This window comes from Lithobates pipiens, unplaced genomic scaffold (genome assembly GCF_037356315.1).
Source record: "Lithobates pipiens isolate NorthernLeopardFrog02 unplaced genomic scaffold, aLitPip1_a1.2 Scaffold_22, whole genome shotgun sequence".
NCBI lineage: Eukaryota > Metazoa > Chordata > Amphibia > Anura > Ranidae > Lithobates > Lithobates pipiens.
The window spans coordinates 45,517,828-45,644,621 of record NW_027507784.1 but is presented as its reverse complement, the minus strand read 5'-3'; the positions used below and the strand labels follow the sequence as shown (position 1 = coordinate 45,644,621).

General features: G+C 44.3%; 1 protein-coding gene across 2 annotated transcripts; it reads right to left on the bottom strand.

Moving 5' to 3' along the window:
- Nucleotides 1-20,200: 20,200 nt before the first annotated feature.
- On the bottom strand, nt 20,201-124,982 carry LOC143923720 (uncharacterized). 2 transcript variants are annotated; one of them, XM_077447531.1, is made up of 10 exons: nt 124,922-124,982; nt 118,869-119,198; nt 103,913-104,242; nt 96,412-96,723; nt 87,296-87,406; nt 81,640-81,720; nt 63,210-63,290; nt 58,358-58,438; nt 39,570-39,899; nt 20,201-22,432 (listed from the first exon to the last, which is right to left on the bottom strand). In XM_077447531.1, exons 1-10 carry the CDS (start codon nt 124,962-124,964, stop codon nt 21,966-21,968), a joined length of 2,166 nt encoding a protein of 721 aa, XP_077303657.1. In that variant the 5' UTR covers nt 124,965-124,982; the 3' UTR covers nt 20,201-21,965. The 2 variants fall into 2 exon arrangements, with proteins under 2 accessions (XP_077303657.1, XP_077303658.1); XM_077447532.1 differs by lacking the exons at nt 58,358-58,438; nt 63,210-63,290 and having other exon boundaries at nt 20,202-22,432.
- Between the last annotated feature and the right edge of the window lie 1,812 nt (nt 124,983-126,794).

Below are 126,794 nucleotides of genomic sequence, written 5' to 3'. Positions count from 1 at the left end.
GATCCATGCTACAAACTGCGAGCGAGCAAGAGGAGGGCATGGAACCAGATTGTGGGGTGGAGACACCCAGCTACCTATTTAAGATTCTTGGACCTAGGACAAGTCCACAGGTACAAAGAAATAGGTATGAGACCTGATGCTTAGGAAAATGCCATAAAGTCAAAATATACACATTAACAGATATTGCATTGAGTGACGTGAAACTGCATATTGGAACTGAGTGTTCAGCGGGGGGAAATCTGAAATGGTAGATTGGGTCAAAGCTGTGCACTGGGGTTGGCTGTGTGAAGTCAGGAGGCAGCAGCAGTGAAGATACAAGCAGAGGTAAGGTTGTTATATGAAGGGCACTCTGGATTTCAGTAAAGTCAGGGTCAGGATACCATTGTAAGGACTGAGTGGCGGTATGGATAGAAGCTCAAGGAGGAGTGGAAATGGGAGCCGTCTTCTTTTCAGTGTGGGCAGAGTAATGGGAAATGGAGTCAATCCTGGGCCACAGCTGGGTTGCAGCATGCACACCGTATTTCCGTTGCCCCCCCCCCCCCCCCCAATAATGACATATCTTTTCTTGTCTCGGCAGGGAAAGGACAGAGAGAGGAAGACAGCGATTAGAACCTAATGACAGCTCTGGGGAACCCACAGACACCGCCAGACCAGAATCTTAAAGTGATTGTAAGGGTTTTTTTTTTTTTTTAAATAACAAACATATCATACGTACCCCCACTGTGCAGCTCGTTTTGCACAGAGTGGCCCCAAACCTGCTCTTCTGGGGTCCCATTGCCGGCTCCTCTCCACATTTGATAACTCCCTGGGAGAAGCGCTCTCTTGGGGAGTTACCATGCCGGCGCACTCCCGAGTCCACCATTCGGCATCCATAGAGGCTGAATGCAGGACTCGGCCCCGCCCCCCGGGTCATTGGATTTGATAGACAGCAGTGGGGATTAATAGCGGTGCTGCTATCAATCTATCCAATCAAGAGCCGAGAACCCCGGGCAGAGAGACAGCGTGTCCCCGTGGGTCAAGTTCTAGGGCTCAGGTAAGTAAAATGGAGGGCTGGGTTGTGATCTATGCCAGGTGTTTTTTCACCTTAATACATAGAATGTATTAAGGTGAAAAAACACATAGGTTCACAACCCCTTTAAGGCCCCATTTTCACCTCCGCTCAAAGCCTCCAACAGGGGTCGATTTTCCATAAGCTTCCTGTGTCCATTAGTGTGACCTACTAGTGCCCATCAGTGTTGCCTTTCAGTGTCCATCAGTGTCACCCACCAGAGCCCATCAGTGTCGCCTACCAGAGCCCATCATTGTCACCTACCAGTGCCCATCAGTGTCGCCTACCAAAGCCCATCAGTGTCACCTACCAGTGCCCATCAGTGTCGCCTACCAGTGCCCATCAGTGTCCCCTACCAGTGCCCATCAGTATCACCTACCAGTTCCCATCAGTGTCCCCTACCAGTGCCTATCAGTGTCACTTACCAGTGCCCATCAGTGTCACTTACCAGTGCCCATCAGTGTTGCCTACCAGTGCTGCCTATCAGTGTCGCCTACCAGTGCTGCCTATCAGTGTCGCCTATCAGTGTAGCTTCATCAGTGCTGCCTCATCAGTGCCCATCAGTGAAGGAGAAAAATTACTGAAAGAAATTGTGATCCCCGTGCTATATATTTCTCTGTGCATAGGTTGCCTAATTGACTGCTGCTGTGGGATAAGGTGTAGGCCCTTTAACCGGTTCCCGACCATGTCACGCAGATATACTGTGGCACAATGACTCTCCTGGGCGAAATCCCCAATGACTCTCCTGGGCGAAATCCCCTACCCTTTTTTGGCCAGAGGGCCCGGTGCATGACCAGGTGAACCGATGCGCGTGGCCGGCGATTTTTTACCAAAAATGTATAGAAGAATATATATTGGCCTGAACTGAAGAAGACATTTTTTTTTATTTTTTTTTTCATTTTTGGGGACATTTATTATAGCAAAAAGTAAAAAAAATAGTTTTTTTTTCAAAATTGTCACAAACGCAGAGGTTATCAAATACCACCAAAAGAAAGCTCTATTTGTGGGAAAAAAAGGATGCAAATTTTGTTTGTCTGAAAATTGGCCTGGGAAGGAAGGGGGTAAATGTGCTCATTATGCAAGTGGTTAAAGAGAGCTTACAGATTTAATTTCTGCATGTATTCCATGCAAAAACACCTGACATCATCCTTCACATTTTATGAAAAAAAAATGTTTGAGGGTTCTAATTAATTTTCAAGCAAAAAAATACAGATTTTAACTAGTAAACAGAAATGGCTTGGTCCTTAAGTGACTGGACACATTAAATATTTATGGTCAAAATCTGCATAAATGTATGCCGTGTGTGTTTTTTTTTCATATAGGTTTATTATTAGAATAGAATGAATGTTTGAAAATAGTTGTTTCAAAATGAAATTAATGAATGGAATAAAACTGGAAGCAATATTCTCCATGTGATAAGGAAAAGCTCATTAACATGATCAGCATTACGATGAGCAAGTGCCTGATGTCTGTTCTGTATTTAAGAATGTGTCTGCGCCAATGTGCACAACGATTCCGCGCATCCGGCGCAAGTCACCAGCTGGTTTCTATTAGTTTAAGTATGGGCCATGTCAAAATAACTATTCCCGCGTGTGCAAATGCACCAACGTGTTTGTAAATCAGGCCCTTAGTTCAGATTTGTCTTCCGTAATGTCGCAGTCCTGCTAAAAATCGCTGATCCCCACCATGACTAGTAAAAACTATTTAATAAAATAAAAAATTCATAAATCTACCCCTTAGTTTGTAGACACTATAACTTTTGAGTAAACCAATCAATAGACACTTATTAGGGTTTTATTTTATTTGTTTTTAACCAAAAACATGTAGCAGAATACACATTGACCTAGATTTTTGAAGAAATTCAATTTTTTTTTTTTTTTTTATTGGACGTGTTTTATAGCAAAAAGTAAATGTTTTTTTTTTCAAAATGTTCTTTTTGTTTATAGCCAAAAAATAAAAACTGCAGAGGTGATCAAATACCACCAAAAGAAAGTTCTACTTATCGGAAAAAAAGGATGTCAATTTCGTTTGAGTACAGCGTCGCATGATGGCACAATTGTCAGTTAAAGTAACGCAGTGCCGTATTGCAAAAAAATGGCCTGGTCAGGAAGTAGGTAAAACCTTCCAGGACTAAAGTGGTTAAGGAGGAACCCCACATTTTTTTTATTTTTTTTTCTGTGGGGTTCCCCTTTATATTTATTTCAGACCCTAATCTTGGATGGTGCCTGGTATGGATATTAAAGGTAACCCCACATAGTTTTTTTTTTTTAAACCAACAAAAGGGAAGAAAAAGTGATGTAGTGTGAAAATGCACATATCACACATGTAAACTAATGTCAACGTGCATAGCAACCCACTGAAATGTGTATACATGGCATTCTCTGATTGGATGAGGTGGAGATCGTAATGTCAGCTCCCTCCTCTCAACATCAGCCAATCAGAGAATGCCTTATTTTAATTAAAAATAAATTCAAGGTGCTCTGTGAAGGGCGGCCACGCTGAGCGTCCACTTCCCAGTCTTCTGTGTGCAGAGGGTAAGCTGTTTGCACAGAACCTGGAAGGATGCAGATGTCACTGTAGTAGCCAGGACTACTACAGTGATGTACAGCATCCCAGCATGATCAGAAATAAAAATGTGAATAAGGTAGTAGTGCGCTGCCACCTACTGATAGAAATAAATAGTGTACAGCTGTTGCGATCAATAAATGTGTTCCCACATCCACAGTAAATCAATATGAAAAAGTTTGATCGCTCTGCCTCAATAACAAGGTAAAGCATTGAATGGAACGTGACAATAAATAACTAAAAATTTAGACATTTCATATATACAGCTGTGCTCATAAGTTTACATACCCTGGCAGAATTTATGATTTCTTGGCCATTTTCCAGAGAATATGAATGATAACACAAATACATTTCTTTCAGTCATGGTTAGTGTTTGGCTGAGGCCATTTGTTATCAATCAACTGTGTTTACTCGTTTTAAATCATAATGGCAACACAAACTACCCAAATGACCCTCAAAAGTTTACATACCCTGGTGATTTTAGCCTGATAACATGCACACAAGTTGAAAGGGGTTTGAATAGCTATTATCACCTGTGATCTGTTTGCTTGTAATTAGTGTGTGTGTATAAAAGATCAATGAGTTTCTGGACTCCTGACAGACCTTTGCATCTTTCTTTCAGTGCTGCACTGACATTTCTGGATTCTGCGTCATGGAGAAAGCAAAAGAATTGTCAAAGGATCTGGGGGAAAAGGTAGTTGAACTGTAAAAAACAGGAAAGGGATATAAAGAGTGATCCAAGGAATTGAGAATGCCAATAGCAGTGTTCAAACTCTAATCAAGAAGTGGAAAAAGAGGGGTTCTGTTGAAACCAAACCACGGACAGGTAGACCAACTAAAATTTCAGCCACAACTGCCAGGAAAATTGTTTGAGATACAAAGAAAAACCCACAAATAACTTCAGGTGAAATACAAGACTCTCTGAAAACATGTGGTGTGGCTGTTTCAAAATGCACAATAAGGAGGCACTTGAAGAAAGATGGGCTGCGTGGTTGAGTCATCAGAAGAAAGCCATTACTACTCAAATGCCACAAAGTATCCCACATACAATACGCCAAACAGCACAAGCACAAGCCTCAAACCTTCTGGTACAAAGTCATTTGGAGTGATGAGACCAAAATTGAGCTTTTTGGCCACAACCATAAACGCTTCATTTGGAGAGGAGTCAACAAGGCCTATAATGAAAGGTACACCATTCCTACTGTGAAACACAGAGGTGGATCACTGATGTTTTGGGGATGTGTGAGCTACAAAGGCACTAGAAATTTGGTCAAAATTGATGGCAAGATGAATGCAGTATGTTATCAAAAAATACAGGAGGAACATTTGCATTCATCAGCCAGGAAGCTGCACATGGGACGTACTTGGACATTCCAACACAACAATGATCCAAAACACAAGGCCAAGTTGACCTGTCCTTGGCTACAGCAGAATAAAGTGAAGGTTCTGGAGTGGCCATCTCAGTTTCTTGACCACAATATCATTGAGCCACTCTGGAGAGATCTCAAATGTGCAGTTCATTCAAGACAGCCCAAGAATTACAGGAACTGGATGCTTTTTGCCAAGAGGAATGGCCAGCTTTACCATCTAAGAAGATAAAGAGCCTCATACACAAATACCACAAAAGACTTCAAGCTGTCATTGATGTTAAAGGGGGCAATACACGGTATTAAGAACTGGGGTATGTAAATTTTTGATCAGGGGCATTTGGGTAGTTTCTGTTGTGATTATGATTTAAAAACAGTAAACACAGTTTATTGATAATAAATGGCTTCAGCCAAACATTAAACATGAGTGAAAAAAGTTTTTGTTATCATTCATATACTCTGAAAAAGAAATCGTAAATTCTGCCAGGATATGTAAACTTATGAGCACAACTGTATACAATGCCAGTGCAAAATATATGTGTGAACAATATATACTCACGGAAGGGGCAGAGTCTACCAACTGAAAAGGCAGCAGTTGAAGTGTTAGCAATTTAGCCAAGCTAGCATTCAACCGCTGGGCATGTGGATGGCTGGGAGTGAACTTCTTTCAACGGTGCAGCAGCTGGGGCAGGGAAATTTGCCTGGTACAATCGGACATTGGTGTACCACTAGCAGATTGCCCGCAAGTACTTGGCTGTGACACACCTAATTCTACACCTTCATTCCTCTTAGTGCAAGTTTCAGAGAGGACTGAAGGTATAGTGGGGTTGGAGATCCCAGCTGATGAGGAGCAAGGAGAGGTCCCCTTTGTTCTTTGGTGTGCATCTTTTAGGTACGCTTGCCAACTAACTGCATGGCAGGTCGACATATGTCTGGTCAAGCATGTGGTGCCCAAGTGGCTGATGTTTTGGCCACGTGAGATACGCTTGAGACGTATTTTGCAAATAGCAGCGGTTCGATCTGATGCACTCGTCTCAAAAAAGGCCCACACCAAAGAACTTTTGGAATAACGCTCAGAGGCAGCGCTCTGCACAGGCGGAGCTCTGCGGTGTGATACAGTCGGTGTGCTGGCCCCTGGAGGGCATCCTGCCTCATTGGAGATGTGCCTCCTCCTAATCCTCTCTCCTATCAGGCACCCATGTGGAGTCAGTGACCTCATCATCCCCTCCCTCCTCATCACTGTGGCAAACCTGGCAGTATGCTGCAGCTTGAGGAATATGACTGCCAGTTTGCTGTCCTTCTTGGGCATCCCCTCTCTCTAGGCTCAGGTTACTGCCTTCCTCTAGCTGGGTATCATCATCAGAGCCTTCAAAACACTGGGCATCCTCATGGAGCATGTACCCAACACTGTGCTCAAACAGTTCAGGGGACTCCTCAGGAGGACATGGTGGGGCTAGGGAAGGAGTGACTGATGCCATTGAGACGAGGGAAGAGGCCGGGTTGGCAGCTGCTTTGCCAGTACCCTGAGCCTGGGTGAGAGAGGATGAGGAGGATGAGGGCAGCTTGGTCACCCACTCTACTAAGTCTTCGGCATGTTGCCGCTCAACATGTCCAGCTGCCGAAAATAAGGACAAGCGTATCCCATGGCCACGTGCTGATGAGGATGCACCGTGTCCACGACCAGCACTGTGGCCTCTAGACACAGAGCCTGCTTGCCCTCTTTTATTGTTTCGTGACTGTCTGCCTCTCCTTTTTGGCCTTCCAGACATATAAATGACCTGCAGGGAGATGTAGCGGCACAAAGCTGGGATGTATATACTGATTATACTGCAGCAAGCAAAATCAACTGCCTTCCTGTAGTATTATTACTATGAGAACACCAGCAATTGGGGTAGCTATAAGTGCATACTGTGCAGATGATACAGTACACCGATTGTAATTACTGCAGCTGCCTGCGGTATAGGATCAGCAGAACACCAGCAATAGGGGTAGCTTTAAGTGCACACTGTGCAGATGACACAGTACACCAATTGTAATTACTGCAGCTGCCTGCGGTATAGGATCAGCAGAACACCAGCAATAGGGGTAGCTTTAAGTGCACACTGTGCAGATGACACAGTACACCAATTGTAATTACTGCAGCTGCCTGCGGTATAGGATCAGCAGAACACCAGCATTTGGGGTAGCTTTAGGTGCAAACTGTGCAGATGACACAGTACACCGACTGTAATTGCTACAGCTGCCTGCAGATAGGATCAGCAGAACACCAGCAATTGGGGTAGCTTTAGGTGCACACTGTGCAGATGACACAATACACCGACTGTAATTACTGCAGCTACCTGCCTGTGGTACAGCATCTGAAGAACACCAGCAATTGGGGTAGCTTTAGGCGTACATTGTGCAGATGACACAATACACCGACTCTAATTTCTGCAGCTACCTGCCTGTGGTACAGGATCTGAAGAACACCAGCAATTGGGGTAGCTTTAGGTGCACACTGTGCAGATGACACAATACACTAACTGTAATTACTGGAGCTGCCTGCGGTATAGGATCAGCAGAACCCCAGCAATTAGGGTAGCTTTAAGTGCAAACTGCCCAGATGACACAGTACACCGACTGTAATTGCTACAGCTGCCCGTGGATAGGATCAGCAGAACACCAGCAATTGGGATAGCTTTAAGTGCACACTGTGCAGATGACACAGTACACCGACTGTAATTGCTGCAGCAGCTTCCTGTGGTATAGGATCAGAAGAACACCAGCAATTGGGGTAGCTTTAGGTGTACACTGTGCAGGTGGCATAATACACCGATTGTAATTGCTACAGCTGCCTATGGTATAGGACCAGAAGAACCCCATTGTCTCAAAAAAGGCCCACACCAAAGAACTTTTGGAATAACGCGCAGAGGCAGCTCCCTGCACATGCGGTGCTCTTCAGTGTGATGCAGTCGGTGTGCTGCCCATAAGCTGCCTGATACCTCCTGACGAACATGGCTTGCCCTGACCCTGCTCCTGGATCCTGTTCTTGCTTGGATTCCTGACCCTGGCTATTCACTGGACTCCATTTCTGCTTGCTGCTCGGTACTGCACTGCTCTCCAGTTACCCAACCTGGCTATCCTTTTGACCTCACTTCTGCCTGCTGCCTTATACCTCACCGCCCGCCTGTTACCAAAACTGGCTTCCCTCAACACCCTGCTTTCGCTTCTGTCCACCCTGCACGTGCCTGCTACTTTGATCCTGCGACCCAATGCGATCTCCTGCTGCAAGCCTATCAAGGACTTAACTGCACTGCATGTTCCAGTTCCACGGTTCCTGCGGAGTTCCCCTTTAAGCTCAGCTGACCTTTGGTACAAGACGATCCATGCTGTTCTGACGGCTCTCTTGCCTGACCAAGATCGCTTCCTCTGCTGCAAGACTCCGGGTCCACTGCTGCGGGCACTCAAATCCACCTAATATGATGACTAAATTACCCTTACTAATTATAAAATGTCCCTCCTGGCCCTTGGTTCTCTCTGTTCCATTCCCAGTGGGACCTGGGCGGGAGATACAAGCGAGGACGACCTCGTCAATTCAGTCTCCTCCAAGGTACGTGACATTACCTCAATAACCTCAGTGGTTTTCCCACCTCCAGTTGCGGGGACACTGGCCCCTCAGGTAGTCTTGGCACAAGTGTAGTTTGGGGTGCTTCTCTTATTCCCCTTAGTGGCGCAGGTATCAGGTGCTCAGAATGTTTGTAAATATACTGCAGTGGCCACAGTAAGTGAGAATTTCCTCAATGTGTTTGCTGCCGTATGTCTACAAAGTTTCTGAGCCATATCAGAGAAGCAACCAGCAACCGCATCAAAATTCCAGCATTGCCGGATCATTTTCCGACAAGTTTCCAGGTATGCTTATCATATGACTTTTAATGTGTGAGGTTTCTTCCTTCTGCAGGTAGTTTAATTTTTTTGTATTTATTACAAAACCTGTATCGTAGTCTGCCTCGCTTCTTCAGTGTAACATTGCCTTGCTGAGATAAATGTCCCACCCCCAATGTATGTAAGGGTTGTTGAACTCTGAGACTTACCACCAGCAACCGGCAGTCCTCTGATCAGATGTAGAGCTCAGAAGAGTGGCAGCAGATCTCTTCTAGACATGTTTTCAGATAAAAAAAAGTACAATGTGTTTTCCACGAGAACATATTTTGAGGTATTGTTGTAGTATTTGCTTTAGTATATATTGGATATGACCTATGAATGTTTTATTAAAGAGTAATTGTATTTTCGTGAAAAAAAAATATAGCAAAAGAAATAATACAGCCTATACAATTGTTATACAAGCCATGCTGTAATATGTTTTTTAATAATCTTATACTTTATACATTTTTTTCTTCACAAACATTATACAAATAACAACACTGAATCATACTTCACAAAAAAAGAAACACTCAGATAATAGGGGATACTCTCCTTGATATTTTCCCCAAGGGAGAGGAAAAAAAAAAGGGGGGGGGGGCGGTCTGAGTGGGGGCGGTATATCCCAAAGGGAAAAGAGAAAAGGTAGCAAACCTCTTTGTGAACTTTATGTGTTTGTGCTCCGTGTGTTTTCTTAATATTTCAGTGAATGCCTTCATAATAAAAAAAAAAAAAAGTTAAATAAATATAGATGTATGGGGGGTGGATGATTTCCTTCCCTCCCCGTATCTGATTTCTGTGTTTGTTCCTGCCTAGCTTTTCAAAAATGTGCGTGTTTACAGTGATTGTAACTGATTACATTACTCTCAACATGTCTAAAAAGAGAAAAGAAAAAAAAAGGGGGGGGGGGGGGGTTTGGGGAAAAAAGGGGATTCCCCCTCTATAATCGACATACCACACTTAACCAATTACATACTCCGAAAAATGTTGTAGTTCGGCCCTATCCATCTGCCTAATTTCTTTTTTTTTTAGACATGTTAAGAGTAATGTAATATTCAGTTACAATCACTGTAAACACGCACAATATTTTTGAAAAGCGGCAATTTATGGTTTTCTTTTCCTCTTCCCCTGTTTTATAGAGGGGGGGCATGCTGTAATTTAATGTTATTAAAAATTACCTTTACAATTCAATCTGCAGCGCTGTCATTTTCTGGTAATTTCAATGCAATATGGCAGCCTGGAGGCTTCTTGAACACAGTTTGTGTACAGAACGCCCCCCAGAAATGCAAATTTTAATTTCCAGCTTGTGTGATTGGCTCGCCGATTTTTCCAAAAGTCTGTAGTAGGATACAAGTGAGATTTTATGCATCCTCTGCAATAGGAATCATATTTTTGATGCCCAAGGGTTAATTACATTTCAAATGTACTCATGAGCAAGGCCAATCCATAAATGGTAGGAAATACTTTGTAGATAAGTGGCATTATTGCAAACAGTACAGACTGGAGCGGTGAAAGGGGCACAGAAGGATACAGAAGTGGAAAGTGAAATGAAGGGATCAGAGGAGGAAACTACCATGTCCATGCAGCAGCTTCTCTGACCACCTCCTGACTGTACCATGTCCGCAGTCTCTATCCACCTTCTGTATCATGTCCGCAGTCTCTGTCCACCTTCTGTTTCATGTCCGCAGTCTCTATCCACCTTCTGTACCATGTCTGCAGTCTCTGTCCACCTTCTGTTTCATGTCCGCAGTCTCTGTCCACCTTCTGTATCATGTCCGCAGTCTCTGTCCACCTTCTGTATCATGTCCGCATTCTCTGTCCACCTTCTGTACCATGTCTGCAGTCTCTGTCCACCTTCTGTATCATGTCCGCAGTCTCTGTCCACCTTCTGTATCATGTCCACAGTCTCTGTCCACCTTCTGTTTCATGTCCACAGTCTCTGTCCACCTTCTGTATCATGAAAATGTAAAGTCTAAGCGCTAAGCATATGTGACTGCAAAAGTCAAAAAATGACTCAAAAATAGTGAAACTTAAAAAACCTAATATAATGTGTACATATAACTATAATCTATTAGTGAAACATGACCCCAAATCTGAGGATAACAACTTATAAACACAAAAAATAAAATAATGAATATATAGGCAATAAAGTCCATATATTGATAAAGATAAACATGCAGATGTGAATCCCAGCGAACTTCGGTGACAACAAGAGTCCCACTTTGCTGTGACCATAAACTATTCCACCGCAGTGTAGCTCCCACCACCTTAAGAAGCGCAGGCTTACCAGATGGAAATGACCCGAGTAGACTTATATCTAAGGGGTCAATAATGGCTTATGGTTCCAACTACTGCAGCACTGGATTCAGCATACCATCCTTAAATGGGTCCCAAGGCAAGTAATTCATTCAGTATGGCGGACTGCATATAATCACCGTTTTTAGAGAGACAGCTCCGGCATCAATTCAGACATAAAAGTGGAAGGATAGAGCCAAGATGGTGTAATAATGTTTAAAAAAATCACTTTAATAAAAATAAAGTATCAAACTCACATTTCCATAGTTATTAACGGACATATCAGAGGGAATAGGCAGTGGCGGAGTCTTCCCGACGCGTTTCGACTTACCGGTCATCATCTGGGGTGGACTCCTACCACTGTTACACTGCCTTATATAGATAACATACCTTAATGTAATTAGAATCCCCCCTGTGTGTCACAGGTGTCCACTTCCGGTACGGGCAAAATGGCGGCCCGGCGTGCGTCCCACACCTCTGTCCCATTGCGTTCCACCTATTCAACTCAATGGTAGCAAACAAATACCCTATAGGCCGCTGTAATATCTATATAGCATAGAAATGGGGCATGTAAGATAGGTCAAATCCACCTAATATGATGACTAAATTACCCTTACTAATTATAAAATTAGTATGTAGCTCCCATAATAATACAAAAAAATAGACCCGGAACCGGAAGTGTGCAGATGCGCGTCACTTCCGGTAACCTACACACTGTAAACAGTGTGTCTTCTCCAATGGAGCCGAAAATGGCAGAAGGCCACGCCTCTCGCCGCACGGCCGCAATGGGACATAGACATCCGCAACCGGAAGTAAACAAACGTCACTTCCGGTGTAGTACAAAAACGAGGCTTGAATATAAACCAGCCTAAATATATCACTACTAATACCAGAGGAGTGAGTTTGCAGTATCCAAACCGCTACAACAACGCCCCTAGTGTCCGGAATGGGAACAATACAGAAAAATAAAACAATATAAGAATATAAGAAAATACCTGGAGAAAATTATGTAGAAGGTTATATATAAAAATATTTAAAAACATATATAACAAAAAATTATATATATGTATATAAAATATTCATTATAATTTAAAAAAGGGGGAGGAGGGGAAATAGAAATAAATCCTTAACTCAGACAAATCCTTTACCATTATATTGTGCTTAAATTTTTTTTTTAATAATAACATACTCATGCCGATAATGGTCTATATATGTAAAGACCAAAAAGTCATAAGGAGGGGGCCGAAAGGAAAAATCTCGGCACCGAACCAACAATTTTTACTTGGCAATGTTAGATGAATGGAGCCCAACTGATTGGTTATATTACAACCTATTCAGTGGATAGGGACCCAGACTATTGAAAACCTCACCCTACATCTATGACGTGTCCACTGAAGTGACACCCAGGGGAGAGAAACCCACACAAAAAAAAAAAAAACTTTTAAGAATCATCTATGAATGCATTAATGTCCCACTCCACATTCATGCCGAGTGGGGAGTGGGAGTGGAGTTCGTAGATCCAGTAAGTCTCCAACCTTGAGACCCGTTTTGTAAGGGCCCCCCCTCGCCAAGGTGGAGTATACCTATCTATCACAGTGAATTGTGTGCCCTGTGGGTCACTATTGTGAAATTCCCTATAGTGTCTTGGTACCGTGTGTTTGGATACCTTGCTTTTAATCAGGGAAATGTGTTCACCTACTCTGATGGAGAATGTTCTTGTTGTACGACCAACGTACTGTTTCCCACATGGACAAGTAATTAAATAAACTATATATCTTGTTTTACATGTACAAAAGGATTTAATGGAATATCTCCTCTCTGTCACAGTAGATGTAAACTCCACAACCTTCCGTTGCGTCAATGCATTGCACTGACATACAGTGCATTTCCTGCAAGGGAAATACCCTACGAGGTTGTGAAAAAATGTGGGCGATTTGGAGGGTTGATGATATTAGGGGCTATTTTGCCCTGTAATGATGAAGCACCTCTAAACAAAACCCTGGCTCTTTCAGGGAGTTTGGGACCTAGAACAGAATCGTTTTTCAAAACTTCCCAATATTTACTGAAAATGTTTTTCAATTGTCTATGCTGAATATTAAATGTAGTCAATAAAGACCACTTAAATTCATCATTATCTATCCGAGGCGTCTTGACCTGCAATAAAGTATCCCTATTAATGTGCGAAACTTCCTGCAGTTGTTTCTCTAGAATGGATGCTTGGTACCCCTTATCAATAAATTGTTGCTTTAAGAGATTGGCCTGATCAAGGAAAGTATGGCTATCAGTGCAATTGCGACGGAGTCTGATAAATTGACTAGAGGGAACAGAGGAAAGCCAGGTTTTGTGATGGCAACTGTCCATAGAGATATAACTGTTGCGATCCGTGGACTTAAAATGTGTCTTAAAACTAAATCCTTCTGATGTAATTCCTATCTCCAAATCCAAAAATTGTATCTTATCAGTACTCATCTGGTAAGTTAGCGAAATGCCCTGTCATTAGAATTTAAACCTGAAAAACTCTGAAAGTGTCTCGGGGGTGCCGCCCCATAGGAGGAGGATTTCGTCTATGTACCGGACCCACAAGATTAATGATGGGCTCCGCTGAGCATAGACGACATCCTCCTCCCACTTGGCCATAAAAAGGTTGGCCAGACTGGGTGCAAACTTGGCCCCCTTGGTCACACCCCTTTGCTGTAAGAAGTAATGGCCATCGAACCAAAAATAACTGTGACTTGTTGCAAATTCCAACAGCTCAATAATGTAGTCACGTTGGCAGGGGACAAGCGACTGTTCTCCATCCAAAAAGTGACGCACTGCTTCAATTCCCTTCTCCTGTGGTATACATGTATACAGGGATGCAACGTCTGCAGTGGCTATGATACACTGCCCCTGGACATGCAAACCTTCTAATCTTCTGATGGTATCTCCTGTATCCTTAAGATAAGAAGGCATCTTTCTAACTAAGGGCTGGAGATAAAAGTCTACGTAGCGGCCTATACGTGATGTCACAGAATTGATGCCGCTAACAATTGGTCTACCTTCTGTATCATGTCCGCGGTCTCTGTCCACCTTCTGTATCATGTCTGCAGTCTCTGTCCACCTTCTGTTTCATGTCCACAGTCTCTGTCCTCCTTCTGTATCCTAACTAAAATCTAGTGGAACCAAATGCCTTCAGAAGTCACCTAATTAGTAAATTGAGTCCACTTCTGTGTAATTTAATCTCAGTATAAATACAGCTGTTCTGTGAAGCCCCCAGAGGTTTGTTAGAGAACCTTAGTGAACAAACAGCATCGTGAAGGCCAAATAACAAACCAGACAGGTCAGGGATAAAGTTGTGGAGAATTTTAAAGCAGGGTTAGGCTATAAAACAATATCCCAGGCTCTGAACATTTCACGGAGCATTGTTCAAGCCATCATCCGAAAATGGAAAGAGAATGGCACAACTGCAAACCTACCAAGACATGGCCGTCCATCTAAACTGACAGGCCGGGCAAGGAGAACATTCATCAGAGAAGCAGCCATGAGGTCCATGCTAACTCTGGAGGATCTGCAGAGATCCACAGCTCAGGTGGGAGAATCTGTCTACAGGACAACTATTAGTCGTGCTCTCCACAAATCTGGCCTTTATATTAAAGTGGCAAGAAGAAAACCATTGTTGAAAGAAATGCATAAGAAGTCATGTTTTCAATTTGCGAGAAGCCATGTGGGGGACACAGCAAACATGTGGCTGAAGGTGCTCTGGTCAGATGAGACCAAAATTGAACTTTTTGGCCTAAAAGCAAAACGCTGTGTGTGGCGGAAAACTAACACTGCACATCACCCTGAACACACCATCCCCACTGTGAAACATGGTGGTGGCAGCATCATATTGCGGGGATGCTTTTCTTCAGCAGGGTCAGGGAAGCTGGCCAGAGTTGATGGGAAGATGGATGGAGCCAAATACAGGCCAATTTTAGAAGAACACCTGTTAGAGTCTACAAAAGACTTGAGACTGGGGCGGAGGTTCCACTTCCAGCAGGACAACGACCCTAAACATACAGCCAGAGCTACAATGGAATGGTTTAGATCAAAGCATATTCATGTGTTAGAATGGACCAGTCAAAGTCCAGACCTAAATCCTATTGAGAATATGTGGCAAGACTTGAAAATTGCTGCTCACAGACGCTCTCCATCCAATCTCACAGAGCTTGAGATATTTTGCAAAGAAGAATGGGGAAAACGACCCCCTCTATATGTGCAAAGCTGTTAGAAACATCCCCAAAAAGCCTTTCAGCTGTAATTGCAACGAAAGGTGGTTCTACAAAGTATTGACTCAGGGGGGCTGAATACCAATGCACCCCCACACTTTTCACACATTTATTTGTAAAAAAAAATTGAAAACCATTTATCGTTTTCCTTCCACTTCACAATTATGTGCCACTTTGTGTTGGTCGATCACATAAAATCCCAATAAAATACATTTACGTTTTTGGTTGTAACATGAGAAAATGTGGAAAATTTCAAGGGATATGAATACTTTTTCAAGACACTGTCTATAATTCAGCAACATACTATAGACAAGGAGAGTTTGTTCATTGTTCATTATACATTATATAGATTGTTCATTATATAGTTCAGTTAAAATCTAGTAAGAGTCCAGGAATTACATCTATAGTATAGTGTTTCACTGTAATAATATGTAAACCCTTATAATACTGATCATTCTGTTTGTGGCCCATCAAAGTGTAACTAAAGGCAAAACTTTTTTTTTTCATTTTGTATAAAGTTTTGCTATCTGTGTCCCATTGGGGTGATTACCCTTCACTTCCCATCCCATAGCAAAAAAAAAAGTGAGAGAAAATCTCTCCAAAGTGAGGAAATCCCTGCAACTAGTGTTATCAGTGGAAGATTTCCCCTCTATTACTATTCTGATGACAACCCAACATTTGGGATTTTCTTTTACTTTCCATGATAACAGTAAACTATACAAATATAGAAAGTATAGGGGCACAGACAGCAATAAAAACTGACAGGTGTTCTAATTCCTATCCATTCCATCCAAAACTAAAAATATGTTTTTCCTTTAGTTATACAGTACTTTAACCCCTTTGCAAACTGCACTATAGCTGAATGACAGCTACAGTGCGGCCGTCATATGACATCCTCCGGCGCTCACCCTGCCTGCGCGCCCCCGTGTGGCACTCAGCAGTGATCTGTGATTTCTGCGTTCTTTGGACACAGCTGATTACAGATTGGGGTAAAGAGCCAATCACAGCGGCTCTTTACCACGTGATCAGCTGGGTCTAATCACTGCTGGTCTTAAATAATGTATGTAAATAGGATTTGCCAATCATCGGCAGTCCTCACCTCACGCTGATAGCGCATGGGGAGAGGAGAGCCAAAAACTTGCAAATCCACACAGTGGGATATGTGCACTGACAACCAGGGAACTGATCATCAACGTCCTGATTATTAGTGCCAATCTGTGCCCACCAGAGCAGCCAATTAGTGCTCACCAGAGCTACCAATCAGTGCCCATTAGTGATGCCTGTCAATGCCAATCAGTGCCACCTATCTGTAGTGCCCATAAGTGCTGCTCAGTGCCCATTAGTATCAAATATCAGTGCAGCCTCATTAGTGCCTTCTCATCAGTTCCACCTCTCTGTGCCAATCAGTGCAGCCTATCAGAGCCCATCAGTGAAGAAGAAAAATTACTTAATTACGAAATTTTATAACAGAAAGTAAACAAAACTAAATTTTTTTTTGATCTTTTTTCTTTGTTTAGCAAAAAATAAAAATCCCAGTGGTGATTAAATATCACCAAAAGAAAGCTCTATCTGTCTAAAAAAAATAATAAACATTTAATTTGGGTACAGTCTTGCATGACCACGCAATTGTCATTCAAAGTGTGACAGCGCTGAAAGATGAAAATTGGCCTGTGCAGGAAGGGGGTGAAAGTGGCCAGTAGGCAAGTGGCTATAGTGATTGTAAACCCGTTTTAAGAAATCCTAAAAAAAAAAAAAAAAACCTGCAAGACAAATGCATAATGAGCTAGTATACATAGCATACTAGCTCATTATGAATTACTTACCAGATTATGGTCCTCGGGACTTACTTCCGGGCATTGCAGATCCGGCGCTGTGATTGGCCGTAGCCGCAATGAGGTCTTTCCCGCGCATGTGTGCGGGAGCCGCTGGTAACGGCACAGTACAACTGAAGCAACGACACGTACTGCCATTGCTTCAGTTTGCTTAAGTGCGCATGTTCCGATGACGTTAGCACATGCAAATACAAGGATATCTCCCAAACCCTGCAGGTTTAGGAGATATCCAGTGTAGCTATAAGCAAGCCAAATTATAGGCTTCCCTGTAGTATAAAGTGGTTGTAAAGGGTTTACAGCCACTTTAACCACCTTCAGACCGGACCATTTTGCTGGTAAATGACCCAAACAAAATTTGCGTCCTTTTCTTCCCACAAATAGAGCTTTCTTTTGATGGTATTTGATTGCCTCTGCGATTTTTATTTTTTGCGATATAAACGTAAAAAGACCGCAAATTTTGAAAAAAAAAGATATTTTCTACTTTTTGTTATTAGAAAAATCCAATAAACTCAATTTTAGTCATACATTTAGGCCAAAATGTATTCAGCCACATGTCTTTGGTAAAAAAAAAGTCAATAATTGTATATTTATTGGTTTGCGCAAAAGTTGTCACATCTACAAACTAAGGTACGTTTTCTGGAATTTACGCAGCTTTCAGTTTACGACTGCCTATCTCATTTCTTGAGGTGCTAAAATGGCAGGGCAGTACAAACCCCCTCCAAATGACCCCATTTTGGAAAGTAGACCCCCTAAGGAAATTGATAAGTGGCATGTTGAGCCCATTGAATATTTTATTTTTTTTGCCTCAAGCGATTGAATAATGAGAAAAAATATATTTTTTTTTTTTTTTACACAAAGTTGTCACTAAATGATATATTGCTCACACATGCTATGGACATATGTGAAATGACACCCCAAAATAAATTCTGCTGCTTCTCCTGAGTACGGGGATACCACATATGTGGGACTTTTTGGGAGCCTAGCCGCGTACGGGGCCCCGAAAACCAAGCACCGCCTTCAGGCTTTCTAAGGGCGTAAATTTTTGATTTCACTTCTCACTACCTATTACAGTTTTGAAGGCATAAAATGCCAAGATGGCACAAAACCCCCACAAATGACCCCATTTTAGAAAGTAGACACCCCAAGCTGTTTGCTGAGAGGCATTTTGAGTCCATGGAATATTTTATATTTTGCCACAAGTTGCGGGAAAATTACAAACTTTACAGTTTTGAAGGCCATAAAATGCCAAGATGGCACAAACCCCCCCCCAAATGACCCCATTTTGGAAAGTAGACACCCCTAAATTTAGGGGTACACTAGTGAGACTAGGTAATAAATGGCGGGTGCCCTGAAACTATAAAAAAAATAACTAACCAACCAGCGTCACCTGTAACAGTTATATGGTGATCACTGGTGAAAGGGTTAACTAGGGGGCAATCAGGGGGCTTTATGCGGTAGTATATGGGGGTCCCTGGCGCTATAAAAAGCTGCGGCGAACCTAAATACCTACCTGCCTAACTAGCGTCACCTGTGACACTAATACAGTGATCAGAAAAACGATCGCTTATTAGGCTGGGTTCACACTGGAGCGATGTGGGAACGCCACGAATGCGCGGCGGGTTCCCGCATCACATGCCTCCCGGCGGCAGTTCACACTGCCCTATGCGAACTGCTGGGAGTGTCAGTGAAATGTTAATGACACCCCCAGATCAGTTCGCATATCACAGTGCGATCTGCAAACTCGGATCGCATGGTGTGAACACCCATGCGATCCGATTCTGCTGCGGACCAAAAAAAGGGTCCCGTGCGAGTTTGCGGCGGGTGCGGCGGGTGCGACACAAATTCAGCCATACTATCTGTATGGCTGAACTCGAATCGCACAGAGATCGGATGTGATTTGCACTGCAGTGCGGTGCGAATCACATCCGTTCTCAAACCGCTGCAATGTGAACCCAGCCTTAGTGACACTGGCGACGGGGGGTGATCACGGGGTTAAACCTTTATTGGGGGGGTACCTTAGAACTAAAGGGGGCTAACCCTAACTGCCCTAACAGTTATTACAGTCACAAATGACACCCGCCGGGTGATCAGGGGGTTAAACCTTTATTAGGTAATAAATGGCGGGTGCCCTGAAACTATAAAAAAATAACTAACCAACCAGCGTCACCTGTAACAGTTATATGGTGATCACTGGTGAAAGGGTTAACTAGGGGGAAATCAGGGGGCTTTATGCGGTAGTATATGGGGGTCCCTGGCACTATAAAAAGCTGCGGCGAACCTAAATACCTACCTGCCTAACTAGCGTCACCTGTGACACTAATACAGCAATCAGAAAAATGATCGCTTATTAGGCTGGGTTCACACTGGAGCGATGCGGGAACGCCATGAATCCGCGGCGGGTTCCCGCATCGCATGCCTCCCGGCGGCAGTTCACACTGCCCTATGCGAACTGCTGGGAGTGTCAGTGAAATGTTAATGACACCCCCAGATCAGTTCGCATATCGCAGTGCGATCTGCAAACTCGGATCGCATGGTGTGAACACCCATGCGATCCGATTCTGCTGCGGGCCAAAAAAAGGGTCCCGTGCGAATTTGCGGCGGGTGCGGCGGGTGCGACACGAATTCAGCCATACTATCTGTATGGCTGAACTCGAATCGCACAGAGATCGGATGTGATTTGCACTGCAGTGCGGTGCGAATCCCATTCGTTCTCATAAACCGCTGCAATGTGAACCCAGCCTTAGTGACACTGGCGAGGGGGGGTGATCACGGGGTTAAACCTTTATTGGGGGGGTTAGGGGGGCACATTAGAACTAAAGGGGGCTAACCCTAACTGCCCTAACAGTTATTACAGTCACAAATGACACCAATGCAAAAAAAAAAAAAAAAGCAATTGGTGTCACTGTGACTGGGGGGGCAGGGGTAATTGGGGGGTGATCGGGGGGTAAAGGGGGGGTGTGAGTATGCCTGGCATGTTCTACTGTGTAGTGTAGTGCTTGTGCAACTCACCGATGCTCTCTCCTCGGTGCCGGAACGAAAAATACCGACACGGAGGAGAGAATACATCACTTCCTCTCCTGTGTTTACATTACAGGAGAGGAAGTGATGTCACGGGACATTTTCATTCGTCGGGAGCGATCGCGAGGGGGTGGCCATGAATGAATGGCCGTCCCCTCGTCCGGGATCGCTCCCGAACAAATACCGACCGCCGCAGGCACCGGGCGGGGGCCCGATCGGGCCCCCGACCCGCGGGCAGGCAAGGACGTACATGTAAGCCCTTATGCCTGCCCGTGCCATTCTGTCGACGTACATCGTCGTGCGGCGGTCAGCAAGTGGTTAAAGTGCCACTAAACTCTGGTTAAAAAAATGATGTTCTGTTCTTAGCTCAAAACAGTCCCTTCTATAGTTCTCAGCTTCCTCCAAATTCGTTTTCTTTGCTGCTGTGATCTGAATTCCTGTTAGAGGGTTGCTGCGTTCATTCTCCATGGTCTGATATAGTAAAGTACTCATCCTCTCTTGCTCGCTCCTGAGATGGACTATGGAGTTTGTAGTGTACGCAAAGCAGTGGACATGAAATGCTCCTTCCAAACAAACGTAAGTGATGGGTAAAAAGAAGAGGTTTGAGGGCTCACAGAGGACGTGACAAGGAGGCAGAAAAATACAGGAAGAAACGACTGCATGAAAAATAGATTACAGGACCGTTAAGTGGTGAATATGTATCGATATTTTTTGGAGAATAAGGATATATAGTATAATGTCAAGATTCGCTATACACGTTACAATCAAACTGTACAAACTTTGGCAACCAAACAATACAGAGTTGCTGATAGATCTAAAGGAAATTGTACAGTCATATTGTAACGTAGTAAACTTTAGGAAATTCTCTTGGTTTCTCTTCTTAATTTGTGGAGTTGGGAAATTCTACCGTTTCTGTCTCAAAGATTACTGGATTCCTCTTCTTGATCTGTCAATGATGTAGTAGACAAAGGGCCACCCCTCTGAAAGGCAGTGTTAGCCCTTGTACACACGGTAGGAGATTCCGTCGGAGTGTGTCCTATTGGACCGTTTTGTTGGATATTCCGACTGTGTGTGGTATGCATCGGACTATTTCCGTCGGAATATCCGTCGGACCAAATTTTCCAACTTGCTGGAAATATTTTTCGACAAACTGGTCCGATAGGACATACTCCGATCATGTGTAGAGAATTCAGATCAGACAAAGTGCCACGCATGCTCAGATCAAATTCCTACATCAAAGCTATGGGCTACTAACCTGAACATAGTTCCATCGTAACGAAATTACGTCATCACGTTCTGAAAGATCAGATTTTTCGACAACTGCGTGCGTATGCAACAGTTTCGGGCAAGATCCGACGGACAAAATCCGACGGATTTGGTTGTCGGAATCTCCGACCGTGTGTACAAGGGCTTACTGTCTATTTCTTGTGTAGATGATTGATCTGTTGGACTTTAATCACCTGTATGTTGTTAATCAATCTTCATCAACAATTCTCCTGAATCTTCTTTTTCATGTCAGGAATGGGAGGAATTTTGTGTCAGGTCCTTTACATCCATGTTATCAAAAATGGTGGATTCTTCATTTTCAATGAGTTCTTCTTAGTTGGATTTTATACTTCCTACACTTTGATCTTCTTTATGTTCCTTCTCCTTTCTCATAGACAATTCTCCTGGATCTTCTTCTGCATATAAAGAATCAGGGAAATGTTGTGTCTGTGCTATCCAGAAAAGTAGGTTCCTCTGTATCACCTCCCTCCAATTTGATTTCTTCTTCGTTGGGTGTTTGACTTCCTAGACTTTGATCTTCTTGGTCTTTTCTCATCTTCATGGATGAGTCTTCTATATTCTCTTCTGAATTTGTGGAATTAGGAGGGTTTTGTTTAAGGTTTTTTTCCTCCGTGTTATCAAGATTAGTGGATTGTTCCTGATCATCTGACTTTAGTTTGGAGGAACTAGGGGATGCTAAGTCAGTATCAATGTTGTCTTTCTTCAACTTCACAGGACGCTGTGGTTGCTTTTCATATTTCATTCGAGGTTTAATTTCTGGTTTCCATGTTTGTCGTTGGTCAGATAATGGAGGCTTGTTGATTTCTGCTAAAATTTCTGCTATTGGAGATTCTGTACATTGGTCCTTTGCTTCCTGAAGTGAAGCCTGGTTCTTTGCTGCAAAGATATACAAATAATTAAAGTGTATACGAACATGTAGGATAACATTTAAAATTAATTCAAGTTTTATTATTGCATCCACAATAGCAAAGTAAAATAAAAAAATGGAATAATTACTTTTTTGATGATATGTATAAAATGATCACCTGATCACGCAGTGCAGTATTTTATGGCTCTGTTGGGTAGGGTAGGGGTGGAGACTCCTTGTGATGAATGGCATCTTCCACCATAGTCGCATATAAAAAGTGCTCTTTTGACTGCTTTGGTGTCTGCATACTGTAAGCAGATGGGAGCAGCTATCAATCACTATGGACTAGAAGCATTTCACTGAACTATGGGAATATCACTGGTCTATGGGCTTATTATAAAGGACAGCAGGCTCCCTGTGCTTATGCATGGCATCCTGTATTCCCTGTGATAGAGTGACAGCACATGTCTGTCCTTGCTACCATTGATATCATTGTAAGTATTGTCAAAAAAAAAAAAAAGCAGGAAGCAAGGAAGCACATGGGAGATAAGCAGGAGCACCAGATGCCTGGCTTCTTTGGAACAAACCCTTCCTCCAAAAAAGAAAATTTAATATCAATCAGTTTTTGACTGATTTAGGCTTACATAAATAAATTATAACTCACATTGTCATTTTTATTTTTTCAGATAATATTTACACTATTTAAAAAAAATAAAAATTGACTCTTGGCAGTCAGTGTTCTACACAGGTTATCGAGATACCTGAAAATAATTACAGCCAGGTTCCAATAGTATGAAATCTGGAAAATTATGAGAGCAAAATTGTGCAAAATTTGTAATGTCCTCTTAGCCTTTGTACACACAGTCGGAGATTCCAACGCAATGTGTCCTATAGGACCGTTTTGTCGGATATTGCGACTGTGTGTGGTCTGCATCGGACTGTTTCCGTCGGAATATACGACAGACCAAGTTTTCCAACTTGCCGGTAAAATTTTCCGACAAAATGCTCCTATCGGACATACTCCGATCATGTGTAGCCTACTCCGACGGACAAAGTGTCACGTATGCTCAGATCAAATTCCTAGGCCAAAGCTATTGGCTACTAGCGTGAACGTAGTCCCGTCTAACGAAATAACGTCATCACGTTATGTACAATCGGATTTTCCGACAACTTAGTCTGACTGTGTGTATGCAACATCACATCCGGACCTCTTCCGCAATTATTCCGTCGGAATTACTCCGACAGATTTGGTAGTCGCAATCTCCGACCGTGTGTACAAGGGCTTACACAAGTTTCGCATAGGACAGGAACAAGCTAATTATTTTTTTGTGATTTTTATCTAAGACTAAATTTTGGAGATTTTCACTCATATCTCTTGTATCCCTTCAATGCTTGTATAAGAAATAATAATAATAATAATAATAATAGGTATACAGACAGTAATAAAAACCTGAAAGAAGTTCATGCCCCCTCAACACTTGCAACCTAGACACTGTATTACCAATGGACAGCCTATCATCCATCAAATGGTACAAGGGGTTGGCAAAATTCTGAAGGACGGTGGTTCAGCTCTTGATAAACCATGGAGTGATGCTCTCTGAGGAGCTCCAAGTAAGTATATCCTATTATTTGGTTTCTCATAGCAAGGAGGAGGACCAGTGGTGTATAATGTATTAAATTACATTTTATGATTTATTAAAAAAAGCAGGATTATTCCTGTTAATCAGACCATTTTCTTGTTTTAGGGACCCTAACCTGACTTACAACATTACAAAAGTTCCTAAAGTGATATTAACTGCTTGGCTTTAAAAAAACAAAACAAAAAACAAACAAACATGTTATACTTACCTGCTCTCTGCAGAGGTTTTAAACACAGCAGCCCAGATCCTCCTCTTCTTGGGTTCCCCACCGGTGCTCCTGCCCCTTCCCTCTTGCCGCGTGCCTCCATAACATCAATCAGCTTGCTATGGGGGCACCCGAGCAGGCTCAATCCTAAGCCACTGCTCTATGTGTTCATTTAAACACAAAGAGCCACAGCTCGGCCTCGACCCCTCTCTCTGCTCATTGGCTCACTGGCTGAGATTGACAGCAGAGGGAGCCAATGGCATCTGCTGCTGTCTCAGCCAGTGAAGAGGGAGTATCCCTGGAGAGCCGGGCTCTCATGCACATCGACGAATGGGCTCAGGTAAATTAAGGGGGCTGCTGCACACAGAAGGTCGATATATAGAATGCATTAAGGAAAAAAAAAACTTCTGCCTTTAGTACCACTTTAGTAAGCCTAAATTAGTTGAATCGGCTTCAAATTATCATAGGCAAAATTGTATGCTTAGTAACTACACAAGAAAATTACCTTTTTGCCTTTGCTGCCTATAGGCAGAGACCTACTGTTTCTAAGGCATCGTTAGTTTAGGAGCTAAAGTCAAGTGCATGTTGGAGGAGGTTCCATGCTGCTATCAGGATCGGTAGTGGGAAATCACTGGATAGGTGGCTGTGGTAAGTGTTCAGCATGGCCCATCTAATTGCAAGATACAGTGGGAAGATGTACATTCACACGGGGACCCGCGAGTAACTGGAGAACAATTATAGTGCAAGTGTACACAGCATATTGGTCATCTCTAAAGTCAGATTAAGATTGAATATTTCCTGAGGACAACCTCAGCCTTTCCCAGGGCACTGATGAAAGCAAAGGTATCCCATGTGTAGGAGAGTGATCCTGTTACAGGTGCTTAGCATAGCCCAGAAGAACCCACACTGGGGTAGGCCTCCTATGTGACCCATATTTCCTCCATGTTCCCATTCTCGTTGGCACCCAACGAGAATGGGAACATAGAGGAATTAGCACCCACCTACCCCTACATGTATGCAGCAGCAGCATGGATTTAAGATCCATAAATTATGGTCTTTATATTTCCTGTGAATTGTTTGGACTGCATTTGTACTTACTGTATATACTCGAGTACAAGCCAAGTTTTTCAGCACTTTTTTTTGTGCTGAAAAAGCCCCCCTTGGCTTATACTCAAGTCTCCTTGCCTCACTGTGCCCATCTGCAGCTTCATGCACCTGATCTCCCGACGCTGTGACATGCAGTCTAGTCGGCGGCCGTCCATTGTAACAAAGCCCAGCCTCCTCCTCATCCTCATCCTTGATAGGTGGATCACTGACTCACTGCTGGGAAACTGAATCAGTGTTCCGTCACAGATGAGGACGAGGAGGAGGCGAGGCTTTGTTACACTGGACAGCTGCCGACTAGACTGCATGTCACAGCGCTGGTGTTCTGGAGATCAGGTACATGAGGCTGCAGATGGACACAGTGAGGCAGGGAGATGAGCACAATGAGGCAGGGAGATGAGCCCAGTGAGGCAGGGAGATGAGCACAGTGAGGCAGGGAAATGAGCACAGTGAGGCAGGGAAATGAGCACAGTGAGGCAGGGAGATGAGCACAGTGAGGCAGGGAGATGAGCACAGTGACCCAGGGAGATGGGCACAGGGAGGCATGCAGATGAGCACAGTGAGGCAGGGAGATGAGCACAGTGAGGCATGCGGATAGGCACAGTAAGGTATGCAGGTGGGCACAGTGGGACTGCAAATGGGCATTGTTGACCCTCTTTTCCACTTACAGTAGCTGCTGCATTTCCCAGCCTAGGCTTATACTTGAGTCAATACGTTTTCCCAGTTTTGTGGTAAAATTAGGTGCCTTATATTCAGGTCGGCTTATACTCGAGTATATATGGTAGCTTTTCTGTGCTTAGCTACATCAACCTGTTAACTTTGCTTTTGGAGCATGTGCCCTGTCTGGAATCTGACCTGGCCAGTCTGCAAATTTTGCTGCTGTCTCCAGTTGTGAATGAAAAATACTTATAAGGCCGAAACGCTAAATTTATAAGGAAGAACAGGGCATAAATTCCGATCGTGTGTGGACAATTCCGACGGACAAAGTGCCACGCATGCTCAGAATAAACTAAGAGACAAAAGCTATTGGCTACTGGCCTGTTTATAGTCCCTATGCTGCCACCATATAACAACTGCACTATTTTCTCCATTAGCTCATCCCCCACAGCTATTACCCTTTTGTATAACTTGATATAATGAGCAGGGCCCTCTGATTTCCCCCTGTCTTGAATTGTATTGTATTGTAATGTCTGGCCTAATGTTGTAAAGCGCTGCCTAAACTGTTGGTGCTATATAGTGATGGCCGAACAGTTCGCCCGGCGGTCGTTTCGCGGCGAATTTTGGCTGTTCGCGGTCCGCCCGTTCGGCGGACTATTGGCGCCGTTCGCCCAATGACACAACCATCATGGGGTACAGGACAGTCAATTGAGACATTACAGCACATGGACACTTGGACATTCCCCCTAACCTATAAATACACCCGATCCGGCGGCCATTTTACATTCTTCCTTTTGTCACTATAGGGAAAGGTTTCTGTGTGGAGCAGGGAGAGATAAATCGCTAGCTATTTGGTACACAAAAGTTCTTTTCAGGACTGGTATAGGTGTTAGGTGTATATAGGTTTGCTGTGCTACTGATTGTTGCAGCAGCCTGAGTGTCTTTTGTCAGTTTAGAGAAAGGGACAGGACGCTGTGTGCTGCTGTAGGGACAGCCAGATTAGTCATCATCATTAGCTGTTACTATCAGGTCCACAAATGTGCTATTCCAGTAACCAGTTATTGTTCCAGCAGCCTCTGTTTTTGCCAGTTTATATAGGGACAGGCAGGAAGCAGTGTGTCAGGCAGTGAGGGTCAGTTTAAACAGTAGCTGTTACTATTAGTTCCACAAAGGTTCTTTTCAGGACTGGTATCAGTGGTATGGTAATAGGCTTGTACACGTATAATATTCTTTCTTCCAAATACAGAAAGAATATTATACTCGACTGCTGCCCTTCTGCTGAAGTCTGCTAATCATTCACAACTCACTTGTTCCACAAAGCTCTTTATCAGGACTGGTAACTTGGTCTGTCTAGGGTGCTACAGTACACAGGGTTGAGTGAGGTACAGTTTGCTATTCTATAAGGACTGGTATCGGTCCACAATACATAGGGTTGAGGTGCACTACTGCTGACCGCTGCCCTATACTGCAGCAGTCCTTCTTTGGTATAGGGACTGACATACAGTCTGCTAATCACTCACACACAACCTACTTGGTCCACAAAAGTCCTTATAAGGACTGATAACTTGGTCTAGGGTGCTACAGTACATAGGGTTGAGTGAGGTACAGTCTGCTATTCTATAAGGACTGGTATCGGTCCACAATACATAGGGTTGAGGTGCACTACTGCTGACCGCTGCCCTATACTTCAGCAGTCCTTCATCGGTATAGGGACTGACGTACAGTCTGCTAATCACTCACACACAACCTACTTGGTCCACAAAAGTCCTTATAAGGACTGGTAACTTGGTCTAGGGTGCTACAGTACATAGGGTTGAGTGAGGTACAGTCTGCTATTCTATAAGGACTGGTATCGGTCCACAATACATAGGGTTGAGGTGCACTACTGCTGACCGCTGCCCTATACTGCAGCAGTCCTTCATTGGTATAGGGACTGAGAGCTTTGTCACAGGGTCATTTAAAAAATGACAGGCAGAGGAAGAGGCAGGCCCTTCCGCAGGGGTGGTAGGGGTAGGGCAGGAGCAACAGGCTTGAGCCAAAGTGGGAAGTTGCAGAAGGTGCGTTCAATTACTTTAAAGGACGCACCAGACTTGGTTGAATGGCTCGCTCAGCCTTACTCTTCTGCACCCTCCTCATCCTCTCGATCTGCACCCTCTTCTTCACTCTCTGCTATGTGCACCTCCAAAGACACTACCACCAACAACACCACCACCACCACCACATACCTTCCGCTTGAGTCACAGGAATTATTTTCCGATCCATATCAAGAGGACATTTCTGATGCGCAGCCACTCTTGGTATTGGATCAGGAAGAGGAGGTAGCAACAACCGCTACTCAGCAGTCTGACGGCAGTACCCAGATCAGCCCAAGGATGAGGTTGGTCCTCGGTGTTGCTGCCTACTCTGAGATCTCTACTTATAGCGGTGGGGAAGGTGACGTTGATGATGACGTGTCTAGTGATGTCACGTGGGTGCCCACAAGAAAGGAAGAGGAGGGGAGTTCAGAGGGAGATATGGACCAGCAGATAGGGAGGAGAAGCAGGAATAACTTACATTGCACAGGAGGGACAAAGAAGACTGCAAATGTATCAGGAGCGAGTCATCGACCATGTACGGTCACATCTTGCGCTCCCAGGACACCGGCACATGGCTCCGCAGTGTGGGCTTTTTTTAACGTGTCCGCTGCTGACAATAGCGTTGTCATCTGCAATCTTTGCAGTCAACGCATTAGTCGCGGTAAGCCCAACACTCACCTAGGGACGACCGCCTTAAGAAGGCACATGGGCAGCCATCACCGAGCCGAGTGGGAGCAACGGTACACACAAAGCCACACTGCAGGCTCTCACCGTCCAGCCTCGTCTTCTACTTCTCCTTCTCCTCTCTCCTCACAATTGTCCTCCACTCCACCTTCCATCAAGCCAAGTTCACGTTTTTCTGAAAAAAGGCAGGCTTCCGTGGGCCTAATGTTCGAGCGTAAAAAAAATGATGATGCCGGATAACCCTCTTGCCCAACGGTTGACGGCTGGCTTGTCAGAACTCATAGCCCACCAACTACTGCCATATAAACTGGTGGACTCGGAGGCCTTTCGCAAATTTGTGGCCATTGGAACACCACAATGGAAGGTCCCAGGAAGGAAGTATTTCTCAGAGAAGGGCATCCCAGAGCTATATGGCCATGTTCAGCGGCAAGTGAATGTATCTCTGGCACACAGTGTCGGTGCCAAGATACATCTGACCACAGACACGTGGTCTAGCAAACACGGGCAGGGAAGGTATATCACTTTTACTGCCCACTGGGTGAACCTTCTGACGGCCGTCAAGCATGTAACCCGTGGCACCCAAGTAGATTTGGTTTTACCGCCATGGATTGCATGCAGGCCTGACTCTTCTTCTCCTCCTCCTCCTACTCCATCCTCCTCCCTCTCCTCCTCAGCTGACTCCTCCTTTTCCGCTGCTAGCGTCTCTTCTGCTGCACCACCCAAGCTCCCCAGAACCTATTCCACATGCCAGGTGAGACGTTGCCATGTCGTGCTGCGTCTGTTGTGCCTGGAAGCCAAGAGCCACACTGGCCCGGCACTCCTTTCAGGTTTGCGTTCACAGGCAGATCAGTGGCTAACACCGCTCAATTTGACAGTTGGTAAAGTGGTGTGTGACAACGGTGCCAATCTGCTTAGCGCATTGAAACAGGGCAAAATCACGCACGTGCCATGCATGGCCCACGTCTTAAACTTGGTCGTGCAGCGATTAGTTGTCAAATATCCTGGGGTCCAGGACATCTTGCGGCAGGCAAGGAAAATCTCAGCCCATTTCAGAAGATCTTACACGGCCATGGGTCGCCTTGCTGACATTCAGCGGCGACACAATCTGCCGGTCAGACGTCTTATTTGCGATTGCCCGACGCGATGGAACTCAACCTTCTATATGCTTGATAGGCTGCTCCAGCAGAAACGTGCAGTTAACGTCTACCTGTATGAACTCTGCGGTAGAACCGGTTCTGGGGAGCTGCGTTTTTTTCACCGCGCCAGTGGCTGCTCATGCGCGACGCATGCAGACTTCTACGGCCATTTGAGGAGATCACCAAACTGGTCAGTCGCAGCCATGGCGCCATCAGTGACATGGTACCTTATGCCTTTATGGAGCGTGCATTGCGTCGCGTCATTGATCAAGCTGTGGAGGAGCAGGAGCGGGAAGATGAGGAAGTCGCAATGCTGGATGAATTCCCAGGGGGGCTACTCTATCTGAGACAAGTCAACAACAGGAGTCTGAAGAGGAGTCAGAGGAGGATGGTCCCGGGGCAGATGAGGAGGAGCAAAAAGAGCATGCTTTAAACCTTTCTGGGATCCCTGTTGTGCGTGGATGGGGAGAGGAGAATGAAGAGGACGACATTATCCTGGATGATGAGCAGGAGCCAGGCCACCACACCGCTTCCACTTTAGTGCAAATGGGGGTCTTCATGCTCCAGTGTTTTAATAGGGACCCCCGTATAAAAAGTATAAGGGTCAAGGACCAGTACTGGGTGGCAACGTACTTAGACCCCCAGTACAAACACAAAATGGCGGAAATGTTACCGCCGTCGCAGAGGGCTGTCAGAATGCAGCACTTCCAGGCCTTGCTTCGAGAAATGCTGCATTCTGCTTTTGCGTGCGCTGGCAGATGAGCAATTCCCACTCCCAGAGAAGGAGTTGCGGGTACCAATCCAACAGCGCCTGCAAGAAGAGGCCGGTTTGAAGATGTGTTGGTGACTTCGGATATGAGGTCATTTTTTCAGCCGACCCATCGACAGGTGTCATCCGGATCCAGCATCAGGGAACGCCTAGACCGTCAGGTGTCCGACTACATCGGGTTAACGGCCGATGTGGACACTGAGGAGTGATGAACCCCTGGACTACTGGGTGGGCAGGCTTGACCTCTGGCCAGAGCTTGCCCAATTTGCAATCAAACTGTTGGCTTGCCCCTCATCCAGTGTCCTGTCTGAAAGGACGTTCAGCGCAGCAGGGGGGGTGGTGACCGATAAGCGTACTCGCCTAGCTCACAACAGTGTTAACTACCTCACATTTCTAAAAATGAATGAGGCATGGATCTCGGAGGAATTCAACACATGTGACCAGTAGACCATGTATATGTCTATAAACAATTTTTTTAATCGAGCACACAGACTTTCTTTCTTCATTTGGCTAATTTCCTTGTCCAAAAAAAGCACACCGTACTATATGCCCGTACCCTCCTCTTTGAAGAGGTTGAGCGGTGTCATATTTCTACTGGGGCTGCTTATTATGAGGGGCTCCCACCATCCCTGTGCTGTGCTGACATCCTCCTGGGGCTGTACCTCTGCTGTGCATATTATGAGGGGCTCCCACCATCCCTGTGCTGACTTCCTCCTGGGGCTGTACCTCTGCTGTGCATATTTTGAGGTGCTCCCACCATCCCTGTGCTATGCTCATTATGAGGGGCTCCCACCATCCCTGTGCTGTGCTGACTTCCTCCTGGGGCTGTACCTCTGCTGTGCATATTTTGAGGTGCTCCCACCATCCCTGTGCTATGCTCATTATGAGGGGCTCCCACCATCCCTGTGCTGTGCTGACTTCCTCCTGGGGCTGTACCTCTGCTGTGCATATTATGAGGGGCTCCCACCATCCCTGTGCTATGCTCATTATGAGGGGCTCCCACCATCCCTGTGCTATGCTGACTTCCTCCTGGGGCTGCTTACGGTGCAGGTGTCAGTGCTGTATATCACGGTGCTGATGTCAGTGCTCTCTGTCACTGTGCTGCTGTCAGTGCTGTATATCACGGTGCTGGTGTGAGTGCTTTATGTCACGGTGCTGATCTCAGTGCTCTCTATCACGGTGCTGCTGTCAGTGCTGTATATCACGGTGCTGGTGTGAGTGCTTTATGTCACACTGCTGATGTCAGTGATCTCTATCACGGTGCTGCTGTCAGTGCTGTATATCACGGTGCTGGTGTGAGTGCTTTATGTCACGCTGCTGATGTCAGTGCTCTCTATCACGGTGCTGCTGTCAGTGCTGTATATCACGGTGCTGGTGTGAGTGCTTTATGTCACGCTGCTGATGTCAGTGCTCTCTATCATGGTGCTGCTGTCAGTGCTGTATATCACGGTGCTGGTGTGAGTGCTTTATGTCACGCTGCTGATGTCAGTGCTCTCTATCACGGTGCTGTTGTCAGATCACTCTATCACAGTGCAGGTGTCTTTGCTGTATGTCACGTTGCTGATGTCAGTGCTCTGTATCACGGTGCTGCTGTCAGATGACTCTATCACGGTGCAGGTGTCATTGCTGTATGTCACGCTGCTGGTAATCATCTCCTGCACCCTCTTCTTTGCCTACCCTGGTCCCTGACCTTCCCTCTCCTCCATTGCCTTCATGCGCTCCACAGTCCTGAATTGTCACAACAATTTCCCATATAAAAAAAGAATGCTTGTAGTTGTCGATCCCAGATTCACCTCATACATGTGTTATGTCATTGGCCATGTGGTGGGACTATGTTTGCACAGCTAATAATTATTTTGTGGCTGCAAATTTGACCTATAGGTTTGCGAAGTTCGCCTCCCATTGAAGTCAATGGGGCCCGCCGCGAACGTTCCGGTTCGCGAACTATCGGCCGCGTTCGCGGTCCGCGTTCGCGAAACGTCCCGTCGGAAGTTCGTCCATCACTAGTGCTATATAAATCCTGTATAATAATAATAATAATAGTCCCGACGTATTATTGTTGTATGTCTCCTCGTTCAGAACGATCGGATTTTCCGCCAACTTTGTGCGACTGTGTGTATGCAACACAAGTTTCGGACAAAACCAGTCTGAAAAAATCAGACAGATTTTGTGGTCGGAATGTCTGACCGTGTGTACGGGGCATAAAATGTATTTACAGAGCCTCATCCTTTACACGGTAGCTTTTTTTTTTTGGAAGTGGCTCTGTGGTGACAAGGACACTTTGAATCCTGTTATTATTATTATTTCAGGTACTTGTATAGCACCAATTTACACAGCGCTTTACATATACATTGTACATTCACATCAGTCCCTAGTAGGGATGAGCTTCGTGTTCGAGTCGAACATACGTTCGACTCGAACATCGGCTGTTCGCCCGTTCGGCGAATTCCGAACGTTATGGGCCTTTCGCGCCAAATTCGTGTGGCGCTCATGGCCTACAATGCACTGCGATGGTGCAGTGCATTGCTGGCTCATGATTGGTCAAGCATGCACTGTGACCCCGCATTCTTGGCCGATCACAGCGCCGGCAGCGAGGAGAGCCATGATTGGCCACAGGCAGGATGCCTGTGGCCAATCATAGCTCAGGCTGTGTAGTACACGCCCCACACTATATAAGGCCGCCAGCGCGGCGGCCTTGTGTAGTGTGTTGGCGTCTGAAGCAGTTAGTGGGTGTTCTGTGTACCTTCAACACAGTATACACCGATCGTTATCGGCCGATTTTTCGATCTTGCTCTTCTGTAGTGGTTGTTGTCTGCGTGCCCTGACCGCAGTATACACCGCTATATTCACCTCACCTATATAGCTAGCGATACATCTATCTTTTATAATAGAGCTTGCAGTCAGTGTTAGGAGCTTGTGCATGCTGTCTGCGTGCTCTGTACCCAGTACACATCGCTATATCCACCTACATAGCTCTTCTCTATTTGAGCCCACTTGCTATCTGCAGGAGTTATTAGAAGTTGTGTGTGCCTCCAGCACAGCACAGTATACATCGGTATATACCCCTTTATCTCTGGTGTTCTATAATAAAGGCATCTGCAGGAGTTAGTGGGTGTTGTGTGCCTCCAGCACAATATACACCTGTATCTACCCTTTATTGCTGGTGTTCTATAATAAAGGCATCTGCAGGAATTAGTGGGTGTTGTGTGCCTCCAGCACAATATACACTACCCAATTGCTGTTTTACCCAACTCCCTTCAGGCCATTACCATGTCTGGAAGGCCAGCAAGGAGAGGCAGACAGGCGCGAGCCGATAAAAGAGGGCAAGCAGGCTCTGTGTCTAGAGACAACAGTGCTGGTCGTGGACGCAGTGCGTTGTCATCAGCACGTGGCCATGGGACACACTTGTCCTTCTTTTCGGCAGCTGGACATGTTGAGCCGCAACATGCCAACGACTTGGTAGAGTGGATGACCAAGCCCTCTTCATCCTCCTCATCTTCTCTCAGCCAGTCTCAGGGTACTAGGGTACTAGCAAAGCAGCTGCCAACGCATCGTCTTCCCTCGTCTCAATGTCATCATCAGTGACTCCTTCCCTAGACCCACCATGTCCTCCTGAGGAGTCTCCTAAACTCTTTAAGCACAGTGTTGGGTACATGCTCCAGGAGGATGCCCAGTGTTTTGTAGGCTCTGATGATGACACTCAGCTAGAGGAAGGCAGTAGCGTGAATGCAGAGAGAGGGGATGCTCAAGAAGGACAGCAATCTGGCAGTCATGTTCCACAAGCTGCAGCATACTGCCAGGTTTGCTACAGCGATGAAGAGGGAGGGGATGATGAGGGCACTGACTCCACGTGGGTGCCTGGTAGGAAAGAGGAGGAGGAGGAGGAGGAGGCACATCTCCAACGAGGCAGGATGCCCTCCGGGGGCCAGCTTAGGGGCAGCACACCGACTGAATCACACCGCAGAGCTCCGCCTGTGCAGGGTGCTGCCTCTGCGCGTTATTCTAAAAGTTCTTTGGTGTGGGCCTTTTTTGAGACGAGTGCATCAGATCGCACCGCTGCTATTTGCAACATATGTCTCAAGCGTATCTCGCGTGGCCAAAACATCAGCCGCTTGGGCACCACATGCTTGATCAGACATATGTTGACCTGCCATGCAGCTCGTTGGCAAGCGTACCTCAAAGACCCACACCAAAGAACAAAGCGGACCTCTCCTTGCTCCTCATCAGCTGGCATCTCTAACCCCACTAGACCTTCAGTCCTCTCTGAAACCTGCTCTGAGAGGAATGAAGGTGTAGAATTAGGTGTGTCACAGCCAAGTGCTTCCGGGAACTCTGCTAGCAGTACACCTACGTCCGATTATAGCAGGCAAATGTCCCTGCCCCAGCTGCTGGACCAGCGAAAGAAGTTCACTCCCAGCCATCCACATGCCCAACGGTTGAATGCTAGCTTGGCTAAATTGCTAGCACTTCTACTGCCTTTTCAGTTGGTAGACTCGGCCCCTCTTCCGTGAGTTTGTACAATGTGCGGTTCCTCAGTAGCAGGTCCCCATACGCCACTTTTTCTCACGGAAGGCGATTCCGGCTCTCTACCGGCATGTGGAAGGCAATGTCCTTGCCTCGCTGGACAGGGCGGTCAGCGGTAAGGTGCATATTACCGCTGACTCATGGTCCAGCAGGCATGGACAGGGACGTTACCTGTCTTTCACGGCCCATTGGGTCACTCTTCTGGCTGCTGGGAAGGATGCAGGACAAGGTGCAGTAGTGTTGGAGGTTGTTCCGCCACCACGCCTCCAAAATGCTACTATTGGTTGTGACACACCTCTCTCTTCCACCCCCTCCTCTTCTTCTTCCTCCATGGCCTCTTCCAGTGCTCTGTCCTCAGAACCAGCGGTGCTCCGTAGGCGTTCCAGGGGCTACGCAAGTACGCAGGCAAAACAATGCCATGCAGTGCTCGCTCTGGTTTGTTTGGGGGACAGGAGCCACACTGGGGCGGATGTTTTGTCAGCTCTGCAGGGGCAGGCCGAGAGGTGGTTGACGCCATGCCAGCTTAAGCCAGGAATGGTGGTTTGCGACAATGGCACCAACCTCCTCTCCGCCCTCCGACAGGGACAACTGACCCATGTGCCCTGTGTAACTCACGTCCTTAACCTGGTGGTGCAGCGGTTCTTGGGCAGGTACCCGGGCTTACAGGATGTCCTGAAGCAGGCCAGGAAAGTCTGTGTGCATTTCCGCCGATCATTTAATGCCTGTGCTCGGCTGGCTGAGCTCCAAAAGGAGTTGAACCTGCCCAAGAACCGCCTTATATGTCCTGTCACCGTTTGAGGAGGCCACAAGGATGGTGAGCAGTGACAGTGCATGCATCAGTGACACTGTACCTCTTGTCCACCTCTTGGAGCATACGCTGGCTGGGAGGAGGTAGCTGCGGATCATGTTGTCCTTAGTGACCCAGAGGACTCCGGACCGAATGCCTCAGCTAACCTACGCTGCATGGCCTCCCTGATCCTGCAAAGCCTGCGGAAGGATCCTCGTATTCTTCGGATCAAGGAGAGGGACCATTACTGGCTGGCCACTCTCCTTGATCCACGGTACAAGGGTAAGGTTGCCGACCTTATCTTGCCATGGCAGAGGGAGCAGAGGATGAGACATCTCCGGGAGGCCTTGCAGAAAGGTCTGTGCAACGCGTTTCCAGAGACTGGTCCTGGACAACGTGTTGCTGAGGCATCGGTCAGAAGGAGCGGTGGAGAAGGTTTTACATGGTGCAGGAATACCTAGGGGCAAGGTCAGACTTGGACACCTTTCCCACCGAAAATCCTCTGGCTTACTGGGTCTTGAGGATGGATCACTGGCCAGAGCTTACACAGTATGCAACTGAGCTACTGGCCTGTCCTGCATCCAGCGTTCTTTCGGAACGCACCGTCAGTGCTGCTGGTGGCTTTGTTACCGATCACAGGGTGCGCCTGTCCACCGAATCAGTTGATCGACTGACCTTCATCAAGATGAATCAGTCTTGGATCACCCACAGCTACCAAGCACCTGAAGCTGATGTAACCGAATAATTTTTTTTGAAATATCACATCCCTTCAAGACTATGCCTATGCTGATGCTGAGTGACTGTCCTGTTATGTTGATTGTCTATCCTCTTCCTCCTCCGCTGATATGTTGGAAGAACATTTCTGGTTCTGGGTGATGCCATCAGCCCAATTTTTCTGCCCCTGTTTAACAGGGGCATTTAATTACAATTTTTGATGCAATGCTTTGCAGCAGGGCTAATTCCTGCAATAAAACTAGAGTATATGGGAGAGGTTGCAGTGTCGTGGCACCAGCACCAGTGCCTAAGGCCCAATTTTTCTGCCCCTGTTTAACAGGGGCGTTTAATTAAAATTTTTGATGCAATGCTTTGCAGCAGGGCTAATTCCTGCAATAAAACTAGAGTATATGGGAGAGGTTGCAGTGTGGTGGCACCAGCACCAGTGCCTAAGACCCAATTTTTCTGCCCCTGTTTAACAGGGGCGTTTAATTACAATTTTTGATGCAATGCTTTGCAGCAGGGCTAATTCCTGCAATAAAACTAGAGTATATGGGAGAGGTTGCAGTGTCGTGGCACCAGCACCAGTGCCTAAAGCTCAATTTTTCTGCCCCTGTTTAACAGGGGCGTTTAATTACAATTTTTAATGCAATGCTTTGCAGCAGGGCTAATTCCTGCAATAAAACTAGAGTATATGGGAGAGGTTGCAGTGTCGTGGCACCAGCACCAGTGCCAAAGGCCCAATTTTTCTGCCCCTGTTTAACAGGGACATGTAATTACAATTCTTGCTATAATATTTCACAGGAGGGCCCGTTCCTGTGCCCACCCAGAGTAACTGTGAGGACTTATAGTGTTGTGGCACCAGCACCACAACCACCAAAGGTCAATTTTTCTACCACTGTTCAACAATGGCATGTAATTACAATTCTTGATGTAATCGTTCACAGCAGGGCACTCCAGCGCCCACCAAGAGTCACTTTGAGGGCTTACAATGTTGTGGCAAAACCAACACCTTGTTCTGCCATTTCTACAGAGCATATAGGGCAGGCCCCTACTTTCAAACATCCAACTTACAAACATCTCTTACTTGCAAACGGAAGGAGACAACAGCAAGTGAGATGAAAAAAGATGGACGACAAAACAAATTATACAGGGGTGATAACCCTTTCCTATGTTTTCCAAAAAGCTTAAAAATAGTTTTTTTGACTGGAGCTACACTTTAAAAATGTACCAGTTGAAAATTACAAACAGATTCAACTTAACACAACAAACCTACACAGTCCATGTCTTGTTTGCACCGCCTGTATACTGCTGTTCTGAGTATATAGGGCCTGGGGGCCACACGCATTTCCTTTTTTAATATGGGTACAGGGTTCCCCTTAATATGCGTACAAGACCCAAAGGGGCTGGTAATGGGCAGGGAGGGCTACCCATGCCATTTTTCTCAATGATTTTCAACCATATTGCAGGAACCAGATATAACATTAAAACCGCAAGCAGTTTTAAATGACGTTTTTTCCGATAAATGTCATTTTGTGCAGGGACTGTTCTAAACACGGGAAACACGTGGCACTTCACAGGCATACTACAGACACCCCCCAGGCACGATATTTAAAGGAATATTTCACTTTTTTTTTCACTTTAATCGTCATTAAAATCAGTGCTCCCGCCAAAACGGCCATTTTTAAAAACATTTTAGGCATTGACCCATGTCCCTTTTTAGGACAGCATCTTGCATATTAGCCATTAAAATTAGCACTTTTAATTTCGAACGTTCGAGTCCCATAGACTTCAATGGGGTTCTAAAGTTCGTACTAATTTGGGGTCCGTTCGAAAGTTCTGGTGCGAACCGAACCGGGGGTGGGGGGGCGGGGGTGTTCGGCTCATCCCTAGTCCCTACCCTCAAGGAGCTTACAATCTAAGGTCCCTAACTCACATTCATACATATTATCGCCAGTTTAGACAGGATCCAGTTAACCTACCAGCATGTCTTTAGAGTATGGGAAGAAAGTGGTAGACTTGTGCACAGCAGAAAATTTTGTTTAGTTTCGGTTCGTTGTCATTTGTAAAATACATAATTTTGTTCTGTTATATTCGTTACATTACATTAATACGTTTTCGGATAATTCGTTATTATTCGTAGAGTGTCGATATTTGTTATACTGAATCTCCAATCATGTCGAATTCATTCGTTATATGCGCTATAATGTCGTTCGTATTAGTTAAAATTCGATATTTATGTACGTATATATATTCGTGATAATGATTCGTAGTTTGGAAAGTTGTTAGTTTATTGAATCTTTTAACACACACAATGACAACATCTCTTCTCCTCGGCTCAAATACAATACAACACCCTTCTAACTCAGTTCTCAGGAATGTACTTTGCCAGTAATCCAACCTCTGGCACAAAATAAATCAGCTGATTGGACTGGAAGATTTACTTTGAGCTGACCTTTTGTTTCATTAGATCTTTAAAGAATTACCGAATCATGTCGAATTCTTTCGTTATATATGCTATAATTTCTTTCGTTATTTTTTTATTCGGATGCAAAATTTGGCCGAATTTTGATTCATTACGAAACGAATTGCACAAGCTTAGAAAGCGGTATACCCGGAGGAAACCTACACAGGAAAAGGGAGAACATGCAGACTCCAGGCAGATGATGTCGTGGGCACAATTTGAGCCAACTTCTCTTTTTTGCTGCTGGGCGAAAGTGCTACCCACTACACCACTGTGCTGCCCCCTAATATAAAATAGAAATATAATATAAAATTTCTTTATAATGACCCAACTTTTAACTCTTCATGGTGTTACTATGCAACCACGCTGCAGGGTTTCTATAAGAAAAAATAGTTGGCTTTGCTCACCTTTGACCTGTATTGATTTTGTTGTTTTCTGGATGGGTAGCCGTCCACCTGAAAAATGCACTTCACAGACGTATTTTGTTCCACAATCTGACATCTGGACAGCTGGCAGGGTCAGGGTCACTATGTAGGTTCCTCGGTCATTAGATTCAGGGTCTCTTTTTATGTTTGAGTTCTTACATACGTTTATCATTTTATCATCTTGCGTTTGATGCCATTTCACTTTGTGCTCCCCCAGTTTAAAATTGTAGATTTTGCACTCCAGGGTGGCAGCTTCTCCTTCTGTCAGTTCTGGTACCATTATTTCTCCAATTCTTGGTTGAGCCTGCTCTGCTGTAAAAGTTGAAACTCAATGTCAGTGTATGGAATAACACAAAAAAACAAAAAATACACTGCGACATTCCTTGCCTAGGTCTGCAGTTATGGGGTATGTGTATTAATATTATTACACACACACACACGAAAGTAGCTTTTCCCCCTGTGTATGCAATTACCATAGATCTATTTTTAAAGCATATTTAAGAGAAGGGCTCTACGTCAGATACATAAGAAAATATATTTATTATTTACAGGCATAAAAACAATCTAAAATCATTTAAGAATTGTACATTGTGCACGTTGTATGCATATAATAAGTATCACTTGCATATTATGCTTCATGTTATGCAACTCTATAAACCTGAACAAAAATAAATGCAGAAATATTTCTCTCTCTTTTTATCTAAATCTTGGGTTGGAATTTGGCATGAATGAAGTGTAAATACAGTATGTGACACTTCAAATAAAGTTGTAAAAAACGTTTACGCATTTAAATACTTGATTATTTTTACTTCTACTTGCACTTTAACCAGCTGACATCCGCGCTATGGCGGAATTACGGCCACAGCGCGGATGTGAATTCCCGATAGGCCGTCATGACGGCCTCCCCTGTGCATGCTTCCTGCACGCGTTGTGATCACCGCGTCACTGAGACCCGGGTGATCACCGATCTGATTAAGGGGCCGGTCCCGGCCCCTTACCATGTGATCATTTGTCAGCCAATGACAGCTGATCACAGGATCAAAACAAAACTGACACTGACAGCTGAGGAGAAAAAAAAAAGGCGATCACCGGCTCACCTTAAAGGGACGTTAGTCCCTAAACGGAAGAGGCAAATATGCCTCATAATTGCAACCGGAAAGTGCCCACAAGTGCCGTCCATCTATGCCCACAAGTGCCACCCATCTATGCCCACAAGTGCCACTTATCTATGCCCGCAAGTGCCACCTATCTATGCCTGCAACTGCCACCTATCTATGCACACAAGTGCCACCTATCAATGCCCACCAGTGGTGCCAATCTGTGCCACATAGAAGTGCTGCCTATCAGTGTAAAAGATCAGTGCCCATCACTGCCACCCATCAGTGCCCATCACTGTCACCTATCAGTGTCCATCGCTGCCGCCTCAACGTACATCAATGACGGTGATAAATTACCTGTTTTAAAATTTTATAACAAAATAATTTTATTTATTTTTTAATTCGGTCTTTTTACATTTTTTTTTTTCAAAAAATAAAAACCGCACAGATGATCAAATACCACCAAAAGAAAGCTCTATTTGGGGGGCAAAAAAAATAATAAAAATTTAATTTGGGTAGAGTGTTGTATGACCGTGGTCTGGATAGGAGGGGGGTTTAAGTGCCCAGTAAGCAAGTGGTTAAAGTGGTTGTAAAGTAAGAAGGTTTTTTACCTTAATGCATTCTCTGCATTAGGGTAAAAAAACCTTCTGTGTGCAGTGTTGCATAATTTATGTAGTATATTCTGTATATACAGTTGTGCTCAAATTTTGCATACCCTGTGACATTTTGGCATTTATATTGAAAATATGACTGATCATGCCAAGAAACAGTCTTTTATTTAAGGATAGTGATCACATGAAGCCATTTATTATCACATCGTTATTGGATCCTTTTTATATCATAATGATAATGAAAATCTCCCAAATGGCCCTGATCAAAAGTTTACGTACCCTGGAATGTTTGGCCTTGTTACAGACACAGAAGGTTGCACACACGGGTTACAATGTCAATTAAAGGTTAATTTCCCGCATTTATGGCTTTTTAAATGACAATTAGGGTCTCTGTATAAATAGTCAATGAGTTTGCTAGCTCTCACATGGATGCACTAAGCAGCCTAGACACTGAGCCATGAGGAAGTAGAAAAGAAGAGTCAAAAAACCTGCGTAACAAGGTTCTGAAACTGTACAAGAATGCAAAAGGATATAAAAAGATAGCCAAAACCTTGAATATGCCAGTCAGTACTGTTCAATCACTTAATAAGAAGTGGAAAATTTGGGCATCTCTTAATACCAAGCCAAGGTCAGGTAGATCAAGAAAGATTTTAGCTATGGAAGATTTTACCCCCGAGGCCATGTTTTTGCTATTTAACACTGCGCTACTTTTCCTGGAAATTACAACATCATTCAATGTTGTACGCTAACAAAATTTATATATAGAATTTTCTTTTGGTGGAATTTGATCACCACTGGGTTTTGTATTTTTTTGCGATATCAATGAAAAAAGAATTCGGAAGAAAAAAACCCAATATTTTCTACTTTCTGCTAGAAAACATATCAAATACAAAAAAAAAAAAAAAAATCAAATTTCTTCATAAATTTTGGTCAAAATGTATTCTGCTGCATGTCTTTGGTAAAAAAAATCCTAATACGTGTATATTGATTGGTTTTCATGAAAACCATTTTTTCAGTGTTAATTTCCTTGACTAAAATATTTTCGTCAACTAAATTAATACTATTTTAGTCTACTAAAATACGACTAAAACTAAAACAATTCACATGATTAAATATGACTAAGACTAAAATGGCATTTTAGTCAAAAGACTATAACTAAAACTAAATTGAAATTTGATGTCAAAATTAACAGTGCTGGCTTGAATTATAGGGGTCTGATAATTAGTGATGGACGAACTTCCGACGGGACGTTTCGCGAACGCGGACCGCGAACGCGGCCGATAGTTCGCGAACCGGAACGTTCGCAGCGGGCCCCATTGACTTCAATGGGAGGCGAACTTCGCAAACCTATAGGTCAAATTTGCAGCCACAAAATAATTATTAGCTGTGCAAACATAGTCCCACCACATGGCCAATGACATAACACATGTATGAGGTGAATCTGGGATCGACAACTACAAGCATTCTTTTTTTATATGGGAAATTGTTGTGACAATTCAGGACTGTGGAGCGCATGAAGGCAATGGAGGAGAGGGAAGGTCAGGGACCAGGGTAGGCAAAGAAGAGGGTGCAGGAGATGATCACCAGCAGCGTGACATACAGCAATGACACCTGCACCGTGATAGAGTCATCTGACAGCAGCACCGTGATACAGAGCACTGACATCAGCAGCGTGACATACAGCAATGACACCTGCACCGTGATAGAGTCATCTGACAGCAGCACCGTGATACAGAGCACTGACATCAGCAGCGTGACATACAGCAATGACACCTGCACCGTGATAGAGTCATCTGACAGCAGCACCGTGATAGAGAGCACTGACATCAGCAGCGTGACATAAAGCACTCACACCAGCACCGTGATATACAGCACTGACAGCAGCACTGTGATAGAGAGCACTGACATCAGCACCGTGACATAAAGCACTCACACCAGCACCGTGATATACAGCACTGACAGCAGCACCGTGACAGAGAGCACTGACATCAGCACCGTGATGTACAGCACTGACACCTGCACCGTAAGCAGCCCCAGGAGGAAGTCAGCATAGCACAAGGATGGTGGGAGCCCCTCATAATGAGCATAGCACAGGGATGGTGGGAGCACCTCAAAATATGCACAGCAGAGGTAGAGCCCCAGGAGGAAGTCAGCACAGCACAGAGATGGTGGGAGCCCCTCATAATGAGCATAGCACAGGGATGGTGGGAGCACCTCAAAATATGCACAGCAGAGGTACAGCCACCAGTCCTGATAAAGAGCTTTGTGGACCAAGTAGGTTGTGTGTGAGTGATTACCAGACTGTACGTCAGTCCCTATACCGATGAAGGACTGCTGCAGTATAGGGCAGCGGTCAGCAGTAGTGCACCTCAACCCTATGTATTGTGGACCGATACCAGTCCTTATAGAATAGCAGACTGTACCTCACTCAACCCTATGTACTGTAGCACCCTAGACAGACCAAGTTACCAGTCCTGATAAAGAGCTTTGTGGAACAAGTAGGTTGTGAATGATTAGCAGACTGCAGCAGAAGGGCAGCAGTCAAGTATAATATTCTTTCTATATTTGGAAGAAAGAATATTATACGTGTACAAGCCTATTACCATACCACTGATACCAGTCCTGTTTAAACTGACCCTCACTGCCTGACACACTGCTTCCTGCCTGTCCCTATATAAACTGGCAAAACAGAGGCTGCTGGAACAATAACTGGTTACTGGAATAGCACTTTTGTGGACCTGATAGTAACAGCTAATGATGATGACTAATCTGGCTGTCCCTACAGCAGCACACAGCGTCCTGTCCCTTTCTCTAAACTGACAAAAGACACTCAGGCTGCTGCAACAATCAGTAGCACAGCAAACCTATATACACCTAACACCTATACCAGTCCTGAAAAGAACTTTTGTGTACCAAATAGCTAGCAATTTATCTCTCCCTGCTCCACACAGCAACCTCTCCCTATAGTGACAGAAGAAAGAATGTAAAATGGCCGCCGGATCGGGTGTATTTATAAGTTAGGGGGAATGTCCAAGTGTCCATGTGCTGTAATGTCTCAATTGGCTGTCCTGTACCCCATGATGGATGTGTCATCAGGTCAAAGTTCTTTTACACAGTAAAAACACGGAAGTCCGCCGGGCGAACGGCGCCAATAGTCCGCCGAACGGGCGGACCGCGAACAGTCGAACGACCGCCGGGCGAACTGTTCGGCTATCACTACTGATAATGTTGAGTATATATATATATATATATATATATATATATATATATATATATATATATATATATATATATATATATATATATATATATACCCCTACAGTATTTTGTCACTTTAAGAATTTATATTACGCTTGTTTCTTACTTTCCGTAGGCGTTTTTGTTTCTATTCCTGAAAAAAAAAAAAAAAACTGTTGGATATGTGAAGACATGAACCGTTGGTAAGAGCTCAAAAGGCTGCTGGAAATTAGTAGACGTGCGGTTAGTTTCATTCCGAATTAAAATTCGGACGAATTTTCGTAATTCGGAAATGTATCCGAATTTCAGAATTAGAATAGTACCGAATTTAAACGTATCTGAAATAACGAAAAAAAATTAATCGGATGAAATTCTAATTCTCATTTGAAAACTTTTCGAATCAAATAGTTCTACAATTTCCAAAGAGTATAAAATAGAATAGAAAATAAAGGAATAGAATATATATTTTTTTTCTGATTCTATTCCATTATTTTCTATTCTTTTTGGAAATTGAATTTGAATTTGATCAAATTTAAAACTTTTGAAATCGATGCGAAAACTTTTCAAATCGATTTGAAAATGAATAAACAAAACTAATTCAGAAAAGGAATTAACTGAATTAGACAAATTTAACTAAACTAATTTACGTAAATAACTAATTGAAACTAAACAAATGTTTTCATTCTGCACATGCCTAAAAATTAGACTGTCTTTTCTAACTAGTTTGAACTAGAATTGTCATGATGGCGTCCGTGTCCAGTTTCACTTTCTATCAGTCACATGATGGATACACCAATTTAACTGTTTGCTTGCTACTAATGCCGCATACACACGAGCGGACTGTATGGCGTACTTAGTCCGTGGAAACACATTTCAGCGGACAATCCGCTCGTGTGTGGGCTTCAGCGGACTTTTTCATCGTGCAGTCCGGAGTACTAAGAATTTTGTTTTTTTCGAAATTCTGTCCGTTGTACTTTGGTTTCAGCGGACAGTATGGTCGTCAGTATGCTAGTTCGACGGACTAAGAATGGCGCATGCCCAGAAAGGATTTACACGGCGGAAGGGTGCTTTGCTGTGTCTTGGACTTCCTATTTCTAGTCCCGTCGTACGTGCTGTACACGTCATCGCGCAAGCTTTCGACGGACTGTTTGTGCATCCGTGTGTGGTCAAGTCCGTTCAGTGGAAAGTATGACGGACTGTCCGTCGGATTGTATGACGAACTAAGTACGCCATACAGTCCGCTCGTGTGTACGCGGCATTAGAAGATATGACTGCTGATTGGACTAACTATATGGTCACACTTAGTTTACAGTCTAAAACACGCCTAGACCTTATGCATATTCATAACTATACATTTTTTAACTTGATGTTTCTAAGACAGAGATAATTCCTTCTTCATTCGGCTCAGCAGAGCTGGATATCTATGTGTTCTGTCGCTCCACTGCAGTGTATGAAATAAAGTTGCACCCTTTATCGATTTGGACTTACTGTCTCATCTGAACGGTCTTGTTTAAAGACTCCCTAACCTGAGAGAAAATCGTATCCATCCTGAATTTTCATTCCGTACCATCTTGAAGGGTAAGGTTTCTGGGGTACGAAGTAGATTCATTAGAAGAGAGAATATTTCTGCCCCAGGAGAAAATAGAGAAGATGCAGTCAGTTCTGAGAGCACTTCAATTCAACTCAGAGATTTCCGTAAGACAAGCCATGTCGACCCTAGGCCTGTTGACAGCAGCAATTCCCTTGGTACAATGGGCCAGATTCCATGCTTGTCCACTGCAGGCGGACATCTTGATGAATTGGTCATACCAGGAACCTGTGGAGAAGAAGTTCTTCATAGGGGCAAGAGCAAAAAGATCGCTCTGGTGGTGGAGAAACCAAAGAAACATCTCAAAAGGGCTTCTCTGGTCCTTCCCGATAACCAGAAGACTGACCACAGATGCCAGCGCATGGGGGTAGGGAGCCTACCTAGAAGATCAAATGGTTCAGGGGGTTTGGTCCAATTGGAGAAGAGTTGAAGGCTATTCACCTAAGCCTTCTCTCCTTCCAGGAAGTTCTAGTGAAACAGCACATACAAATATTGTTGGACAATATGACAGCAGTATTATATTAATTTATTAGTATTAAATTAAAACAGAAATTTGATGGAGCTAGCTTATCAAATCCTGAGATGGGCAGAGAACAAGTTGGCCTCTCTATCTGCAGTCCATTTGAAGGGTACGGAAAACACCTTGGCAGATCTCCTCAGCATGAGAGAAATAAGGGAAGCTGAGTGGTCTCTAAATCAGGAATTATTTGAGATGATCTCCAGGAGCTGGGGTTTCCCTCAGGTGGACCTCTTTGCAAAATATGAAAATGCAATTTTATGTTATTGCTTATTTTCATCAATAAACTTTATTGTGAAAAAAGAAAAAAGAAAGAAAGAAAATGCAAAAGTACCAGACTTCTTCTCCCTTCAGAGGCAGGATCAGTCTCTCAGAATAAATGCGTTGGCCCACAAGTGGTACTTCCAGCTGTCTTACGCTTTTCCCCCGTTTCAGCTGATTCCAGGTTTATTAGCCAAATTCAGGCTGGAATCCACGGAACTAATCTTAATAGCTCCTTATTGGCTAAAAATACCCTGGTTTTCCACCTTGATGAACCTCTCGGTGAAACCTCCTTGGAAGTTGCCAATCTGAACAGATCTGCTAAGTCAGGGCCAGATCCTCCATCCAGATCCATCTTATCTCAATCTAACAGCCTGGTTTCTGAAGAACAAATCTTAAAATGGAAGGGATTATCAGAGAAACGTATTACTACCCTTCTTGCAAGTAGGAAGAAAGTGACAAGAGACATTTATTTCAAAGTCTGAAAGGTGTATAATACCTGCTGTTCCAGAAAAAAAAAACTTTAATTTGCTTAGTACAATTTCAGTTTTGGAATTTCTTCAAGAAGGATTGGAGAAGGGGTTAGCAGCAAGTACGCTCAAGATGCAGGTAGCGGCTTTATCAGTTTTTTTTTTTTAAAGAACCCTGTCAGGGGAACCTTTAATAATCAGATTTTTTAGGGCTATGGCTAAAGTAAAACCTAGACCTATTGTTAGCTTTCCCAAATGGGATTCAACTTTAGTTCTTCAGGGACTGACGAAGACTTCGTTTGAACCTATAGAAGGATCATCGTTAAAGTTTTTGACATTCAAAACTGTTTTGTTAGTAGCAGTAACTTCTGCCCGTAGAACCAGTGAGTTACAAGCACTATCAATTAAAGAACCCTTTATGAGATGTCTACCGGATAGGGTAGTCTTAAGGACAGATCCAGCCTTCCTGACGAAAGGGGCTTCAGTCTTTCATCGTACACAGGAGATCATTCTCCCTGCATTTTGCCCTTTACCCTTGGGCCAGGGGAAGAAGCCTTCCATACTCTTGATGTCAGGAGGTGTCTTCTTAAATATTAGACATGTGCATTCGTTTTCGTCCGAATGCATTTTCGTCCGAATTTCAGCTATTAATGCTTTATTTTCGTTTTCATTGTTACAACAGTTCGATATAGAATAGGAGATTCGACATGACTCTGACAATAACAATCTGTCTATAGAACCTGTGGTCGAATGTGCCTAACCTTACCTCTATTAGTCCAAGATTATATAGAGAAAATATTCGACAGAGAAAAAAGATTTGACAGAGAGAAAAGATTCTGCAAGTTACTGTCCTAAAAAGTGTTTGGGGACCCGGGTCCTGCCCCAGGGGACATGGATCAATGCAAAAAAAAGTTTTAAAAACGGCCGTTTTTTCGGGAGCAGTGATTTTAATAATGATTAAAGTGAAACAATAAAAGTGTAATATTCCTTTACATTTCGTAGGGGGGGGGGGGTTGTCTATAGTATGCCTGTGAAGGGGCTCATGTTTCTGGTGCTTAGAACTGTCCCTGCACAAAGTGTCATTTATGCAGGAAAAAAAGTCCTTTAAAATCACTTGCAGCTATTATGAATTGTCGGCTCCCGTAATACAGAGAACACTCATTGAAAGTCATTGATAAAAAAAATTAAAAAAAAAATAAATAAAAAAGCGTGGGGGTCCCCCAAATTCAATTAACAGGCCCTTCAGGTCTGGTATGGATATTAAGGGGAACCCTGCCTGAAATTTAAGAAAAAATTTGACGTGGGGTTCCCTCTAAATATCCATAACCAGACCCTTCAGGTCTGGTATGGATATTAAGGGGAACCCCACATCAAATTTTTAAAAAAAATTGATGTGGGGGTCCCCCTAAAAATCCATACCAGACCCTTTATCCGAGCACGCAACCTGGCAGGCCGCAGGAAAAGAGGGGGGACGAGAGAGCGCCCCCCCTCCCTCCTGAACCGTACCAGGCCACATGCCCTCAACATTGGGAGGATGCTTTGGGGGTCTGTGACCCCTCAAAGCCCCTTGTCCCCATGTTGATGAGGACAAGGGCCTCATCCCCACAACCGTGGCCGGTGGTTGTGGAGGTCTGCGGGCGGGGGGCTTATCAGAATCTGGAAGCCCCCTTTAACAATGGGACCCCCAGATCCCACCCCCCCCCCTGTTTGAAATGGTAAGGGGGTACAAAAGTACCCCTACCATTTCACAAAGAAAGTATAAAAAATTGTTAAATAAGACAAACACACTTTTGAAAAATATCTTTATTAAAAAAAAAAAAAATAAAAAAAAAAGATTCCAGCGGTGGTAATCCACTCTTGCTATCCAGCGACGGACGGTCATCTCTCCAGCGATGTCTCATCTCATCCAGCGCAGCGAATACATCCTTCTTCTGTCTCCGCAGAGGAGACACTGCAGGGATTCCGGCGGCCTGACGTTTCTTATATACGGAGGGCGGGGCCACCCGTCACCTGACCCCGCCCCCCTCTGACGCAAGGGGAAACCCAGGGTTCCCTGTGACGTATGGGTGACCCCTCACCCCTCTGATGTAACACAGGCAGGTTTCCGTTACATCAGAGGGGGGCGGGGTCACCCATACGTCACAGGGAACCCCGGGTTTCCCCTTGCGTCAGAGGGGGGCGGGGTCAGGTGACGGGTGGCCCCGCCCTCCGTATATAAGAAACGTCAGGCCGCCGGAATCCTTGCAGTGTCTCCTCTGCCGAGACAGAAGAAGGATGTATTCGCTGCGCTGGATGAGATGAGACATCGCTCGAGAGATGACCGTCCGTCGCTGGATAGCAAGAGTGGATTACAACCGCTGGAATCTTTTTTTTTTATTTTTTTTATTTTTAATAAAGATATTTTTCAAAAGTGTGTTTGTCTTATTTAACAATTTTTTACACTTTCTTTGTGAAATGGTAGGGGTACTTTTGTACCCCCTTACCATTTCAAACAGGGGGGGCCGGGATCTGGGGGTCCCCTTGTTAAAGGGGGCTTCCAGATTCTGATAAGCCCCCCGCCCGCAGACCTCCACAACCACCGGCCACGGTTGTGGGGATGAGGCCCTTGTCCTCATCAACATGGGGACAAGGTGCTTTGAGGGGTCACAGACCCCCAAAGCATCCTCCCAATGTTGAGGGCATGTGGCCTGGTATGGTTCAGGAGGGAGGGGGGGCGCTCTCTCGCCCCCCCCCTCTTTTCCTGCGGCCTGCCAGGTTGCGTGCTCGGATAAAGGGTCTGGTATGGATTTTTAGGGGGACCCCACGTCAATTTTTTTTTAAATTTGACGCGGGGTTCCCCTTAATATCCATAACCAGACCTGAAGGGTCTGGTTATGGATATTTAGGGGGAACCCCACGTCAATTTTTTTCTTAAATTTGAGGCAGGGTTCCCCTTAATATCCATACCAGACCTGAATGGCCTGTTAATTGAATTTGGGGGACCCCCACGCTTTTTTTATTTATTTATTTATTTATTTTTTATCAATGACTTTTAATGAGTGTTCTCTGTATTACGGGAGCCGACAATTCATAATAGCTGCGAGTGATTTTAACCACTTTCAGACCGGACCATTTTGTCTTTTTACAATTTGGCACTGCGCTGCTTTAACTGGTAATTGCGCGGTCATGCAATGTTGTACCCAAACAAAATTTGCATCCTTTTCTTCCCACAAATAGATCTTTCTTTTGATGGTATTTGATTGCCTCTGCGATTTTTATTTTTTGCGATATAAACGTAAAAAGACTGCAAATTTTGAAAAAAAATGATATTTTCTACTTTTTGTTATTAGAAAAATCCAATAAACTCAATTTTAGTCATACATTTAGGCCAAAATGTATTCAGCCACATGTCTTTGGTAAAAAAAAAAAGTCAATAACTGTATATTTATTGGTTTGCGCAAAAGTTGTCACATCTACAAACTAAGGTACGTTTTCTGGAATTTACGCAGCTTTTAGTTTACGACTGCCTATCTCATTTCTTGAGGTGCTAAAATGGCAGGGCAGTACAAAACCCCCCTAAATGACCCCATTTTGGAAAGTAGACCCCCTAAGGAAATTGATAAGAGGCATGTTGAGCCCATTGAATATTTTATTTTTTTGCCTTAAGCGATTGAATAATGACAAAAAATATATTTTTTTTTTTTTACACAAAGTTGTCACTAAATGATATATTGCTCACACATGCTATGGGCATATGTGAAATGACACCCCAAAATAAATTCTGCTGCTTCTCCTGAGTATGGGGATACCACATATGTGGGACTTTTTGGGAGCCTAGCCGCGTACGGGGCCCCGAAACCAAGCACCGCCTTCAGGCTTTCTAAGGGCGTAAATTTTTGATTTCACTTCTCACTACCTATTACAGTTTTGAAGGCCATAAAATTCCAAGATGGCACAAAACCCCCACAAATAACCCCATTTTAGAAAGTAGACACCCCAAGCTATTTGCTGAGAGGCATGTTGAGTCCATGGAATATTTTATATTTTGCCACAAATTGCGGGAAAATTACAAACTTTTTTTATTTTTATTTTTTTTCACAAAGTTGTCACTAAATTATATATTGCTCACACATGCTATGGGCATATGTGAAATGACACCCCAAAATAAATTCTGCTGCTTCTCCTGAGTACGGGGATACCACATGTGTGGGATTTTTTGGGAGCCTAGCCGCGTACGGGGCCCCAGAAAGCCAAGAACCGCCTTCAGGTTTTCTAAGGGCGTAAATATTTGACTTCACTCCTCACTACCTATTACAGTTTTGAAGGCCATAAAATGCCAAGATGGCACAAAACCCCCACAAATGACCCCATTTTAGAAAGTAGACACCCCAAGCTATTTGCTGAGAGGCATGTTGAGTCCATGGAATATTTTATATTTTGCCACAAGTTGCGGGAATATTACAAACTTTTTATTTTTATTTTATTTTTTCACAAAGTTGTCACTAAATGATATATTGCTCACGCATGCCATGGGCATATGTAAAATGACACCCCAAAATAAATTCTGCTGCTTCTCCTGAGTACGGGGATACCACATATGTGGGACTTTTTGGGAGCCTAGCCGCGTACGGGGCCCCGAAAACCAAGCACCGCCTTCAGGCTTTCTAAGGGCGTTACAGTTTTGAAGGCCATAAAATGCCAAGATGGCACAAACCCCCCCAAATTACCCCATTTTGGAAAGTAGACACCCCTAAATTTAGGGGTACACTAGTGAGACTAGGTAATAAATGGCGGGTGCCCTGAAACTATAAAAAAATAACTAACCAACCAGCGTCACCTGTAACAGTTATATGGTGATCACTGGTGAAAGGGTTAACTAGGGGGCAATCAGGGGGCTTTATGCGGTAGTATATGGGGGTCCCTGGCGCTATAAAAAGCTGCGGCGAACCTAAATACCTACCTGCCAAACTAGCGTCACCTGTGACACTAATACAGCGATCAGAAAAACGATCGCTTATTAGGCTGGGTTCACACTGGAGCGATGCGGGAACGCCACGAATCCGCGGCGGGTTCCCGCATCACATGCCTCCCGGCGGCAGTTCACACTGCCCTATGCGAACTGCTGGGAGTGTCAGTGAAATGTTAATGACACCCCCAGATCAGTTCGCATATCGCAGTGCGATCTGCAAACTCAGATCGCATGGTGTGAACACCCATGCGATCAGATTCTGCTGCGGACCAAAAAAAGGGTCCCGTGCGAGTTTGCGGCGGGTGCGGCGCGAATTCAGCCATACTATCTGTATGGCTGAACTCGAATTGCACAGAGATCAGATGTGATTTGCACTGCAGTGCGGTGCGAATCACATCCGTTCTCATAAACCGCTGCAATGTGAACCCAGCCTTAGTGACACTGGCGACGGGGGGTAATCACGGGGTTAAACCTTTATTGGGGGGGTTAGGGGAGTACCCTAGAGCTAAAGGGGGCTAACCCTAACTGCCCTAACAGTTATTACAGTCACAAATGACACCAATGCAAAAAAAAAAAATGCTATTGGTGTCACTGTGACTGGGGGGGCAGGGGTGATTGGGGGGGTGATCGGGGGGTGAAGGGGGGGTGTGAGTGTGCCTGGCATGTTCTACTGTGAAGTGTCGTGTTGGTGCAACTCACCGATCCTCTCTCCTCGGTGCCGGAACGAAAAATACCGACACGGAGGAGAGATTACATCACTTCCTCTCCTGTGTTTACATTACAGGAGAGGAAGTGAGGTCACGCCTCACTTCCATTCGTCAGGAGCGATCGAGAGGGGGTGGCCATGAATGAATGGCCGCCCCCTCATCCCGGATCGCTTCTGAACGAAAACCGACCGCCACTGGCACCGGGGGGGGCCCGATCGGGCCCCCCACCCGCGGGAAGGCAGGGACGTACATGTACGCCCATATGCCTGCCCGTGCCATTCTGTCGACGTACATCGTCGTGCGGCGGTCGGCAAGTGGTTAAAGGACTTTTTTTCCTGCATAAATGACACTTTGTGCAGGGACAGTTCTAAGCACCAGAAACATGAGCCCCTTCACAGGCATACTATAGACAACCCCCCCCCCCCCCCCCCCCTACCAAATTTAAAGCAATATTACACTTTTATTGTTTCACTTTAATCATTATTAAAATCACTGCTCCTGAAAAAACGGCCGTTTTTAAAACTTTTTTTTGCATTGATCCATGTTCCCTGGGGCAGGACCCGGGTCCCCAAACACTTTTTAGGACAGTAATTTGCAAATTAGTCTTTAAAATTAGCACTTTAGATTTTGAATGTTGGAGTCCCATAGACTTTAATAGGGTTCTAAAGTATGCTATATACTAGCTCCGTCGAATCTTCTTTATACATTCGACAGACACCATAAGCCTTCAAAGACAGATTCGACCGTAATTCATGTGGATTTTCGGACGAATGCAATTTTTGAACGAAAAACGAAATAAATAAAAACGAATTTGGGGAGTAACTAAATAAATTAAGTTTTCGGACGAAAACGAAATTCCGAAACGAAATTTTTTACTCTGCACATGTCTATTAAATATTTGGAGATAACAAAGTACTTTAGAAAATCATCTTCACTCTTCGTTTTAATGGAAGGTACTCACAAGGGATGTAAAGCTTCCAAAAGCACCCTCAGAAGATGGTTAAAAAAAGCCATTAAAGAGGCATATACCTCTTTGGGTCTGGAACCTACAGAAGAGATTCTGACTCGAGCAGTAGCGACATCATCGGTAGAAAGGGCCGTGGCATCTCCTGAGCAAATTTGCAAGACTGCCACATGGTCCAGTTTTTCAACCTTTATAAGGCACTACCGCTTGGATCTGCTTTCAGCCTCAGACCAATCCTTTGATAGGAAGGTTTTACAGGCAGTAGTCCCACCCTGAAGTAAGTTTCTCGGTTATCCTCTTCAAGGTGCTGTCCTGAAAGGCGAAGGGAGAAAACCTTAGTTCGACTTACCGGTGGCGGTATTTCTACAAGCCTTTCAGGACAGCAGCCTACTTCCCTCCCTAAGTTATTATGTATAATGTATAATTATAGGGCTTGATAACTGTCTGCTTATAGTTTCCAGCATGTCGGAGGATTTCTCGGTAACAACTGACGGCATGGTGGAAGCAGCTGCTTTTAAAAGGGGCGTTGTCACGCAGTGTTTCCTGTGAAGAGGTGGAGCTGCGCTCTATCCAAGGTGCTGTCCTGAAAGGCTTGTAGAAATACCGTCAACGGTAAGTCTAACTAAGGTTTTTTTTTTCTATGATATCAAAAATAATATTATTATGCTTTTTTTTTTTTTGTGCATTAAAAAAAAAAAATAGACATGCTATCTGTCAATAGAACTTAACCAAAAAGTGCATTGTATGCATCCAAAAATATAGAAAATATACCAAATCAAATCATTATTAAACCAAAAAAATAATGTCAAAAGCAATAACTTCAAGGCCAATAATAAATAACACGTTATCTCCTCCGATTCCACAACATGTCTGGTTGACGAACGGCCATTCAGAAACTAACTGAAAAGCACGAAATGAAAAAACACGAAAAGAAAAGCGCAACTCAACACTCACCAAACTTCTACTAACATGAAATTAGCAGAGGGAGCCCAAAGGGTGGCGCTAAAGAGCTGAAAAACCACATAGTATGTCACTACGTTCGTAATTGTTGGCCAACATTTGTATGGCCATGCGTAATGCAAGACAAGTTTGAGCCAACGCCCTTTAAACAAAATTCCATGGTATCATTGTCGGAAAGTCCGATCATGTGTACGAGGCGTTACTATATTTAGTGTGCGTACTGTGTGCTGTTTTACTTAGCAATGTGCTGGTTTTTACTGCCTGCTCTGCAGGGAGAAATAGAAGCGGGACATTGCTGCTGTCTGTAGAGATCCCTGTGTTGTTTACCAACACAGAGCTCTCTTCTGTCATTCGCTGAGGCGATTAGCGGGTCCCAGCCATAAATCATTGGCTGTGACCTGCTGATTGGCTTGTGTTACAGCAAATGACAGCACAGTCGCATGCATGAGCGGACCCAGAAGAAAGCCGCGATGACAGGTACATGATTGTGCTTGTATGAGCTGACCTGCTACAGTAAATGTACTGTATCTTTGTTAAATTAAGTATTCTGACTAATAAGTAAAGCTTTGCTGATCTTCTTGTAGCCTTCACCTTTCTTGAGTAAATAAATATTTTTTTCTTCCTCAGACCTTGTGACATTTGTCTTCCATGTGGTGTCATTGCTGACAGCATGAAATGGAAAGGAGCTGTCTTTGTTAAGGGCACTTTCACACTGAAGTGGTGGGGTCAACAGCGGTATATTGGCGCTAGTTTTAGTGGCGCTTTACAGTCGTTTTAGCTGTGCCAATAACGGGGCGCTACAGTGCCTGTAAAGCGCCTTAGAGCCGGTTCACACAGGGCCGACTCAAATCCGACTTCAGGTCGCCCCTAGTCACCTCAGGTCGGACAACATTTAAAAATCAATGTAAGTGAATGAGAGCCATCTTAAAGCACGCTACTGAAGTCGCTCCGACTTCAGAAGAGGTTCCTGTACTACTTCAATCCGACTTGTAGGCGACTGGTACCCATTGATTTCAATGGAAGTCGCCTCCAAGTCGGATCTCCGTCTATACGGAGGTGACTTTGACAAAATTATTAGCTCTGAAGGGGGAACTCCATGCCAAATTTATGAAAAAAATTTGGCGTGGGTTCCCCCTCCGAGAGCATACCAGGCCCTTAGGTCTGGTATCGATTCCAAGGGGAACCCCCTACGCTGAAAAAATGGCGTGGGGGTCTCCCCCAGATCCATATCAGACCCTTATCCGAGCACGCTACACGGCCGGCCAGGAAAGGGGGTGGGGACGAGCCGTTTTTTCGGCGTAGGGGGTTCCCCTTGGAATCCATGCCAGACCTAAGGGCCTGGTATGCTCTCGGAGGGGGAACCCACGCCAATTTTTTTTCATATATTTGGCGTGAAGTTCCCCCTTCAGAGCTCATTCTCTGATTGGCCACGGCAAAAGTCGCCTGGCCTGGGGCAACTTAAAGTCGTGTTGTAAGTCGCCCCAGGTCGTGTCTAAGTCGTGTTCAAGTTTTCTCCAAGTTGCCTCACAAAGTCGTCCTGGAAGTCGTGTCGCGCCTGTGTGAACCGGCTTTCAGTGTGAAAGTAACGCCGGTTTATCTGTCTGCTGGACACCTGTTTAATGAATAGACTCACCTGTAGTTGAATTCTTGTTGATTAGGATTTTGTTGTGTAACATTTAGCTTTGCCCGTATACACCATATGAAAATCAGATGGGAATGAGCTGTCTGTCTATTTTCGGATCGTTAGTACGATGCTTTCGACACAAATTTTCACTTTTTCGTCAGACAAAAGCTGGATGAGTAGACTAGTAAATTTTTGGCGAACGACAGCTCAACGTCTGATTTTCGGATGGGCAGTACAGTGATCGTCCCACAAAAGTTGAAAGTACAAATGCGCATGATCGGAATCAACGCTCACCGAACTTCTACTAACACGAAATTAGCAGAAGGGGCCCAAAGGGTCAGTAAAAAAATGAAAAATGAACTTCCTCTTTATACTCTCGAAGTACATCACTACGTTCGTGTTTATCAAACGACAATTTAGTAGTTAGTATGCTAAACAAAATCCTGCACATGCGCCTTTGACAAAAATTTACGGTCGGTCGTACGGCAATTGAACCGTGTGTACAAAATAAAAAAATACATAAAATCACTTGAATTTTATCATTATTAATATATAAAATTCACAAACACTAAGCTATTGCTTCAAAATCAGCAACAACGTTGTCACCCTGCTGTCAACAACTATTGGGCTTTTCCATGTAACTTGTGTAGCACTGCCCCCATAGGGATTGCTGTGTGTGAACTTCCCTGGGCCTTCCTCTGATTACCTTGCAGCCAGTTACTAGGTGTTTTCACACGACCAATCTTACTCTCATCCGCTCATTATCCAATAATCAATCCAGTGTTTTTTTTTTCTTTTTTTGATATTTATTGTTGGAACTTGGATGGGAGAAGGGAATAGTGGAATGCTCTAACTGGAACCATTTACAGATGAGGCCAACTCTCACTTGGCCTCACCAGGATGAATGTGGTAGCAGACTCTCTGCTATACCATACTGCACTGGTATGGGAGACATACGTCTTTTGCTTGCTGTGGCAGCAGACTTGTTGAGACTATTTTATCTTCAGAACATTCACTAGCATCCCCTTTGGCTGACACCCATCCACTGACTCTACTAGGTGACCTTGGGTGGCCCTCATAGGTAGGTTTGCCACCTCATCCCTTTAAACCTGAACACATATGAATCACACAGGTTCTGAGGCTAATTTAATTCAGATAAGTCACCAAGTGAGTTTAATTACCACCCTAATCAGCCACAGGACAGGCCCCATGACATAGGTCTGTACTCGCAGTAAGCAGAATCAGGACCGTCCCAGTGTGTCTCATTTCCAGTCAGCTCTGCAGGACATCTGAGTTGCAGCTTTACTCAGATTCAGGCCCTCAGGTTGACCACCTGAGGCCACATGGCAGCCTGTACAGACGAGGGGCAGCCGCCCCCCCCCCCCTCCGGGACCCCACTCTCCAGCCGAAGACCTTGAGCACATGTACCCTTGGCATATATACAGTCACCCTGCATGCATTGAGGCACTTTCCTCTGCCAATAGCCAGGGCTGTGACTATGCCTATGCTCTCACTTGTCAGGTTTCCTCCCACTGTCCATTATGCCCCATCCTATTGGACCAGTGTAAAACATTCAGACAACATGAGCAGTATCTGAGCACCATGAGCAGACCCCATCAATGGATCCCTGCTTCCTGATAGGCAGAGAGCATCTAAATTTACCTGGCAATCTTCCTGTTAAGCAGAGAGGCCCAAAAACGATACTCTCTTCTAGAACCTACCTAGGACGGTGCTACACTAGTGTGTTAGAATTTGAAGAGACATTATATTGATTAAGCCACTATACCTCTATTTTCTTGGATTTGTAGAGGCAGTTCCTCCGAATGTTCAGTAGGGTTTCCTCTGGTTTTATTTGCCGATTGGTTTTCTTTGACAGGAGTGTGTAAGAAAATATAAATGAAGGCATGTGAAATAAAGAAATTCATATACTAAATACTGTCATTGCAGATATTAGACCCCTTACAGTTACCAGTCAGCAATATGTTGGTGATATGGGTATTTAAACTGTATAAAATATCCTACACATAATTCAAACCAAACAGAACAACATCAAACATGACACAAAGTGATTTGAGAGCTTCACCCGATAATGGTTCAACCATTTTACTGCTGCCATAAGTGTTAAGTAGTACATCCTCCTCTCCCTATTCCATTGCCCACTTTTCTACTCCTTTCTAACGTCTCAGTTTCATTACCCTGTGTGTTTTTATCCCTGGAGATTGTTGCCCCTGTAGATTTCTAAAAGTATTTTGCTAAACCTTTGTGCACCAGTAGTAATACTGGCAGACAGGTGAGACCCCCGAAAGATGTTCTGAAGAGTTATGCCACGTACACACGATTGGAATTTTGGTCAGAAAAAGCTCTGATGGTTTTCCCGATGGAATACTGACGGAATTTTGCTCAAGCTGTCTTGCATACACATGGTCACACCAAATTCCGACCGCGGTAAGGTACAACACGTATGACGGGACTAGAAAAAGGAAGTTCAATACCCAGTAGCCAATAGCTTCTGTCTTGTAGTTGAATCTGAGCATGCGTGAGTTTTTGCGCGTCGGAATTGCATACACACGATCGGAATTTGAAATTGCTCTCAAATTTTTGCTTGCAAGAAATCGACCAGCTAAATTTCCGATGGAGCATACACACGGTCGCGTTTTCCAATGAAAAGCTCTCATTAGTCTTTTTCCTGGCCGAAAGTAAAAGTCCAGTCATATCCTAACTATACTTAAACCTACTCCCACCCCCATTCTAAGCTTGTTTTATCTACCCTGTGACAGGAAAGATCTGTATACTTACCTATTCTAAGGGCCCTCTGGTCCGGTCACATAATCAGCTGCCAGCGGCAACTTCAATGTAGAGGAGGGACAGCCGACAACGGATTGCCCATTGTAAGCATATGCCGCTGTCCCTCCTCTACACTGAAACCGCTGCTGGGACCCGATCATGTGAGTGGACTTCAGAATAGGCGAGTATAGGCATCTTTCCTTTACAGGGTAGTTAAAATAGGCTTAGAATGGAGGTGAGAGCAGGTTTAAGTAAAGTTAGAATGCGACTAGACTTTCACTTAAACTGTTAAGATAGCCATAGATGGATTGAAAGTCAACTGGTTCAGCAGGGACCATCCAAATTTCTATCCATGTGTGGCCGTCCCTGTTTTGACAGAAGTAAATCATTAGATGCATGTGAGGTATGCTGGAGTATAAAGGCTTCACACCAATAGTCTAACCTCCCGTACTTAAAACTTTTTTGGATAAAATGGTCACTTCAGATTTTGATACATTTCTTTTGGTTGCACTGGCTTTTGTGCTAAAACACAATACTTTTGTTTTTGAAGGATCCCACTATCTCCAGGTCCAGGGCACTGTGATGGGGACTATGAGTAGTGTGGGGGGTGGGAATGCAGTATTTTTTCAGACCTGGCTTTGCCAATGTGCCTGTGCCACATTTTGGATTATGTGGGCGAATTATGTGGTTTGGTTTCCATTTTGGGAGGGGGTGGAGGGCTCCAGTGTCCACAGGCGGTCTTGCTTATCTGATGTTTTTTCCATCAATTTTATTCTACCCACCTGCAGGCCTTTGGCACTTTTTTTCGCACCTGGATACAGGGAATATATGTACAGTACATGGTTTTAATTTACACTGAAGGTCTGATATGTATTAAATGACAAATCCATATGAGGTATGAGAGGGTAAGTGCTGAAGTACACTCAATAGACATTTTGTGATAATTATGCCGTGTACACACAGCTGGAATTTCCGACAGCAAATTTTTGATGTGAGCTTTTTGTAGGAAATTCTGAGCGTGTGTGGGCTCCATCAGACATTTTCTGTCGGAATTTCCGACAACACAAATTTGAAAGCTGGATCTCTGCCAACAAAATCCGTTGTTGTAAATTCATTTGTGGCATGTGTAGACAATTCCGACGCACAAAGTTCCACGCATGCTCGGAATCAAGCAGAAGAGTCGCACTGGCTATTGAACTTCATTTTTCTCGGCTCGTCGTACGTGTTGTACATCACCGCGTTCTTGACGTTCGGAATTTCCGACAACATTTGTGTGACCGTGTGCATGCAAGACAAGTTTGAGCCAAAATCCGTCAGAATAAATCACTAATTTGTACAAAAATAAAATTTATATAATTGCTTTTTTTTTTCACACAAATATAATTTTCTTTTCGTGGAATTTGATCACCACTGGGTTTTTTATTTTTTGCGATATAAATGAAAAAAGACCCCAAATTTTGAAGAAAAAAAACCTCTTCTACTTTCTGCTAGAAAACATATCCAATAAAAAATTAAAAATAAAATCAAATTTCTTCTTAAATTTTGGTCAAAATATATTCTGCTGCACGTCTTAATATGTGTATATTGATTGGTTTTAATGAAAATGATAGCGTGTACCAGTGTTGATTTCATTGACTAAAATATTTTCGTCAACTAAATTAATACTATTTTAGTCGACTAAAATACGACTAAAACTAAAAAAATTCAGATGACTAAAATATGACTAAAACTAAATTGGCATTTTAATCAAAAGACTATAATTAAAACAAAAACATAGTGCCAAATGTGTCCGATGTGTCCGCCATAATGTCGCAGCGATGATAAAAATCACTGATCACCGCCATTACTAGTAAAACAAAAAAAAAACTTTCTCCTATTTTGTAAACACTATAACTTTTGTACAAACCAATCAAATGCTTATTATGATTTATTTATTTTTTTTAACCAAAAATATGTAGATGAATACATATCAGTCTAAACTGAGGGGAAAAAAAATGTTTTTTTATACATTTTTTGGGGAGAGTTTTTTTTTTTTTTTTTTTAAATTTGTCGCTCTTGTTTTGTTTATAGCACAAAAAATAAAAACCACAGAGGTGATCAAATACGACCAAAACAAAGCTCTATTTGTCAAAAAAAAAAAGACGTCAGTTTTGTTTGGGAGCCACGTTGCACGACAGCGCAATTTTCAGTTAAAGCGACGCAATGACGAATCGCAAAAAGTGCTCTGGTCTTTGGCCAGCCAAATCCTCTGGGGCTGAAGTGGTTAATGAATAATTAGACTCACCTGTAGTTGAATTCTTATTGATTTGGATTTCGTTGCCTAAAATTTAGCTTTTCCCATACACACGATAGAAAAATCAGATGGGAAAATTCGTAAGACGAGCTGTCTGTCGATTTTCGGATTGTTAGTACGGTGCTTTCGACACCCATTTTCACTTTTTCGTCAGAAAAAATCTGGATGAGTAGACTAGTACATTTTTGGTGACCAACAGCTCAGCATCTGATTTTCGGATGGGCAGTGCAGAGATCATCACACAAAAGTCGAAAGTACAAATGCGCATGATCGGAATCAACGCTCACCGAACTACTAACACGAAATTAGCAGAAGGGGCCCAAAGGGTGTCGCTCAAAAAATGAACTTCCTCTTTATACTCTCGTAGTATGTCACTACGTTCGTGTTTATCATTAAGGGGCTTCTATTGGGCTTATCCAAGTAACTGGTGTAGCACTGCCCCCATAGGGATTGCTGTGTGTGAACTTACCTGGGCCTTCCTCGGATTACCTTGCAGCCAGTTACTAGGTGTTTTCACACAACCAATCGTACTCTCATCCGCTCGTTATCCAATAATCAATCCAGTGGGTTTGTTTTTTTTGGTATTTATTGTTGGAACTTGGATGGGAGAAGGGAATAGTTGAATGCTCTAACTGGAACTATTTACAGATGAGGACAACTCTCACTTGGCCTCACCAGGATGAATGTGGTAGCAGACTCTCTGCTATACCATACTGTCCTGGTATGGGAGACATACGTCTTTTGCTTGCTCTGGCAGCAGACTTGATGAGACTATTTTATCTTCAGAACATTCACTAGCATCCCCTTTGGCTGACACCCATCCAATGACTCTGCTAGCTGAACTTGGGTGGCCCTCACAGGTAGATTTGCCACCTCATCCCTTTAAACATAAACACATATGAATTACACAGGTTCTGAGGCTAATTTAATTCAGATATGTCACCAAGTGAGTTTAATTACCACCTTAATCAGCCACAGGACAGGCCCCATGACATAGGTCTGTACTCACAGTAAGCAGAATCAGGACCGTTCCAGTGTGTCTCCCTTCCAGTCAGCTCTGCAGGACATCTGAGTTGCAGCTTTACTCAGATTCAGGCTCTCAGGTAGACCACCCGAGGCCACTTGGCAGCCTGTACAGACGAGGGGCAGCCGCCCCTCCCTCCGGGACCCCACTCTCCAGCCGAAGACCTCAAACACATGTTCCCTTGGCATATATACAGTTACCCTGCATGCACCGAGGCACTTTCCTCTGCCAATAGCCAGGGCTGTGACTATGCCTATGCTCTCACTTGTCAATTTTCCTCCCACTGTCCATTATGTCCCGTTCTATTGGACCAGTGTAAAACATTCAGACAACATGAGCAGTATCTGAGCACCATGAGCAGACCCCATCAATGGATCCCTGCTCCCTGATAGGCAGAGAGCATCTAAATTTACCTGTCAATCTTCCTGTTAAGCAAAGAGGCCCAAAAACAATACTCTCTTCTAGAACCTACCTAGGACAGTGCTACCCTAGTGTGTTACAATTTGAAGAGACATTATATTGATTAAGCCACTATACCTCTATTTTCTTGGATTTGTAGAAGCGGTTCCTCTGAATGATTAGTAGGGTTTCCTCTGGTTTTGTTTGCCGATTGGTTTTCTTTGACAGGAGTGTGGAAGAAAATATAAATGAAGGCATGTGAAATAAAGAAATTCATATACTAAATACTGTCATTGCAGATATTAGACCCCATACAGTTACCAGTCAGCAATATGTTGGTTATATGGGTATTTCAACTGTATAAAATTTCCTACACATAATTCAAACCAAACAGAAGGACATCAAACATGACACAAAGTGATGTCATTGGAGAGCTTCTTCAGAAAATGGTACGACCATTTTACTGCTGCCGTAAGTATTAAGTAGTACTTCCCCCTCTCCCCATTCCATTACCCACTTTTCTACTCCTTTCTAACATCTCAGTTTCATTACCCTGTGTGTTTTTATGCCTGGAGATTGTTGCCCCTGCAGATTTTTAAAAGTATTTTGCTAAACCTTTGTGCACCAGTAATGATACTGGAAGACGGGGGAGACCCCTGAAAGATGTTCTGAAGAGTTATGCCGCGTACACACAATCGGAATTTTGGTCAGAAAAAGCTCTGATGGTTTTTCCGATGGAATACTGATGGGATTTTGCTCAAGCTGTCTTGAATACACACGGTCACACTAAATTACGACTGCGGTTTCGTACAACACGTACGATGGGACTAGAAAAGGGAAGTTCAATACCCAGTAGCCAAAAGCTTACATCTCATGTTCTCGAGTTTTTGCGCATTGGAAGTGCATACACACGTTCCGAAATTTCCGATAAAAAGTTTTTCCGTCAGAAAAATTGAGAACATGCACTCAAATTTTTGCTGGCAGGCGATAAATTCCAATGGAGCATACACACGGTCGCATTTTCCAATGAAAAGCTCTCATCGGTCTTTTGCTGGCCGAAATTCTGATCGTGTGTACGCGGCATTAAAGTAAAAGTTCAGTGATATCCTAACTATACTTAAACCTACTCCCACCCCCATTCCAAGTTTGTTTTATCTACCATGTGACAGGAAAAATCTGTATACTTACCTATTCTAAGGGCCCTCTGGTCCGGTCACATAATCAGCTGCCAGCGGCAACTTCAGCATAGAGGAGGGACAGCCGACAACGGATTGCCCATTGTAAGCCCATGCCGCTGTCTCTCCTCTACACTGACACCGCTGCTGGGACCCGATCATGTGAGTGGACTTCAGAATAGGTGAGTATAGGCACCTTTCCTTTACAGGGTAGTTAGAATAGGCTTAGAATGGAGGTGAGAGCAGGTTTAAGTAAAGTTAGAATGTGACTAGACTTTCACTTCAACTGTTAAGATAGCCATAGATGAATTGAAAGTCAACTGGTTCAGCAGTGACCATCCAAATTTCTATCCATGTGTGGCCGTCCCTGTTTTGACAGAAGTAAATCATTAGATGCATGTGAGGTATGCTGGAGTATAAAGGCTCCACCTCAATTGTCTAACCTCCCGTACTTAAAACTTTTTTGAATAAAATGGTCACTTCAGATTTTGATACATTTCTTTTGGTTCCACTTGTTTTTGTGCTAAAACACAATACGTTTGTTTTTGAAGGATCCCACTATCTCCAGGTCCAGGGCACTGTGATGGGGACCATGAGTAGAGTGGGGGGTGGGAATGCAGTATTTTTGCAGACCTGGCTTTGCCAATGTACCTGTGCCACATTTTGATGAGGATTATGTGGCCAAATTAAGTGGTTTGGTTTCCGATTTGGGAGGGGGTGGAGGGGAGCCCTCCACAGGCGGTCTTGCTTATCTGATTTTTTTCCATCAATTTTATCCTACCCACCTGCAGGCCTTTGGCACTTTTTTCGCACCTGGATACAGGGAATCTATGTACAGTACATGGTTTTAATTTACACTAAAAGTCTGATATGTATTAAATGACAAATCCATATGAGGTATGAGAGGGTAAGTGCTGAAGTACGCTCAATAGACATTTTGGGAAAATTATTCTGCGTAGACACGGTCGGAATTTCTGACAACAAATTTTCGATGTGAGGTTTTTGTAGGAAATTCTGACCGTGTGTAGGCTCCATCTGACATTTTCTGTCGGAATTTCCAACAACAAAAATTTGAGAGCTGGATCTCAAATTTTCTGCCAACAAAATCCATTGTTATAAATTCCGAGCGTGTATAGACAATTCCGATGCACAAAGTTCCATGCATGCTCGGAATCAAGCAGAAGAGCCTCACTGGCTATTGAACTTAATTTTTCTTGGCTTGTCGTACGTGTTGCACATCACCGCGTTCTTGACGTTCGAAATTTCCGACAACATTTGTGTGACCGTGTGCATGCAAGATAAGTTTGAGCCAACATCTGTCGAAAAAAAATCACTAATTTGTACACAAACAACATTTATATAATTGTTTTTTTTTTCACACAAATATTTTCCTGGTGCCTCCATGGTAGCATACCTGTGATAAGCTCCGCCCCGGAGCCCCCCCCCCCCCCCAAGATACTTAATATGTAAAAAAAGTGACAACTCTCCCCTCCACCAGCATTCTCCTTTTTTTCCTCATACCTGATGGATAGTTTGTGTGCGTGTGCTTACCTCTGCCATGTGCAGTTTTCATCTGGGTTCAGGCCTCTCCCAGACGCAGTCCCCTATCTTGGGCTGCTAACAGCACTGATAAGAGGGGAGCCCCTTCTGAGGGTCTTTTGGGGCAGCAGCAACTGTCCAAAACTTGGAGCTTATGGTCCTGCATGATAGGCTAAGCTGGCATCGGCGGTGGGACAGATAAGGCTGTTTCTCGTGCCTATTTCATAACCTTGGTCTCCCTTATATTTTATTTGTATTCCTTCACTCTCCCTTCTCTTTCAGCGTTGGTGGTTGTAGTGGATGAGCGAGCACCAGGTTCGAAGCACCGCAGGGAAGGCAGCGTTATTAGCTGGGCTGTCAGCGTATTGGCTAAGCAGTTTGGCGGGCAGGACGGAGGCGCCTGCCGCCATTTTGCTTGAGGGAAAGCATGTTACTGCTTTCCCTCAATGGAGGAAGGAAACTGGGGGGTGGAGCAAGAGAGAGAGGGGGCAGGCGGCTCGCACTCTCTAGTCTTACTTAGTCAGCTAGAGAGTTAGTAATCATTAGGCTGTAAGCAGTACAAATCCTCCCTTTGCTCTGATCTACCCCTCTGTTGTACTGGGTAAGAAAGCTCTATTTAATTAAAAGGTGGCAATTCCTTTGGCCGCGTACACACGGGCGGACTGTCTGACAATCCGCTAGTGTGTGGGCTTCAGCGGACTTTTTCAGCGGACAGTCTGGCGGACTAAGTCTTTCGGAATTTCCGTAATATTGTCCGTCCAAACTTGGTTTCAGCGGACAGTCCGCTCGTGAGTAGGCAAGTTGGACGGACTAAGTATGGCGCATGCTCAGAAAGGATTTACACGGCCAAAGGTTGCATTGCAGTGTATTGGACGTCGTATTTCTAGTCCCGTCGTACATGCTGTACACGTCATCGCACAAGCTTTCAACGGACTGTCTGTTCATCGTGAGTGGTCAAGTCCGTTCATTCAAAAGTAGGACGGACTGTCTGTCGGATTGTCTGACAGACTTAGTTGGACCGATAGTCCGCCCGTGTGTATGCGGCCTTAGACTTGTCTTTGTAGGTTCCATGAGGAAAATACTATTCTATGTATATATGATGGTTATTTATATATATATATATATATATGGAAAGGCCAGTATGGTGGCCTGGAATTATGGGTGGAGCCCGGTGGTGTATATAACCAGCCCGTTCGCCTGGCTCCCTCGTCGGTTCCGGTGCGCGATCTCTGATACGTCAGAAATCAAGGGCCGACTATCCACAAGACTTTACAGTGAGCCGGGTTCGTGAGTTCCACGTTTTCGTCCGCCTCGTGTCGACAAAGCCTTGTCGTTCGTCAGCGTCCGTCTGGTTGCCGTCTGAGTCGCTATACTCTAAATCGAATTTTCCGTTGTCGTACAACACGTCTGGGCCGGCTGTCGCAGGTAGGGCTTCGGCACCCTTTTCGTTCATGTGTTATTAAGTCACGTAAACTAGATTCTTGAACTCACGAACCACTCACTTAGGTTACACGAACGTCTTAATACCTCATGTCACTACCCCTTCTTCGAAGAAGTCGTTGTCACCTTTTCGGTACTTGTCGTTCGTGCCGACAGGCACTTCGTTTCGTAGCACGTCATTGCTAAACCGAACGACTCATTTCGTCGTGTTCGAATCGATCGAACCGTTTCGAAAGCACAGCTGTCTGCTTGTCACGCTAAATTGAGCAGTTCGGGCAATGTCAATCTCAGGTTGTTCAAAAAAAAAAAAAAAAAATCATTTTCATACCGTTTGTACTATGTCCGTCAGGTCATTTCTTTCCATGTCAATCATTGCAGTCATTTCAATCTTGCCAGTCGGTTATGTCGAATCATTTCTTTTTCTGCCACTTCTAACCATGTTATCATTTCTGTCACTTACCACACTCCGATTCGAATCCCGTCGCATCTCCAACGCACCGATTCGCTTCGAAGTGCCCCAAGGTTCGCCCTCATTTCTGTACATGCTCCAGAGACTGAGTCACTCGCAGGTTCAAGCATGGTCCTTGATTCTAGTCTTTGTCATGGCATATCATTTCTGTCACTTATTACGCTCCAACTCGAATCCCATCGCATTCCTTATGCATCGATTCGTTCTGGTGCGCCCAGCTGCTACACCTCATTCCAGTACCCCCCCCCTTGCCTGAGCTCCACGTGGCAGGCTCCCCCCCTGCCTGAGCTCCACGCGGCGAGGTCCCCCCCCCCCCCCCCCCTGCCTGAGCTCCACGCGGCGGGGTTCACCCCCGCCTGAGCTCCACGTGGCGGGGTTCCCCCCCCCCTGCCTGAGCTCCACGTGACGGGGCCACCCCCCGCCTGAGCTCCACGCGGCAGACCCCCCCCCCCCCCCCCCCTGCCTGAGCTCCACGTGGCGGGCTCCACCTCCGCCTGAGCTCCACGCGGCAGGCCCCCCCCCCCCTCTGCCTGAGCTCCACGTGGCGGGCTCCCCCTCCGCCTGAGCTCCACGCGGCAGGCCCCCCCCCCCCCTCTCTGCCTGAGCTCCACGTGGCGGGCTCCACCTCCGCCTGAGCTCCACGCGGCAGGCCCCCCCCCTGCCTGAGCTCCACGCGGCGGGGTTCACCCCCCTGCCTGAGCTCCACGTGGCAGGGTCCACCTTCGCTTGAGCCCCACGTTCTATGTGCAAGTTGCGTTAGAAACAAAAAGGAATAAAAAATGGGGAAGGGAAGGAAAGGAAATTTTGCATCTGCGGCGCAACCAAGTCACGTCTCTGTCGCCATATGCACGTTATTCTAAATTCAGTTGTCTGCTCGTTTTTATGAAGCTTGTTTCAATTATGTCTTCCATCACATTTCAAGTCTAGCTAGACATCTCTCTGCAGGTATAGGAGTCTCATACAAACTCACCTTCATCTCCTCAGATCAGTCGAGTTTTCAGTAGGTCCAACCTGCACCGGGTCGGACGGTGCCTCCTTAGGTAAGAGAATCTTCTGGGAAAGGAACGCTCACAAGCGGTAGTATCCTTCTCTAAAAAAAAAAAAAAAAAAAAAAAAGAGAAAAAAAAATGTTTGCTTAGGAGTCTCCTACGAGTCTTGTAATCCATGTCACCCTCTTAGGTTCCGTATAGGAGAAAAACCCGGACCCTAGGATTAATAGGCTCACCAAGCCTGGATTTTGCCACCATGTCCCAGGCTGGCAGCGAGGACTTCACGGCTCCCTTGTCCCCGTCTCTCGTCTCAGAGAGCGGCAGCCAAAGGTCCCTCAGATCATGGACCATTCCAAGGCTGACAGCCGAGTTGAGGCGTAGGGGTATACCCTTCCCAGCTACAGCCAGAAAGGCCGAGCTCTTCAGGCTCCTTTTTCCTCCCCCAGCCGCGGTTGAGGATAGCGTCCAGCAGGCCTCCCTGGGCTCTATCGCTGCTTCCATCACGCAGCTTCACACGCTGGTGTCATCCCTGACGACCTCAATGTCAGAGGTTCAGAGTCGGGTGGCCCTCCTCGAGACCCGCCCAGTTGTTTCTCCTCCTACACCAGCTTTACAAGCAGTGGAGAACACCAGCGCAGGTACCCCCGGGTGTACACCAGTAGTGTACCCTTCTCATTTAATATCAGCCAACATCAGGAAGGACATCCTAGAGGGAAAGGACGTCAATCTGGCTTCACTCCTGATATCCATTCACGAGCTGGCAGAAAATAAAGCTTACACTTGGGGGGACGTGTCGGTGGTCCTCAAAGCCAAAGACCCCAGGCTGGACAGGAAGCTTTCAGTCACCGAGTTCACCTTGGCCTTCGGCATGCTGAGGGACGTCATCTGCTCGGCCTCCCCCGGCAGGAGGGAGGAACTGGATCGCTACCTCCACGTAGTAGTTGACCTGGGGTACAAATACGGCGGTTTTGCATTTTATGACTATCACCGCTCCTTCTCCGCTAAGGCGGCCGCCAGGCTCTCCCAATTTCAGACACCTACGGACTGGAGTGTCTTGGACACCGAGTTGTTCTGTCGACACTTCGCAGGGCTGCGGTCTCCTCTTTGTGCCATTTGCCAGTCGGCTACTCACACTGCGACTTGGTGTGCCAGCTCAGTGGCAACCCCACCCGTAGACGGTCCATCGACCTCAGGCACTGCCCAGGCCCTACCGGCGCCGGTACGCCTGCCGCAGACGGATAAACTGGGGCGCCCGGTCAAGACCTTGGGGGGCGCAGCCATCTGCAACAACTACAACAGTGGGTCGTGCAATTTCAGCCAGTGCAGGCTGCTCCATGTATGCTCACGATGTAATAGAGCTCATCCCAGGCTCATGTGCGAGGTCAAGCAGGCTAGGAAATCTTGACTAAGCCGGGTCAACGTGTCGTGGCTCAGCGTCTACCTCGCCAATCATCCCACCCCCTCACTTGCCACCTACCTAGTCCAGGGCTTTACTCAGGGCTTTCATACAGGACTTATTTCCCTCCCTCACCTGACACACGAGTGCCAGAACCTGCGGTCAGCAGCTACGGACGTGCAAGCCATCGACCAGCTATTACAGGCAGAGCTAGACCGGGAGCTCATCATAGGCCCTTTCACGAAGCCCCCATTTAACACCTGGCGAGTCAGCCCTATTGGGCTTGTCAAGGGCAAGTTCTCCAATAAACTTAGGTTGGTCTACGATTTGTCAGCGCCTTATTCTTCCTCTGTCCCCAGTCTCAACTCTCTTATCCCCTCTGAGGAGTTCTCCCTTAAGTACGCGTCCGTAGACATGGCCATCCAGGCCATTCTCAAGTCAGGCACAGGAACATGGCTCTCCAAGGCCGACATCTCGGACGCCTTCAAGCTCCTTCCTATCCACCCATCTCTCTGGTGCTGGCATGGCATCAAATGGAGGGAGCTCTACTATTTTGCCACTAAGCTAACCTTCGGGTCCAAGAGTAGCCCCTGGCTCTTCGACTCGTTTGCGCAGGCTCTCGAATGGATCTTGCTGCACGTAGCCCAGTGCCAGGGAGTCATACACTATTTGGATGACTTCCTGCTGGTCGAGTCACCTGGCTCCCTTCCAGGGGATTTGGATAAACTAAGGGTGGTCTTCAATAACCTTGACGTCCCGATTGCTGAGCACAAGGTGGAGGGCCCTGCGCAGGCAATCACCTTCCTCGGGGTCAGCTTAAATACCAGCACTATGCAGGCCAGCCTCCCCCCGGATAAACTAAGCCGCATCAGGTCGGTCATGAGGGACTTCACCCGCACCAGAACTTGTACCAAGAGGCAGTTACAGTCCCTTCTCGGTATGCTTAATTTTGCCATGCGCATCATCCCTCAAGGTCGCGCTTTTATATCACGCCTGTTAGTCCTACTGTCTCATTCACAAGACCCGGAGCATATCCTCAGCCTGGACCCCGCAGCTATAGCTGATCTTGCCATGTGGGAGGAATTCCTGACGTCCTGGAATGGTGTGTCCCTATTCATTCCCTCCGTGTCCTCCTCGTCACCGCAGGTCGTGACCGACACAGCGGCCTCTACAGGTTTTGCGGCAATTTTTGGCCACCTCTGGCTCGCAGCCCCTTGGCCTCCTCAGATACTGGCTATTCCGGGCTTCACCGAGACGTCCTCCCTATTCGAGTTGTACCCCATCGTAGCCGCTGCCCATACGTGGGGCCGCAGTTGGTCCGGTCAAACAGTGACCTTTTCAACGGACAATCTCGCCACTGCGGAAATCATTAACAAAGGCAGGTCCAAGTCTCTGGAGATTATGTCCTTCCTGCGGCGGCTGGTCCAGCTCTCGTTATTGTTTCAATTTAATGTTCATTGTGCCTTTATCCCCGGTAAATGTAATCGGGCAGCGGACGCCCTCTCCCGCTTTAACTTAGTTTCCTTTTTCGATCAGGTGCCCGGAGCCGGACCAACGTCAGCAGTTATCCCGGACTGGTCTCAACTGACCCTGGATTAACTCCTCACCTAGTAGCCGCAACGCAACTCATCAATCACTCCCTCGCAGACAATACCCGCAAGGCCTACCAAACAGCCTGGAGGGCCTTTAACCGTTTCTTAACGTCTCGCTCCACAGAGACCTCCCGGGTCAAGCAAGTTCTGGCCTTCATTGCCCATTGCCACTCGGACTTGGCGTTATCCTTCAACACGATCCGACTATATCTGGCCGGGGTACAACATTTTACGTCCCTCCAGGACCCTGCTGAACCCTCCTTGTTCACTTTTCACGCCATTCGGGCCGTCATGCGTGGCATCCAGAAACGCCAGCCTGCGGCTTCCCTCAAACGCCTGCCTATCACAGGAGACGTTTTCAGAAACATGTCCGATATTCTGGCCACTGCACCTTTCGGACTCCACACTAGTACCATTATACAAGCAGCCATACACCTGGCCTTCTACGGCTTCTTGCGGCCAGGCGAGTTTACCTCCAGCAGCCCCTCAGCTCGCACGCTATGCAAGCACCACCTGGTCAGGCACGGAGACCATTTCATCCTACATATAGCAGTATCCAAGACGCAGCAGCTCGGTCCAGGGACGGACATACATTTTTATAAAACTAACAACCGCTGGTGCCCGGTCGCCATGCTCACCCGCTTGTTGACCCTTCTGGCCGATCAACCAGGAACTGGCCCGCTTCTGCCATTCCACGGTAAGCCACTGAACGCAGCCCAGTTCATGGAGCATGTCAGGATACTCCTGGGCATCCTTCACCTCAATCCGGCTCACTACTCCGGACATTCATTTCGGATCGGAGCGGCTTCAACTGCCTCCCGCCAAGGGGTCCCGGTCCACGTTATCAAAAAGTTGGGTAGGTGGAAGTCCACCTGTTTCGCCCGTTACATACCCAATCCGCAAGTAGAGATGGCCCAGGCCTTTGTCAAGCTCACCCAGTAACAAACTTGAATCAATAAAGGCATTTCCCTACCTGTATGTTTTTGCCCCCTTATTTTGGTATACCCTACGTTAGGCCAGGGCACACTTTCAGGTCCGGTTCAAGTAAGCGAGTTTGTGTTAACCTTGTTTGTCATCCTTATCCGTATCGGTCAGAGGGCTCTGGGCCATAAATGGAAAGGCCAGTATGGTGGCCTGGAATTATGGGTGGAGCCCGGTGGTGTATATAACCAGCCCGTTCGCCTGGCTCCCTCGTCGGTTCCGGTGCGCGATACCCACCCACCCATCCCCTGTCAAGGGCATTTCTCAAGCATTTTACTCCTCGAGCGAGTACTCATTTCACTTCATTTCATTATCATTTCATTTATTACTCATTTCTCTATCAAGGGTATGCCCCCTTATTTTGGTATACCCTACGTTAGGCCAGGGCACACTTTCAGGTCCGGTTCAAGTAAGCGAGTTTGTGTTAACCTTGTTTGTCATCCTTATCCGTATCGGTCAGAGGGCTCTGGGCCATAAATATATATATATATATATATATGTGTGTAAAAAAAAAGGGGTAAAAAAGAGAGCGTCATGCATATATGTATATAAAATTATATATATATATATATATATATATATATATAATTTTATATACATATATGCATGACGCTCTCTTTTTTACCCCTTTTTTTTTTTACACATATATATATATATATAAATATATAAAAAAAAAATCTTTTTTTTTAGGGCAGGGAATACACATTTTCCCTTTAGAGGAGCATATGCCGGTGTTAAATTTTCTTTTCAACTTCCTTTCTTTTACTCCAGTGTCTATTTTTGCTGTCTTTCGATCCTTGCCTGTCCCACAGTTATGAGCCTGCCGCCATCAGATCAAGACCTTCGTTTTCTTTGGTAAGGACACACACCTAAAAAAAAATAAAAAAAAATTTTTTTTTAAAAAAAAATAGTTTTTCAAACAAAAGAGTGCCTTTATGCTGTTACTTTGTTACAGCCCTATACACCAAGAGATGTCTAGAGATGTCTAGAGATGTCTAGGAGGACTTCTGGTCATTGCAGCAGCCATTCCCAGCCAAGATCGGATCACAGAAATCAGCCTCTAAAAGACATCACTCACCCAGCCCGCCAAGGCGGGAAAAGTCCAAAAAATGCCAGGCATGTGGGGCAACCCCCATGATAAATAAACTACTCTGCAATGACTGTTTTTCGGGGGTATGCAGAGCAGGAGCAGACGGAGGTACAGCAAGTGACTGACCTAATAAAAAAAGTGGTCAAGGACTCATTAGTAGAGTTAATGCATTCATCTCCATCTCAGCAACCTGCGGAGCAGATTCTTCCGGGCCCATCAGCCGCAGGGGCTGTAGTGGCCACCTCAGGGTCACTACCCCTGGAGACAACGAGGAATCGGAGGATTCGGCGGAAGAACTAGAACCTTCAGGTTTTAACTTTTCCATTGGATAGGCGCATCGATTCAGACCTAAGGAAGGCCTATCAGTTGGCAGGTGGAGCTTGCAGGCCAGCGTTAGCTCTAGCCTCAGTATCCAATGCTATGAAGGTGTGGACGGAGAATATAGCAGTAGCTATTCGTCAGGAGGTACCTAAAGATGACATCATTAAGGCTCTGGAGGAGCTAAAATTGTCCGCAGATTTTGTAGGGGAAGCAGCAATCCATACAGTACGGTACTCAGCTAGAGCAATGTTACACAAAATTATGGCACAACGGGCCTTGTGGCTGAAACCATGGGCAGCAGACGCAGCATCGAAACAGAATTGGTGCAGAATCCCCTTTGATGGGAAAGCTCTGTTTGGGGATAGACAATATCTCGGGGTGACAGGGGGAAAGTCAGGGTTACTTCCCCAGGATAGAAGAGTGAGACGTTTGAGAGTTGTTTCTTCTAAAATTTCAGTCCTCTAGGAATAGGAACTTCTCTCAGTTCTGGCAAAACGGAAACACTAAGAAGAATTGGAGAAGTACTCAAGCCACCTTTCTAAAACCAAGCAAACAGAGAAGTCTCGCCAACCCCCAGGAGGAGACAAAAACTTAACAACATGCCTCTCTCTCTTCTGCCAGTAGGGCCAGGTTGAAGAAGTTTGTCAAGGTATGGTCCAGCCAATGCAAAGATCCTTGGGTGGTGTCTACGGTCCGTTTTGGTCATTTCTGGACATTCATAGATCATCCGCCACAAGATTTTTTCATTCTCACAAAACAGCCACCTTCGGCACAAAAGGCGGAGGCCATGCAGAGATATCTGCGCCTATTACAAGAACAGCAAGCGATAGTGCCTGTCCCTCACTCCAAAAGGTTCATAGGTTTCTATTCTCCTCTCTTCCTTATCCCCAAGAAGAGTGGAGAATGGAGACCGGTAGTGGAATGGAAGAGATTAAATTGCTTCATCCAGGTGGACTCTTTCAAAATGGAATCTCTGCAGATAATCATCCAGATGGTCCAACCAGGAGACTGGTTGATATTGGTGTATTTGGAAAACGCATATTTTCATGTGACCATTCTCCCGGCTTTTCAGAAATTTCTGAGAGTCGCAGTAGGGGCCATACACCTTCAGTTTCAATGCCTGCCTTTCGGGCTATGCACATCCCCAAGAATTTTTTCGGGTTGCGAGTTTTTCATTTTTTAGACAACATTTTACTGTTAGCTCCAAATACGGAGCAGCTGTGGAAACACAGAGAGATTCTCTTGTCCACCCTAAAGGAATTTTGATGGTTGGTGAACGCAGAAAAGAGTTGCCTGATGCCAACCCAGGAAATGATCTACCTTGGCGCTCTTTTCAACACTTCGGTCGGGACAGTGTGTCTCCCCCCCAGAAGGTCAAAGCAATTATTCAAAAGGTGTGTCATGTAAGAACGTTGACTCACCTGTCAGCATCGGATTGTTTAAGCTTCATCAGAACCATGTCAGCCTGCATGCCGATGTTACCCTGGGCACATTGGCATTGAGGAGTTTCAAATTGGGCTTCCTAACTCAATGGAAGAGGAAGTCACTGAGTCAACTGATTACAATTTCAAGGTCCATGCGGAGGGGCCTCCTCTGGTGGTCAAAGAGGGATTTAATCTCAAGGATTCATCAGCTTCATTGCCGTCCCTGGACCATCCTGACCACTGATGTGAGTGCGAAAGGCTGGGGAGCACATTGCGATCACCTTGCGATTCAAGGAAGGTGGGATTTCCCGACAGAAGGGGTGGTCTCCAATATTTTGGAACTACAGGTAGCCGGGTAGTCTATCTAGCCCTAGTGAATCTGAAGGAACATCTACACCAGCAGGAAGTCCTAGTTTGCATAGACAACAGGGCGGCAGTATCGTATATTCAAAGGCAAGGGGGAACGCACAGTATCTCTTTGTTGAGAGAAGTGGAGCCAGTTATGTTGTGGGCGGAATGAAACCTGCTAGAGCTGAAGGCAGTTTACCTTGCGGGTCATTTAAACAAAGAGATAGATCACCTGTTCCGTCACTTTCAGGAAAACGAGTGGTCACTACATCCCTCGGTGTTCAATTGGATCAGGGAGCTCCAAGAGCCACTGGAAATCGACTGTTTGCTTCGCCAACGAATACCAAGCTCCCGAGGTTCATCTCATGCCTGCCTCACCCTCGAGCAGAAGCAGTAGATGCCCTATGAAGCCCGTGGTGTTGCAAAACAGCCTATGCGTTCCCACCCAAGCCGTTAATTCTGAAATTCTTGAGCAGGCTGATGAAGTAACCAATCAGTGTGGTGGCAATTCTCCCTTACTGGCCGAGGAGGCCGTGGTTCGCCTGGACAATGGATCTCAGTACAAGTCGGCCACGCAAAATTCAAGCTTTCCCGCAACTCCTCTCTCAACAGAACTTTCTGCATCCAGCACCCCCCAAACTGAATCTGCATGTCTGTATGTTGAGAGGCAAAAATTTCAGTCATTAGGTTGCTCGGAAAATGTTATATTGACCTTATTAAAAGCCAGAAAGCCATCCACAAATTACGTCTATTCAAAGATCTGAAATAAATTCAAATTGTTTACAGTAGACAAAGGCCTGGAGCCTACAAGACCATCCAAGGCACTTCTACTGGAGTTTCTGCAAACAGGCCTTGACCTTGGTCTTAGTCTGAGTTCGCTCAAGGTTCAGGTGACAGCTGTATCAGTGGCAACTCAGAGGAAATGGGCAGAAGATTTGCTCGTTATTTATTTTCTTAGGGCGGTGAAGAAAATCAGGCCTCCATCAAGGCGCTCATTTCCAGCTTGGGATCTGCCTTTTATCCTGGACTGTCTAATGACACATCCGTTTGTTCCAATAGAATCCGCTTCACTATGGAACCTGACACTCAAAACAGCGTTTTTGGTGGCAGTAACTTCAGGAAGAAGAGCATCAGAATTACATGCCTTAGGGGCAGAGGAAGAACACGTAGTCTTCTTTCCAGATAGGGTGGAACTGCGGACAGTACAGGGCTTTGTTCCAAAAGTTTTGCACCATGCCACTCTTGCAGAAGCTTGGGCTCTACCTAAGTTTACAGATATGCTGCCAGGATAATTACAAGAACTAGATATCTCCAAAGTATTAAAATGCTACCTACAAGCCACAGGTTCTTTTAGAGTATGAAACAGATTATTCCTGCCCCAGGGCAGTATGAACAAAGGAAAAGAAGCCACTTCAACAACCATCGCTTCCTGGATTTGCAAATTGATCCAAAAGGTGTATAGGGCGAGAGGGTTGGAGCCTCCAGCGGTGAAAGCCCACTCAACAAGAGCAGTCTCTTCATCATGGGCGGCAAGAGCGAGTGTTTCTTTGGAGACCAGCCACTTGGGCATCCCCAAACACATTTATACGGCATTACAGAATCGATCCTGGTGTACTTACTACGGTGTAGTCGGCCCTCGTGATACCGCAATAAAAAAACATTTTGTTGAGCATTACCCACCCTATTAGCTATTTATTGTATCACAGGTATGCTGCCATGGAGGGACCAGGAAAACAGAAAATTGCATCATACTTACCGTAATTTTCCTTTCCTGGTGCCTATCCATGGCAGCATACAGCATACATGCCCTCCCACGGTATTCGGTATAATAGGAGAATGCTGGTGGAGGGGAGAGTTGTCACTTTTATAACATATTAACTATCCTGGGGGGGGGGGGGGGGGGGAACTCTGAGGCAGAGCTTATCACAGGTATACTGCCATGGATAGGCACCAGGAAAGGAAAATTACGGTAAGTATGATACAATTTTCCATTTTCTTTTGGTGGAATTTGATCACCACTGGGTTGTTTTTTTTGCGATATAAATGAAAAAAGACCCCAAATTTTGAAGAAAAAATCCCTTTTCTACTTTTTGCTAGAAAACATATCCAAAATTATTTTTTTTTTAAATAATCTAATTTCTTCATAAATTTTGGTCAAAATGTATTCTGCTGCATATCGTAAAAAAACAAACAAAAAAAAACTATTATGTGTATATTGATTGGTTTTCATGAAAATGATAGCGTGTACCAGTGTTAATTTCGTTGACTAAAATATTTTCGTCAACTAAATTAATACGACTAAAATACTGCAAAAATTGAGAAAGGGATATCAACAATCACTTAGTGGTAGAAGTGGATATCCCAGTAGAAATCTGAGTAAAAAGTGCCAATGTCCGCAATAGCTGTATACAAGAAAAATTGTGTAGGGGACTTATGGACTTTACAGGCACTTGTAAGAGACAAAATACAATTGAACAATTTTATTATTCCAAAAACGTACAAAATGGGATCCACATCAGCACACTGTCATTGTGAATATATATACTTATGTTGTAGTTCTTCAATGTTATACTGATGGCTATTGGACTCAGTCCATGATACCTATATGATATAGACTATGTTATACTCTCCGCTGATTGTGGTCCTCATTGATTGATGTATTTACCCTTTTTTGGCTTTTAACTTGGATCCCATTTTGTACATTATTTTGTACGTTTTTGGAATAATAAAATTGTTCAATTGTATTTTGTCTCTTATGAGTGCCTGTAAAGTCCATAAGTCCCCTACACAATTTTTCTTGTAGACAACTAAAATACGACTAAAACGAAAACAATTCAGATGACTAAAATATGACTAAGGACGCGTACACACGGGCGGACTGTCTGACGGACTTGGTCCGCTGAAACGTGTTTCAGCGGACAATCCGCTCGTGTGTGGGCTTCAGCGGACTTTTTCAGCGGACAGTCTTTCAGACTAAGTCTTTTGGAATTTCCGTAATATTGTCCGTCCAACTTTGGTTTCAGCGGACAGTCCGCTCGTGTGTAGGCAAGTTGGACGGACTAAGTATGGCGCATGCTCAGAAAGGATTTACACGGCCGAAGGTTGCATTGCAGTGTATTGGACGTTGTATTTCTAGTCCCATCGTACGTGCTGTACACGTCATCCTGCAAGCTTTAAGCGGACTGTCTGTTCATTGTGTGTGGTCAAGTCCGTTCATTCAAAAGTAGGACGGACTGTCCGTCGGATTGTCTGACGGACTTAGTTGGACGGACAGTCCGCCCGTGTGTACGCGGCCTAAAAGTAAAACTAAAATGGCATTTTAATAAAAAGACAATAACTAAAACAAAAACATAGCGCCAAAAGTGTCCGATGTGTCCGCCATAATGTCGCAGTCATGATAAAAACCACTGATCGTCGCCATTACTAGTAAAACAACAGAAAAAAAAATCGATCCCCTATTTTGTAAACGCTATAACTTTTGCACAAACCAATCAATAACCGCTTATTGTGATTTTTTTTTAACCAAAAATATGTAGAAGAATACATATCGGCCTAAACTGAGGGAAATAATATATTTTTTGGGGAGATTTATTATAGCAAAAAGTAAAAAATAATGCGTTTTTTTCAAAATTGTCGCTCTTATTTTGTTTATAGCGCAAAAAAATAAAAACCGCAGGGGTGATCAAATACCACCAAAACAAAGCTCTATTTGTGGAAAAAAAAAGGATGTCAATTTTGTTTGGGAGTCACGCCGCACAACCGCGCAATTGTCAGTTAAAAACGACGCAGTGCCGAATCGCAAAAAGTGCTCTGGTCTTTGGCCAACCGAATCCTCCGGGGCTGAAGTGGTTAATGAATAATTAGACTCACCTGTAGATGAATTATTGTTGATTAGGATTTCATTGCCTAAAATTTAGCTTTGCCCATACACATGATACGAAAATCAGATGGGGAAATTCGTAAGACGAGCTGTCTGTCGATTTTCAGATCGTTAGTACGGTGCTTTTCGACACCCATTTTCACTTTTTCGTCAGACAAAATCTGGATGAGTAGACTAGTACATTTTTGGCGAGCGACAGCTCAACGTCTGATTTTCAGATGGGCAGTACAGAGATCATTACACAAAAGTCGAAAGTACAAATGCGCATGATCGGAATAAAAGCTCACCGAACTTCTACTAACACGAAATTAGCAGAAGGGGCCCAAAGGGTGTCACTCGAAAAATGAACTTCCTCTTTATACTCTCGTAGTACGTCACTACGTTCGTGTTTATCATTAAGGGGCTTCTATTGGGCTTATCCAAGTAACTGGTGTAGCACTGCCCCCATAGGGATTGCTGTGTGTGAACTTACCTGGGCCTTCCTCTGATTACCTTGCAGCCAGTTACTAGGTGTTTTCACACAACCAATCGTACTCTCATCCGCTCGTTATCCAATAATCAATCCAGTGGGTTTGTTTTTTTTTGGTATTTATTGTTGGAACTTGGATGGGAGAAGGGAATAGTTGAATGCTCTAACTGGAACTATTTACAGATGAGGACAACTCTCACTTGGCCTCACCAGGATGAATGTGGTAGCAGACTCTCTGCTATACCATACTGCACTGGTATGGGAGACATACATCTTTTGCTTGCTCTGGCAGCAGACTTGATGAGACTATTTTATCTTCAGAACATTCACTAGCATCCCCTTTGGCTGACACCCATCCACTGACTCTACTAGCTGAACTTGGGTGGCCCTCACAGGTAGGTTTGCCACCTCATCCCTTCAAACCTGAATACATATGAATTACACAGGTTCTGAGGTGAATTTTAATTCAGATAAGTCACCAAGTGAGTTTAATTACCACCTTAATCAGCCACAGGACAGGCCCCATGACATAGGTCTGTACTCACAGGAAGCTGAAACAGGACCGTCCCAGTGTGTCTCCCTTCCAGTCAGCTCTGCAGGACATCTGAGTTGCAGCTTTACTCAAAATCAGGCCCTCAGGTCGACCACCCGAGGCCACATGGCAGCCTGTACAGATGAGGGGCAGCCGCCCCCTCCCTCCGGGACCCTACTCTCCAGCCGAAGACCCCCGGGCACATGTACCCTTGGCATATATACAGTCACCCTGCATGCATTGAGGCACTTTCCTCTGCCAGTAGCCAGGGCTGTGACTATGCCTATGCTCTCACTTGTCAGGTTTCCTCCCACTGTCCATTATTCCCCGTCCTATTGGACCAGTGTAAAACATTCAGACAACATGAGCAGTATCTGAGCACCATGAGCAGGGGCGGACTTACAACTTATGGGGCCCCCATGCAATAGATTAGGGGGCCCCCAGGCAATCAGAGATTATGGGGCCAAACAGTATACACACACACACAATCACATGGTATACACAGACATGTTTTTATTGGCTGAGAAGGTACTGGAGAGGTGGGGCAGCTATAATCTCAGGATTTTTAGACCAAAAGGATGTCGGTAAGGGACATTTCCAAGACAGATATAAAAAAAAACACAGATTTTTACATACTGTCCCTGGTTTTACTGAGGCTGGCAAACCTGATGGGGCCCCCTAGTGGCCTGGAGCCCTCGGGCAGTGCCCGAGTGGCTGAATGGTCAGTCCGCCCCTGACCATGAGCAGACCCCATCAATGGATTCCTGCTCTCTGATAGCCAGAGAGCATCTAAATTTACCTGGCAATCTTCCTGTTAAGCAGAGAGGCCCAAAAACGATACTCTCTTCTATCACCTACCTAGGAGGGTGCTACACTAGTGTGTTACAATTTGAAGAGACATTATGTTGATAAAGCCACTATACCTCTATTTTCTTGGCTTTGTAGAAGCGGTTCCTCTGAATGTTCAGTAGGATTTCCTCTGGTTTTATTTGCCGATTGGTTTTCTTTGACAGGAGTGTGGAAGAAAATATAAATGAAGGCATGTGAAATAAAGAAATTCATATACTAAATACTGTCATTGCAGATATTAGACCCCTTACAGTTACCAGTCAGCAATATGTTGGTGATATGGGTATTTCAACTGTATAACATTTCCTACACATAATTCAAACCAAACAGAAAGACATCAAACATGACACAAAGTGATTTGAGAGCTTCACCCGATAATGGTTCAACCATTTTACTGCTGCCATAAGTATTAAGTAGTACTTCCCCATTCCATTGCCCACTTTTCTACTCCTTTCTAATGTCTCAGTTTCATTACCCTGTGTGTTTTTATCCCTGGAGATTGTTGCCCCTGCAGATTTTTAAAAGTATTTTGCTAAACCTTTGTGCACCAGTAGTGATACTGGAAGAGCGGGGAGACCCCTGAAAGATGTTCTGAAGAGTTATACCGCGTACACACGACAGGGGCGGATCCAGGGGGGGGGCAACAGGACAATTGCCCCCCCCGAAAATATTACTGACTGCAGTGCAGTCCGGACTCCCGAGTCTCTCTCTGTGTCATCACCAGCTGATCAGTGGCGCAGAGAGAGAGACTCCGTAATAATTACGCCGCTGCACTGAGGAGGTGGGTGGAGCTGCGTCGCTGGCTTGGCCTCTGTATGTTTTTCCTAGTGCCTAGCAACCAGTGACGTCAGTGAGTCACATTGCCGCTGCTGAGGAGGAGAGCGAGAGAGAGCCCCGGCATTCAGATTGGAGTCTTCTTCCGACCGACTCCATCCCTGAGTGAGAGTGTTGGCTCCACCCCCTCAGCTCCTCCCCACTCCATCTTCTCCACAGTCCATCCTGCAGGCCTCCGCCCCTGAGTGGATGTTGGCTCCACCCACCACCTCACTCCATCTTCTCCACACTGCAGTGCAGAGCGGCATGAACCAAGGACATCTAATGCTGCCTGTGGAGTGCGGACATACTTGTGCAATTACCGGATCCTGCTCATCCTGCTCCCGCTCAACTCATTGCTCCTGTGACCTGCTTGGGTGCCCCTCCCCCACCAGAGGTCCAGAGCACCAAAATATTAAACTAAAAGTGAGTAAAAGAATAAATGATTGTTGCAAATTGCAAAATAGATGTGTGCCATAACTGTCATTATGTATGGAAAAAAATGCCCTTAAAACTTGTTCAATGTTAACCCCTTCAGCTTCGGGAAAGTTTTACCCCCCTTCATGAACAGGCTTTTTTTGTGATATTGAGCTGTGTTACTTTAAGGCTGCTTTCACACTGGGGCGGTATTCAGGCGTTACAGCGCTAAAAATAGCGCCTGTGTAACGCCTGAAAAAAAACGGCCCCTTTAACTCCAGTGTGAAAGCCGTAGGGCTTTCACACTGGAGCGATGCGCTGGCAGGACGGTGAAAAAAGTCCTGCTAGCCGCATCTTTGCAGCGGTGAAGGAGCGGTGTATTCACCGCTCCTATACCGCTACTACCCATTGAAATCAATGGGACACCGCGGCAATACCGCCGGCAAAGCGCCGCTGCAGCGACGCTTTGCGGGCGGGTTTAACCCCTTTTCGGCCGCTAGCGGGGGTTAAAACCACCCCGCTAGCGCCCGCACACCGCCGCTAAAACGCCGCTAAAAATAGCGGCGCTTTACCGCCGACGCTGCTCCCGCCCCAGTGTGAAAGCAGCCTAACTGAATGACAATTTCCCACAAATAGAGGTTTCTTTTGGTGGTATTTGATCACCTCTGGTTTTTATTTTCTGCAAAATAAACAAAAAAAGACCAATTTTGAAAAAAAAAAAAAAAAACAAACAAACAATATTTTTTACTTTTTGCTATAAATAAAATGTATTCATCAGTTTAGGCCAATGTGTATTCTGCTACATTTTTTTGGTAACCCCCCCAATAAGTGTATATTGATTGGTTAGCACAAATATAGCGTCTGCAAAATAGGGGATAGATTTATTGAATTTTTATTTATTTATTTTTTACTAGTAATGGCGGCGATCAGTGATTTTTCAGCAAGCGATACCTAATTTTCTGGCAGTGCCCCTCCCGAGACTAGACTCTGGATCCGCCCCTGACACACGATCGGAATTTTAGTCGGAAAAAGCTCTGATGGTTTTCCCGATGGAATACTGATGGGATTTTACTCAAGCTGTCTTGCATACACACGGTCACACCAAATTCCTACCGTGGTGAGGTACAACACATACGACGGGACTAGAAAAGGGAAGTTCAATACCCAGTAGCCAATAGCTTCTGTCTTGTAGTTGAATCTGAGCATGCGTGAGTTTTTGCACGTCGGAATTACATACACACGATCGGAATCTCCGATTGCTCTCAAATTTTTGCTTGCGAGAAATCGACCAGCTAAATTTCCGATGGAGCATACACACGGTCGTGTATTCCAATGAAAAGCTTAGTAACCTACTCCCACCCCCATTCTAAGCTTGTTTTATCTACCCTGTGACAGGAAAGATCTGTATACTTACCTATTCTAAGGGCCCTCTGGTCCGGGCAACATAATCAGCTGCTAGCGGCAACTTCAGTGTAGAGGAGGGACAGCCAACAACGGATTATCCATTGTAAGCATATGCCGCTGTCCCTCCTCTACACTGAATCCGCTGCTGGGACCGATCATGTGAGTGGACTTCAGAATAGATGAATATAGGCATCTTTCCTTTTACAGGGTAGTTAGAATAGGCTTAGAATGGAGGTGGTAGCAGGTTTAAGTAAAGTTAGAATGTGACTAGACTTTCACTTCAACTCTTAAGATAGCCATAGATGGATTGAAAGTCAACTGGTTCAGCAGGGACCATCCAAATTTCTATCCATGTGTGGCCGTCCCTGTTTTGACAGAAGTAAATTATTAGATGCATGTGAGGTATGCTGGAGTATAAAGGCTCCACACCAACAGTCTAACCTCCCGTACTTAAAGCTTTTTTGGATAAAATGGTCACTTCAGATTTTGATACATTTCTTTTGGTTGCACTGGCTTTTGTGCTAAAACACAATACTTTTGTTTTTGAAGGATCCCACTATCTCCAGGTCCAGGGCACTGTGATGAGGACTATGAGTAGTGTGGGGGGTGGGAATGCAGTACCTGTGCCACATTTTGATGAGGAGGATTATGTGGGCGAATTATGTGGTTTGGTTTCTGATTTGGGAGGGGGTGGAGGGCTCCAGTGTCCACAGGCGGTCTTGCTTATCTGATGTTTTTTCCATCAATTTTATCCTACCCACCTGCAGGCCTTTGGCACTTTTTTCGCACCTGGATACAGGGAATATATGTACAGTACATGGTTTTAATTTACACTAAAAGTCTGATATGTATTAAATGACAAATCCATATGAGGTATGAGAGGGTAAGTGCTGAAGTACACTCAATAGACATTTAGTGATAATTATGCCGCGTACACACGGTCGGAATTTCCGACAACAAATTTTCGATGTGGGGTTTTTGTAGGAAATTCTGACCGTGTGTAGGCTCCATCAGACATTTTCTGTCGGCATTTCTGACAACAAAAATTTGAGAACTGGATCTCAAATTTTCTGCCAACAAAATCCGTTGTTGGACATTCGGAGCATGTGTAGACAATTCTGACGCACAAAGTTCCACACATGCTCGAAATCAAGCAGAAGAGCCGCACTGGCTATTGAACTTAATTTTTCTCGGCTCGTCGTACGTGTTGTACATCACCACGTTCTTGACGTTCACAGTTTCCGACAACATTTGTGTGACCGTGTAAATGCAAGACAAGTTTGAGCCAAAATCCGTCGGAAAAAAATCCAGGATTTTGTTGTTGGGATGTTCGATCATAACAATTATATTTATGTTTTTCTCTTTAAGGACACACTATTGCATGAAAAAATCCTTGTTAAAGTGGACAATTTTAAAGTATGCTTATATATATATATACACACACACACTATATTGTCAAAAGTATTGGGACACCTGCCTTTACACACACACACACATGAAATTTAATGGCATCCCAGTCTTAGTCCATAGGGTTCAATATTGCGTGGCCCACCCTTTGCAGCTAAATCTGATTCAACGCTTCTGGGAAGGCTATCCACAAGGTTTAGGAGTGTGTCTAAGGGAATGTTTGACCATTCTTCGAGAAGTGCATTTGTGAGGTCAGGCACTGATGTGAACGAGAAGGCCTGGCTCTCAGTCTGCACTCTAATTCATGTTCTATCGGGTTGAGGTCGGGCCAGTTAAGTTTCTCCACCCCAAACTCGCTCATCCATGTAGTTATGGACCCTGCTTTGTGCACTGGTGTATATAATTTAGTGGAGGGGGATATTACAGTGTGGGGTTGTTTTTCAGGGGTTGGGTTTTGCCCCTTAGTTCCAGTGAAGGGAACTCTTAAGGTGTCAGCATACCAAGACATTTTGAACAATTTCATGCTCCCAACTTTGTGGGAACAGTTTGGGGATGGCCCCTTCTTGTTCCAACATGGCTGAGCACCAGTGCAAAAAGCAAGGTCCATAAAGACATGGATGAGTGAGTTTGGGTCTAGGAACTTGGCTGGCCTGCACGGAGTCCTGACCTCAACCCATCTGGACCTTACATCCATCTGGAGTATATCCATTGAAAACATCCAGCGATTGATGCCGATTGAATCCTGTTGCTGACAACATTTGTGGCCGTTGGGAATTTCGGTTGGGGTTGTCGTTTGGGCCTATTATAACACCTGTAATGGATGTCATGGGATTCTGGTGAGTAGGATGTGTGGCAGGTGTTGATGGTGGTGGAATATTTTAACCAAGACCCGGAATACATCATAGATTACTGAACTTTATTGCATCAGTTTTTTGCATTTATATTTTGGTGCAATTTGTGCACCACTTGGGACGCTATATATATATATATATATATATATATATATATATATATATATATATATATATATATATATTTGTATAAATTCTTTGCAGTCACGATCTTTGAAAATTTTGCATATTGGAATTGTAATTATTCACAGAGAGTGCAGTTTAATTTTTGAAGTCTGCAGAGGTCAGTGAGGAGAGCTCTAAGAGCTGATTGGTGGAAAGGGACACACCCCCCTTCACTAGCTCCCACAGGAACAGAGCTGAGGCTGTCAATCAGCTGCAGCTCCATCCTCTGTCACCAATTTTCTCTTGGTGTCAGGAAAACTTGCAAGAAGTGACTCATGCGAATAGCAGAGGAAGGAGGCAGCAGACAGAATTTACACTTAGTGCTCTTAATTGAGACAAGTACACTCTATAGAGGGATATGCTTTGTTCATATTTCATGTCTTTGGTTTGCAAGCACTTTAACTTGGGATATGGCGAACACATTTTAGATTTTGTTTAAATGTTACTTTGCTCCGATATATTTCCCTCACCTCTTTAACTCACGTGATATTGAAGCAGCGCTGCCTCCCAGGAAATAAAGCCTACCTACATGGTGGTGGCATTAAGGGGTTAAAGAGGAGTTTGAATAAGCCCATGAAAAATGTGGAAAAACAATTCAAACTGGAATTTACAATGGTATATTATTTCAGATTTCAGATTATTTTATTAAAAGAGCTCAATGTGTGTAGGTTACCTTTTCTACCGGGTTTTCTTCTCCGGCAAATGACAGCTGCAATTATCCCAATTAGAATTATCACCCCTGCTATGACAATACCGATAATAATGCCCACTTGAGATGAGGACTCTGGAGAAATAAAAGACAATAATAATTGAATTATTATAATAAATAATAATTAATAACAATAATTATTAATTTAATTAATTCTTTAAGAAATTGGAGCTCATTACTAACACATATGTAATGGGCAGTCTAAGTAAGGAGTGTAACAATCTAACTGCTGGGGTAGTTTCAGAGCATGATTTGACTGTGAGTCCGTGTGTGTTTAACCACTACAGCCCCGGACCAATAAACACCTTAAGGACCAGAGGTCTTTTTCCAATTTCGCACTGCGCTGCTTTAACTGGTAATTGTGCGGTCATGCAATATTGCACCCAAACGAAATGTGCGTCCTTTTCTTCCCACAAATAGAGCTTTCTTTTGATGGTATTTGATTGCCTCTGCGATTTTTATTTTTTGCGATATAAATGGAAAAAGTGCAAAAATTTTGAAAAAAAAATATATTTTCTTTTTTTTGTTATAAGAAAAATCGAATAAACTAAATTTTAGTCATACATTGAGGGCAAAATTTATTCAGTCACATGTCTTTAGTAAAAAAAATGTCAATAAGCGTATATTTTTTGGTTTGCGCAAAAGTTATAGCGTCTACAAACTAGAGTACATTTTCTGGAATTTACACAGCTTTTAATTTATGACTGCCTATCTCATTTCTTGAGGTGCTAAAATGGCAGGGCAGTACAAACCTCCCCCCCCCCAAATGACCCCATTTTGGAAAGTAGACACCCCAAGGAAATTGCTGATGGGTATGTTGAGCCCATTGAATATTAATTTTTTTTGTCCTAAGGGATTGAATAATGACAAAAAAAAAAAGTTGTCACTAAATGATATATTGCTCACACATGCTATGGTTATATGTGGAATTGCACCCCAAAATATATTCCGCTACTTCTCCCGAGTATGGGGATACCACATATGTGGGACTTTTTGGGAGTCTAGTCGCGCACGGCACCCCGAAAACCAATCACCACCTTCAGGATTTCTAAGGGTGCAAATTTTTGATTTCACTCCTCACTACCTATCACAGTTTCGAAGGCCATAAAATGCCAAAATAGCACAAACCCCCCCCCCCCAAATGACCCCATTTTGTAAAGTAGACACCCCAAGCTATTTACTGAGAGGCATGTTGAGTCCATGGAATATTTTATATTTTGCCACAAGTTGCGGGAATATTACAAACTTTTTTTTTTTTGCACAAAGTTGTCACTAAATGATATATTGCTCACACATGCTATGGGCATATGTGAAATGACACCCCAAAATACATTCTGCTGCTTCTCCCGAGTACGGGGATACCACATGTGGGGGACTTTTTGGGAGCCTAGCCACGTACGGGACCCCGAAAACCAAGCACTGCCTTCCGGATTTAAATATAAAATGCTACCAAAAAAACTGTTAGCGATCGAAGGGATCAGGCCTGAATCACTGCACTTATGTGTTTAGTGTTTTGTAAGTGACAGTGATCGATCGATACTGCACTTGGGTGGGCTGGGCAGAGGGGCAAAACGCAGGTGCTAGCAGGTATCTGGGCTGATCCCGCTAACAATGCATTTTTTTTGGAACCATGAACTGCTGGGGACGCTAGTATAGATCTGATCAGATCAGATATTGATCTGTTCAGAGTCTATACCACTACAGGAGGTTTATGCTTTGCGTGTGGGTGTTAGCGGTACTGGCACTAACCTAGCGCTGCCTGGGGCGACGCAGACCCTGACCCTAAAACCTAATTGATATCACCCGCCCGGTGATCAGGGGGTTAAACCTTTATTGGGTAATAAATGGTGGGTGCCCTGATGCTATAAAAAGCAAACTAACCAGAGTCACACGTAACACTTATACCGTGATCAGTGGTAAAAGGGTTAACTAGGGGCAATCAGGGGGTCAAGTTTTTATTAGGTAGTATATGGGGGTCCCTGGCGCTATATAAAAACCTGACGGGGAACCTAAATAACTAACTGGCTAACCAGTGTCACCAGTGACACTTATACTGTGATCGCTGCTGAAAGGGTTAACTAGGGGCAATCAGGGGGTTAAAACCATTATTGGGTAGTATATGGGGGTACCTAACGCTATAAAAACCTGGCGGTGAACCTAAAAAAATAACTAGCTACCTAACGACACTAGTGACACTAAGGCTGCTTTCACACTGGGGCGGTGCGGGTGTCGGCGGTAAAGCGCCGCTATTTTTAGCGGCGCTTTACCGTCGTTTTAGCGGCGGTCTGCGGGCGCTAGCGGGGTGGTTTTAACCCCTGCTAGCGGCTGAAAAAGGGTTAAACCCGCCCGCAAATCGCCGCTGCAGCGGCACTTTGCCGGCGGTATTGCCGCGCTGTCCCATTGATTTCAATGGGTAGGAGCGGTTTAGGAGCGGTGAATACACCGCTCCTTCACCGCTCCAAAGATGCGGCTAGCAGGACTTTTTTCACTGTCCTGCCAGCGCACCGCCCCAGTGTGAAAGCCCTCCGGCTTTCACACTGGAGTGAAAGGGGCCGGTTTTTTTCAGGCGCTACACAGGCGCTATTTTTAGCGCTGTAACGCCTGAATACCGCCCCAGTGTGAAAGTAGCCTAATGCAGCGATCAGAAAAATGATCGCTTAGTGACACTGGCAAAAGGGGGTGAAAGGGTTAACTAGGGGCAATCAGGGGGTTAAAACCATTATTGGGTAGTAAATCGGGGTACCTAGCGCTATAAAAACCTGGCGGTGAACCTAAAAAAATAACTAGCTACCTAGCGGCACTAGTGACACTAATGCAGCGATCAGAAAAACGATCGCTTAGAGACACTGGCAAAAGGGGGTGAAAAGGTTAACTAGGGGCAATAGGGGGTTAAAACCATTATTGGGTAGTATATCGGGGTACCTAGCGCTATAAAAACCTGGCGGTGAACCTAAAAAAAAAAAAACTAGCTACCTAGCGACACTAGCGACACTAATGCAGCGATCAGAAAAATGATCGCTTAGTGACACTGGCAAAAGGGGGTGAAAGGGTTAACTAGGGGCAATCAGGGGGTTAAAACCATTATTGGGTAGTATATCGGGGTACCTAGTGCTATAAAAACCTGGCGGTGAACCTAAAAAAATAACTAGCTACCTAGCGACAGTAGCGACACTAATGCAGCGATCAGAAAAATGATCGCTTAGTGACACTGGCAAAAGGGGGTGAAAGGGTTAACTAGGGGCAATCAGGGGGTTAAAACCATTATTGGGTAGTATATCGGGGTACCTAGCGATATAAAAACCTGGCGGTGAACCTAAAAAAATAACTAGCTACCTAACGACACTAGTGACACTAAGGCTGCTTTCACACTGGGGCGGTGCGGGTGTCGGCGGTAAAGCGCCGCTATTTTTAGCGGCGCTTTACCGTCGTTTTAGCGACGGTCTGCGGGCGCTAGCGGGGTGGTTTTAACCCCTGCTAGCGGCTGAAAAAGGGTTAAACCCGCCCGCAAAGCGCCGCTGCAGCGGCGCTTTGCCGGCGGTATTGCCGCGCTGTCCCATTGATTTTAATGGGTAGGAGCGGTTTAGGAGCGGTGAATACACCGCTCCTTCACCGCTCCAAAGATGCGGCTAGCAGGACTTTTTTCACTGTCCTGCCAGCGCACCGCCTCCGGCTTTCACACTGGAGTGAAAGGGGCCGGTTTTTTTCAGGCGCTACACAGGCGCTATTTTTAGCGCTGTAACGCCTGAATACCGCCCCAGTGTGAAAGTAGCCTAATGCAGCGATCAGAAAAATGATCGCTTAGTGACACTGGCAAAAGGGGGTGAAAGGGTTAACTAGGGGCAATCAGGGGGTTAAAACCATTATTGGGTAGTAAATCAGGGTTCCTAGCGCTATAAAAACCTGGAGGTGAACCTAAAAAAATAACTAGCTACCTAGTGGCACTAGTGACACTAATGCAGCGATCAGAAAAACGATCGCTTAGAGACATTGGCAAAAGGGGGTGAAAGGGTTAACTAGGGGCAATCAGGGGGTTAAAATCATTATTGGGTAGTATATCGGGGTACCTAGCGCTATAAAAACCTGGTGGTGAACCTAAAAAAAAAAAAACTAGCTACCTAGCGACACTAGCGACACTAATGCAGCGATCAGAAAAATGATCGCTTAGTGACACTGGCAAAAGGGGGTGAAAGGGTTAACTAGGGGCAATCAGGGGGTTAAAACCATTATTGGATAGTAAATCGGGGTACCTAGTGCTATAAAAACCTGGCGGTGAACCTAAAAAAATAACTAGCTACCTAGCGACAGTAGCGACACTAATGCAGCGATCAGAAAAATTATCGCTTAGTGACAGTGGCAAAAGGGGGTGAAAGGGTTAACTAGGGGCAATCAGGGGGTTAAAACCATTATTGGGTAGTATATCGGGGTACCTAGCGCTATAAAAACCTGGCGGTGAACCTAAAAAAAAAACTAGCTACCTAGCGACAGTAGCGACACTAATGCAGCGATCCGAAAAATGATCGCTTAGTGACACTGGCAAAAGGGGGTGAAAGGGTTAACTCTAGGGGCAATCAGGGGGTTAAATCTTTATTGGGGGTGATAGGGGGCTACCCTGGACCTAACACTAACTGGCCTGACAGTTTTAACTGTTACAACTGACACTGAATGCAGTGATCAGTAAAGAAATTATCAATGCAATCAGTGACACTGTGACTGGGGGGGAGGGGGGCAGGGGGGGGGGGGGTTGTGTACCTATGTGTACCTATGTGTCAGTGTAGTGTTTTGGTGCACTTACTTTTAGTCTTCTCCTCGTAGTCCGGTCAAAAAGACCGCCCCGAGGAGAATGACATCACTTCCTCCTTCCTGTGTAAACAATACACAGTGGAGCGATCCAGAGGGGGTGGCCAGAAACCAACGGCCATCTCCTCATCACGGATCGCTCCTGGAGCGAACCGGACCACCGTATCCAGCGGGAGGGGGTCTGATCGGACCCCCCACCCGCTGGAAGGCAGGCACGTACATCTACGTGCTTGTGCCTGCCTGTGCTATTGTGATGACGTACAATGGCAATAAGGCGGTCCTTAAGTGGTTAATAACACAATCTCATAACCACTGGATCTCTGAGCTGTCATGTGTTGATTTGACATGTTTTGCAGAAGGTGCACTACCGTGTGTGTTGTATACAGAGTGGTGTCAGTGCCGAGAGTAATTTTTGATGCTTCCTTTACGGTTATAGCACAAGCAGCCACAGCTTGCAAACAAGAAGGCATGCCCTGGACTTGAATTGGTAGTTTTTTTTTGAAAGGTAGGGCACGGGGCGGTAGTGAGTACCGTGCATTTGCGCTAGAACCGCAGCGAATGCAGGGCCCCTGACTACACAGTATAGTACAAAGGATTTTCTGTAATCTGGCAAGCCCAGTGCTGGCCAAGGACTGTAACAAAGAGTTAAAAGCTTGTGTCATTTCCTCAGTATATGTGACCTGTTTTGGGGCAGTCAATGCAGTGGCAGGGCGTAGGACTGAGTCCTAAAAGGAACAGTCTGGGATCCATTGCCTACAGTAGACGATAGAGCCGAGGAAGGAAAGGAGCGCTGCCTTATCCTTCGGGGGACCGAGACAGGTCAGGGTTTTGACTCGTTCAGGGGACACCTGTTGTGTCCCGCCTGAGATAATACATCCTAGATATTCCACCTTGTCCCTGCACCACTGGATCTTTTTCCGAGACGCCAAGTGGCCCTTGAGAAACAGGTGATTCATCAGGCTTTTCAAAGTCTGCTGCACACTGTGTCCCGCTCTCACTACACAACAGTAGGTCATCTACATACTGTAGTAGGACAGATCCCTGGGATGATACCCATCCAAGGTAACTTTCAAAACCATTGAAAAGGCTGCCGGACTGTCCACACATCCCTGAGGGAGACGACGTGTCCAGGTCAGTTGTTGGCCAGGGGCCCCAGGTAAAAAGGGAAGATTTCCTGAAAATCCTCATGTACATCAATGCTACATAAAGCTTTGAATATGTCTAGTACCATGTAAGTGGTGGATGTGGCAGACATTTTTAAGATCCCGGTAATGTCTCAAACTATTTGTTTAATCCCCTCAGGTCCTGCACCATCCTCCACTCCCCACTGGCCTTTCTGACAGGATTTATGGGGGTATCCCAGGGACTAATGATGGGTTTAAGGATTCCCCTTTGTAAATAATCTTCAATTTGTGGCTGTATGCCCTGTGGTTTCTGAGTGTGTAATGGGTATTGTTTCTGAAAAATGGGAGAAATGTCGGGCTTGAAAGTAGGGACATATGGAGTGCATTTGATATGTCCTACATCTGTCTTGGACTTCGCCCAAATTGGGCGAGTCTCCAGGGGGGCTGGTATGGACATGTAGTAAAATGTCAGGTCCCTTCGCTTAGGCATAGTTAAGTCACAGTTAACTGCTTTAGCTGTCATACCCCCTTGTAAGTCAAATTTAATGGCTATCGCCATCCTCAATGAGGACATAAGGTCCCGTCCTATTAGACATAAAGGGCAATCAGTGAGGATGGCAAAACTTTGCTTGGTTAAGGGTCTATCCTGCAAGTCTGACAACTGAAGTGGTTCTACGGGGCGTTTGTCATTAGGTTGATTTGGAGGACGACCGGGAGTTCTACTTTCACTTTGTATGTGAGGAGGTTTCCATTCTTGTGGATATCCCTGTTGGTGTTGTTGACCTCTTCCCTGATATCTGCCTCTGAAATCAGCTCTCCTTGGACCTCCTCGCCATGGTCTATAGCCCTTCCTTTGAGGATAATCAGATTTCCAGTGGGAAGGATCCCCACAGTTAAAACACCCTTGATTGTCATAGGGCTGAGGATAGGACCCCCGTGGTCGGTCATTGAGAGCAGGAAACATGACAGAAATACCAAGGGAGATTTCAGGTGTGGTTTGTGTGAATAATCCCCCTTTTGTATGAAAAACCCCGGAGGATGCTCGTTTTTAATGTCCTCTATAAAATCTTTAGGACTCTGTGTAGCCCAATCAGAATTAACAAATTTTATAATTTGTGTGACTTTAGGGTCTCCATTATTCATGGCTGTACTGACAAACAATTGTGGGCTATCAATTTCACAGGATGTGTAAAATTTAAACAACCGTGACACGAAGGAATAAAAATCTTCCCCTGTTTGTTGTTTACATGCAAGCAAATCATTTATGGGCATTTCTGGTTTATATGCTTTTCTCCAGGCGGCTAGGAGTTTGTTCCAAAAGCCAGTCCAATCTTCCTCATCTTCATATAACTTACATTCCCGTATCCAGTCTGTGACTTTCAGTTCTGCAGTGGTTTCAGGATCTACAGCAGTTATAATAACTTCCAGATCCTCTCCAGACATCCTTGCCCCTTGACAGTATCTTTTAAGAAAGCTTACAGCTGATTTGGGATCTTTTTTAGGTTTAGGACATGTTTCCTTAATTTCCTTGACCGTTCCTAGGGGCAAGGGAATTTGTACTTGAGTTTGTATATAGTCTGAGGGAATCTCTTTTTATATTCTTTCAGAGCTTTTGATCATATTTTGTAACATTCAATCATGTAATCATTATCATGGGGAAATGGTGGATAATTGTACTGTTTGTGTTGCCCACAAATTTTAATAACCTCCTCCCAACCCTCTTGGTAACAAGGGCCGTCAGTAGTTAAACCCGAAATTTGGAGAGTATGCGCTCTGGATAGTATGTTTGCCCAAAAGGGTTCAGTACAATGTTTTCCATAATTTCCCGACACAAAATCAAATAGGGTGGGCTGTTCCAGCTTACCTCCTGGACCTCCCTTACCCAGCTGATTTGCCATATTCAATTCTTATACTTCAACTTATAATATGACTTCTATTTATATACATCAGTTTCAGAACACACTCTCAATGATTTTGGACAGACTATAAATTGTTCACCTGTTCTGAATTCAATGGTACTCCTGACACCTTTTAACAGTTAAACCTGCTTGAAACACAAAATAATTATGTATATTAAACCTTAATGTTTGTATCCGTGGTGCACCTTCACGGAACAAAAGACCCTTTTGCCACCTTGTGATAATAACCACCATCAACACTAGCAACCAAATAGGTTAGAGATTATTTGTATACAAATAATAAGCCTGTTAAACACTCGGGGCAACGTCCTGCCAACAAATACCCAGGACAATGTCCTGACATTAATTCTGGAGGTTTCCAGTGACCAGTCCTTTGTAATTGAAAACTTACATTTTCAATTATTTGTTTATATTCTTATGCTTTATCCCGGCCAACCTAGCGAGGATTTCAAAACTTCATACTGCTTAACTGAGCGAGCTACCTTATTTCAAAGACAGAGACAGAGATTATATCATTGTCTTGAAAACCACAATATCTCTACATCTACATCAAGTGTTCAAGGTACAGCATCAGCAAGGTAAGCTTTTCAAAAAGACTTATAAGTAATTTTAAAGAAAGCTTACCCGGTTTAATGGCTGTACCCCACTTCTGGTACCATTTTTGTAAGGCGCGCCCCTCTTGATTAACTCGAGCTGGACTTTAGTGATCACTGGAAAGCCCTCTCAATCAATTGGGTAAAATCAGACAATCACACGAGTTGAGGATTATCATGACTACGTTCTTTTACTTCCTGTATACTACTTTTATGTGCTTCAAACATTGCATTGTCAGCCAATCAGGATTAGACAAGACATTCAAGACATTTGACCAATCATGAAACATTGACATTTAGAGCGTCATACATTAAGCAGAATTTTTAGGGGAATTTTTGATAAAAGGTCTCCAGACACATATTTATAAAAATATATTTCATGACCTTAAAATAAAACCACATAACTTAATTTCACCTTATGAATATTTCCTACTTCCTATAAATTCTAACAGCTAGCTCTAACCACAAATGCATCCTGTTTCTTGCAGACTTCAGAAGTAACTTGCAAAGCATGGTGTTTCCCTAAACTTCAGTAAATATCTGTTCAAGCAGAGTCTAAATGTAATAAGAAGAGTATAAACTTAAAGGGTGACTCTCCCTACCCTTACAAAATACATGGGGGATATACATTATCACATAAAGAATACCTGACTGGAATTCACCATAGGTGATCTGGAAGTCCTCCCGTAGAGGTTCTTCTAGGGATACATGTTGGATTCTGCAGGAGAGCGTTTTGTTCTGGTCATCATCGATCGGTGTGATTGTCACAGTGCTGTTCACTTGGTAGGTTCCATTGTCATATTGGAGTGGTTCTCCCATGGACTGATTCTTCAGGACTTCTCCATCTTTATACCACGTGACATGAATATTATTAGGGAAGAATCCACTGGCCATACAGGTCAGGTTGTTCTCTGTATTTCTCTGGAAACTCTTGCCAAGTATGAAGAGTCGAGGTTGGGCTGTAGAGGACATAGGGATGGTTAATGAAGTTTTACTTCAGATACATAAGAATGTTTTGATCCACAACTAGTTAAAAGAATACATCTGTGAACAATAGGAATAATAAGGGACATAGAAGGAGAAGCTTGTTTGGTTGTACTTCTCCTATGGATCACAGGGGTGCAGTTCATTTTGCACTCCTGTGACCCATTCTCAGCAGACAGCGGCTGAAGCTTGCTCTCAGCTAATGTCACGGAACCGGTCCAGGCTCAGGAAGGATCGCGACCATATGGTCTGGACTTACCCACATGCCTGGGCGGCAACTGGTTCAGCCTCTCAGCAAGCCACTGAGAACCTGAGGCCACTCCTGCCCCCTCCACAGCTCAGTGCTCCAGTGAGTCTGGAGGGTCGGGCCAGAAAAGAGAGCCAGGGACTGACAGTGACCAGCTCTCTGCTCAGGGAGCTGTGAGAACCAAGAAATCAGTAATGTCTGATCGCTCTGTTCTAAGTGTTAGAGCTAGTGGGGGACAGATGCCGCATGCACCTAGGCAAGTATGAAAAAATACATTTAAAAAACCATACTTTTTTAAACCTGATTCAGAAAGCAGGAACCATCCAACTGTAGCCCTTGAGGCGGATAGTGTAATGTGTGAGGTCTTCTTGCCAGTTTTTGAAAGCAAGAGAGATTTCTTGTCTACTGCAGAGAGCCTACGGGAAAGGGGGTAAGGAGTAGAAATATCCAAAATTATGTCATACATCAAAGGAGTCTTCATCAGTATTTTCTTTTATCTGGAGGAGTGGACAAAGGGCTTTTTCATCTAGGCAAACCTGTGTGCCTGAGCTTAGGGCAGAGGGATTCCAGAAAGTAAATGCTACATAAATCTGCCCTTATTCAAGATGGCCATGGCTACATATGCTAGTCGGGGGTGTTTTTCAAAGAGATTTCTCAACAAAATAACGTACATATATGGAAGGAGCTCTAGATCGAAAGATAAAAGATTCAAAATTAATTTCATGATATTGTGTTAAAAGAAAGTCAAAGCATTTCAGGGATCAAAGGAACTCCCCCTTTCTTGGGAGAGTGCATGTGATCAGCATAGGGCCAATAAGCACTGTCCAGACCGAGGGTCAGGAGTCCTGCATTTTCATAGGACAGACATGTCAGGGCTATTTATTGGACTCATGGGCTATGGCATGTTATTGCCATCATCCCTAAAATAGTGAATACAATTAATCAAAACCTCAAATTTGTTTGGGATTTTTAAGGCAATATAGAAAAAATTATACTGAATATATATAAAAAAAGATATAAATTGTATTACAAATAGCAAAAGACATTACAAAAAAAGATCCATAAAATAACATTGGTGTGCTAACATATGTGTATAGCATAAAACAATACCACATGCGTGAATTTATGTGACAAAAAAAGCGGCTATTTTTACTACGCGTTTCGAAAAGTATGTATGAATAATTTCTTCTTCAGGGAAGCAACTCTCTGTGAACACATAACAAACAATAAATATTTCAAAAGATACATTTATAAACTTAACACAATAAACTTAAATCCCAACACTTGAATACTCACATGTTTGTTTTCAATACCTAGAGGACATTTCTCTTATTCTGGCACCGCCCCAAAAACATAGAAGAAGAGGCCAAAGAGGATAAAAATAAACATGTCAGGGCTGGCTTAGCCCTTCCTTCTCTGGTATGGCTGCTCAGCTGTCTGCTAATTGCCAGCTCTCATCTCTCTCCCCAGTTACCAGCTGTTCCCAATACTGCTCGTCTGATCCGCCTACTTAAAGCTGTCCAGCTCACTTCATCTCTGCCTTCGCCTTGGTCACATTACAAGAAACCATCTCCTGCGGTTCTGTTTAAAGACTGGTTTGCTGACATCCCTTCTGGCTCCTTATCCTGCTTGCTGTTGCTCCACTTGGATCCCTGACTTCTGGCCTGGCAGATTACCCCATCTGGTTATTAAACTCTGGCCTGGCTGACTACTCGAACCGGTTACTGGATTCTGGCTATGCTTTGACTATGCTTTTTCTATTTACCTTTTTATTTTTATTTAATAAACAAGTTTGATTTAATTGTACTTCTGTCTCAGTCTGTTTCATGGTTTCTGACAAGACAGAAGAGAATGAAAACTCCTCCTACAAGCTTTGACCAGGAACTGATATAAGTCACAAGACTGCTATATACTGCTGATGAGAAAAGGTATTTAGTAGTTTATATTTATTAAAATAATTGCATTTCCATGTTCTGTGTACTGTGGGAGACCAGATATAGTGAATGCAGGGTCCTGGGTTTAGTAACACTTTAAGCCTGACTGTCTTTTAACACAATGTCAATAAATGAATTTGGACACTTTTAATTTGGCTCTCCTTCCATGTATGCACCATAGGTGTGTGCAGCCTATTGCATTAGGGTGTGCACCTCAAAGCTCCAACACATATGCATGTGTGACATTTAACAGCCTCTTCCGCTCTCTCCATCCTGAAACGATGGGGGGGAGGGGGCAAGGGAACATGCAGGGGGACCTGGGTAGCAGAAAGAGGAATAGGGACAGGAGGGGTGGTGGCATGGCATACATTGGTGCCAATCCCCTGTATTTTCCTCCTGTGCCAGCTAAATATCGGCGAGAAGAGGAGAAGAAGCTGAATTTTAGATGCTGCAGGAGAAAAATACAGATCAGTTCCACTAAATTCCACTCCTACTACTCCAGTGTAAGGGGTGTCAAAATCAGTTATCCCATAAAAAAAAAAAATATGTATCAAATTTCAGCTCCAGCAGTCCAGGGTTATAGTTCTGTTCATAGAGAAAGTAAAACTCATGGCATTTCTATTAAATTACCAGTAGATGGCAGCATAGACTTAAAAGCCTGAATGATGAAGAGCACATTATAATGGAACACTGCTAATATAGCAGGTGGAATCAAAAAGACAGACCTTTGTTTCTACAGAAAAAAAAAAAAAGTGGGGCTTCTGGACTTTTTAGGCACCATATACAAAATAATCTTCATTAAATAAAGATAAAAATCAAAATTTTATTAAGAACATATTTTCCATTGTACTAAACAACAGAGATTCTAAAAAAAATCATCTAATCACAACAGAACTCGTGTACTCCATAATATACAATATAAACCGCCATTTCACATTTTCACTTTTGAAAATAGATAATAAACATTTAATACATAATCTTCAAAATATGATTATTCTACTCGCGGTATTAGATGTACTGCTTGAGGAGGAGAAAGCTCTACATGTTTCGCGTGTTTTAACACGCTTCTTCTGGAGCGAGAAACTTTTGTGACTAGTAGACTAACAAAGAAACAAGAAAATTATTATTATTAATTAATCATAAAAAATATAATATATGCATCACATACCTAACAAAATAGGTACTAAACAATATGGGTCAACACATGATATATTGCAGATCAATGCCAGATCAATGCCAGAGATAGGGATCAACTTAGCCAAACCGAGGGGAGGTCATCAGCGTATATAGGTCACCATGGAGACATGTAAAACATAATAGCCAAAAGTTTAGATAGTAAAAAAAGAAGAAGACTTACTCAAAAAGGTAAGTTCAAATAGGGACCACAAAGGCTGACTCCCTCTACACAGGGGAACTCTCTTGCTAGAATCGGATGTGTCTACATGGGTTGATACAACCAGATGATCTGTATAGTTTCCTGATATCAGGTTCACAAACACTAGATGATTGCAGGAGAGGCCATACTTTGCAGTGTGGTGAGTGCCCCAAATATATTTCATTTTACTGCAAAATGGTTGCCTATGTTTTTTCCCAAATAATTGTTGGCTCTTCCGTTTTTAGGGTACTGTGGCCAAAATAACAAGATAAATAAAACCCTCTCTCTCTCTGAGTTGGAGGTACTGATGTCTGCTCCCCTTGTTAATATCAGCTAATATGAACATTTGGAATTGTAGCCGTCCTCTATATGGTTGGAAGTCAGCCTTTGTGGTCCCTATTTGAACTTACCTTTTTGAGTAAGTCTTCTTCTTCTTTTTTTACTATCTAAACTTTTGGCTATTATGTTTTACATGTCCCCATGGTGACCTATATATGCTGATGACCTCCCACCGGTTTGGCTAAGTTGATCCCTATCTCTGGCATTGATCTGCAATATATCATGTGTTGACCCATATTGTTTAGTACCTATTTTGTTAGGTATGTGATGCATATATTATATTTGTATGATTAATTAATAATAATAATTTTCTTGTTTCTTTGTTAGTCTACTAGTCACACAAGTTTCTCGCTCCAGAAGAAGCGTGTTAAAACAGGCGAAACATGTAGAGCTTTCTCCTCCTCAAGCAGTACACCTAATACCGCGAGTAGAATAATCATATTTTGAAGATTATGTATTAAATGTTTATTATCTATTTTTAAAAGTGAAAATGTGGAATGGTGGTTTATATTGTATATTATGGAGTACACGAGTTCTGTTGTGATTAGATGATTTTTTAGAATCTCTGTTTAGTACAATGGAAAATATGTTCTTAATAAAATGTTGATTTTTATCTTTATTTCATGATTATTATTTTGTATATGGTGCCTAAAAAGTCCAGAAGCCCCACTTTTTGTTTTTTCTGTATATACTAATTTGGGACGTGGCACGTAATATACCCCAATGTATCCACAGCACCACTCTGTGTGAGATACATACTTTGATTAGCAGACCTTTGTTTCTGGTGAGAACAGAATAGCAGTTGCTATCCTGTTTATCAGACTGTAGGTCATGCTTTATGTCATTGCAGGTAAGAGGGAACATATTTAGAGCTATAAACAGGGCGAAATGAATTTAATTTACATCCCTGTGATCATTAAAGGCTGCTTTCGCCGCTGTGTGATTAAATAACATAGCGGCACAGGTGCAGTTGTTTATAATTTTCTATGAGGATGTTATGCCTGTATGTGAGATTATTATTATTAAAGATATAGATGTGTATTATTATGCATGAACAGAATAGCAGTTGCTATCCTGTCTATCAGACTGAAGGTCATGCTTTATGTCATTGCAGAAATGTTTCAATAAAAACACTGCTGGTTTCACCTGGCCCGCTCCCTTCGCACATTGGAATTATTGAACATACTTTCAGCATATGTGCAACAAAATTGGCGCCCATCGTGGGGCTGGGTGAAGAAAGCAATAAAGGGCACAGAAGTGGAAAAGAGCGGTTACGCTGTCCATGGCGAAGCTGAGAGAAGATTAAGGTATTAACTGTTGCTGCATGGGAATCGTACACAGATGGATATAGAAAAGTTGCAAGACAAAATCAGTGGGCACCTGACAGGTTTAGGAGATATCCTGGATAGCTATAGGTAAGCCTTATTATAGGCTTACCTGTAGCACAAGGTGGTCTGTAAGGCTTTACAACCACTTGAATTTCAGTGCAAAATCTTCTTTAAAGTAGTCACGAACCCGATTCATGAAATTTGAGCTGGGCTCATTTATCTGTAGTGTTTACTTATCTCTCTCCAAAGCACTAAGTCCTGTTTTTTTCTGCTGCTCTGTTCTTCTGTTATCAGCCTGATAACTTTTGACAAGTTCTCCAACACACGAGATAATAGCGGCTGGAAATTTGTGTCAGGGAGGGAACTTAGAGACAGATAAGCAGAGAGCTTGTCTATTCACAGTACAGCTCTGCATGTTCCTTCCTTCCTCTGCCTATGTGCAGGGGGGTGTGTGCCTTTCCTACAATCAGCTCACACACAATGTATGCTCAAACTGCCCTCCCTGTGCTGAAACAGGAAGAATATTTTCTAACTCGAATTTGCACATTCTACAGAGTATATAGAGCTCAAGACAGCAGATATAGATGTAAAACTTATGTAGGGAGATTTATTTAATCTCTGTGTATTATCCAAGCTGTTCACTTCACTGGGTATATGTGAGGGCTTACATCCTCCTTTAATTAGGAGGTTAAATATTATTTCATCTTGGGTAAGAAAATGCTTGCGCGCTGCTATATGTGACAATAATTGATTAATTAGTGAGCCGAACCGCTGCTACCAATAAATAGTGAACTCCCACACTAATTGCAAAACTGAATAAAGGTATAAATGGTGTGCTTGTTCAAAAACCTACCATTACTGTAAAAATAAGCACAGTGACCAATCAAACATATGTAATTATCAAACTGCAAATAATAAAAAAACATATATAATATAGTATATATAATAGTATAGTATAATGTGACTGTTGAAAGAAAACGTCCAAAGTGCAGAAAAATTGATTAAATAAAGTCCACAATGTGATATCCCTCATAACCGGTAGAGTCACGTGACCAGTGACGCAACACGTCGGATGGAGCCTGTGACATCACTTCCCTGTGTCTACAGTGTGTGGAAGTGCGGCGAGCAGGCGATCTGCTCCTTGCTTTTATGGTCAACTCAGATGGTGTTTTTTATGCTCTCTCTGAGTATCTGCAAACCGAGAATCGTGGATTAGGAGTATCAAACCAGATATATTGTGGAGTTGTGTAGTGTGGTGCCCAGCAGTCATCCTCTTGGATAATCAAAGCTTTGTTTGACCTTTGTTTGGTCAGCCCTTGAGGTTAGCGGCCATTTCAGCTATTGGTGTCGATGGATGCAATATACTTATTTTCTTCACTGGATTTGCTTTGGAATTAAATCTTCTTCACCGGTTATGTTGGATATCACATTATGGATATTATTTAATCAATTTTTCTACATAAATATCTGCCTACATTACAGTAAAACACCATCCGTGTTGACCATAAAAACAAGGAACAGATCGCCTCCTCACCGCACTTCCACACACTGTAGATACAGGAAAGTGATGTCACAAGCTCCACCCAATGTGGTGCGTCACTGGTCACGTGACTTCACCGGTTATGTTGGATATCACAGTATGGACTTTATTTAAGAAATTTTTCAGCACTTTGGACGCTTTCCATTAACAGTCACATTGTATATGTTTTTTTTTATATTTGCAGTTTGATGATTATATATGTTTGATTGATCATTGTGCTTCTTTTTACACCAGTGGTAGGTTTTTGAACAAGCGCACCATTTATACCTTTATTCATTATTTCATCTTGCAGCTGGGGTAGAGGACTTCAAGCTAATGGAAATAATTTATAGTTTTTTTAAGCAAGCTCTAAGAAGAAGCAGCAGTATGAAATTCCCCAAATCAAATATGAATTTCTGTACCTGAAACGTTCATGCGGATCTTTTTATCCAATAGGAAAGAACTGTAGTTGACTAAACATGTGTAGATTCCACCATCTGATGGCAATGTATTCGATATGATTAAATCAGCAATTCCATGTAATGCTTGATCCTTATCCAATAAATATCTGTCATTAGTTGATGTCACGGTCTTATCATAATTTAGAATATGTTTTCCTTCTAAATACCAAAAAACGGTAAAATATCTGGGATCTGCTGGACGTTTATCTGCGGTGAAGGTGCAGGGAATGTGGGCATTGGATCCAACTCTGGCTTCATATGTAGAAGGTCCCGTCATCTGTAGAGCAGCACCTGCATGAGATAAAAATCAATCAAGCTTTCATGTACAGTATACTTACAGTAAAGTAAAGTGAACTTGTGCAACCTAAAGAAGACCTTCAGTGATTTTTTTCATATTTGCATCTATTAAAACTTCTGCCCTTGTTGTTTTAACTTTGGATAGTAAAAATGTTTTTTCCTGCCGGTAAATACCTTATACAGCCCACTTATGACATACTACAAAACTTGCTCTTTCACTCTTGTGAGAGTTTGCCAGGAAGGGAGAGGAGATGAGTTATAAGAGGGCCAATGAGAGCGGCAGAGCTGGAGGTCTGCCTCTGTGTGTGTGTAAATCCAGGAAGTGAACAGGAAGCAGCTTTCAGCTGCCCACAGTTAAAATGATTGCAGCCAGGCTCAGTGGAGGGAGATTTTTGAAGCATATTTGGCAAGTACAGAATCACAGTATATATAAAATAATATGCAAAGTGGTTGGAGGGAAGCGTCAGAATGGCAAAGATGTTTTTATTACAAATTATGTGAGCAGACTGCAGTTCCTTTTTAAATTTGAATTTTTAAAGCCCAACTGCTGTACCCGGGCAGTGCCCCCACTGCATGGGTAAACTACAATTTTTTTCTAGGGGTGAGCACTTGTTCCTGAAATTGATGGAAATTCCAATTTTTTGAGCTGCTGTTGAAACAGGAACAAAAATTAAAATCTCCTATAATAAAGTATGAGTGTTCAATCAGCCGTGGACAACGGTTGCCATCATCCTAATAATCATAATCTAGTAAACAACAGCTCCTCTTTTTTATAGGACTTTTGAAGAGCAACCAAAGTATACCACCAAATGGCTTTATAAAAAAAAAATAATAATAATATACCTTTTTATTTATCACATTTAAAAAATACCTCCATGAGGTTCAAAATTGTTTAAAAAAACATTAATTTAATGACAACACTACATAGTAGCACACATTGGTTCAACGGTGGTGATACCCAATATCATTTCAACACTGCACAACACATGGGTTACAATAACAGTCTGAATATGGAATTTTATTGTCCTAAAAAGGGTTTGGGGACCTGGCTCCTGCCCCAGGGGACATGGATCAATGCAAATTTTTTTTTTTTTTAAATGGCCGTATTTTCTGGAGTACTGATTTTAATGACGCTTAAAGTGAACAAAAAAAAGTGAAATATTCCTTTAAATATCATGCCTGGGGGTGTCTATAGTATGCATGTGAAGTGGCACGTGTTTCCCCTGTTTAGAACAGTCCTTGCACAAAATTACATTTAACAGAAAAAAAGTGATTTAAAACTGCTTGCGGTTTTAATGTAATGTCTGGTTCCGGCAATATGGATGAAAATCTGTGAGAAAAATGGCATGGGGTAGCCCCCCCTGCCTATTACCAGAACCTTTGGGTCTTGTACGGATATTAAGGGGAACCCCTTACCCAAATTAAAAAAAGGAAAGGCGTGTGGCCCCCAGGCCCTATATAATCAGAACAGCAGTATACAGGCGGTGCAAACAAGAGAGGGACTGTGTAGGTTTGTTGTGTTAAGTAGAATCTGTTTTTAATTTTGAACTGGTACATTTTTAAAGTGTAGCTCCAGTCAAAAAATCAATTTTTAAGCTTTTTGGAAAACATAGGCAAGGGTTATCACCCCTGTATAATTTTTTGGGCCGTTCTGTCTTTTTTCATCTCATTTCCTGTTTTCTCCTTTCGTTTGCAAGTAGGAGACGTTTGTAAGTTGGATGTATGAAAGTAGGGGTCTGCCCTATATGCTCTGCAGATATTTGGCCCCAAGCTGTTGGTGTTGCCACAAGTTAACACTGTAAGCCCTAAAAGTGACTCTTGGTGGGTGCTGGAGCGCCCTGCTGTGAACGATTATATCAAGAATTGTAATTACATGCCATTGTTGAACAGTGGTAGAAAAATTGGGCCTTTGGTGGTGGTGGTGGTGGTGGTGGTGCTGGTGCCACAACACTGTAAGTCCTCACAGTTACTATCGGTGGGCGCTAGAACGGGCCCTGCTGTGCAATATTATATCAAGAATTGTAATTACATGCACCTGTTAAACAGGGGCTGAAAAATTGGGCCTTAGGCACTGGTGCCACAACACTGCAACACTTCACAGAAACTCTAGTTGGAGAGCAGGATTGAGCTTTGCTGCAAAGTATTGCATCAAAAACTGTAATTACGCGCCCCTGTTAAACAGGGGCTTAAAAATTGAGCCTTAGGCACTGGTGCTGGTGCCACGACACTGCAACCTCTCCCAGATACTCTAGTTGGAGTGCAGGAATGAGCCCTGCTGCAAAGTATTGCATCAAAAATTGTAATTATTATTATTATACAGGATTTATATAGCGCCAGCAGTTTGTTTACAACATCAGGGCAGACAGTACAATAACAATACAATACAGGAGGGTCTGCTCGTTAGAGCTTACAATCTAGAAGGGAAGGTCAAGTGGAAACAAAAAAGGTAATAACCGTGGGGGATGATCAGATGGACAAAATTAAAATACAGTTGTTAGGTGTGGGTAGGATAGGCTTTCCTGAAGAGTAGAGTTTTCAGGGATCGTATAAAAGCTAATAAATAAATAAATTTTGACCGAGAGATCAGGGGAAGAGGCACATGGGAGAGGAAAAATTATAAGCTCAGTTTTGGATAGATTAAGTTTGAGGAAGTGGTGTGACATCCAGACAGATATATCTGATAGTAACATAGTGATACGTGAGGAGACTGAAGGAGTGAGTTGAGGGGTGGAGAAATAGATTTGAGTGTCATCAGTATAGAGATGGTATTGTAAGCCGTGGGAGGCTATCAGCTTACCCAGGGAGGAGGTGTAGATTGAAAATAGTAGAGGTCTAAGAACAGAGCCTTGGGGGACCCCAACGGAGAAAGGAAGAGGAGAGGAGGCAGTAGAATTGTAGGTAACACTGAAGGTGCGGTTAAATAAGTAGGTAGAAAACCAGCAACGGTAAGAGTCACGGAGACCAAATGCATGGAGTTTTTTGAGGAGGAGGGGGTGGTTAACCGTATCGAAGGCAGCAGAGAGGTCAAGAAGTTGGAGTACAGAATAGTGTCCCTTAGTTTTGGCCGTTAGTAGATCGTTTGTTAGTTTTAGGAGAGTAGTTTCTGTGGAATGTTGGGCCTTAGCCACTGGTGGCGGCACTCAGAACCAAAAATGTTCTTCCAAGCAGGATCATTGAGGAGGAAGAGGGTAGTCAGTCAACATAACAGGATAGTCAGCATCTTGAAGGGATGTGACATTTCAAAAAAATGATTCGCTTACATCAGCTTCGGGTGCTTGGTAGCTGGTGGTGATCCAAGACTGATTCATCTTTATGAAGGTCAGTCGATCAACCGAGTCAGTGGACAGGCGCACCCTGTGATCGGTTACAAAGCATCCAGCAGCACTGAAGGTGTCCAAGTCTGACCTTGCCCCTGGGTAGTCCTGCACCATATAAATCAGACGCCGGTGATGGTTGCTGGAACCGATCATACCTTGGGGCTGCGGACTAAAAAATCGTCTGAACACATCGGTCAGACGGCCACCTTCTCCACCGCTCCTTCAGTGACTGACCTCAGCAACACATTGTCCAGGACCAGGAGTTTGTAACCTCTGAGTCTCTGGGAACGGACAGACCTTTCTACAAGGCCTCCCGGAGATGTCTCATCCTCTGCTCCCTCTGCGATGGCAAGATAAGGTCGGCAACCTTACCCTTGTACCGTGGATCAAGGAGAGTGGCCAGCCAGTAATGGTCCCTCTCCTTGATCCGAAGAATACGAGGATCCTTCCGCAGGCTTTGCAGGATCAGGGAGGCCATGCAGCGTAGGTTAGCTGAGGCATTCGGTCCGGAGTCCTCTGGGTCACTAAGAATGACATGATCCGCAGCCACCTCCTTCCAGCCACGTACAAGTCCATGGGTTTCTTGGGACTGTAATTCATCTCCACCTCCATGCTGACACAATCCTCCTCCTCCTCTTCCTGTGGGATCGGCGGGAACACTGGATAAAGGGGGCCTTGAGAGGTCTCTGTTATGCCTCAAGTGCCCTGTCCATTATTACACACAGCGTATGCTCCAACAGGTGGATAAGAGGTACAGTATCACTGATGCATGTACTGTCACTACTCACCATCCTTATGGCCTCCTCAAATGGTGACAGGACACTGCATGCATCCCTGATCATGCCCCACAGGCGTGGTGAAAATAAAACAAGTTCCCCTGACCCTGTCCTGGTCAGTCGCAAAGGTACTCATTGATGACCCTCTGCTGCGTGTGCAGCCGCTGCAGCATGGTCAACGTTGAGTTCCACCTGGTGGGCATGTCACAGATAAGGCAGTTCTTGGACAGGCTCAACTCCTTTTGGAGCTCAGCCAGCCGAGCACTGGCATTATATGATCGGAGGAAATGCACACAGACATTCCTGGCCTGCCTCAGGATATCCTGTAAGCCCAGATACCTGCCCAAGAACCGCTGCACCACCAGGTTAAGGGCGTGAGACACACAGGGCACATGGGTCAGTTGTCCCTGTCGGAGGGCAGAGAGGAGTTGCTGCCATTGTTGCAAACCACCATTCCTGGCTTAAGCTGGCATGGTGTCAACCATCTCTCAGCCTGCCCCTGCAGAGCTGACAAAATATCTGCCCCAATGTGGCTCCTGTCCCCCAAGCACACCAGCGAAAGCATGGCATGGCATGGCATCTTTTTGTCTACGTACTTGCGTAGCCCCTTGAATGCTTATGGAGCATTGCTGGTTCCAAGGACAAAGCACAGGAAGAGGCAATGGAGGAAGAAGAAGAGGAGGGGGTGGAGGAGAGAGGTGTGTCACAACCAGTAGTAGCATTTTGGAGGCGTGGTGGCGGAACAACCTCCAACACTACTGCACCTTGTCCTGCATCCTTCCTAGCTGCGAGAAAAGTGACCCAATGCGCCGTGAAAGATAGGTAAGGTCCCTGTCCATGCCTGCTGGACCATGAGTCAGTGGTAATATGCATCTTACCACTGACCACCCTGTCCAGTGAGGCATGGACATTGCCTTCCACATGCCGGTAGAGAGCTGAATCACTGTGAGAAAAAGTGGTGTTTGGGAACCTGCCACTGAGGAACCGCACATTGCACAAACTCACGGAAGGGGGCAGAGTCTACCAACTGAAAAGGCAGCAGTTGAAGTGCTATCAATTTAGCCAAGCTAGCATTTAACTGCTGGGCATGTGGATGGCTGGGAGTAAACTTCTTTCAACTGTCCAGCAGCTGGGGCAGGGAAATTTACCTGCTAAAATCGGACGTCGGTGTACTGCTAGCAGAGCGCTCGCAAGTACTTGGCTGTGACACACCTAATTCTACACCTTCATTCCTCTCAGTGCAGGTTTCAGAGAGGACTGAATGTACAGTGGGGTTGGAGATCCCAGCTGGGGAGGAGCAAGGAGAGGTCCGCTTTGTTCTTTGGTGTTGGTCTTTAAGGTACGCTTGCCAACGAGCTGCATGGTAGGTCAACATATGTCTGGTCAAGCATGTGGTGCCCAAGCGGCTGATGTTTTGGCCACGTGCAGAGGCAGCACCCTGCAAAAGCGGAGCTCTGCAGTGTGATTCATTTGGTGTGCTGCCCTTAAGCTGGCCCCCGGAGGCATCCTGCCTTGTTGGAGATGTGCTTCCTCCTCCTCCTCTCTCCTATCAGGCACCCATGTGGAGTCAGTGACCTCATCATCCCCTCCCTCTTGCTCACTGGAGCAAACCTGGCAATAAGCTGCAGCTGGTGGAACATGACTGCCAGCAGGGTATCATCAGAGCCTTCATAACACTGGGCATGCTCCTGGAGCATGTACACAACACTGTGCTCAAACTGTTTGGGGGACTCCTCAGGAGGACATGGTGGGTCTAGGGAAGAAGTGACTGATGGCATTGAGACGAGGGAAGAGGACGTGTTGGCAGCTGGTTTGCCAGTACCCTGAGCCTGGGTGAGAGAAGATGAGGAGGATGAGCAGGGCTTGGTCATCCACTCTACCGAGTCTTTGGCATGTTGCGGCTCAACACGTCTAGCTGCTGAAAATAAGGACAAGCGCGTCCCATGGCCACGTGCTGATGATGATGCGCCGTGTCCATGATCAGCACTGTTGCCTCTAGACACAGAGCCTGCTTGCCCTCTTTTATTGGCTCGGGACTGTCTTCCTCTCCTTGTTGGCCTTCCAGACATACTAATGACCTGCAGGGAGATAAGAACACCAGCAATTGGGGTAGCTTTAGGTGCACACTGAGCATATGACACAGTACATCGACTGTAATTACTGCAGCTGCCTGCCGGTGGTATAGGATCTGAAGAACATGAGCAATTGGGGGTAGCTTCAGGTGTATACTGTGCAGGTGGCACAATACACAGACTGAAACTGCTACAGATGTCTGTGGTATAGAAACAGAACAACACCAGCAATTGAGGGTAGCTTCAGGTGTATACGGTGCAGGAGGCCCAATACACCCACTGTAACTGCTGCAGATGCCTGTGGTATAGAAACAGAACAACACCAGCAATTGGGGGTAGCTTCAGGTGTATACTGTGCAGGAGGCACAATACACTGACTGTAACTGCGCTAGGTTCAATCACAAGAAAAGAAGACACTGTCCCTGCCTATCCTTTTCTCTCCCTGAATGCCGCAATACACTACACAAGGCTGCCACGCAGGCGGCCTTATATAGTTTGGGGCGTGTACTAAACCCCCTGAGCTATAATTGTGGCCAATTATAGCTCTCCTCGCTGCCGGTGCTGTGACTGGCCAAGCATGCGGGTCACAGTGCATGCTTGGCCAATCATCAGCTAGCAATGCACTGCAATGGCGCAGTGCATTGTGGGCTGTGAGAGCCACACGAATATGGCACGAACGGACCACAAAGTTCTGGCTTCGCCAAATGGGCGAACAGCCGGTGTTTGAGTCGAACATACGTTCGACTCGAACACCCAGCTCATCCCTAATCACCACCCTGAAATGTAGAAAAAATTACCAATACATTTTTCACTGTGTCCTTTGGCTACTTTTTGCTTATACATTCAATGTTGTTTAGTGGGTGCTCTAGGTCTCTATAGGAGGAGGATATTTTCTGGACACACTTAGGCATTGGCACGTTAGAGTTGTATATAAGTACATCTGCAATTTTGTAGGATGATGGTGATAAAACCATACATAATCAATGCAGCAGCCTCACCATTGCCTATAATGCAGCAGCCTCACCATTGCCATCAGTGCACCAGCCTCAACATTGCCATCAGTGCAGCCTGATTGATGCCCATCTGTAGCCTAGAGGGGACAGGTAGGGGGACAGAATGGTGGTCCAATGGCAACTTCCTATTGCAGAGGCCGCCAAGTAAACAGGAAATGGAGGGGGAGGGTGCTGAGTTTGGTCTGGAGTAGGCTTTACCCACATCCCAACAAATTCTGAACATGGGAATTGATTCCTCTTAGGGGATTTTAAAGGGAAAACAACTACTCTTATATTATGCTAAAGTAAACAATGTTTATTATAGATAAATATTTTGTGTTTTTACATAGGTAAACAAGACCTACATTGCAAAAGAGAAAGGGAAAGATGGGTACATATAAAATATACTGGATGCAATGATCACAAACATGGAATACAAAAATCAAAGATACACTGTTATATATTCTGATGCGTTTTGAGTATTGACTCTTCTTCAGGGAATAGAGATCAGCATATTAACATATATCTATAATTTGAAAAGAAAAACAAAATTTAAGAAAAAACATTTTCAGAAAAATAAAACAAAAAAACTGCACAATAGAACAATGAAAAAGAATCATCTCATATATATTTTAGTAATAGGTTGAGACATATACTGACCATATAATGTATATAAACCATCATGTATAGTTGCATCCAAATAAAATAGGAAGCACCCTTTGTACAGAGGGCAAAGGGATAAGCAAGGTCACTGCTCCGCACTCAACACCCATTGGCTGGGCGTTTATTTTGCAGGCTCCCACTGCTAAATGAACTACGGGGCGGAGCTACCCGATGGCACAAGGTGCTTTTGGGGGGTGGAGGCCAAAGCACCCCCATGTTGAGGGCATGTTGCCTGGTATGGTTCATGGGAGGGAGCTAGATAGTGGCAAGCAGGCTTCCTATATTGTGCAATTCCAGGAATCACCTTCCCTGTGATGGAGAGTCTGGGAAACCATAAAATGTGACCGCCAGACATGTTATACATGTTACATGTTATACATGTTTATACGCTATAACAATGTTTTTTACACTTTCATACCGTTACATGTTGTTCCTGCTGGGGTTACTGGGTGGGGAAGGGTTGGCTCCTCTTGGACTAATCCACCCTCTCCCCCACTGAGGTTGAAGCACAGACCCTCAACGGTTATAGAAGTGTTCTTCCTTGAAAATCTTTTTTGCTATAGTTAGCTGTGTGAGCACTTCTTACCATATAGTTTCTTATACTTTTCTTTTCTCTATTTTTCTTTCTTCCTTTTTGGTACTTTCTGTACCCCCCACTTGCTCCCCCCCCCCCCCCCCATTCTTCCAGACTCCAGTAGCTATGGACTCCATCACGATTGTCTCGCTGAACATGAAAGGTTTGCTAAGCCGAAAAACAGCGTATGCTTCTCAATGACCTAAAAAGGGCTCATGCTGATGTAGCATTTATTCAAAAGACCCACTTTAGAGCAGGTAGACCTCCATGCCTTAAAGATAGATTCTACTCTCTGTCCTACCATGCTACTAATGATGTCGCTAAATCTAAAGTAGTTTCTATACTCCTCTAGTAAACTACCCTGGACTTGCAATGATACTTTGATAGATAGCAACGGCCATTATGTGTTTCTCAATGGATATATTGGTAACTCAAGGGTGACGCTGGCAACTATTTGCGTCCCCAACAATCGCCAGGATGTTTTTATCCATAGTGTACTTGATTTGCTTATAGAATTCTCTGAAGGCCAATGGATCTTGGGTGGCGACTTCAATATTCCTTTACTCCCCTCAGCAGACACATCGTCATGGCCTATCCTCTGTCCGCGCTAGCATTCATAGACGAATCTCACAATATTTGCACAGAGCCCAACTAGTATATGTCTGGAGATTACAACACTCTTCTATTCCTCCCCACACAAAGTATACTCAATAATTGATGACTTTATGGTCCCTCATCAGCAGTTATAAGCAATAAGTGAATTCGGCATAGAAAATATCACGTGGTCAGATCATGCTCTTGTCTCAATACGGTACTCACTCTCGACAGTTCCAAACACCAAAACCCATTTTGGAGGTTAAACAAAAGTCTTCCACAGACCCCAGAAGTTCTAACAGATGTCACCAACGAATTGAAGAACTACTTTTCCGCCAACGACCAACCAGACTGTGACCCAGGTATCCTGTGGTAAGCCCACAAGACAGTAATCAGAGGAGTACTGATTAACTATGCTCCTTAACAAAATCCATGTGGTAGAGCCCCAGGATAAATAAAGACCTACCTCCTCTCTGGAGAATGAACTATTGTCCCTCCAGCAGCAAACAGTGGATTTATTGCATTACAGAGCTAAAGCGGCACTTAAATTTTGCCACAAGTTCAGTTATGAATCCAGCAATAAGTGTGGGAAATTGTTAGCCAAATCAGTCAGAGGTCACAAACTTACCACATATATACCCCAAATCGTATCCTCCTCGAGACAGAAGGCAGTTCTCCCAAATGAGATTTCATTAGAATTCAAGGATTACTATTCATCTCTATATAATCTCCCATAGAGACTTCTAAGATGGCAATTGATGAATATATCACTTCGTCTCAACTTCCTCGACTTCCCACGGAAGTTAGAGAAGAGTTGGAAGCCCACATTACAGTGGAGGAGTTACAGAGGGCGGTGGGTGGAATGAAACCAGGGAAAGCCCCAGGACCTGACGGATTCACTTTACAGTATTACTAATCCCTTCTCCCAACTTTAGGTCCATATATAGTAAAGATGTTCAATGCTCTTAGTTCGGACACAAATTTCCCTAGAGACACTTTGAAGGCCCACATTTCCATTATACCCAAGGAAGGCAAGGATCCATCCACCTGTGGTAGTTATAGGCCCATTTCCCTTCTTAATATTGATCTCAAGCTTTTTACAAAGATCCTGGCCACTCGACTCACAACGCAAGATCTCAGCGTATGCTGACGAACTTCTTCTTCATTAACCAACCCTAAAAGTGTCGCTTCCCAATCTCCTCGGGGAGTTCTAAACCTATGGAGCAACGTCCAATCTAAAAATCAACTTTGACAAATCAGCAGCAATGGGCGTCAAAATAGCCCCTTTTCTTTTAACATACTTGAAATCCACTTAATCCATAAATTAAAATGGATGGACCATGCTCTTAAATATTTAGGTACCTATATTATCGGTGATTTGACCCGCAGTTACAAACTTAATTTCCCACCCTTACTGACCATGACTCCTGTCCTACTGGAGAGTTGGCATAAAGCAGGGGTCTCAAACTGGCGGCCATCCAGCTGTTGTAAAACTACAAGTCCCATGAGGCATTGCAAGACTGACAGTTACAAGCATGATACCCACAGGCAGAAGCATGATGGGATTTCTAGTTTTGGAACAGCTGGAGGGCCACCAGTTTGAGACCCCTGGCATAAAGGAATGCATTCCTGGTTTGGAAGGCATAACCTTCTTAAAATGTGTATACTCCCAAAATTTCTCTACTTGTTTCAAGCCCTACCGATACAGATTGCACCACATTATTTTAAACAAGTACAGTCGAGGTTTTGAATGTGCCCAGATGAATTTGACAAAAAGCATCTACCCAGACGATACCTTACGCTACCCAAACATTATGGGGGCTTGGCTCTTCCACGTGTAAGGAATTAATATCTGGCAGTACATCTGTGCAGAATCTTTGGAGTCGGCACAATGGACATAAAATCTGAGAACAATTGGAGCAGACCCAGACTGTTATCCTTTTGAAGGGAGCTGTGTGGTACTTTGCCTGTTTGCCTACCACACTGAAATCCCATCCCCTAATTGGCACCACACTTGGTCTCTGTTCCAAGGCTAGCTTCTCAGCTTCGCTCTCCACCAGAGAATCACCTCTGTTCCCTATCTTGGGCAACCTAGCATTTCCTCCTGGACTTGGACGGTCTGAATTCCAGACACTTTCTCAGACGGGGTCGCGATCGTGCCCTCCATTTTTTAGATGGAAACCAATGGCCTTCCCTCCAGTCCTTGATGTGTGAGAATGGTCATTTCCAGCTCCCTTTTTGGAGTGCGATATGGCAACATCACTTTCTACACTCCCCAGCAAATCCTATCCAATTTAATTGGACCTTGACGACCTTTGAAGACTACAGTATGGATGACGGAACTCTGCCACAAATGTTATTCAAAATGTATGCTTTTCTCAATTCTCCTCCTGAACAACCACAACTGTCTTTCCTACAGAAATGGGAGGCTGACTTAAATCGTTCCTTTTAAGTAGTGGAACAACAAAATATTCTTAGATTTTCCTTAACCACTTAAGCCCTGGACCATTTTGCTGGCCAAAGACCAGATGAATTTTTTGTGATTAGGCACTGCGTTGCTTTAACTGACAATCGTGCGAGGTGGCTCCCAAACAAAATTGCCACCCTTTTTTTCCCACAAATAGAGATTTCTTTTGGTGGTATTTGATCACCCCTGCGGTTTTTATTTTTTGCACTATAAACAAAAAAAGAGTGCCAATTTTAAAAAAAAGCGCATTATTTGTTACATTTTGCTGTAATAAATATCCCCCAAAAATATATAAAAAAAACTTTTTTTTCCTCAGTTTAGGCCAACACGTATTCTTCTACATATTTTTGGTAAAAAAATAAAATCGCAATAAGCGTTTATTAATTTGCGCAAATGTTATAGCGTTTACAAATTGGGGAATAGTTTTATGGCATTTTTATTAATATTTTTTTTATTTAGTAGTAATGGCGGTGATCAGCAATTTTTATCGTGACTGCAACATTATGGCGGACATACCGAACATTTCTGACACATTTTTGGGACCATTGTCATTTATACAGCAATCAGTGCTATACAAATGCAGCAATTCCTGTGTAAATGACACTGGCAGTGAAGGGGTTAACCACTAGGGGGCAGTTAAGTGTGCCCTAAGGAGTGATTCTAACTGTGGGGGGGCGTGGCTACGTGTGGCACACCACTGATCCCAGCTTCCGATCACATGGAGCTATGATTAGTGACACTGTCACTGGGCAGGATGGGGAGATGCTTGTTTACATTAGCATCTCTCCATTCTTCCTCTCCGTGAGACAATCGTGGGTATCCCCGCGGACATCGAGTTCAGAGGACCCATGATCCGACTCACAGAGCTTGCCGCGAGCACACGCGCAGGCCACCTCTTAAAGGACAACATACAGGTAAGTTAGTTTGCCTGTACAAGCCATTCTGCCACAGTATATCTGCATGAGGCGGACGGCAAGCAGTTAAAGTCGCAGATCTGTACAAAAATACAGGAAACAAATTATAAAATCCTGACTACATGGTATTATACACTACAATTGTTAAACAAATACTACTCGACCACCACGGATAGCTGTTGCAAATGCCAGACAGAGGATCGCTCCTTCATATATTTTGGTCTTGCCCTATGCTAAACATTTTTTTGGACGACTGTCCGCAATATAACCCAAAAATTCACGGACTATAATATTCCCAATTATCCGGCCTTCTTTTTACTCCAAAAATAATTAATGCAACATTTATTGAATGCTGCCAAAGCTTGCATTCCCCTATTCTGGAAGTAACAGGCACCTCCCTCTATTGGGACCTGGTTGCCCAAGGTAGAAGATATAAATAAGTTATAATCCTCACAGTACAAAATAAACAGGAAAAGCATTCTAAAATGTAGACTATGGAACATCTTATCTTATGAAGTGTCACTATTCTGCTCATAGATGGGTATGTGATGCAGGTTCACTTGTATATGCAAGTATTGGAAGTCCATTGCCATCCAGGATCCTTCTTTATTCCACTCCCCTCCCACCCCCTCATCCCCCCCATCCCCTCTCAAATCTTTTTCTTTTTTCAGTTTCTTCCTCACTACCTTCTTCCATCCATTCTTTTCCCTAGAACAATTTTTGCCACCCCATCTGTTCTTAGGAACACATAATCTGCAGAGATTAGGTGGTTCAATGTTTTTGTGTGACAAGCTGACACAGTTTGTCACCAAATTAAACTATTGATTGTATTTGTGATATCTCATTCCTTGGATCCAATGACTGAACATAACTGATGACATTGTGTGTAAATGTAACTGAGCCCGTTTTATGCTATTGTACTTGAATTTTGCCTCCCCTGAGCGAAATTAATAAAATGTTATATTTGTGTAGTGCCGGGCTCCTGAAGCGCACACGCTATGTTTTTGTAAACTGAATTGTTCCTAAGACCATAGTTGGGTTTTGGGGTTAATTGCATTAAAGTTATGGTCTCAGTATCAGTTTGGCTGGACTGTACTATGTTCTGCCTGGCCATAGGTGTGGGTGTCACCTTTGGCAGGCATTGGAACGCAGTCCGGTTGGACGCATTGGGTACAAAGCTCTCTCTCTGAGCCATTCAGTGGGTGCGTTGTCTCGCTGTGTATTCCGGGAAAGGGTACTTAAGGTGCTGAGATCACGTGATTTGAGGTTCCAGTCCAGAATTATGTTCTGACTCCCTGGTCCTGGTCCTCCTGACCAGCCCCCAGAGGCCTCATGGCCTGGGGTGCGGATCCATCCATTTCCGAGTCTCGGGGCTGGCTACCCCGAGGCACAGTAACTGGAAGGAGGTTTCCAAGGTGGTCCGGTGCCGTCTTGGGTTTGGAGAGGCCCAGCAACTGAAAACGCAACCAGGGGAGGACTCTTCAGAAGAGGGCCATGCACGAGGCTGGCTGCTCGGTAGGAGCCTGGAAGCTAAGCTGGAAAGGACACCAAGAGAATCTGCATTCTTACGGTATTGCCGGACCGGCTGCAAGATACAGGTACCGTAAGAGAGTTCCTAATTTCATCCTTCAGTTACAAATAAGTTTCTGTGAGAGACTTTCTGTTCTATTCTAAAGTTCTACAACCAAGTCTGTGGCAGAGACTTTGCTTTACCTGAATCACTTGTCGGTTGCTAAATTCACTACAAGGGAATTTATCCGATAGTTGAAATATCCAGTTGCGAATGGCTATTCCTTGGATTACCTAGACAGATACATTTCAAGTGTCAGCAGTTCCAAGAGTACCTGAGCTTTACTACCCATACCCTCTATTCCCAACTGAGAGACTGTGTTCTGTGTAATGTTTTGCAAATAAAAATTCCTAAAGGGATTCAAGTGTCGATCTCTACAGTTTATTGGGCCATCAACCTCGGGAACCCCTAGACGTACACGAGGTGAAGAAGGTAACGGTAAGCCCAGCAAATTCAGCTGCTCCTTTGGGGGTCAGTGCTACGTTTGAAAAAAAAATACCCAATGTCCATGAGGCCTCAGTGGCAGATCTGTAATTATGAAGTGAAATATAAATACAGGATCATTGTAGCTTGCTGTTTGCATAGAGAGAACAAAGCTGGTGAAAATATTTTAGTTCTGTAAGCAAGGAGCAGAGGATAACTATTCCTGCAATAAAATAATAAAAATCGGAATTTTTTTACCTGAAATTTCCACTTTGATCTCTTTCACCCTTTGTATAGGGCTATTAGTCACTGAACATGTGTAGATTCCACCATCTGATAGAAATGTATTAGAGATGGTCAGATCAGCGATTCCATTCAATGCTCCATCTATATTTAATGAATATCTGGGATCAGTTGATTTCACAGCGTCATCATAGCTTAGGATAAGTTTTCCTTCTAAACTCCACACAACGGCAAAATATCTGGGATCTGCAGGAAGTGTATCTGCGATGAAGGTGCAGGGAATGTGGGCAATGGATCCAACTCTGGCTTCATATGTAGAAGGTCCCGTCATCTGTAGAGCAGCAACTGCATGAGATAAAAATTAAATTTATACTTACAGTAAAGTGAGGTCAGGTGATCTCGTAAAACATCCAATTACATCTCAGAGAAATAGAGCTATTTCCTTGCATGAATAGATATTTGGTGTGGCACCCTCTGATATGTGTGCTAGAATTAGAGCAGGCAAACCATACTCTGACTCCAACTGTAAATTTGTGAGTCTTAATTGGGTCAGGGTTCATTAGCTTTCAGGGCTGGGTGACTTGTCACGGAAGCTATCTGGTGCCTCCCCTTGGTCTGGAAGGTTTGAGAACCTTCTAAAAGACCCTGAGCCTAAAAGTAGAAAGGATTAGCAATTGTACCTTTACAATCAATAGTATAATACCGCTACTCTGGGAGATATGGTTAAACACCTGCCGTATTGTGTAATTAACAGAACTGGACTGCATTTACCGAGCAACAGTGTATAAAGACAGTCCTAACTTGCTATAACAGTCCCCGTTGTATCCCACTGGACAGTAAATGATGGAAAAATAAAAAATAAATGTTGGCAGACAAAGTTGGGACTCTTGAGCAGCAGAAGAAAAAACTGGTGCTCAAGGCACGGTATATCCCCTCCGGATTTTATAGGCAGACCAGGTAATATAGTAAAAATGTAAATTTTATTTGTCAACATAAAAAAAAATTGGCTAGAAGTCACGTATAAAATGTATCAAATAACAGTGTACCCAAATAATACATCAGTATGGAACTAAGCTGCCATGTTTACAATACTGGGCTAGCATGTAGACATAATAACAATGACGCCTGACATGTTTTGGACCATGTAGTCCTTCTTCAGAGGATAATGTCATATTGAGTCATGAGTAGTCTATAAGTATATTATACATTAGTAGCATGGTAAACTGTTATATCAATATATCAAAAATATCAAAGGAAAGAAAAAAAGAAAGATACGCAAATCTTGACACATGGATTGAAAAACACACAGCAAAAAGAGATTGCTCCTTACAAGAATGACCAAAATCATTCATACAGACAACCAGGGATCTGCTGGTCTTTGCTCCCATAAATCAGATGGCGACCATGGTAGACCCAAATGGTAAAGCAGGGTAAGAGGGCATGCAGGAAGAGTGTAGAAAGCAGAGAGGCAACTACTGTCCCAGCTGCAAGGACCCTAGGCGTAGGAATGAGCTCCAGACAAAATCTGGCTAGCAGTCAGTTGAAGCGGAGGTTCACACAAAAATGGAACTTCCGCTTTTTGGAAACCTCCCCCCCCTCCAGTGTCACATTTTGCACACATATTCAGGTATTTGCACTCACTTCCAGGAATAGACTCCCGCAGGAGTTATGCCCCCCCACTGTCTCCTAGGAAACACACAGGTCCCGGGAGATAGCGGGGACCAGTTAGGATCCGCAGCGTGACTCACGCATGGCCAGTAGAGAACAGGGAAGCAAAGCTGCAACACTTCACTTCCCGATCCCCTCACCAAGGATGGCGGCGGCAGCTGCCGAGAGCCGCGAGATTGATCGGCTTCTGACATCGCTGGACCCTGGGACAGGTACGTGTCCATTTATGAAAAGTCAGCAGCTGCAGTATGTGTAGCTGCTGGCTTTTAATATTTTTTTTTTTTTAGGTGGAGCTCCTCTTTAAGTCTGGATGGGTAATACAATGGAGTGTTGTATATTCATCTGTATGTATATAGGAAAAGGGAGCATAAGAGAGGAGGTGAGCAGGACTCATTGTTATAGACTGCTTTCGATCAGTGTAAAGCTGAGTAGATCAAGTATTAGCAGTAGAGACGAGTATTAGGTATTCCCAATATGTTCCACCCAAGGATGGAGGTGTAGCGATATCACGTCCGGGACAGAAAATGTTGTAACTAGTTGCCATGTTGTTTGGAACGCAGCCATGACAGCTTGGCTAACCTTGTAACATTACAGAAGAATCTAAACTCCCTCCTTCCTGTCTTAGGAATCCAAAGCTTTTAAAATTTCAAAAGGAAAGAAAGGTTATCTCAGCAGAGGAAGCAGAACCAGGTTAGGTCAGTAAACAAGGCTCATGTTGACTGGCAGGATATTCAGGCCTGTCGTTAAACTGTCACCCTCTCCATTCAGAGAACCAACAGATACCTGTCTTAAGTACCTCACACCACATAGAGTGCAGACAGATTAGTATAGTTCTGAAACTTTAGTGTCTCAGAGCCACAGGACCTGTATGTGGGCAACACTAGGTCAAACGAGCATAAATGAATATGTCCTCGACTCCACAGGAACCGTGCGACAGGTCACAGATGGTTCTTCAGCCAATGGAGGGGCTGTAGATCTTTTAATCAGTAGAGAAACTGTTGACACCTTCTGATGCCCCAGTAGATGTCCTTTGGGATGAAACATGTAGGGCATGGTTTCTATGTTCCCTGTATTGCTTTTATTCATGTGATCACGTTTTTTGATTCCTTTTTTTATCTTGTATGCTGGTTTTATGCCAATAAACAGCAAATCTTGTTTTTGATCTACACTATGGGAAGTCGTTCTTTTTTGTTTTACATATGATTTCCTCCATGAGTTTTTTCTCCATTGTTGAGTCACCATTGGAACTTTTGGAAGGAAGATTGGAGCCCTTGAGACATTGTCGGCAGTTTCTCTACTGATTAAAAAATCTACAGCCCCTCCATTGGCTGAAGGACCATCTGTGACCTGTCGCACGGTTCATGTGGAGTCGCGGACATGTTCGTTTATGCTTGTTTGACCTGGTGTTGCCCACATACAGGTCCTGTGGCTCTGGTAAGAGTACCCACATTTTTCACATTTCGTTTGATGTTACTGCCTTAGATGCTCTTCGGATTATCTTTTTGCCTATGCATCGTATGAGACTTATGTATGGTTTCTTGGAATTGATTCACTTCATTCTTTGGACTTTATAGTTATTTTTGTTTGGTGCTAGTCACTTCACCATTTATTTTCTCATTGTAATATTTTATAGTTTAATATTAGCGCTACATTATAGTTTCTTCTTCTGGCATGTACTGTACCTGGAGATTCCTGTGTGATCCCTCTGTGTGCACTGCTGGATGCCGAGTCTGTGTCACAGGGAGATGAATGGACAGCTGTCTCTGCACGGACCTATCGCTCCCTGTCTGCCCTAAGCCGTTCTTCTTCTGCTGGTGATTTCCCCCTCACCTGCTGAAGGAGACAGGCAGCCTGTGAGCCAATGACACCGCAGGTCCAATTGAAGCCCCACCCTACGGACCCAATCAATAACAACCACTGGATGCCTAATGCCAGAGGTGGAGTTTTCGGGGCACAGACCTTATAGCCCCCGAGCACACTCTAAAGTATGCCAATAGAGCTTCTTAGCCCCAATTATGTGTTTACACACAAGTTATGCCTCCAATAGCACTCCTGTGCCCGACGCCCTTAACATTTTTTTTTTAATAAGTAGCTGGGGGGGGGGGGGGGGGAATCAGCGCCCTTGCGCTCCCTATTGACGGGCTGCCACTGCTCCTGAGGGTTACAAAAATGCCTTTCAACTATCCTGGACCTGTTCTTGCTCCACAAAATGCTTCCTTAAATCTGTCGTAAAGTGCTACTACTGATGCTGCAAAAGAAACAAACTTTCCCCCCTGTAAGACAAATCTATAATGTGCTAGTAAGTACCACATACTAGCACACTATTTGAAATTTACCTTAAACTGAAGCCCTCCAGCAGTGCACTGTCACCGCTGACTGGGCTTCCATCTCCACCTGGTCTTCCTTCATGGTTCGTGGCCTCCAGCTACATGAGTGGCCGGGGCCATAATGAAGTCACTCCTACACATGCGCTCAGGAGCCCTAATTTATGGCATGAGCTCTGAAGGTCCAGCATGAAGGTAAGCATTGCATACTATCACATTATGAAATACTTACATTACAACAAAGCCCTCCAGGGGTGCGCTTTCACCATTCACAGGTCTTCCATCTTCATCCCATCCTCCTTCTGGGCTCGTGGACTTCGGGAGCCCTCATTTACAGGACAAGCTCTGAAGGTCCAGTATGATATGCTGGGCTTTCAGAGAACATTTTCGGATGACGTCACCGGTTGCATGCAGTGTGAATATCTCCTAAACAGTGTAAGTTTAGGAGATAGTCATTGTACCTACAGGTAATTCCACATACACACGAGCGGAATGTCGGACAGAAAAAGTCAGACGGAAGCTTTTCATCGTATATTCCGATCCTGTGTATGCCTCATTGGACTTTTTTTTTTTTTTTAATTCTGACAGACCTAGAAATAGAACATGTTCTAAATATTTCCGACAGAACCAATTCCTATCGGGAAAACTGCTCGTCTGTATGCTGTTCTGACAGACAAAAAATGGTGCATGCTCTGAAGCAAGTACGAGACGGAAGCTATTGGCTGCTGGCTATTCAACTTCCTTTTTCTAGTTCCTTTGTACGTGTTGTATGTCACCGCGTTCTTGGCAGTCGGACTTTGGTGTGACCGCGTGTACGCAAGACAGTTTCAGCGTAATTCTGTCGGAACTCTGTCGGAAAAACCTTCAGAGTTTATTCCAATGGGAAAACGGTCGTGTATACAGGGCATAAGCCTTATTATAGGCTTTCCTGTAGGTACAAGTCAAAAAACGAAGTTTACTACCACTTTTATTATGCTCATTAAAGCGGAGTTCCACCCAAAAATGGAACATCCGCTTCAAAAGGAAGGGGACCCCCAGACATGCCACATTTGGCATGTGATTTTATTGGGGGGGGGGGGGGGCGGAAACTCTCTTTTTGGAGAGAGCTTCCTCCTGGTGCACCGCGATGCCGAAAGCAAGATAACCTCTCCCCCCTCCCTCTAGGCAATCATCATCAGTCACAGGTCCCAGATGATTGCTTGGCCAGCCACAGCGCACCTCGCACGTGCACAGTGCGTGGCCACAGTAACAATGCTGGCTTCGCAGAAAGGAGGGGTAGATGAGCGGGGCTTAGTACGCCTGCATTTGTCAGCAGCTGCAATATTTGTACTGCTGACTTAAAAAAAAAAAAAACTTAAGCGGAACTCCACTTTAATTTACTTTTTTAACTGATAGAATAAAACACAATTAAAAAAGTTAAATAAAAAAAAGCATGCAAAAACATGCAAATACGCAAAGAAAAAAATAAACACAAATAGAAACAACATTAACATAGAGAAATCTAACATTAGTTCATAGATTTAAATAAATCACACTCTGAAAAAAATCAAGTACATTTTGAATAAATTGTTCAAGATGTGAAATTGACATTTTCTGCCTTGGTGACATTTTGCTTATGTAAAATAGGTAATTGTCCAGCAAATTCAAATTCACTCACCCCTTGCAGAATCACCTCACTGACTATTATGTTATTACATAAAATATAAATATCATTCTTTTATCATTCTTTTATAATACAGTCATTTGTACAACCATAGTCTTATCCCGATGATGATTTTTATGACATGAAATACATTTAAAGGGTTAATAAAAATCCTTTGTCAGCCTTCTATGTTGTGATTTGTTGCCTCTTGCTGAGTGTATTCTAGGATCGAAATGATAGAAATGTCAGATCACAAGGAGTTAACGGAAGAAACATCCTCCCTTATCTGTTCTCTTCCCAGCCCTGGCAATAAAAGAAAAGCTCTAGCAGCAAAGAAAACGATATTCTCAGATTTTTCATCGTGTCTACTCATTCCGTCATCTCCTGTGTGTCTTTATATCATCAATTCATCTCAATATTATTAAGATAATTACCTTTTTGTTGTAGGAAAAGAAGGAGCAGAAATGGCACAAACATGGTCTCTTCCTGCAATCCTCCAAGCTTTCACTTTCAGTTTTCATTTATTTTATTTTTTTTGTCCATTGCTTTTCCTGTAAAGGAAGCTTGAAAGCAAATCCCACCATACAGAAAACACCCCACCCCACTCAAAAAAAAAAAAAAAAAAAAAAAAAAAAGAAGAAGCATTCTAGGGAGGTTCGCAGTCACGCTACTCTGCTGTGGTTTGCCCGCAGCGCAGTGTACCCGTCTTTTTTTTATGCGGGTTACTCGCACTTTTCCATAGACTTCTATTAGATCAGGCATTTTTGATGCATTCTCCGGAAGCGCACCAAAAGTCCTGCATGCTGTATCTTTGGTGCATTTTCAGAAAACTCACCAAAAATACCCGATCTAATAGAAGTCTATGGGAAAAAATACAAAAAGTGCAGGAAACGGCATGAAAATCACGAATACACTACGCTGCATCCACACTGTCGCCAATCCACAGATGGACGGTGTGAAAGCGCCCTTATGCCGCGTACACACGACCGGACCTTCCGGCAGAAAAGGTCAGACGGAATCATTTAATCGGATATTCCGATCGTGTGTGGGGGCTTCAGCGGAAATTCTGACGGACCTACGTAGAAATAGAACATGTTTTAAATCTTTCCGATTTAATCAATTCCTATCGGGAAAACCGTTCGTCTTTGTGCTGTTCCGACGGGCCAAAAATGACGCGTGGGCAGCTATTGGCTACTGGCTATTGATCTTCCTTTTTCTAGTCCCGTCGTACGTCATCACGTTCTAAACAAACGGACTTTGGTGTGATCGTGTGTGGGCAAGTCCGTTTCAGCTGAACTCCGTCGGAAAGACCGTCAGAGTTTATTTTGACGGGAAAAAAAAACGCTCGTGTGTACGCAGCATAAGATGTAGCTCCCAACTGTCCCTCTTGTGGGGGGAATTGCCCTTCTTTTGATACTAGGTCCCTCTGTCCCTCGTCCAGCCTTAGTTGTCCCTCTTTTCAGTCTGATGTGTACATCTATAGACAAAATGCACTATTTTACTACCAAAAGTGTTACACTGCACTAAACTTTTTGTCTAACCTCTATCTTAAGTAAAAAAAATAAAAACACTTCTGTGGCTTCAACAATAATTTTCTACATACTAGACCATAGACGTGTGCAGGGGATGTGCCAGATATGCCTGGGCACCCCCTAATCACTCTGGGTGGTGCTGAATCCCCCTACTTTTCAGGTTCCCCCCCCCCCCCCCCCATGTTGCAAGCTTCTGTCCTCAGCCCTTGGCTGCTGCGGGATGTTTTAAGACGGAGAGTGGAGGAAAGGGCTAGTCAATATGCCATTTACTGGTCCCTTTCTTTTCTAAATGAACGCACTCACTCACTGTGATCATTCATAACTGAATCATAGTAAACTGTGTCTATAATGCTTCAGTTTGCGAATGAACAGAAAGTCGCTCAGCATAGAGCACTTCCCATTTATTCATCCTTCATTGCAGTTGAGGCTTCAGAAAAAGACATGTGTTTGAGCTTTGGGGCACACACACACACACACACACATATAGTTGGCAACTGTCCCGAATTTCCCGTGACATTCCCAGGATTTAGACCTTTGTCCCACCTTTAAAGTTTCCTGGGAAATGTCCCAGCAAATCCGCACTTTCCTGTTTTTTCACCGCTGCCGCCACTAGAGTTTCACGGCCGGAAGTGAAATGTCTCCGCCAGCCGCCATTTTACAGAAGACCAGCTCCCATATAGCCTGGTCACTCACCGAGGGGAACAAGCAAGAGGCGGAACCGGCCAGATGGCTTCCAACAGAAATTGAACTGCTACCAACCCCTCGGCCTTCCCAC

What these genes read in the sequence shown, in the direction of transcription:
- LOC143923720 (XM_077447531.1), bottom strand. Translation starts at nt 124,964, where the DNA reads ATGTTTGTGCCATTTCTGCTCCTTCTTTTCCTACAACAAAAAG. An exon ending in TCTTTTCCTACAACAAAAAG is followed by an intron (nt 119,199 to 124,921) that starts GTAATTATCTTA and finishes TATCTCATGCAG; the next exon opens with TTGCTGCTCTACAGATGACG. An exon ending in ACAAATCCAAGAAAATAGAG is followed by an intron (nt 39,900 to 58,357) that starts GTATAGTGGCTT and finishes CAACTTTTACAG; the next exon opens with CAGAGCAGGCTCAACCAAGA.